The 144,179-nt window shown below is 43.5% G+C and overlaps 1 protein-coding gene and 2 pseudogenes across 3 annotated transcripts; all 3 read right to left on the minus strand.

The window, feature by feature from the left end:
- Positions 1–9,004: 9,004 nt before the first annotated feature.
- LOC147622636 (histone H3-like centromeric protein cnp1 pseudogene) lies at positions 9,005–9,451 on the minus strand (annotated as a pseudogene).
- Positions 9,452–19,592: 10,141 nt separating this feature from the next.
- LOC147622637 (uncharacterized) lies at positions 19,593–70,055 on the minus strand. Of its 3 annotated transcripts, XM_086822181.1 has the most exons (11): positions 69,659–70,055; positions 29,682–29,904; positions 29,251–29,482; positions 29,048–29,128; positions 28,752–28,921; positions 21,814–21,950; positions 21,508–21,685; positions 20,828–21,422; positions 20,561–20,673; positions 20,222–20,465; positions 19,593–20,044 (listed from the first exon to the last, which is right to left on the minus strand). In XM_086822181.1, the coding sequence occupies exons 1-11, from the start codon at positions 69,663–69,665 to the stop codon at positions 19,805–19,807; spliced, it is 2,220 nt and encodes a 739-aa protein (XP_086678307.1). In that variant the 5' UTR covers positions 69,666–70,055; the 3' UTR covers positions 19,593–19,804. The 3 variants fall into 3 exon arrangements, with proteins under 3 accessions (XP_086678307.1, XP_086678308.1, XP_086678309.1); XM_086822182.1 differs by lacking the exon at positions 19,593–20,044 and having other exon boundaries at positions 20,228–20,427; XM_086822183.1 differs by lacking the exons at positions 19,593–20,044; positions 20,222–20,465 and having other exon boundaries at positions 20,611–20,745.
- Positions 70,056–106,571: 36,516 nt separating this feature from the next.
- Positions 106,572–108,115, minus strand: LOC147622638 (uncharacterized; annotated as a pseudogene).
- Between the last annotated feature and the right edge of the window lie 36,064 nt (positions 108,116–144,179).

Below are 144,179 nucleotides of genomic sequence, written 5' to 3' on the forward strand. Positions count from 1 at the left end.
GACTAATGCAGGATTTGGAGGATATTTGGGAACTTTGATATGGATAACCTTAGGAAGAGGAAGATACCAAAATGAAACAAAAGAATGTATACTTGATCACCTCATTGACTCCTTCCAAGTGCCTCAGATATTTAAGTTTTCACTAATAGAGTTTCTTACTCTCACCCATGCTACGAGGGTTCCACTATTGGGAAGGGAATTAAGGATTCCATTGTTGATTGGGTAGGCAATAGTACCCTTAATCTTATCCATCTTCTACAGTGCTATCCACTTCTACAGACGTATCATATTTGTTGAGCTTTATATTGATCCTCTATTGTAGTTCTCATTGGCTTGCTACATATATACCACTCTTGAAACTATCCAATAGCTCCTTTGTATATTTTTGTTGTATATGTCCCACTTGAAGGCATTGGGCAAACCTATCAAGGGCTTGGTTTGAAAGTAGTAAGATAAATGGAACTGTGGTTATACCTATTAGCTATACATAAGCTCCTATGGAATATCTATTGATTATAAGGCTTTGATAAAATGAGTGTCAGTAGTAAACATGACCAAATTTACATGTTACTAATGTGAATAGAGAGAGAGAGACAAAGAGAGAGAGAGAGAGAGAGAGAGAGAGAGAGAGAGAGAGAGAGAGAGAGAGAGAGAGAGAGAGAGAGAGAGAGAGAGAGAGAGAGATGAAATGTTTTACTGTCTACATAACTATGACACCAACATGTGTTAAAAAAGTTCCAAGATTTTGCTGATGCAAAAACAGAATTGACAGAAGGAAAAATGAGGAAACAAAAAAGCTATCGGGATGGTGAGCCATGCTGAGCCAAGGGGCTGATAAGGCTAGGACAGCGGGTTCATGTAACCAAGATGGAGGGAATGATCTGAGCCTACAATGGTCATGAAGCGAGATACAAGACAAGAGTGACCCGACAAGGCAAAACGCGCGATGATGCACTCGATGGGCTAATGGAGCTGAGTTGCATGGTTAGATGGGGTGATGGGTTACCTTGCAGTAGCCTGATATTTAGGAGCCACATTTTGGATATGTAGACTGTGAACATGGAAATAAAAAGTATTGAAAAAGAATACCCACATACTACAAGAGCCTCATGTACACGTGGTGGTGAAAATCCTAGAGCAAGATGGCTAGAGATATATCTTGGATTTGTACCTTGGATCTATAGCTAATATGTGGAAAACGTGGATGAAGGATCTCGAGATACATATGCATGTGGCTCTTAAAAGAGGTCACGCTCTCTCACTACTAATGCTATGGGTTTGTGGAGCCAAAGGGGGGAAGCAGTCCATCATCTAAAGGGCATGTTTGTCAAACCCACTAACTACCCATAAATACCAAGACTTGCTCTATCCTCGTGTGGGTGAGCCATCCCTCTAGTGTGCCTAGGTTGCCATGATGAAAACTAGGATCTTGAGATTAGTGAATGAAGAACTAGATTTGAGGTATCTCACTACATAGGTAGAATGTAAACTAGGATATTGAGATTAGTGAATGAAGAACTAGATTTGAGGTATCTCACTGCATAGCTAGAATGTAAACTAGGATCTTGAGATTAGTGAATGAAGAACTAGATTTGAGGTATCTCACTCTTGTCTTTAGCATGTAAAGTAGTCGATTTTGGTTGTGATTTATCTAAGACATTGCATTTTGTATACATCTTTATTTCCATCTAATTATGCCATTCGTAATCTTTTTAATTCAACTTTGCTTAAGAAAGTCATCAAATGTATCTGAGATGTTCTCTCCATCGTTATAAAAATCTTCATTCTTTTGTTGTTTAATTCTAAACATAAATTTGACTTGTTCCTTATCAAATAGACCCAAAGTGTCTTTGAATAATCATCAACCAAAGTAACCAGGAAAACTGACCCTCTTAACAACATTATCTTTGCTAGGTCCCACACATTCAAGTGTATTAGCTTACAAATTTAGAACTTATAGCTTGTACAATCTATCTTCTATGTTTCCTTTGGCAATCAAATGAAGACGCTTTGTTTGTATCGTTTATGAGAATGATTGGGGTATCAATCCGCCTTGATGTTCTTCAGAAAAACAAATACTGTCAAGTTGGATTTCCTAAGTATTCATTGGATCAAACATTAATGTTAGAGCCTGTTAATATTGACTTAATAAAAGAATGGAAACAACATAAGAAAATCATAACAAAAGGAGATATGAGTTAATAAAGCTTAAGGTATGACAACATTTCTTTTGAAAATTGGTTAATTCAAAGATAAGTTAAAGGTTTTTATATAAATAATTTAACTTAAACTCATGGAAAGCTATTATGGATATACAATACACTATGGATCCTTACAAAGTAGATTATTATTACCCTTCTTATATGACAAAAAATGGATAATACACTCAAAATAACTCTTCAATGCACATTGCAAACAAGCTATTATATAAAATGCGCAATAGTTTTTTAAGTGCTTAACAAATGAGTGTATAATTAGATTTCTTCTTAGTCCTCTCATTGCCACCACTACATCAAACTTTAAGAGATTTTGAATTTGTAAGCTCTCCAATTCAACTCTTCATATTTCAATAAAAACAAAATCGAGAGCCTTTTGCCTTTATCACAAAAGTATCACCAAGTAAAACTTTTGTTTTGACGAAATATTGTTAAGCACTCCAAATTCAACTCTTCATATTTCCATGAATATTGTCAAAAGTATCACCAAGTAAAACTTATTGTTTTGAGGAAATAGTGTTAATTTCTTGCTTATGCATCAACCAAAAATACACTCAACCGAGGGTTTTATGATGTAATCATTAACATTTACCCCAAAAAAAGTTAAAGGAGGACATAGACTTACATGTACAACATAATCTCGAGTAAATGAGTTCAATAATTTAGATCTCCTAAATCCATTAAAAATGAATAATTTTTTAGGTTGATCATAGTTTTAATAGAAAAATCTTGTATTGACATGTGGATATTGTTGGCATCCATTTTACTTTATATTTTAAGGGATTTTTATATTAAAACTATAATCAACCTAAAAAATTATTCATTTTTAATGGATTTAAGAAGAATATCCACATGTCAATACAAGATTACTTTTAAAAAACACTACAAGGAGAAAGTAAGTACACAAAAAACATATATTAGTCTTCTAAGAAGCCCACACAATTAAAATAGAAATTATATCCAAAATTTTCATAGCTATAAACTTTTAATCAACTAAAACAAAATATTTGTCCATCCCCACTTTATTGTCCATCTCAAACATCAAAATGAAAACCTTGAAAAAAACCTAGATAATATTTTATTATTACCTGATTGATGCCAAACAATGTAATATAACTTGTTTATTTTTAATAACAACCACCTTGCAGTTGACGAACTTAAAAATTCATGTTGCTTAATTTGTTAACAAAATATTTACAATATAGAATGACAATAAACCATACACAAATAAACCACCTTTGGATAAAATTTCAATTAGAAAAATATTAAACTAGATATTATATACAATGGATTAGAGTGATAATTCACACTAGAATATTTAATAGAATAATAAAATCTCATTCATAATATAAATATCTTAAACCTTACACTTTAATTTTCTAGATGAAAACCATCTCGAAACCTAATATTATCTTACAATGTAGAATTAAACTACTTAAATTTAACTTGAAAAAATGTTTAATGATACGATACCATTTGGCTTGTTATACAAGTGAATGCAGAGATTAAGCCTCCTTTTTAAACATTCCTAGTCATTACTTACATAAGCTTGCCTATCGACATCACTTGTTATACAAGTGAATGCAAGTGAATGAGGAGATTAAGCCTCCTTTTAAAACATTCCTAGTCATTACTTACATAAGCTTGCCTATCGACATCACTATGGTCACATCATCAATATTTCATCATTATTTTTTCAACCTATGATACTTCATAGACTCCTTTTAAAACATTCCTCGTCATCATTACTTGCTTACATCACTATGCTCACATCATCAATATTTCATCATTATTTTTCTCAACGTAGGATACTTCATACATGACCAGATTTGTTATCATATCTTTCTCTCTCTCTCTCTCTCTCTCTCTCTCTCTCTCTCTCTCTCTCTCTCTCTCTCTCTCATGTTGAAAGAAATATATGCAAAATATCCTAAGGGTTGGAAGTATTAAAAACAAATGTTTAAGGAAATGTGTGCATAAGATATAGGACAAGAGGTAAAAACTTGAATGTTCGAGTAAAAATCCTGAACATTTGAGTAAAGATAATGGAAGACAGTCAATTGAACATCTCAGCCCACTAGCGGGAGTTTCGCTTGCACCCAATCCTCAATTATTATTCACCTTGCTCAAATCGTGATGGGGGTGAGCAACAGCCGCTTCATCATGAGAGTGACTTATGGGCTAACACGTCACACTTTGGCCAAGTATCCTACGAAAATGACCTCCATATTGTACAAACTACAACATATTGTGATTAATCTGAATAAATCTTAAAGAATATGTGGCAGAGGGATAAAAATAGTAGGAATCATAGAAGACCAAGCCTAGCAAACATCTACCAAGAAAGAAGACATGGTGGGTAATCACTTATCAACCAAGTTGGTAACAGATATGTAAGGCATTCGGCTAAGCATAAGTATCATATAACACTTTATTGGGAATTGGATTTCTTAGCATGTTGAATAATTTTTTAAACAAGCCATAAGAAATTGGTTGGAATCAAGGTTGTACACAAAGGAATGTGGATATACACAACATCAATGATACTTTCTTTGAAGGAAGGATAATATGACTCAGTCTAACTTGATGATTTAGACATTATTCTCAATGACATTAGACTATCTTTATGATGGGACTAAGTTGATGATTTAGACATGAGATTCTCAATGACAAGGTGTTTTTTAAGCCAATGACCAATAATAAGCATGCAACAATGACACTCTCATTAGGAAAAATATGGACTCTCTATTTTGCCCCTTAAGGAGTGAATAAGAAAAGATTGGCCTGACCAATGAGAGAGTTGGGATTCTAGATCCATGTAACATGGATCTTTTTATCATATCTTTGCCCAAATCTCTTAGGACAATAAAATAATAGAGCCCGCCCATAACTTTAAAAAATAGAGAAATGTCAAATTTCATGTCATAAACTATTCTTTCATGTCAGATGTACCTTGTGGTGGTCAGCACATGGAAGTTTGAAAATCGAATTTCAGTTTTCCCTTTTTTATGTTTAATTTTTTAGTTTCCCTCCTTTTGCATTTCACTACCTTTTCATTTCCCCCCTTTTTTTAGAGGAATTCAATTTTGCCATATCTTCTGCAACTCTAGTTCTTTCTTCACAAAATTTTACAAGTATGTTGTTCTCCACCACCATAGCTCTCTCCTCATACAATTTCATCTCATTTGGACAAAACCTCTATGAGTTATGTACATTTTCTCACATGAACTTTCTCTTCTTTGCGCCACAAATAGCTATCTTGATCTAAAATGGCATCAAATTCTTATGAGTAATGATCATATGTTTAGGGTTTGTCTATGTTTTGTCTTGATGTAATATAGGTTTGTTTATGTTTTGTCTTGATGTAATATAGGTTTGTTTATGTTTTGTTTTGATGTGTTTTTTCTTATTTTCACAGGAGCAAGGTTGTGAGCAACAAGATTGTGCAAATCAAAGCAATAAGTTGATGTTTATTTTGTGTTGTTTTAATCTTTATTTGTTGCTTATAATCTTCTCTACACCATAGATAACTATCTTGATTTTAAGTGGTATAAAATACTTGTGATGAGTAATGATCATAGCTTTAGGGTTTGTTTATGTTTTGTCTTGATGTGTTTATGTTCATTTTCATAGGTTGTTAGCAACAAGTTTGTGTGAATCAAAGCAATAGGTTGCTAATTATTTCTTGTTGTTATAATGTTTATTTATTACTTACAATCTTAACATAGATATTTATTAATCATGCAGTCTAACTTTATTAATTTGGTGCTTTGTTTTTTATTGTAGATGTCTTCAAGGAGAAGGAATATCAGCAATATTCACACAATGGAGGTGTTTAATAGGAGAGATGATGAAGGTAATTGGATCCCTGATCAATACAGTAAGCTAAATTGGATTTTAATGAGACCAAGTACTCGTGGGAGTTTCAAGGTCAAGCTCAAAGATGTAACAGACCCCAACAAACAATGGAAAGGTAGAATCATAGAGTTCAGGAGATGCACCAATGGTATAATAACAAAGGCTTTCATTCAACATGTTTATATGCACAAAGAGATTCGAGTGCATCGTGGCAACTTCAATGCGAGACATAAGCCTAACAGTAAGTTTATATCTCTGTGCTTTATATTCTTGTGCTTTGAGTCCATGGTTATTAGATAGAGTTTTAATACAAGCATGTTTGTTGCTTACAGCGTATATCCATCAACTCTGCATGAATGGCAAAATGTAGAGTGCTTAAGTGGAAAGCTAAATGTTTTACATGTAGAGATAGATGCCTTGATCTATGACAATAAGAGTGCAAGCAAATTGGCATCTCAGAATGTTTACTTTTATGATTTCACATATGTTGTGTGTGTGGAGAGACATAGCTTGGAGTACATTCCACTACCACCGTTGTCCAGTAATGGTATAATCCTAGCTTAGACATGTCAGAAGCATGTAGGGTAAAGAACATGTCAGAAGCATGTAGGGTAAAGATAAAAACTGATATTCATGCTACCATGAAACCCTCCACAGGCTCTAGAGATGTGCTCTAAGTTGGTTTGTTCTAGTTAGTTTGTTTACACATTTGTTTAGATCGTGTGAAGTAGGTGGAGTACCTCCTCATGCAGGATGTGTTAGAGCTCTTGGAGTTTTAATGAAATAAATATTACTCCATTAAAATTTTAATAAAATATATATTACTTTATTAAAGTTTTAATGAAATAATATATAAATTTATATTTATAAATATAAGTAGAGGTTATTTTCATTCACTTCTATTGCATTCTCTATCTCTCACTTTCTATCCACCTTGCTTGTTCCTCCCTTTACGCCTTCACCACGGCTTCTCATCATGATGCATTCGCACCATAGTGGATGAGTGAAACCCGTTACTGTCAGATGTGGGACCAAATTTACCCTAGGTTTTGTTATAGTGTTGAGCTAGAGAATATATTTAGGACTCTAGAGCCTGATAGCTCAGTCCTTGCATATTTTTACGCGGGATGTGATGATATCACATTTTTTATCCCTGACTCCACTGCTTGGTGGATACCCCTAAAGTTCCTCCTCCATGAAGAGTGGTGACAACCATAGAAAGGTTGTGCAAAGAGCACTTGCACATGTCTCCCCCCCCTTCCGATCTACCTTTGTGCCCCTCACTTTTGAGAAGGCAGACCCGATCGATCTCATCGAGCGAGATATTGCCTTTGCTATTTGTATATTATGCTCTGATTTTGAAGAGGAGAATGATGAGGAGCCAATAGTGCCTCTTCTCACCTATGAAGAGAAGGAGCCCTGGACAAGCAAGAGGAGGAGGCACGTAGCTTGTCTTTGGACTTGTCGACTATCCACCAAGAGGCAGCCCATCCTACTAAGAATGCAAAACTTGCATTATTGAGTGCCATCACTATAGATGGTGTCGAGTACTTGCTTATGTAGGATGTCCTTGAGGTCTTTGATTTCAGGGAGGAAGAGCTGTACTGCCACCTTATCCGGGATGTTGATGAAGACCTCGTTGACTTTGACACTTTGGATGTCCCTCCACAAGTAACTGAGATTGGCCGATAACGATGGCACAAGCATGGATGATGTCTCTGCAATCATCCACATCCAAAGAAGTGCTGCACAAGTTGCTCCTGACTATAATATCTCAGATGCAAAATTTGAGTGGTTGCAGGAGGAGCTCTTTGGACCTCGACCACACATTGACCTCTCGGACCCTCTACATGGATCACTGGGGCAGACCTAGATGCACCGATCGGGAAACAAAACGATGAGCCTGAGAAGGTACATTAAAAAAAATTAAAATCTTCTTGAAAATTTTGGTGGGGGCCTCAGATCCCACACATGTAATCTAGCATGCATTGGGACCCTCCAGGCATGCCAGCCGACGAAGGCTGGCGAGGATGGCCCTAATTCTGCAACTTCGACTGGCATGCCTGGAGGAGGGCGCCCCGATGCATGCAAGATTACATGTGTGGGGTCCCTAGGCCCCTGAGGCCCCGCACAGACAATTTCAACTCATTTTAAAATATTTTTTTTCATGCAATTATATTTTGGAATAATTTTTTATATTTTATTTTTGCATGCAAATATTTTCTTCAAGAAATTGTCTATGTCGATGAGTTTGCATCAAGAGCTAGTGGAACAAGGGGTGGCAGAGGAAGAGTCCAAGATGCATCTTTGAAGAAGTATATTGGCAAGATCTTCCAAGACATCATTGTCTTTCACAAAATATGCTCCCCTGATGGACAAGTCTCTCTCATGAAGATCAAGGCTTTAACAAAGGGTGCTGCATTCAAGTCCATGCCTATGAAATCAAGCTTAGAGAAGGTGGTGCTTGTGAAGTGCTCCAAGCTCCTATATTTGTTCGAAGCTCAGCGTGGAGGGAAGATTCATTCACTTATTGGCCTAGGCCTTGCTACTGGGAAAATTGATCTTCATGCTATCCAACTCGAGCTCGATGGAAATTTTATTATAATTCCTTCACTTAAAGCTTCTACTGACTCTACTGAGCCTAGTACTAAGAGGCGCAGAGTTTAGGGTTTTTGTACTTGCTTCTTTGTCATTGTAACAGTTTCTATATTAATAAAAACATATTTTTGAAGTTTGTTGTATTCATGCAATCAACAAATAATATTTAATCATTAATTTGAAATTAAAATCACAATACAATTATGATTGCCAAATATAATCAAGTAGACACTTGGCAAGGATATAAAAAAAATATTTTCATTAAGTAAAACATTTACATCATGATCACATGAGATTACATTGTGGCATATACATGAGATTACAAGATCTCCCTAAAACTGTGGCTCATCACCATAATCTTCCCTCCACTTCCGCATGCATAGAACTAGCCGCATATCTTTGTCAGCAGTGATGGTGACTCTCTTAGCATGGACTGTTGTGTACACTGTGTCACCATACATGCCCACCAAAAAAGCTTCAGTAGCCTCTTGAAGAGCGTCCAAAGCTACTACTGTCCATTGTGTGGAAGCCTCACTATTGCCGACCCGACGATACCATCGAGATATCCAACTCTTGTTCAAATCATCCATGATCTCCCTAACGAGGCAATGAAAAGGTCTCCTCGGGATCAGAAGGTCTGTCGTCTTCCGATACTTTCTTATTTCTTGAAGAACGACGGCGCCAAGTCTCCACCGACGTTTACGATGTGTGGGCGGTGGTGGGGCCCTGATCTTCACGAGATCAACTCCCTTGGCAGTCTGCTTGGTGTTGCGAGCCATGTTCTTGAAGAAGATTAAACAAGAATAGAATGAAAATGAAAGACTCTAAACTTATATTTATAACTTCAAAAATTGAAAATATAACTTATATTTATATTTTTATAGAATGAAAATAAATAACTCTTAAATATTTTAGTAATTTTTACTATATTTAGTAACTTTCTTATTTATAAGAGCCCCTCTGATGCAACCTCTCACTAATTTCCAAGGGTTTCTAGAACTTTGTTCTATGTTTAAAGTAATCTAATTTTTAGAGTAATTTTTATTTAAAAAAATAGTAAAGATAAAAAAATTTAAAATTTCTAAATTCATTGAAATTTTATACACTTATAGTCTTTCATGCATACATGTTTTGTGAAAAAACCTAAATCCATATGAGGCCTGTGAATAAAAAAATAATGCTTTTGATAAACTTGAAAAACTATACACGAGAAAAAGATAATAACACCCAAGATATTGAGAAAGAAACATCAAATTGTACTTGTATTAAAAACACTTCTCATAGATTACAAGTACATTGAAACACAGGTTTACAATGCATCATATGATGTACTCAAATCATATTATCCATGTTCAAACTGAAGGCATCGCCATTATTACGAATCCTTCGTACAAGTCTCAAATCCTTGTCCATAATAAGAGTGATGCGCTTGGCATGAATAGCTGCCAACAACTGACCATCATGCATGAGGTCCACCGAATATGCCTCAGCTACTTCTTGAAGAGCTAGCAACGCTTGGGCTGACCATCGTTGGCACATTGTTGACTGTAGAACTAAGTCTTGCATAGAACCTATTATGAGACATTCGCACGAGATCTTGCAATATCTCTCTCACCAGTCTTGCAAATGGCACCCTCGGTATGATTAGGTTTGTACTTTTTTGATACTTCCTTATTTTTCGAAGAGCAAGAGTGCCTGGTCTCCATCTACGCTTCTTGTGACATGGCAGATGTGGATGCGTTGTCCCTGTAGTAGTGCCTCCTGGATTGTCAGATTGAGTGCGCTCACTATCAATCTCTGTTGGTATATTGACCTGGGACTGTGTTTGGCGAGCCTTAGTAGGGTTCCTCTTAGCACCTTGCTTGGTGCGTGCCATGCCTTGAAAACTAGAAGACTATAAAATGTAAGTGTCTCACCACTTATAAGCACTTATAAGTAATAGTTTAGTCAACTTTAAAAATAACACAACTGTTCACACACAGGTATGCATATACTCACACATAAAATCATTTAATATTATGGTTATATAGTTAGTGAGATTATGGGTGATATGTTTACAAAGCTTTATGTGAAAGCCATTTTGGTTTAGTAGAGTAATACTTGCATCAACAAAAAATTACAAAGTTTAACCTTGCATTTGCTCATTTGAAACACTTGACTCTCGGATTTTCCACTTGCTTCCCTCTCTTTCTTGAGTTCTCAACCATGCATCATTTTTCTCTCTACCTGATGAATTCTCAAATCATGCCTTTCTAACCTCACATATGACTCTGTGTAGTGCCTATGATCCATTGGACATAGGTTTCTTCTCCTCTAATCTTATTACTATCTTTCTATACCACCATAGAAGTAATTGTGTCATTGGATTGACATCATAGATTCCACCTCCATGAGCAGTTGTCTTTTGGAAAGCACATCGTGCTTGCCAATGAGATCGCTCCATGCCCTGTGTAGACCATATCGCTAAACTTCCTTCATTTGCAAAGTAAGGACCATGAGCATGCAATATATACTACATCAATAAACAATGTAATCATATTTAGTCTCTAAAACCATATAAATTAATTGTAATGTCACACTTATCATGTAATGTGTTATACTACTTGAAGTCCAAGCTTCAACAACTGATACATAGAATATACCAATCACCTCCTTAAACTCCTTGGAATCATCTGGTCCAAATGTCATCTTTTGCAAAAGCAGTGCCAATTTGTCAAGAGCAATCCACACATTTGCTTTTGCTACTCTAGTCTTTCCTCCATTGCTTCGATCAGGAATGGCCATATGTAACTTTTTCCATGCTTCATATTTCTCTAGTTGTTGTACTAGTAGTTTTCCATTTTCATTTCGTGGTACAGAGAGGAATTTCCTTGCTTTTGAGCCGCCAAAGCAAGGCTTACATGGTACATTGCCGCTTGCTCCAAACTTTTTTTCATCCTTCTTTATTTCTACCTGGCCTCGATGTAAACCCATCTCAGATAATACTTCTTCCACCGTTTTACATGTTTCTTGGGCGTCAGAAGCTGGCTGCATTTTATAAGAAAAACACACATATTCATAAACCAATTTGTCTATGATCCTCACTAGTGCATGCAAAGTGCAAAAGTGTACTCTTGTCAAGGGGATGTCAAGAATAGGATCCCACTTCGGATCTACTCGTATCATTTGGCTCCCACGGCAAACAAATTGATCATGTGTAGGACACCCTTCTCTACCTGTTTCTTCCCATTCTTACCTTTCTTTCTAGACCACATACAATATATGCAAGAAAACTCTGCATTTGCTGCATTTAACACACCAAACATGCACTTCAAAGTTTTGAGATCTCCAGCAAGGTGCCATTCCACTTGATACTCACCATAACCTTCCACGTGCAAACTTTCACCACCATGATTTTGACGTTGCACTGTATTAGATATCTTTGTCAAGTTAAAGAAAATCTTCAAAATCTCATGATCTTCCTTTGGTACTTCAAATGCAGCAAGTCACCGAATTTCATTCTCAGACTGTACACTAAAGTAATCAGGATGACCAGGCAAGATGTTAGGATTTAGTGCTCTATTCATGAGAGTTAGACTAACACGTTCTAACTTCTGACCTTTGATAACCTCACTTTAATCAAGCTTCAAAACAAATTTTAGCTTGCCTCCACATTCTACAAAACAGATTTACTGTAAAATTTTACCATTAGAGATTGTAACTTGTATACATCTAATACAAAATTGTTATTTGTGTGCAAGACAAACGGCACTTCCTTTGACCCATACTTACATACATGTCTGTGACATAAGTGCATTGGCTCACCAATTAATTGTTCCACCTTACTGTTTAATGATTGTCATGCTTGCACCACATGAAATGGTTTAGGAAGAGGCAATACCCTTTTCTTTTGCAACACTTTTTTAAACCTTGTATCTATATGTTTGTATATCATGCCATAAGACTAAGAACTTATTCCTACCTTATCACATATTCCCTGCATATCATTTGATGTGAAGGAATCACTTATCTCTTATAAGCATTGTATGATAACTTCATCACCAACTAACTTAAACTTTGGGCATTGAAGTGCGAACTTCACCATATCTTTAGTGAGTACCTTTTCAATTCCTTGTTTCACTTCATTTTCTAGATTGCTAAATATCTTTTGCATGTTATCACGTTGTGCATAGATCCTTCGCATGTATTGTCCACCTGTCTTTGCCAACATGTGCATAGGTTTATATGACCTTTGGCATTCACGTACCTCCTGTGTCGTTGTGGGCCCATAAGTGACAGTCTTCTCTAGCATTGTCTTTATCTTCTTATTGCTAGCCTGTAAATCATTAAAATGGTTAATCAAACTGGCATTTTGCATTACCATGTCATGCATAGCATCTTGCAAAACATTGTTCTCTTCTTGTTTTGCTAACAATGATCTATTAAGTTTCATGATCTATTAATGGAATGTGTGAATTTGCACAAGGTTATTTTTGTTGGCCACGTGCCAAATGTTTATTTATACACACTTATGCATGGCGTTGCTATATTCCTAGCATATATGCTAGAAGAATTTTGATTATTTTCACTTAGTGTGTGAACAAGCTCTAGTGCTTGAGCTATTTTTGTAAAAGTGGAAAAGCAAGCCCAATTTTGTATGCACAACTATTAATAGCTCCTTGGGCTATTTATTGAATACAATTCTCACCAATTTTGTATGCACAACTATTAATAGATCCTTGGGCTATTTATTGAATACAATTCTCAAAATACTCATGTCGTGGAAGTGGAGCTACACGCATGAAGGGGGAGATTGCACCCAATCTTGTCTTGATGGTGATGTTGTTCTATTTCTCTTGTCTTATGCTATGGTATACTCTTTGATATCAATTTGATTCAAGTCTTTGCTTTAATCTTTGATGTATTTGTGAGTTTTTAATTATTTCTTCAAGAAGTACAAAAAGGTTCCGTGCACATGGTGGCAGCCACGCGTGCATGTCATGGGCACCCCACGTACACATGCCTATATAGATACATCATGAGCCCCTTTCTCCACAAAGTTCATCATTCACCACCACTATGAGTTTACTCCTTAGCCTTCTTACTAGCATAGAACCTCCATCTTAGTAGTTCTAGTTCAACCATCTGCAAAGATCTCATTCGCCACTGTGAGTTTACTCCTCAGCTTTTTTACTAGCATACACCTCTATCTTAGCAATTCTAGATCACCCAATCATCAAAGATCTCTTTACATGATCATACGGTAGGTGTGGGGATTTTTCCTTTATTATATCACTTCAGTAATACAACATTCTTCTCTATCTATATTGTTGTGTAATTTGATTTTTAAAGTTTTTTGGGGGGAGGGGTAGAAAAAATGTGGGGGAGTTGAGAAAAGCTGGGGGGGTATGCACATGCATATGCACGTGTTTTCATGTGTCTATGCTCATGCATCCAAGTGTGTATGTAGAGAGTGTCACATGTGTAGTGAGTGTGCACGTGTGCATCCAAATTTGTATGTAAAAAGTGTGCACATGTAGGGGTATGTGTTGTACGTATGTGTGTAGGGGGTATGTGTTGTACGTATGTGTGTAGGGGGTGTGCATGTGCGGGTTCTTATATTTTTAGGAATGTGCAAGTGCGGATGGGTGTGTTTTGTGTGCGTATAAACGAGTGTTTTAATCATTTTCATGTGCATGCGTGCACATGTGCATATATCGACGTCTGCACGTGTATAGGTAAGTGTGGGTGTGTGATTAGGTGTGTGTTTCTGGTATTTTGTGTGTCTTCACAAATGGATGGTTAAGGTGGTTTAGGATTGTGCACATGCATATGTGCCCATGTATGTAAGTAAAAGTATGTGCATGTGTGGGTGGATGTGTTTCGTGTGTGTGCGCAAGTGTGTGTGGGTGGAGAGGGGGTGGTTGTACACGTGTGCGTGTGTGTGGGTGGAGAGGGTGGTTGTATGCATGTGTTTGCATATTTGTATATGCATGTGAAAATGTGTGTAGAGAGTGTGTCTCTGTAGTAGGTGTGTGGGTATTGTAGCCATTTATATAGTAGTGTTGTGTGGCTAATAACGGGTCAAGGAACTTTTTTCCTCCTCAAAAGGTTTCTTTCCCTCGAGCGTGTACACACTCTTATGAGTGTGTGAGTGAACTTATCATGTCACTTCACTTAGACTTCACTCATTCTCATCAATCTACTTTGAGTGTTGTGCTTTTGTCTCTCTCTCCTTCCTTGTTGCATATGTATGTGTGTTGCTAACTTTCTATCCACTCCAACAATTGGTATCAAAGTAGGTTCTCTTGGCCCCCCTCACCCCCTCGAATTGATCTATCCTCTTAGGTGGAGAAGGTATACCCTATAGTGTGTTGTTGACTATGCTAGCTATGTAAATAGAATTTTTTCGTTTTTTGAGGTGTTTTGGGGTGTGTTCGCATGCTGTAAGTTTTTGTAGACATACTGGAGGAGTGTCAATGCGAGCTTTGTTCGATTTTGGGTTTTCTTTTTTCTTCACTGCAAAGCACCATTGCATGTGCAGATAGGACTGTTGTCATTTTCGATATTGCATCTTCAAGCTCATCATTCATAGCTTTGATAACATCGTTATCATTATCAACTTTTGTATTCTTGCTAGTAATATTTCTAAACTCTACCATTTTTCAAACATTTTGTAGGTTTTCTTCGTCACATCCCAATGATCTACCAGCAACCATCTTGATTGCATTCAATGGAGCATTGACAATACCTGCAGTAGTTTTGGGACATTTTCATTTTGTGTCAAAGATTTGTTATTTGTAGGTGAACTGGCAGGTAGTGACGCATTTGGGATGCTTTCACTGAGGATAAGCTTGACGGGACTAACTACCCACTAGGGTCCTATATGAGATGTCATGTATTGGTTGCCAAAGGGCTTATGAAATGTTGTTATTAGCATTGAGTCACTAACTACCCACTATAGTCCTATATGATACGTCATGTATTGGTTGTTGCCAAAGGGCTTTGAAATGTTGTAATTGGAATTGCAATAGTCATACTCTATCTCACCACAGTGCAAGATAGTACATGTACTTTGGATGGTGATAGTAGTTCAGATATAAATGTGGCATTTGCCTACGCACCTCCCAACAACAAAACAAGCCACATGGGATAGAAGGGATGCACATACACATGCATTGGTGGAACTTTGCTTATTGCATTATCGTTTGGGGCTCTATGGCTTTTGGAAAATTTTAAGAAATGGCAAGAAATGGTTGAAATTAAAACAAGAACCACATTGAAATAGTTTAATAAAGATCAAAGAGGATAATTAAAACAAGAACCATGTTAAAGTAGTTCAATAAAGAACAACGAGAAGAATTTATGTCTAATGAATTGTTGGCTTTCTTCAAAGAAAGATGCATCAAGTTGTAACTTGCCACCATTTACACTCTCCAACAAAATGGTGATATAAAGTGTAAGAAATGTGCTATTATCAATGCCAAAAATTATTCTTAAAACCTTTAGGGATGAGAGAATTAATAATACTGTTTGCATTCTTAATTTAAATACAACAAAATTTATCCAAAAGACGCCATTAAATGCCTATTCCAGTAAGATATCTTTAGATTCTCTACAACCCTCTTACATAAATAAGCTCATAATAAATGGAGATGTGGTATTTCAAGAACAACCACATCAAATGGAGGAGAAGCTTCCCTTCCCTCATCATGAAGCAAGAAATTCACAAAAGTAGCACAATTTCACGTGGCCACCTAAAGAATGGGCTTCATAACATCCTCATGGAGGAAAAGCTGTACCACTTTTTTTAAAATTGGACTCTAAAGACAAAGAACTAGAGGGTGTTGTGCCACAAAAGGGTAAAGACATTTCCCAAGTTGGTATAAGCAGCTTTTGGATGACCTCCTTTAATTAAGCATACACCTCAAGATGACAATATGTTAGATGAGCAAATGGCTTGCAAGAAACTTCTTATGAACTATGCTCTCATGTCAAAGCTTGGGGTGGTGCTATAATTGGTAGAACACAATACATTTGTACATGAAGGGAAATTTTCTTATTGAGGGACTTACATACATGCAGAGAATAAATTATTTCTGATATAATTAATTTATTTAAATTTACATAAAGAAATTACTTTAAAATCTAAACATGTACATTTACAAAAGGAGTGTGAGAAAATGTTTAATAAGAGTATTTTAAATAGATGCATACATGTGTGTCCTGTAGTATGGATTTTTACACACTGGCTCCTTTGAAGATACTCAAGCTTAAAAAGTCCACAAACCCTGTGGAAGTCTAGGGAAACCCAAATTGAATGTTATCCATGCAGGCACAATATGACACGATCATCAAAAATCACACTAAGAGATCTTGTTGGTTCTCTTCTAAACTATAAGTTATCCGGCACTAAGGTGATTTACATAGACAAATACAAATTTGATGGACATTTGGAAAATAAAATGCATGGCTAGTCAATAAAGGTTTTGCACATCAAAGGATTCAACTTTACTCACATAGCCACCAAACGATCACAATCCACCACACTACCCTAGATTTGGCAACATAGAGAGGGGATAGCATGTCTACTAGAATCTCATTTAATCAATAAGAACCTTAAGGAGGCATATGTGGAGCATCCACCTTGGTTTGTGGTTCTCAGTTTCAAAAGTAATATCTACAAATTATGGAAGGATTAAAATAGGCCCCACGAATGTAATACCAACATAAATACATGTTTAATATATTTTGGATCTTGTGCTTATGCATTACTATTTAGGGATTGAGGTATGGCAAAAGCTAGGTAATTTTTTTCTCTCATTAGAAGTATGCACATGGGAGATAATCAAGTATGCAAAGGAGACTTAAGTCCTTTGGTAATTTTCTCTCTCATTAGATGTATGCAAGGGAGATACTTAAGGCCTTTGGCATGGATGAAAGCACGGTAGTCGCTACACCAAGGGAGGTTGACTTGAAGTTATCCATTGGCCTTTGGCATGGAGGAAAGAAAGGTACTTGTTACACCAAGGGAGGTTGACTTGAAGTTATCCATTGAAGGCACTTGAGACCTTGTGGACAAAACCTTAAATAGAAATTTGGTTGGCAGTAATGTTTTTATGAGATGGCAAGCGAGACATCACTTTTGTTGGTGATGTTTTGAGAAGATTCTCTTAATCAGTCTCTTAATCAGTCTCGAGTACCATTCAAAAACAAGCATGCAGGTGTTGAGATGCATCCAAGGTACTCAAGACTACATTTCCTATAATATTGCAAGAAAGACCCTTAGTGGCTTTAATGACTTAGATTGGGCATGTGTTTTGACACAAGCCCTAAACAACAAGATATTATTTTTCTCTTGGTTTGCAATGCATTTCTTAAATTGGCAAGAAGCAACCCAAAGTTAAACCTTCATCGACAATGGATGAGTAAAAACCCTGGAACTGGCAGGCGATCATGTTTTTCACATGATTTCTCGTTACTCATGTCAACATTCACACTTCTGGTACCTCTGGGTGTTGCCACCAACAACCTTCCTCGATTGACAAAACGTTCTGCTACTACTGACACTTGAAAAAGCTTTTTTCAAGGTCTCGTTGCTTCGGTGAGTCACTTGAGCCTTGAGACATTTTGAGTGCCATGAAGCTAGACCATTGAGCTATTACGCTTCGGTAAGTCACTTGAGCCTCGAGACATTTTCAATGCCATGAACTTCCAAGCCCACCCCCTAGTTGTAAACAAAGGATGAGTACAAAGTTGTTTGCTTTGCATCAAGGAGAATTCTATAGGATATGGTGCAAAAGCGCCAAAATCGTGTAAAGTGACAATTGAACCGTGCATGACCATTGTGCTTCATCTAGAATCACTATTGACTTTGTGCATGAGATTATTCGTGTTCAAAGAGGTTCAAATGATCTATTTCTCAACAATAGCAAATTTTGAACACACATTCATGAAGGCTATTAGCAAAGAGGCATTGTCATGGACTTTTGATTTTGAGACATAGTAGTAAATTTTTGGATGGACATTTGAGGAGGGATTGTTATTTCTAACATTTTGGCACTAGCTACCTCATGTATGTACATCCGCCATTTTGAGTAACGACAGTGTGATGGGATTCACATTGGCTATTTACATAGTCAAAAACTACCAATTGTTTACTTTGTTGTCTATAGTTATTTGCTTTGCTGTCTATTGCAAGGGAGCTTCTATTGCATACAACCTCCCTCATCGACAGTTCCAAATCACCACATCAAAGCTCCTTTCATCACTTGCATTGGGAATCCCAATTATTGTATCCCCTCCATAATAATCACATCAAAGCTCCTTCATCACTTGCATTGGGAATCCAAGTTGTTGTATCGTTCTCCACCATCTATGCTATTATCCGATTTGAGTTAAGTCTCTTTCCATCGAAGATACTTCATGTGAGTGTTGCTACCATACACTACATTTGTGTCCTCTTGTATGTAGTGGTGACTCAACCCTCAACAAATAATAGTTTTGTTACAAATAATTTTGAACCTCAAGCGCTTCAATAGATTTTTGGGATTGATCCAAGTCTTTATTAGCTTTTGTTACACTATATATAGCTTCATCGACTATGTTTTATTAGGGGCTACAATAAATAATCTCATGCTTTACCTTTTAAAAAAACATGTACCTTGTTTTTATGGTGTGTTGTCTGCGTTTACATGAAAAAACCAACAGCAGAAACCAGATCAAGCAAATGATTTTGATGCAATGGAAGAAATTACCTATCCACACTCTACAAGGTTCAACAGAAGCTACCTTCTTTACTGCTCGTGGTTCGTCCTAACTCAAGACGAGGGGGGAAAACATAAGTCATGTGCCATTAAAGCACTTCTCTCATCTTCCAAATGCATTAGCCAATTACGAAAATGGCATGGGAGTAAAGACGGATTGCAAAAGAATCAAAGCTTTGAGTGTTCCATGCTTCAACTTTTTAACACTTCTGGATACCTTTCTACAAACTTGTTCTATGTACAAGGAGCAATGCTGCTGACTCGTTCTATGTACAAGGAGCAATGCTGCGGATGGCAACGCAGCTGCGAAAATCAAAGTCCTTCTTGTTAAGTACCAAATATGGACATTAGGCATTAGGCTACATTAAGACACTACCTGCTTAAATCTCAACTTTGGACTGCTTCTCTCATCTTTTTCTCCTCCTCAGATTCCACCATCCGGACTGGGAGAGGTGGTATGCTATGCCACAACTCCCTTAATCGTCTTTGGAACTTGCTTTCTACTGTTTTGTTTCTAAAAGTTGAAGTAAAGATAGCTGCATGGATGGCCAATGCCACTGCTTTGAAAGGAAGCGCTGCCAAAACTAAAGCCGCACTGAAGAAAACAAAAGGAAGTAAATTTGTTGCCTGTGAAGAAGACACCAAAACACAGAAATTAGATGGCAGGGATTAAAGGTGAGCAAACAGAAATATATATATACTGAGAATGCCCTTAAAACCCTTATCACAATGCCCCTAAAGTAATTGAACCCTTAACATAATCCAAATTTGCTGAAAATACCAAAAGCTTATTTTAGCAGTTACCTCTGGCTTAACAGAGAGTGCCAAGGCCCATATTTTTAAGAGGGCAACATTCACTGCTTGGAGAATGCCTTGGATTTGTGACACTGCCCTTTGCAGGGTCACTACCTGTTCAAAACTGACTCCACCTGATGGAGTTTGAACCACAATTTCTCTATATTTGGTAGCTTTGTTTGTAATCCTGAGCCAGATGATAAATACACCTGCTGCTGCAAGTGACAATGGCAGTATGTAACCTGACCAATCTCTGCAATAAAAATCCACCGACCATTCAGCATTCCCTCGAGAGGGGCCAGGCCATACGTAGCCTTCAAAAGATGGATCAGAAAAAAAAAAACTCACCTATATATGATAAAAGAGAGAATGATAAAGAAGTGGATTGTCTCAAGAGGTCTATTCCATGAAACCAAATCCCGAATCCAAAGAGAACACGCCATGACAGGCCTCAAAAGCTCCTTTTGAGTGAAAACAGGAAGACAAATTACCCATAAAGAACAATGTCACTTTCAGAATGTTCCTCCAGGCTTCTAAACAAACACAGACATACATCAAAAATGCCTTTAATCTAGTAATAATTACATACAAGAAAAGGGTAGTGAAGGTAATTACATTCATGACAGCAACATTCGTAGCAATGCCATCAAGCTTCACTTCCTCTTCTAATGCTTTTGCCTTCTGGGTCTGCTTTGATCTGTCTCCTGCTTCACTTACGGCTTTCTCAAGAAGGGTAAGCTCACCAGGCTTAACTCTATAGACTACTGCTGAAGCTTTGCAAATTTCAGAGGGCCACAAACTTGAGCAATGTAACACTTTAACAGCAGAAATTGGCACCGCGATACTTCCATCCCTTCTGTCAAATGAACCTTTTATTTCCTCCTCGTTGAGGTTATCTGCTGTTGAGCTCCTCAGAGTGTCCGCTAAAGCTTCCAAGATGAGGTCTCCCCAAGGTAAGAACCCTTCAGCCAAATTGAAAATGAGAAGAGCCCCTGGCTGTGAAGGTAATAGCTGAATACAATCTCTTGTAGCTTGCAAGCGTATGATCCCAAGAACTGCCCTTGCTAAGGCCTCTGCCTGGCATAACTCTTCCAGATAATACTTTCTTATGAACTTATGGCAATCTATCACTTCTTGAATCAATGCCAGCCAGTAGTCTCGACGTTTAGATCCAATCAAGTCTGGGAATTCAAACACAATGGGCGCAGAACTGCCTTCAACAAAAAGAAGAAATATTAGACCACTATGATTTTGAAATACCATTCACCTAACAGCTCCTGTGCAATAGTACTTACAGGGAACTGGTTTTATAAGTGATGGCCTTGTCAAAGATGCGTGATCCCCATGGTCCTGAAAGATCTGGAAAGACTTGATGGTTGAGGTCAGCAGCAAGGTTGAACTTGACAGCATCCCGGTAAGACATGATTGAAGACTGTTCGAAGTAAAGGGCATGGTCTGTCAATGTTAATCGTCCTGAAAGTGCCATTCAAAAACCAGAAATATGGAAGAAGAACCCAAAAATGTAGCTCTATATCTCAAGAGCATAAACATCATAATTGAAGATGCAACACGTGTGAAGAAACATTCGGTTAAAGAAGTACCAGACAATGCCTTTGAACCAACATGCTGGATGACTGTTTGTGACATTCCATCTACCTCTATTACATGCTCTTCTGGGGAAAGAGGAAGGCCTTGAATAAAGAGATTCTCATTTTTCACCTTTGTGTCTTTAACAGACCTGTTCAAATCACACATCAAATTTTGAGAATTTGAGAGCAACGGAAAAAATGTCCTCTAGAACTAGGTGCATCATGCTCCATCTTCACCATGATTGCAGATCATCCGAGGGAAAATTGCAACCACCAGATAAGCTAGCTTTCTAGTGCGTAATGAGATCGAGATACCTCAGCAAAATGTGGAAATAATTGTGTGCTGATGTGTCACATTGTGAGACCACCTTTGTCCAGAATCAACAACTCCCTGGTGACCATGAGGAAGGGCCGGGGGTTTCAGCCTTTCCTTAGAGATAGCTGCCACCACTCCCCCTTTCTCCGGAGAAAGGCCTCTCCATGGCCTTTCCCTACTCTATCAGCATACAGGCGATAATGGGAGTTTTATAGAACATGATAATGATAATGGGAGTTTTATAGAACATGTAAGCATGTAGATGGCCAATATGTTGAGTGAGATGTGCCTTACAAGATTGGGTTTACCGTCACCATGATGTGCAGAGGCATGTTTTGAGGTTGAAAGTCCATAACCCAAATCAATGGAATGAGGAAAGTTGCATAACCATTGGACTTAAAAAGCTCTTATGTAGCCTAACTTGCAATAATTTTATTACTAGATATATACAAGTTGTTGAGAATCCCTAAAATGAGGAAAAAGCTCCTGTTGGAATCAATGCACTCTATCCTTAGCATTGTTATTGCACGGGTACCCCCTTCATGAGGAGAAGCCACTTTGTGCGAGCAGCACGGACACAGAATCCTGGTTTAGATACTTGGATGGTGGCCAAGTGTGGCCAAATTGAGATGCAGCCAAATAGGGTACCATGCATGTGCAGGATGATATTCCCATATCATACCACACTAGAAGATGATCTTCCTAGGGGACACAGTCCTTGGGTTGCAAAGTCCGATCAGGCGTCCAAACAATCTCGGATGGACCTAAAAGCTACGACGAGGAATACAATCCTATGATTAGTGTAATATTTACCCAGTCGGGTGATAAAGTCAGTTGAATCCTACTGGACTCAGCCTAGGGTGACTGCCAACACAGGCCAACTTACCATATGACCTTTAAGTACTATATGTGGACAGGTTACCATCGAAGCTCCCATTGATCGGAGCACAAGGGTGGGAAACAATTGCCATCAATTGCAATAATTGGTTTGTAACATTAATCCAGTTTTATTCTCCATCTATTTTCACACTTGCAACTTGTGCCTAGTCTTGTCTTGTGTGAAGATACTACTATTTGTACTGACACACAAGAATTGTAACCATTGGTTTGCAACATTAATTCATGTCACATGCACGGAAGCTATGTTCTTCTTTCAGCCCTAAACACCTTTCCATGGGAACATGTAGATGCAAAACACAAAACAGAGATGGAGAGGAGAGAGAGAGAGAGAGAGAGAGAGAGAGCTGTGTTTTCAGTATATTCATAATGTACAAAAAGGTAGAGTCTTTGGCAGCCCTAGGCTGCATATGAAAAGGTAGCAATACCTAGTCTAAGTTCTATTCTATGACCTAACACCCAAGCGATGTCGGATGAATAACTGTGAGCCAAGCGCCTACCTTAAATAGGCCCTTGAAGTGCATGTGGACTGGCCGACCTGCTGTCGGCCAAGTACTTGGACATAAAATCATCTCTTGCAGCCGACACCATCTGCTAGATCTCCTATCTACTGGCCGACATGACCCTGGTCCATCCCAGTGCCTTCCGTGCCTTTTACAGTTGCTAAAGCTCCAAATATGGTCTTTATCTGCTGCCTCTCAAGGATTAGCACTGGGATTTGCATGCACATGACATCCCCTTCTACTAAACTTGATGACAAGATTCCAACTTCTAACCCTGGACGACTGTCATCATCCCCTGTCCCCACATATGGTCTCCCACACAGTCATCCTTCCCTTCTTGGCAACCTTTTCACTGAACACCTTGCCTTAGGTCTCTGACTCCACTCCAAATCTGATGCAGATTTGTGCATCTGTTCCACTTTGTCCCCTTTCCTTCTTGCCCAATCTCTAAACACAAACATGAATCCTTCTACTTGAAGACAGGTCCGAGCATCCGTGGCTCCACCCCTTGGAGTACTCCATAAGTGTTGCGTGCGCGGAAAGCCTTGCTGTACTAATCCACAGCCCAAAGCATACTTAAGAACATTGATGCTAATTAACTTGACATTAAGATAGAGAGGAGAGAGAAGGAGAGAGAGATTAGTGTTCAGGTTTTCTTGTATTACTATGGTACAAAAACGTTGCTTACTGCTTGTACATGATGTAGGGCTAAGGTCAGCCCTATAGGGGTGACCTGCCCCTTTCTACATGATACCTTACTGGTTCTATTACTGAATGTGACTTTATGAATGAACTAATGACTTGATTTTATGCTAAAAATGTCTACATGCTTATATATGTGGTTGGGAGCCCAGTCAGCCAGCTGCCCCTGAGTCGGCCTGTTCATGTGGACAAATAAATGCCAAAAACTTGGGATAATCACCGTAACTACTGTAGGCGCCGCCCATCCCCTGCTGCCCTGTAAGAAGTCTCCTGTCCGATTGTTGCACAAGGGCTGCTGTCAACTGGCAGGCTGTTGGCTGTCAGCCGACAGCCCCTTGTGACCTCCCATGATAAGGCTTATGAAGTACTGCTGCTGCTGCATGGTTCTGATGCTGATGTAGATGATGATGATGATGCTGATGATGATCATGTTGATGACCATGCTGATGATGATGCTACTGATGCTTCTGACTGATGACTAAACTGCTGATTAGTCAAGGATTACTGATGTTCATGCTAGGGATTAGCCATGGCACGGGCGTGCACATGACATTCCCTTCTGCTAAACTTGATGAGGGGGTGGACACCCTGTCGTCCTTCCTCCCTGGACTTCTACTGAACTGCTATTGCTTTCTGACTTTAATTTCTACTGCTTACTGACTTCTATTAACTGATATTTTTGTTATGAACGCCTTCCCTCTTGATCTTCACTTGTAAGTCTTTGATGAAGAGCTGAGCATCTATTCACTATTGTCCCATGCTTTCTCTTAACCTTGACACAGCGTCAGGTCACCTGCCGGAACCGATCATGCCTGTTGCTAGGCCTTTGGAATTGATCTAAGAGCTTACTGAGGAACTAGGTCTGCGTATCTACCCTCGGGGACTGCATCCTCTAGCTTCGCCTGTTGCAGACCACTCCATCTGCTACCCTACTACATCCTTTCTGCTGGAACTGTGCACCTTCCTTGGGACATAGCTTAGTGGGCTGAGCCTGAATGCTCTGATACCAATGTTGCATGCACTGAGCTAGGACCGTGTGAAACAACGAGGCCTTTTCTTTAAACTTGAGTTTAGTGAGTTTAGCAATCCTTTAAAACGGCATGCATGAAAACTGAAAAATAGATGAAGTAGAGATGGGGTCCCGAATTACCCACTGAAGGCCTTGCTTTATTTCTTCTTCTAACTGTAAACAAGCTGAACTGTGTCCACAAGATTGAGCGGACAAACTGACTGACTGACCGCCAAACGCAAGGACAAAGTGACCAAACGCTGGGCAAAACTGTGCATAAGCTTTAGGCATCTGTGAAGCTATCTTCGAGAGTAATACACCGGCCCGAGACTGAGGGTAGGTGTGCTGGAAACTCCTGAAGAGGCTGAGCTTCTTTGCCTTAAGCTGAGAGCACAAGTAGGCTGAAAGTATGCATAGGCACAGGCCTAAGCATACATGCTTGAGTGCTGATGTTGATCTCTGAATTTCTAAGTGAATATTTGGGACTGAATTTGCTCTTGCCTTTTTATATGGCCTATGGGTGTAGAGGCAACCGACCAGCACCCATAGGCCATATAAAAAGGCAGCAAATTCAATCCCAAATATTCACTCAAAAATTCAGAGATCAACATCAGCACTCAAGCATGTATGCTTAGGCTTGTGCCTGTTACTTTCAGACTACTTGTGCTCTCAACCCAAGGCAAAGAAGCTAGCTTCACATACGCCTAAAGCTTATGTACAGTTCTGCCCATCGTTTGGTTGCTTTGTCCTTGCGTTTGGCGGTCGGTCAGTCAGTTTGTCCGCTCAGTCTTGTGGACACAGTTCAGCTTGTTAGGGGGGAGCCTTCAGTGGGTGATTCGGGACCCCATCTAGTGTCGACTCTACTTCATCTATTTTTCAGTTTTCATGTATGTTGTTTTAAAGGATTGCTAAACTCACTAAACTCGGGTTTAAAGAAAAGGCCCAGTTGTTTCACATGGTCCTAGCTCAGCGCATGCTAGAATAAGAGCCTCTCGGGCAGCCCCTGGCTACCGACTCTCATGAAATGCTCCCGTTGGGTTTGCCTAAAACCAACCAGCTTCAGGGGTTCTTGACACATGCTGTGTTAACTCTCCTTGGACTGTGCACCTTCATCTGGGACACCATCAATGTTTAGCATTGTTGAACCTAAAGCTCTGCTACCAATGTCACATGTGTGGAAGCTCTCAGTCTTCTTTCAGCCCCAAACACCTTTCTAGGAACACATAGATGCAAAGAGATGGAGAGGAGAGCGAGATAGCTATATTCAGTGTACAAAAAGGTACAAACACAGAGCTTCCCCGCACGTGACAATTCAATTTTGTTCTCCATCTATTTTTCACTTGTAAGTTGTGCCTAGTCTTATCCTATGAAGATACTACTATTTGTGCTGATTCCCGAGTCGTCTTTTCTTTTGAAAAAACTGGGCAGCCTTTCATAACCATAATCGGCAACCTATAAACCAAATCCTGTCCTTGTCTCGTCAAACCCATCACATGTGCACAACATCCCGTTCTCACCCCCTGCAGCCCAATTTCAACAGCCCATAACTCTTAAGCATGTGTATTCCTATCATGTGCACATATGGACATGGCTGTTTTTCAGGCTAATTCCTGATTAGGCAGCAGATTAACAGTAGGTTTATGAGGTCAAGACAGCAGTTGGCAGGGTGGACAGGAGCATGCAGATGAAGTCGGGATTTATCTTGTATTTTGTGTGTGTTTTTGTCCTTGCTGCTGGCCGACATTGGCTAGTTGATGGGCATGTGAAGAGTCTATTTAAAGCTACTAAGTCTAAGCATCTGATCCTTAGTTGAGGGCTAGTCAAGAGTCATTCCTTAGGGTCTTTTCGAAGGCCAAAGACCACAGTTTTGTGGACAGCTTTATGTATTATAAAATATACTGAAAATACAGCTCTCTCTCTCATTTGAGGGCTAGTCAAGAGTCATTCCTTAGGGTCTTTTCGAAGGCCAAAGACCACAGTTTTGTGGAAAGCTTTATGTATTATAAAATGTACTGAAAATACAGCTCTCTCTCTCTCTCATTTTCTAGGTGCCAGTAGTATCATCTTTATTTTTATTTTTTTCATTTTCTGGTTTTTTATCCAGACATTGTATCAGATCCACCATGATGTAACTTTTTGGTCTCATAGGTCATTATGGCCTTTTGAAGACGTTAATATAACATTTCATTTCATTTCATTTCTCTCTCTCATTTGCACCAAGGTTCCTATTCAGTTGCTTAGGGCTGAAAGAAGACACACAAAGCTTCCACGCATGTGATATTGGCATCAGAGCAACAAGCTCAGCAAGGCTAAGTGCTGAAAGTGTCCCAAGAAGGTGCACACGTCCAAGGAGAGTAACACAGCCAAGGTAGAAATCCCATAGGGCTGGTCAGTGTCAGCAAAACCCGAGGGAATGGCAGCCCTGAGGGTCCGATGTTATTTGGGGCATATCAAGGCAGATGCTATTTGGGGCATATCAAAGGAAGAAACGGTTCCAAAGGGGTGGAGCAAGGATGCCATGATCAACCTCAGGAAGGAGACCATTGTAGTGTTCAAGGATAGGGCATGAAGGCAACTTCTTGGTGGTCCAAGGCACACTCCTAGGTCACATCATCTCTTCCGAAGGCTTGGCACCCGACCTTGATAAGATCGTCGCCATCCTTCACCTACCACCCCCATCAGCCCCAAAAGAATCCCAAGTCTTTGTCAGCAGACATACCAGCTATCATTGCCACGTTCATAGATATGTATGCTGATGATGTCGCTCTTCCCTTGACCCGCCCAAACCTTCCACCATCCTCCTATGGTCCAAACCGGTGTCCAATGCCTTCTACCTTAAAAAGCACCTCACCGAAGCACCCATTCTCATCCCACGATTACGCCACCAAGCGGGCTGAAGCCCAAGCCACCAAGGATTGCATGGCTAATACCGTGGCCCAATTTATACAAGCACATCTTCGTCTACTTTGGCTGCCCCCCTTGGAAATCACCAGTGACAGGAGCTCCCACTTCCTCAATGAAATCATCACCACCTTACTCAACAAACACAAGATCTTCCATAGGAAATCCTATGCCTATTACCCAAGGGCAATGGACAGGCTGAAAGCACCAACAAAAAGCTTTGCCACTTACTGCGGAAAATGGGCCATCAACACTCCAGTCAATGGTCAGGCCATAATACATCCATAAAAGTTCCATGGAACTTAGAACCCTTAATTTTCTAGTGCTCCAAGGTACTCGTCATAGACTGGAAAAGGCAACACACCATAGATAACATGAAAGCATGTGAAAGTGAGCACTCAAGTATCCTGCAACCCTCAATCATCATCATGAAGAAATGGTCTCTAAATAAACTCATTCTAGATAAGTGTGTTAAAGATGGGTTCATGTCCTTTAGATGTAGCACTTCCAAGGGTCGTCTCAACTCTAATCTGCTCTTGTTTGGTCAATCTCATTGCATCTAACCCAATGTCTTAAGTCCAAAATACATCCATAAAAAATTCATGGAACTTAGAAGCCTTACTTTTCTAGTGCTCCAAGGTACTTGTCATAGACTGGAAAAGGCATGCGTCCAGATGTTGATGCAGTAAGTGTCTCAAATTGGGGATAAACACTAACTGTGTCTGCGACAATTGAAATACATGGAGTGATCCGCACAAATGCATCGATGCCAATTGTATTCTGAACATCAACCTACACATCAATCAAGAACACACAGGAATCAGAAACGAATACCTTTAAACTCTTAAAAAACCTCGATTAGCGTAACGAAAAAATTAACACATCATCAGTGTTTAGGTTAAGACTCTTCAAGATTACCAGCATAGGCATCAAGTCTGTGTAGAATAGTGATGCATCTTCATCCTCCTCATTTTTGGCATGAGGCTCATAGTTTTCATCCTACATGAAATAGAAGAGATCAAAATTATTTAGGAGACAATTTTTTATCACAATTTGCAAAGATACTTAATAAACACATTAGAAAAAATTATAGATACACATCAAATGAGAAAAGAAAGGACCTGAGCATCTGGCTGATTTGCACTCGGTGCTTCCCATGCAACCATACAATCAAAGGTGTAGCGACGGAAATCATTGTCATGTAACTGGTCTGTGTATTGTGTCAGGATCGAGAAAGCTTTAAAGCAACAATATTCTAGAAAGCTGCGAGCATATTCCAGATGCTGCTTTCCAGAAAGTGATGGTATCTCATCAAATTCAAGTTGAAGGTTTTCTACGGTGGTGGAAAGGACCCTGAAAAATACAGCCAGATTTTACACCCGTGTAACATATATATGTATATATGGTTGGTGCGTGTGCGCGCTCAAACCATTGGCAGTGAAATTTTTCAAAATTTAATTACAGATAATTTATTTACTACTACTCACCAAGTATGTATGGAGTATGCAGACAGCAAAACATAAAGGTGAGCTTGATTAAGAGCAGTACTTACTTGGCAGAATAAGCAACCACTGCATTTGCTAATGAGGATAATTGTTTTATTCTCCTTTCCCTTACTCTAGGAGAGTACTCAAGCCTCTCTCCTTTCTCATCTTCAAGAACACCTGGACGACAATACTCGGCCTTTCCCTCTTCTCTCTCTCTCTTGTCTTTCTTCGTGGATCCATGTTGTGAGAAGGATTTGAAGAAAAGATCAGTGAGCTTTGAAGAGACACCTGCACAGGTAATAAGCACATAATGGTAATTGTCCTCATAAATTGTAAGCAGAACGCTTTACAGCAGAGGTTAAATAAGCACAAGTTAATAATTGTTCTAGAACATAATAAATGATAAATATCCTAAAAGCACCACATGTTTCCCATTTGTCTTTTTCTCATCTCTTTCAAGCTTAGGGATAAGAAGCTGTAAGTGCCCCATATAACGTGATATGCTCATACTTTACTTGAATTTATAAGATTAAATACGCAATTCGAGGTCATGCACATAACAATGGAAACAAACACACATGGAAACTCAAATTTAAATTTACACATATACTTGAAGAAATTGGCAGAGAGGGGGATAAAACTTAGGATAAGAAAGGCACATTGAGGCTTGAAGATGGGCAACTCCCCCCCATATATTTCTGCTCAATCCAAATCCTTTAAAACAAAGCTCTGAGAGTTGGGGCTCCAAGTAAAGAATAAAGAACATTCACGCAATCTTTACAACATTCATTTCAAAAAAAATGCATGTCAATATCACCCTTGAATGCAACCTTGGCCTTTGAGAAAAAATCAGACTTGATTTGATTGCCAAAACAATATTGGAGAGGGGTAATAAAAAGTTGTGTAGAATGAAGAGAAAAAGGTGTAGTTATAGAGAGAGAGCTCCCAAAGACTCAAAAAAGAAAGTGGGAACTGAAAATGACAAGTGTGGAGAGAGAAGACAACTACAAGAACACGTGCAGATGGACACGTCTCCCACCATCCTAGGGCTTTCCATCTTGGATTATAAACTAGAAATAACACACCCCCCCAATTTAGAAAGCACTATCAAGACATCTAAGTTTGGTAACAAACTCCTAAATCTGTATTTTTAAGCCTATTTGAGCATCTGAGGCTCCTAAAATTTGGGGACCCTTTCTTGGTAGTCAAATGAAAGCTCTTTCCAACAAGCACATTGCCAAAACAGTTCTATATTTAAAAAAGGCTTTTCCAACAAAATCCCATGCATCATCAAGCAAAAAGCCAAAGAATTCATGATCTATTTTAGAGTGACATGCACTATTTATGTTCTAGCCCACCACGTGAGTCCACCATGACTTGTATTTCATTAAAGTCTATTGAAGCCTTATATGAAATTAGAACCAGAAGGATCCATCGATAAATATCCATCATTTGTGGAAGAAAGCGAACAAGTGCTGAAACGAGAATAAATTCTTATAAAAAAAAAAGGCAGGACCGCTAGAGGTGGTCTTGTGATTGTCAAGTATTTGCTGAAAATAAAAAATAAACTTATTGATCATGCAACGTGGGCAGATTTAAGATTTTTGGCAAGTCATCCCATAGTCCTCAAAGCATACAAGGAAGCACGTCAAATTGAGGGTAGTTGTATAAAAACTTGGAGGCTATCATAACTATAGAATTGTTACTTTCTATATGATCATTATTGCACATAAGTTGGGCTTCTTAGAGTGGCCATATTATGTATTTTCCAATGAGGTGAAAATTGATGGCTTTCCTTGAGCACCTTTTCTCTAGGCCAGTTCTTCGATCAAGGTCATCAAGAATGACAGAGGGGGTGAGTTTACATCCTAGGCCTTTCAGCAATATTCCAAGGATCAAGGCATTCGGAGACAGCATATACTCCATCAAACAATGGAGTTGCAGAGAGGAAGCATCGGACTATCATGGAGATGGTGTCATGTGCACAGTGGGTATCTACCGTGTGCTATGCACATGCAAGACCAGTTTCGAGGCTTGGGGAAGCTTGGAACTAGGCAGGCTGATTGACGAGCTGAGTTAGGGAAATACTAACGGGCAGGCACCCAAGTATGGACGGGCGGGCGGCCAAGTGTGGACGCCCGATGACCGGCCAAGAGCCTATAAAAGGGTGGCCAAGGTTAGTTATTGATTATAGAGAGTCTCGCGAGTTTGTGAGAGCTCTATGGTCTTGGAGCCTGGATCTAGTGCAGACGTGCACCTGCTTTGTGTAGCTGAGGCCGGCAGCAATCTCGAGGCCCGCGAGGGCAGCTTCGTGGCGGTATGGGACGTCGCGAGGAGGAGATTGGTCGGTACGTCAACCTAGTTAGCTCAGCTCGTGGCTCGGTGGGGACAGCCAAGACTGTGGGCTCGCCCACGGCTATCATGGTTGGGAGGTGAGTCAGGCCTGCACCCCCTTGCTTGTTTGTTTGTTCGTTTGTTTGCAGGATTCGAGTTTCGAACCAAGATTGATTCACGAGGGGAGATCCGTGGGGATTTGACAGTGGTATCAGAGCACACCTCGTGAACGAGCAAGTCCGTAGGTAGAGAAGAAGAGGTCGAAGAACGGTATGTGTTAAAAAACTTGCTGTTTTTTCTGTGCATACTGCAGTTTTCAGAAATAGTATGTGTTTTCCTTCATCAAAGAAACCCATGTTGATAGGAGATGGTAGTCTTAGAAGGGTCTTTTTGCTTGGCAAAGAAGAGAAGAGTTTGTTTGTGTAGACGCATGAACTGCCGGGAGAGAAACAGAAAAAGCACGTTGCTTTTTGGCGCAAGAGAGAGCGCGCTTGCGTTTGTAAGAAGGTGGCATGCTGGCGGGTTTGCACGCTGGCAGGTGTGTTGGAGTTGGGCTTCCGGCAGCTATAGTCAGGCAGGCGCCTAAGGCTTGTATGGCCAGGCGGCCAGGCCTGCGTAGCCAGGCAACCACGCCTACGCAGCCTAGCGCACCGGCCAGGCCAGGCCACGCACAGCAACAGGCGCCCAGGCCACGCACAGCAGCAGGTGTCCACGCCACGCACAGCAGGCGTCCACGCCATGCTTACATGGGCTGTTGCCGCAGGCGCAGGCTGGCGAGAAGGCGCCGGTTTTCAGCATACGACGGCACGCGTGCAGGCGACGGCAAGAAAGCAGCCGGCAGTGGTTGACGTCAGCAGCTACCGACGAGCTAATCCAGAAGGAAGAAAAAAAAAAACAAGTAAAGCTTACGTTTTTTTAAAAAAAAGCTTTCGTTTTTTTTTTAGTTAAATTTTTTTTAAAAAGTTTTAAAAGACCCCTCCTCCAAGGTTTTCCAAGTGTTTATTTTTTTTTAAGAAAAAAGAATATATATATCCATATATATATATATATATATATATATATATATATATATATATATATTCAAGAAAGAAAAAACACACAAAAGCAAAGCAAAAGCTAAGTCTAGCTTTTGGAGATTTTTGCCTTATGGGAAACCTTTATAAACCCCCTCAAGTGGGCTTCTTGCCACACATCTCTCAAGTTCTCAAGTTTTCAAGCTCTCAAGCTCTCAAGTTCACTCGCACTTTCATTGTGCAAAGATCGAATTTTCTCTCCACGTACCCTCTTCACGATGTCGACCCAAGAATCAGAGTTGGAGCCCCTTGTGGAACGCGAAGGCTTGCCAGCTACGGAAGGTACCGATGCCGATCTTTTTGACGATTTTGTGTCAAAATCAGATTTCCAAGAGTTCCAAGTAGTAGCTCTCGAAGCTTCTTCGACGGAACGTCAGGCACAAATCGCAGCCCAGATGCAAGCTTTGTAGAACTCCATCGCTCTCTTGACCACTACCCTCTCTACTTTCTCGGGTATGGATACCTTGGCTTCAGCTTTAGGCCCCAACATTACTCCGGAACCGTTCGGGGGCGAGCAAAAGCAGCGCACCGAGGAGATCGTGGACACGTGGCTACATAAGTGGCAAGTTCACTTTCAGTTTCATCCATATGATGATGGAAAGAAGATCCAATTAGCAGCAGGTTTCCTGTCCGGCAAAGCTTTGCTTTGGTGGAAGGAACTCAACCCTAAGCTAACGACTTGGGCACAATTTGAGGACGTTTTCAAGAAAGAATTCCTCAAGAAAGAGGATGATTACGATGTTGTTGCCCGGTTTTCAGCTTTGACCATGACCTCGCAGCACCTCACTTATGAGGTCTACCTCCAGAAGTTTCGTGACTTGGAGATGAAAGCTACAAAGATAGATCCCACTACTCTTTTGGGGTTTTTCGTAGCTGGTCAACCAGACTCGTACCGATTACGCGTTAAAAATAACAAATGTAAAACATTGGACGAGGCCATTCATTCAGCTCGTATCTATGATGATACGATGGTCTCTTCCAAGTCGAAACCCGTTACCGAGCAGGGGAACAAGCATAAAAGAAAGTTCTCCACACCTATGGCTAATACGACTGAAGGCAAGTCTTCGGACCAACCTTCGAAGAATTCAAGTTCGACACCAGCGAAGAAGAAACGACTCCTTAGGACCTTAAAGCTCAAGAAGGAAGGACGTTTTTTTATCTGCGAAGAAAAAGGACACACGCGTAACGAGTGCCCGAAGCAAAAGGGTACCAAGTCAAACGCAGGACCCAAGCCAAAGGCAGCTAACCAGTTATCTTTGACAGGTAAGTCAATTACTGTACTTTCTCGCCCTAGTACTTGTTCTGATTGTTTGTTCAATTCTAAGGTATTTGGCTTGCATGATCTTCTCCAAGTTTATGGAGAGGTGAGTGGCCATAAGGTTCACATTCTTTTAGACCCTGGCAGTTCGCATAACTTTGTTAACTACAAACTTGTGCAGAAATTGAGTCTTGATACGACACTCAGCGACCATACCTATGAGGTACGCCTACCTGCGGGAAGGCAAGTTTGGGATCGCAAGGTGGAGATGCTTCCAATCCAGATTCAGGACTACAAAGACACTCTGGAATGCTATGTTATGCATCTGGAAAATGTAGACTTGTTATTAGGGATTGAGTGGTTTAAGACTCTTGACGTCCAGATAGATTGGTCTAGTCATATTTTTTCTTTTCAGCATAGGGACACCAAGTATAGTATTTTAGGTGATTGTATCCATCCCTCTCAGGGACCTCTTGTAAATACAATTGATTTTGGAAATATAATGGATTCTTCTTTGTATACCGCTTTCCATTGTGTATTGATTCCACTTTCTTCTTTTCTCATCCCTTCGTTGGATGTGAATGAATTAAGTGTGTTTGAAAGCAAAGAATTACAGAAGATACTTGATTCATTTCAAGATGTATTTTCTAAGGAACTGCCATCGGGTTTACCACCTGAACGGGCAGTAGATCATCGTATTGACTTGATCCCTGGTGCTCATCCTGTCAGTATTCCACCTTATAGGATGAGCCAAGCTGAGGAAGATGAGTTGGCTAAACAACTCCAAGATTATTTGAGGATGGACCAGATCCGTCCAAGTAAATCACCTTGGGGTGCACCTGTGTTGCTTAGAAGAAAGAAGGACAATACCTGGAGAATGTGTATAGATTACAAGAGATTGAACAAGCTGACCACTAAGAACCGTTATCCTCTCCCTAGATCAGATGACCTGATTGACCGGTTAGCAGGAGCGAAATATTTCACGAAGATAGATTTACGTACTGGCTATCACCAGATACGTATTCATGAAAGGCATGTCGAAAGAACCGCCTTTCGGACTAGGTATGGCCATTACGAGTTTCTCGTATTACCTTTTGGGTTAACCAATGCTCCAGCCACTTTCCAGCAAATGATGAACGATCTTTTTCGTGAACATTTGGGAAAAATTTGTGGTTTGATTTATAGTCGTACTCTTGAGGATCATGTCAGACACCTCACGATTGTCTTAGCTATTTTAAGACAGAATCGACTACATGCTAAGTTGAGTAAATGTGAGTTCTTTATGACTGACATCATTTACTTGGGACACAAGATCACTAGAGATGGATTGAGCATTGACTATGACCGAGTTCAGAAGGTTTTGGACTGGCCTATACCACGAACAGTGAAACAACTTCATTCTTTTCTCGGTTTTGTTGTTTTTCTTCGGAAATCTGTACGAAAGTACTCTCAGCTCACACTACCGATGACCGACTTATTGAAAGGTCGTGGACGTAAGTCAAATCAGTCTATCACTTGGAATAACGATTTGGATATGGCCTTCAGACTTTTGAAAGATAGAGTCAAGGAAGCACCTATCTTAGCATTGCCTGATCCTAGTCGGCCTTATGTTCTTGAAACTGATGCCAGTGACTATGCTATCGGGGCTGCTTTATTTCAAGATGGTAGACCGGTTGCTTTTGAAAGTCAAAAGCTAGACGACAATCAATCTCGTTGGCCAACCCTTGAGGAGGAGCTTTATGCTGCGATTCATGCTCTCAAGGTTTGGAGACATTATTTATATGGCTCCAAGTTTGTGGTATTGACTGATCATCAGTCAATCAAGTATGTGTGTGATGCGGATGATTTGAGAGGAAAGAAAGCTCGTTGGGCAGAGTTGATGCAAGATTTTGATTTTGAGATCCGTATCGGAAAGGGTCCATGAATAGTATTGCAGATGCGCTTAGTCGGATTAGAGAGATGAATACTTTGTCGTTCACCGAGATTTCTACCGACTTATTTCAGTCATTGAGAGGGCTTTGAAGGACTGATAGTTATTTTGGTCCATTTTGGCAGAAGATCCAGGACGGGAGCTCATTGATTGACCAAGACTCGATGACTGAGCAGTCTACCATTCAGGCTGCAGGAGGCCAGTGGATGATTCGGAATGGTTTACTGTTCCGGAATGGCAAATTTGTGTACCATAGATCCCGGACATTAGGTCCAAGATTCTTAAGGAGTGTCACGACGCCCCTTCTGCTGAACACCCTGGGGTACACAGGACACTATCATTAGTGAAGCACACTTTTTATTGGTCGAAGATGAAAGGGTATGTAGAAGATTATGTTCTTAAGTGTCAGATTTGTCAGGCAAATAAAGCTGAACGCTTTAGACAGGCTGGGTTGTTGCATCCTTTGCAAATCCCAGGTAATAAATGGGAAAGTATTTCCATGGATTTTATTACTGGATTGCCAAGAACACATCAAGGCCATGATTCTATTTGGGTTGTGGTAGATCGCTTGACAAAAATGGCTAGATTTTTACCGACCCGGAAGACTATTACAGCTACGCAATTAGCTCGGTAGTTTATCGAGCAATTGTTTAGACTGTACGGGTTACCGCAGGACATAGTCAGTGATAGGGACTCTAAGTTTACGAGTGATTTTTGGAAACTTGTTTTTGAGAAGTTGGAAACAACTTTGAATTTGAGTTCCTCTGATCATCCTCAATCTGATGGCCAAACTGAAAGAGTGAATCAGATTTTGGAGGATATGCTTCGAGCATATGTATCCAAAAGACAGAGTTCATGGGAGGATTATCTTCCTATGTTAGAATTTGCTTATAACAGTACTAAGCATACGAGTACAGAGTTTAGTCCTTTCATGCTTATGTATGGTTTTCAACCAAGATCACCTGTTACAGTAGGATTCTCAGGACTTCAACATGATACAACACGTAATTTTTTGCAAGATATGCAGGAAATGTTACAAGTTGCGAAGGAATCTATTAGAAGTACTCAAGACCGAGACAGGTTTTATTCTAATAGACATCGTTCACCGAGAGAGTTCTCTGAAGGAACGATGGTGTATTTGCGAGTTCCGAAAGCTTCCGAATCTTTACGGACAGGTAGATCTCCGAAATTATCCCCTAGATACTGTGGAATTTCGTGTTACACGACGGATTGGTTCAGTTGTATATGAATTGGATTTGCCTTCTCATGTGAAAGTTCATCCTGTATTTCATGTCAGTAGACTTAAGGAAGTACTGGGTGGAGCAGATCAGTTAGTTACTCCTCAAGAAATTAAAGATGTCCAGGACATGACATTTGTTCCACACGAACTTGAAAAGATCCTTGGATTTCGTGAACGACGATTGCGTAATACGCTTATCACAGAATACAAGATCAAGTGGAAATATCGCGTTGAGGAGGACGCTACATGGGAGACATTGACTACTCTTCAGAGAGATTACCCTGGCTTTTTAGTGAGCTCAAGAATGAGCTCTTAGAGGAAGGGGAGTATGTCATGTGCACAGTGTGTATCTACCGTGTGCTATACGCATGCAAGACTAGTTTCGAGGCTTGGGGAAGCTTGGAACTAGGCAGGCTGATTGACGAGCTGAGTTAGGGAAATACTAACGGGCAGGCACCCAAGTATGGGCGGGCGGGCGGGCAAGTGTGGACGCCCGATGACCGGCCAAGAGCCTATAAAAGGGTGGCCAAGGATAGTTATTGATTATAGAGAGTCTCGCGAGTTTGTGAGAGCTCTATGGTCTTGGAGCCTAGATCTAGTGCAGACGTGCACCTGCTTTGTGCAGCTGAGGCCGGCAGCAATCTCGAGGCCCGCGAGGGCAGCTTCGTGGCGGTATGGGACGTCGCGAGGAGGAGATTGGTCGGTACGTCAACCTAGTTAGCTCAGCTCGTGGCTCGGTGGGGACAGCCAAGACTGTGGGCTCGCCCACGGCTGTCATGGTTGGGAGGTGAGTCAGGCCTGCACCCCCTTGCTTGTTTGTTTGTTCGTTTGTTTGCAGGATTCGAGTTTCGAACCAAGATCGATCACGAGGGGAGATCCGTGGGGATTTGACAGTGGTATCAGAGCATACCTCGTGAACGAGCAAGTCCGTAGGTAGAGAAGAAGAGGTCGAAGAACGGTATGTGTTAAAAAACTTGCTGTTTTTTCTGCGCATACTGCAGTTTTCAGAAATAGTATGTGTTTTCCTTCATCAAAGAAACCCATGTTGATGGGAGATGGTAGTCTTAGAAGGGTCTTTTTGCTTGGCAAAGAAGAGAAGAGTTTGTTTGTGTAGACGCATGAACCGCAGGGAGAGAAACAGAAAAAGCACGTAGCTTTTTGGCGCAAGAGAGAGCGCGCTTGCGTTTGTGAGAAGGTGGCATGCTGGCGGGTTTTCACGCTGGCAGGTGTTGGAGTCGGGCTTCCGGCAGCTATAGTCGGGCAGGCGCCTAAGGCTTGTATGGCCAGGCGGCCAGGCCTGCGTAGCCAGGCAGCCAGGCCTACGCAGCCTAGCGCACCGGCCAGGCCAGGCCACGCCACGCCACGCACAGCAGCAGGCGCCCACGCCACACACAGCAACAGGCGCCCACGCCATGCTTACATGGGCTGTGGCAGGCGGAGGCTGGCGAGAAGGCGCCGGTTTTCAGCATCCGACGGCACGCGTGCAGGCGACGGCAAGAAAGCAGTCGGCAGTGGTTGACGTCAGCAGCTACCGACGAGCTATTCCAGGAGGAAGAAAAAAAAGAGCTTACGTTTTTTTTTTAAAGCTTTCTTTTTTTTTTTAAAAGCTTTCATTTAAAAAAAAAAGCTTTCGTTTTTTTTTAGTTAAATTTTTTTTTAAAAGTTTTAAAAGACCCCTCCTCCAAGGTTATCTTAGTGTTTATTTTTTTTTAAGAAAAAAGAATATATATATCCATATATATATATATATATATATATTCAAGAAAGAAAAAACACACAAAAGCAAAGCAAAAGCTAAGTCTAGCTTTTGGAGATTTTTGGCTTATGGGAAACCTTTATAAACCCCCTCAAGTGGGCTTCTTGCCACACATCTCTCAAGTTCTCAAGTTTTCAAGCTCTCAAGCTCTCAAGTTCACTCGCACTTTCATTGTGCAAAGATCGAATTTTCTCTCCACGTACCCTCTTCACGATGTCGACCCAAGAATCAGAGTTGGAGCCCCTTGTGGAACGCGAAGGCTTGCCAGCTACGGAAGGTACCGATGCCGATCTTTTTGACGATTTTGTGTCAAAATCAGATTTCCAAGAGTTCCAAGTAGTAGCTCTCGAAGCTTCTTCGACGGAACGTCAGGCACAAATCGCAGCCCAGATGCAAGCTTTGTAGAACTCCATCGCTCTCTTGACCACTACCCTCTCTACTTTCTCGGGTATGGATACCTTGGCTTCAGCTTTAGGCCCCAACATTACTCTGGAACCGTTCGGGGGCGAGCAAAAGCAGCGCACCGAGGAGATCGTGGACACGTGGCTACATAAGTGGCAAGTTCACTTTCAGTTTCATCCATATGATGATGGAAAGAAGATCCAATTAGCAGCAGGTTTCCTGTCCGGCAAAGCTTTGCTTTGGTGGAAGGAACTCAACCCTAAGCCAACGACTTGGGCACAATTTGAGGACGTTTTCAAGAAAGAATTCCTCAAGAAAGAGGATGATTACGATGTTGTTGCCCGGTTTTCAGCTTTGACCATGACCTCGCAGCACCTCACTTATGAGGTCTACCTCCAGAAGTTCGGTGGCTTGCAAATGAAAGCTACAAAGATGGATCCCACTACTCTTTTGGGGTTTTTCGTAGCTGGTTTACCAGACTCGTACCGATTACACGTTAAAAATAACAAATGTAAAACATTGGACGAGGCCATTCATTCAGCTCGTATCTATGATGATACGATGGTCTCTTCCAAGTCGAAACCCGTTACCGAGCAGGGGAACAAGCATAAAAGAAAGTTCTCCACACCTATGGCTAACACGACTGAAGGCAAGTCTTCGGACCCAACCTTCGAAGAATTCAAGTTCGACACCAACGAAGAAGAAACGACTCCTTAGGACCTTAAAGCTCAAGAAGGAAGGACATTGTTTTATCTAAGAAGAAAAAGGACACATGCGTAACGAGTGCCCAAAGCAAAAGGATACCAAGTCAAACGCACGACCCAAGCCAAAGGCAGCTAAACAGTTGTCTTTGACAGGTAAGTCAATTACTGTACTTTCTCGCCCTAGTACTTGTTCTGATTGTCTGTTCAATTCTAAGGTATTTGGCTTGCATGATCTTCTCCAAGTTTATGGAGAGGTGAGTGGCCATAAGGTTCACATTCTTTTAGACCCTGGCAGTTCGCATAACTTTGTTAACTACAAACTTGTGCAGAAATTGAGTCTTGATACGACACTCAGCGACCATACCTATGAGATACGCCTACTTGCGGGAAGGCAAGTTTGGGATCGCAAGGTGAAGATGCTTCCAATCCAGATTCGGGACTACAAAGACACTCTGGAATGCTATGTTATGCATCTGGAAAATGTAGACTTGTTATTAGGGATACTTGATTCATTTCAAGATGTATTTTCTAAGGAACTGCCATCGGGTTTACCACCTGAACGGGCAGTAGATCATCGTATTGACTTGATCCCTGGTGCTCATCCTGTCAGTATTCCACCTTATAGGATGAGCCAAGCTGAGGAAGATGAGTTGGCTAAACAACTCCAAGATTATTTGAGGATGGGCCAGATCCGTCCAAGTAAATCACCTTGGGGTGCACCTGTGTTGCTTAGGAGAAAGAGGGACAATACCTGGAGAATGTGTATAGATTACAAGAGATTGAACAAGCTGACCACTAAGAACCGTTATCCTCTCCCTAGATCAGATGACCTGATTGACCGGTTAGGAGGAGCGAAATATTTCACGAAGATAGATTTACGTACTGGCTATCACCAGATATGTATTCATAAAAGGCATGTCGAAAGAACCGCCTTTCGGACTAGGTATGGCCATTACGAGTTTCTCGTATTACCTTTTGGGTTAACCAATGCTCCAGCCACTTTCCAGCAAATGATGAACGATCTTTTTCGTGAACATTTGGGAAAATTTGTGGTGGTGTTCCTAGATGATATTTTGATTTATAGTCGTACTCTTGAGGATCATGTCAGACACCTCACGATTGTCTTAGCTATTTTAAGACAGAATCGACTACATGCTAAGTTGAGTAAATGTGAGTTCTTTATGACTGACATCATTTACTTGGGACACAAGATCACTAGAGATGGATTGAGCATTGACTATGACCGAGTTCAGAAGGTTTTGGACTGGCCTATACCACGAACAGTGAAACAACTTCGTTCTTTTCTCGGTTTTGTTATTTTTCTTCGGAAATCTGTACGAAAGTACTCTCAGCTCACACTACCGATGACCGACTTATTGAAAGGTCGTGGACGTAAGTCAAATCAGCCTATCACTTGGAATAACGATTTGGGTATGGCCTTCAGACTTTTGAAAGATAAAAGTCAAGGAAGCACCTATCTTAGCATTGCCTGATCCTAGTCGGCGGCCTTATGTTCTTGAAACTGATGCCAGTGACTATGCTATCGGGGCTGCTTTTTTTCAAGATGGTAGACCGGTTGCTTTTGAAAGTCAAAAGCTAGACGACACTCAATCTCGTTGGCCAACCCTTGAGAAGGAGCTTTATGCTGTGATTCATGCTCTCAAGGTTTGGAGACATTATTTATATGGCTCCAAGTTTGTGGTATTGACTGATCATCAGTCAATCAAGTATGTGTGTGACGCGGATGATTTGAGAGGAAGGAAAGCTCGTTGGGCAGAGTTGATGCAAGATTTTGATTTTGAGATCCGTTATCGGAAAGGGTCCATGAATAGTATTGCAGATGCGCTTAGTCGGATTAGAGAGGTGAATACTTTGTCGTTCACCGAGATTTCTACCGACTTATTTCAGTCATTGAGAGGGCTTTGCAGGACTGATAGTTATTTTGGTCCATTTTGGCAGAAGATCCAGGACGGGAGCTCATTAATTGACCAAGACTCGATGACTGAGCAGTCTACCATTCAGGCTGCAGGAGGCCAGTGGATGATTCGGAATGGTTTACTGTTCCGTAATGGCAAATTTGTGTACCATAGGTCCCGGACATTAGGTCCGAGATTCTTAAGGAGTGTCACGACACCCCTTCTGCTGAACACCCTGGGGTACACAGGACACTATCATTAGTGAAACACACTTTTTATTGGTCGAAGATGAAAGGGTATGTAGAAGATTATGTTCTTAAGTGTCAGATTTGTCAGGCAAATAAAGCTGAACACTTTAGACAGGCTGGGTTGTTGCATCCTTTGCAAATCCCAGGTAATAAATGGGAAATTATTTCCATGGATTTTATTACTGGATTGCCAAGAACACATCAAGGCCATGATTCTATTTGGGTTGTGGTAGATCGCTTGATAAAAATGGCTAGATTTTTACCGACCCGGAAGACTATTACAGCTACACAATTAGCTCGGTAGTTTATCGAGCAATTGTTTAGACTGTACGGGTTACCGCAGGACATAGTCAGTGATAGGGACTCTAAGTTTACGAGTGATTTTTGGAAACTTGTTTTTGAGAAGTTGGAAACAACTTTGAATTTGAGTTCCTCTGATCATCCTCAATGTGATGGCCAGACTGAAAGAGTGAATCGGATTTTGGAGGATATGCTTCGAGCATATGTATCCAAAAGACAGAGTTCATGGGAGGATTATCTTCCTATGTTAGAATTTGCTTATAACAGTACTAAGCATACCAGTACAGAGTTTAGTCCTTTCATGCTTATGTATGGTTTTCAACCAAGATCACCTGTTACAGTAGGATTCTCAGGACTTCAGCATGATACAGCACGTAATTTTTTGCAAGATATGCAGGAAATGTTACAAGTTGCGAAGGAATCTATTAGAAGTGCTCAAGACCGAGACAGGTTTTATTCTAATAGACATCGTTCACCGAGAGAGTTCTCTGAAGGAACGATGGTGTATTTGCGAGTTCCGAAAGATTCCGAGACTTTACGGACAGGTAGATTTCCGAAATTATCCCCTAGATACTGTGGACCATTTCGTGTTACACGACGGATTGGTTCAGTTGCATATGAATTGGATTTGCCTTCTCATGTGAAAGTTCATCGTGTATTTCATGTCAGTAGACTTAAGGAAGTACTGGGTGGAGCAGATCAGTTAGTTACTCCTCAAGAAATTAAAGATGTCCAGGACATTACATTTGTTCCACACGAACTTGAAAAGATCCTTGGATTTCGTGAACGACGATTGCGTAATACGCTTATCACGGAATACAAGATTAAGTGGAAGGATCGCGTTGAGGAGGACGCTACATGGGAGACATTGACTACTCTTCAGAGAGATTACCCTGGCTTTTTAGTGAGCTCAGGAGTGAGCTCTTAGAGGAAGGGGAGTATGTCATGTGCACAGTGTGTATCTACCGTGTGCTATACGCATGCAAGACTAGTTTCGAGGCTTGGGGAAGCTTGGAACTAGGCAGGCTGATTGACGAGCTGAGTTAGGGAAATACTAACGGGCATGCACCCAAGTATGGACGGGCGGGCGGCCAAGTGTGGACGCCCGATGACCGGAGCCAAGAGCCTATAAAAGGGTGGCCAAGGTTAGTTATTGATTATAGAGAGTCTCGCGAGTTTGTGAGAGCTCTATGGTCTTGGAGCCTGGATCTAGTGCAGACGTGCACCTGCTTTGTGCAGCCGAGGCTGGCAGCAATCTCGAGGCCCGCGAGGGCAGCTTCGTGGTGGTATGGGACGTCGCGAGGAGGATTGGTCGGTACGTCAACCTAGTTAGCTCAGCTCGTGGCTCGGTGGGGACAGCCAAGACTGTGGGCTCGCCCACGGCTGTCATGGTTGGGAGGTGAGTCAGGCCTGCACCCCCTTGCTTGTTTGTTTGTTCGTTTGTTTGCAGGATTTGAGTTTCGAACCAAGATCGATCACGAGGGGAGATCCGTGGGGATTTGACAGATGGCCCGTTCCATGCTTGAGCACTCCTCTTTACCTCCACGTTTCTGGGTTGAGGCAGCTTCTACTACTGTCTATATTCAGAACAAGTCTCCTATGAGGCTTTCCATGGTGAGAAGCCCTCTGTTGTTTATTTGCGGGTATTTGGTTGTTCGGCGTATGTACATGTACATGTGCCCAAGGAGCATCGCTCCAAGTTGGACTCGAAGTCTCAACGTACTTCCTCCGCCGCCGCCTCCTCCCCCTCCAGCTTCTATTACCCCTCCTGTGGAATCTAGAATCTCATTTAGATGATGGTGATGATGACTCTACTCCTCCAATGAGGTCAAGTAAACCGGTGCCTGGATGGTATTTTTCGACAGCTCATGATTCTAGGTTGAGAGAGCTTCCTTCTGCTCCTCCACCTGTTCTCTCAAGCGATCTTCCAGAGTTATAGGGAGAACTTCGATGAGACCTTTGCTTCGACGGCCCAGATGACTACCATTCGCACCGTTCTTGCTCTTGCAAGACGTCATAGATGGCCCATATTCCAGATGGACATCAAGTCGGCTTTCCTAAATGGAGAGCTTACACAAGAAGTGTATGTTGATCAGCTGCCGGGATTTGAGATTCCAGGCAGACAGAACTAGGTGTATCAGCTAAAGAAAGCCTTGTATGGTCTGAAGCAGGCTCCACGGGCTTAGTACCAGCGGATTGATGAGTTCTTTCAGAAGCTTGGTCTGCACCATTCTCATGCAGATTCGAACCTTTATATCCTCCTTGAGAGTGGGTTAGTTGTTATCATTGTGGTCTATGTTGATGACCTGGTTCTTATTCAGTGAGGATCCGTTCAGTCTCATGGATGCTTTGGAGAAAGAGTTTGAGATGACGAATCTTGGCCTTCGACATTACTTTCTTGGCTTTGAGATTTGGCAAACCCCTTACGGTATTTTCTTCTCTCAGCAGAAATACACAAAGGAGATTCTTGATAGGTTTCAGATGACTAGGTGTAGACTAGTATCTTCTCCCATGGATACTAGTGAGAAGCTCTCTCTTCTTGATGCTTCTCCAAGGATTGATTTGGGACAGTATCGGGTTCTTGTCGGATGTTTGGCATGATTGACCTACTCCCGATTGGACATTTGTTTGACATTAGCCTATTGAGTTCTTTCACATCCAAGCCCCGTCAGCAGCATTGGCTGCTCTTAGGGTGCTTCGGTACTCGAGTGGTACTTTGGATTTTGGCACATTATATGGCCACGGGTGCACTCTTCTTGGATGGATTGTTCAGATTGGGCTAGAGATGCAAATGCTCAGCATTCGACCACTAGTTGTGTTTTCACTTGGATCGGGAGCCATTTCATGGAGCAGTAAAAAGCAGCCTACTGTGGCGCTTTCCTATACAAAGGCGGAATATCAAGTAGCCTGTTATGCTGCATGTGAGGCGATTTGGTTGCGGAGATTATTGGGAGAGCTTGACTTTCCTCCTACCAGATCTACTCTTCTTTGGTGTGACAATCAGAGTTGCATCGTCGTCGCCACAAGAACCCGTGTTTCATGCTCGTACGAAACACATTGAGATTCAGTATCACTATGTTCGTGAACGAGTTCTTGCTGGAGATTTGTTGTCCTTCAGCAGAGAATGCAGCAGATTTGTTTACCAAGCCGGTGTCTCACGTTTCCTTAGCTCCTCATCTTCGGCTTCTTGGAGTTTGTTCAACATCTGGTGCTGAGAGGGAGTGTTAGCATATTCATCCCCATATGCTGCCCATATTTGATCCCTTTTATGGCCCTTGGTTTGGGTTGGCCACCCGTATTTTTCCCACACTTCTCCTGATATTTTTCCCAGGTCGAGTGAGCATGTCCTAGTCGGACAACTCCTACGCTCCAGTCGGCCAGCCCCTTCTTACCTATAAATAGGTGGATTGGCCTCTCCCCTTTTCATTCATTGATCATTAATAGTTATGAGTTGTGTGGTTCATGTGTTGAAACTCTCTCTCTCTTGTATTCTGTGAGACTTTGGTCTCTTGCTCGGGATTGCTTTCACTACAGTATATTCAGCTTTTTAGCTCATCTCTCTCTTGCACTCTCAATTCAGCACACACTAGTGCTCATCTTGCTTCCGCTCTGTGCACACTCTTTTAGATACAAAGGGCTAAGGTTCAGAATTAATAAAACTAGGCTATTGCAAAGTCTCATGCTCGAGATTGCTTTCACTACAGTATATTCAGCTTTTTAGCTTCATATCTCTCTCTTGCACTCTCAATTCAGCACACACTAGTGCTCATCTTGCTTCCGCTCTGTGCACACTCTTTCAGATACAAAGGGCTAAGGTTCAGAATTAATAAAACTAGGCTATTGGCTATCTATAGTGTTGCATGCGCGGAAGTCTTCTTTTGTGATCCAGTCCTAAGCTTGATTATGGAACATCTTTAGATAATGAAACGATTAGACTGAGGGGGGGAGAGAAATGAAATGAAATGTTATATTAACGTCTTCAAAAGGCCAAAGTAACCTATGAGACCAAAGTTACAACCATATGACATCTCATACACTGTCTGGAAAAGAGAGAGAGAGAGAGAGAGAGATTAAATGAAATGAAATGAAATGATATATTAACGTCTTCAAAAGGCCAAAATGACCTATGAGACCAAAAAGGTTACAACAATTGGTGGATCTGATACAATGTCTGTGTAAGGAAAGCTAAAAACAACTAAACAACTAACTGAAACTGAAACAACTATGAGGAAAAGTACGGTACCAGGAGCTCCTAATGGATAACATCTGGGAGGAAAACTCCAGCAACAAAGGTAAGCATCATACACATCACTATCCAAAGATGTCTCTCATCGGTCGATGGCGGATATCCTCAATGTCCTCCATGGTGAGTACTCTGACTGGACGTCTCCCATGCCTGTAGGTATTTAGTATATTACTATGTTACAAAAAGATGTGTGACTTAACAGCTTCATGAGGCCTTTGGCCTGCCCAAAAGGTGGTTGATGCACTTCTACTACCTACATGATGACCTAAGCGCAAAAGAGGGAATAGCACTCTTTACCTTTGCTTTCCGGATCTGGGTGTGCAACAATTCTCTTGCCTTCAACCTTTAGTGCCGCGAATTTTTGGCCTGCCCAAAAGGTGGCTGATGCACTTCTACTACCTACCCAAAAGAGGGAATAGATGCCTTGTACAAATGATGTCTTGGGAAGAACTGGTCGACCAGATGAAAGACTGCCAACCTGTTTATATGTCCACAACTGATGGAAAAATCAGCATTAAATGTTGTCGCTTGTTCACGCGTATGGCCCTTGATGTTGATCATGCTACCGATTGTGCCCACATTGCTGCCGATTTCTCATAAGACCATGTAATAGCCTTGCTAATGCCCTAGACTACTCTTAAGATGCTGTCCTAAACCAGGGAATATGCAGAATATGCTGAGATTATGTCATGGCGCGGATGTGCACGTGACAGCAAGTTAGCGATTTATAGCGGCAATTATCACTATATAAGTGATACCTTGGGTTATAATTGTGTAGCTAGTCGTGCGGTGCACTTCTCACCTTGTGAGGTATCACCTGCACAGGGTAACATCAAAATTTTTGGCATAACAAATGTCATCCAATGAGTGAATATGGTTCCGAAGAACCTCATTCTAATAATCCGGCGGACGGCTGAACAAGTATACCATATAAACCAACACATGCGGCTCCTCAAGGGTCTTACAACGGTTCACCATGTCTTTAAACTCCTCAAGGACCTCAAACAACCGACGAAAGTTGTCTATCTTGTTAATAGAGACAAACTGTGTCAAACATATGCTGAAAATCAACCCATGGTGGTGGTTTCACCCGCTGGAGGTCTTTCTACCAAGCGAACGCTTTATGCTGAAGCATAATTTGAATCTAACTCATACGTTGAGCATCAGTGTACTGTATAAATTTTTTTTAAAAAAAGCAGTCCACTTCCAAAGCCAGCTATCCAAGTAAAGTTCCTCACACTCCTCCTCACTAGAAAAAGGTTCCGAATGGAAGGAAACCTGCTGAGGAGGAGGATTACTAGCCGCAGCTCCACGAGCCTAGGAGCATAGCTCTACGAACTATCTCTATAATTCAAGCACAGTGGAATACAAAGAATCAGAGATGCGGGAAGTTGAGGAGCGGGTGATGGTTGTCTAGATGGCAGAGAAGGCTGCACATAGCCGATATATTGATGATATGGCTAAGTATTGAGAAAAAGCAAAGTAAATATTAGAATCGGTTTTCTCTCACATATGGACACAAACACATACAAGGGCTGGTTCACACATATGAAGCTTCGAATATCCAACAAACTCCCCTTCGGAGCAAAGGTGGTGAGACCCAATACGCAAAGGAAGTAGGTACCTTGTTACTCCATCACATGCTACAAGGGAGTAATATAACCATGCGCATCTCCTACGCCATGCTAATCCTCCAATCAGCAACAAGTGAGCAAAGCAACAAGGTCAGCTCTGCATCACCCCCTTGATCCTAACAAGGATAAATGATAGCAAAGAGAATTTTAATAGTGAAGGCACACAAAACACACAAACATTTATAAATCTTTTTCGAGGGGACACTAGGGAGAGAACCCTTATTCACACACACACAAAAAAAAAACAACTCGAATGCCCTTTCTTCATTGAGGGAGACTTCGGCTTGCTACAGCTATTTCTTCTTCTTCTGAGTTGGTACCTCCTCATTTCAGTTGTGAGATTTGCATGATGCTTTTCTTGCTCCTTTTCCAGCTTTTTGATGCAGTCGGCCTCCTTGTGCCCCCATCTCTTGCAATACCTACATAAAATCTTCTTATTACTCCCCGATTTCTATGCTCCTACAAAAGCTTTGTCATAGTTTAGACTGGTGCTCGAATGTTGTTCTTCTTTGTTTCTTATATCCTTCTCAAGAAGCAAAGCCACTAGGTCTTCAAAGCTTATAGCTGCCACAAGCTCCGCCCGAGCTGGTGGCACTCCAACAACGTAGAGGAGGTTCAGTCAGTGGCCGTTGGGGTGGTGGTGTTGTGGTAGCGCAATGGAGGACGTTCAGCCAGTATCGTCAAGCAACAAGATGGGCAGTCCAAGTCGACGAGGCGAGTGGCTATGATACCAATGATGGGTCATGGAGGATGGAAGGTGGCCATGACTATAGACAGAGGGGGGAGAGGGGGGGGGAGAGAGAGAGAGAGAGAGAGTACTGTGTAGACGAAGAGGTCAAGAGAGTACAAAGCCAATGATTTTTCACGACTCAATGAAAGGTACCACCCGAAGTGTTGTCACTAGTTGGGCATTGTCTACACTTCCAAACCTATGGACGGGCTCCATAGTGTGGACAACACACCACACGGCATGGGACTTACGTCTACGTCAAGGGTCATGCGGACTAGCACCTCATGATAGGATATCTACACCAATGGAAAATAGGCTGGATATGAGAGGCTGGGCTTTTGGTCCATGCCCATATCTAGATTACGTTATTCCAGTTGGCCCTGGGGAGTAATGTCTACGCCCGGAAAGATTGACTGCTACAAGCTAGATGAAAGGGAGATTATCCAACACATTCTTAAGCATGGCATACTTGCATGCCCGGAACTACTTTCACGTGAAATGTTTTACTGCCTACAAGATCTGTGTCTAGTTTACGGGTAGGGGACACCATCTTGTGAACCGTGCACGTGAATCTGTATTGTGACCTCACTTGTGGATTGTAGACAGGTAGTAAGTATGGCTCTTCTTATTTTCTCTCTCTCTCACCATCAACCACCCTAGTTCAGCCTCCAATGTGACTAGGACCATCATCAAGAGCGAGTGATGCATCAAGATGTACACAAGACAACCTTTCACACCCTTTTGGTCTCTGTGAGTATTTGGCTGACATTTTGGTGTTTTGGAAGAATGAGACAAGAAAAGATGCACTTGAAAGTGGTCTTTGATGAATTGAGGTACATAAACTTCTTATTATTGGCAAAAAGTCCTCTCGGAGATTCACTATCTTGGCCATATAGTGTCTAAAGATGGCGTGCGAATGGATCCTACAAAGATCCAAGCCATTAAGGATTGGCCATAAGTCGAATCCATACACGAAGTTCGTAGTTTCCGTGGTTAATGCTCATATTACTTTGCAATGATTGCCTCGCCATTGCATGAACTTACCAAGAAACAAGCTATAAGTAAATGGTCAAAATCTGAAATTGATGCTTTCCTTAAGCTCAAGAGTGTCATTACATCGAGACTAGTTTTGGTGATTCTTGATTTACAAAAGCCATTTAGTGTTGAATGTGATGCATATGACCATTGCGTAGAAGACGTCCTAGATCAAGGATGACATGCCGTTGCATATGAGAACAGAGAGTTCCATGATGCAGAGCTTTCTCTTGGCATCTATGAGAAAGAGCTATTGGCTGTAATTCATGCTCTTATAGTATGGTATCATTATTTATTGGGAGCTGAGTTTACAGTCAAGACTAACCACCAAAGTTTGCAATAATTATGATGCAAATCAAGCTTTCAAAGAAACTATGGTTGCATATGCTCTATCGAGAAAGCTATATGTCGCTTGCCTCACATCAAGACTTATCTGGCCAAATATAGCACATGTCTCATTAAAGCTACTAACCCCCACTTAAAATGCCAAACCCCTGGGCTATGGTTAACCTAACTTGAAGGTCTTAACCTTGATTAGCCTTGGAACGTAACAAGTACCTTCAAAAGATGAACATAGTGCCCTTTTTTTAATTCACAATACAACATGGCAACAAAATAAACGGATTCTAACTGAAAGCACTATCAATGTAGGGGATTGGATCAAGCCAAAGCTCTTATCACTGTAGGTACCCCATGAAGCATGGTATACTTAATAATGATATTTTCTCACTGATTATTCATACTCAACTTGAATGAATAAGATTAGATACAAAATCTGAGATCGTTCACATCACAATAGAAACAAAACACAAAAAACTGAAATCTGAAATTTATAGTAGCACATATACTTGTAGAAATTGGAACAAAAAGGGTAACCGAGGATAAGAGAGGCTCATTGAGGGTTGAATATGGGTAAACCTTCCTCCTCCACTAAAAGAAATGTATACTTATGCTCAATCAAGTCCTTTAGAAATTAGGACCGAGCTCAGTTATAATCAACTTAGAAATTGGAACAAAAAGGGTAACCAAAAAACTTGTGTGTAGAATGAAAAGAAAAAGTTGTATTTATAGAGAGAGAGCTCCAAAAGACTAAAGGAAGAATGTGTGGGCTGGAGAATAACAAGTGTGGAGTGAGGTGAGAACTAATGTCAAGTGGGTGGACAAGTGGAGGCTGAAATGACTGAGAGAACACTTGTCCCTCCTTGTAAAGCTTCACTTTCTATTGTGAGGTGTAAATTGCACATAACACACACCCAATTTCGCAAGCACTGTCAAGACATGATAATTTATAAAACACCTCTTTAAGCATCTCTTATTTTTGAAGTAAACTTTTCAAACAAATCAAGGCTCCTAAAGACCCCCATATTGGCAATCAAATGAAATATCTTTCAGAGCGCACTGCCAAAAAAATACTAGAAACTTGAAAAGACTTTTCCAACGAAATTCCATGCATCATCAATGTCACATGCACGCCCGTGCCATGGCTAATCCTCAGCATGAACAGCATTAGTTCCTGATCAGACCATCGATTAGGACAGCATTTAGGTCATCTTCAGTGTCATCGTCATCAGTAGTATTATCATCAGCATCAGCATCAGCATCAGCATCAGTAGCAACATCAGCACCTCATCAGCCTCAGCATTATCACCACCATAAGCATCATGGAAAGGATTTGGGGCCTATCGGCAGCCATCTGACCTTCAATCGGCAGCCAACAAACACCTAGGCAGCACGCGGTCTAGCATCAGGTTGAATGTAACGTCCCCTCAGGATCAACCCTAATCAAAGCTGCACAAAACACAGTTAGACCAAACCAAACCATGGAGAAGCAGGCTACCTCACCTCCCACCCACGATCGGCATCCACCGATCTCCCCCGAGCCAAGGCTAGGGCTCCAACGTAATCCCACACGTCCGTGTCCAACTCCGGCGTCCCATACCACCGGAGCCTACCATAGTCCTTCGACACACGAGCCTATGTACTGCCATGTCTATGGCATGAGCACGTTTGCTCTTTTGGTCCAAGCCAGACCCACAGAAGTGCCTCTGCACAACTGTGTCTCACAATAATCCAAGCTTTCCTTTTATACTTAAAATCCCGCCATAAATAGCTATCTCGCTATAAACAGCTTTTAAGCGTGTTTTATTAACTTGGAACCCTAGCCCAGCATCCGCCTGCTAATCCCTAATCTTGGGGCCCCCTAACCCCACCGGATTAGTCCCTAATCCTTCCGGACTGGTACATGACAAACTTCCCCTCTTCAAGTATGTACTCTCGTGTAAATGGATTCAAAAAAGTGTAAATGGATTCAAAAAAGTGTCAACTAGAACTCTGACTGAAACCGATCCCGTCAAGTGGGAAAGACTCCGTTGGACACCCACTCGCTTAATAGCACAACTTTAAAACCACAAATTTGAAATGGACAACTTAAAAACAACTTGAATTTAAATGAACAGAAATGGAAAGATGGACACCAGCACTAGGGCCGGAACGGGCCGACCCCCCCCTCAATATATGATATATTTATTGGGAGTATTTAATGAATACAATTGTCCATGTACATATGAAAACAGTACCAAACAAATAGGCTCGGATTTCGATGAAGAATACTCGAAGCAGTACGACCACTAGTGTGGTCCAATCACTACGGTCCTGTGCTTTCACTGGACTCCGCGGAGAGCGCCTCACTGGTGTTCCGAGACCACGCACAAACAGGCGCTCTCGTACTAACGCCTGGCTCTCCCGATCTCAGCACCTTTGGACCGAGGTTCGCCAATACAGCTTGGACAACCCGGCACCGAACGGGTGTTGCCGTAGAGGGATGAATCCCTTATCAGATTTAAACATTAAATGCTTTACTCAAATCTGAAAATCACTTACTTGTAGATGGTTGATAGAAAACCAATACTCATAGGATGATGAAGTCACCCAGGAGAGGCGAAGTTCCTTTGATGAAGACTCAGTCGCCTCGTGGTGAACCACCAAGGCAGGTACCACCGTAAAAGAAAACCACAGCCGCCTGCTGTGCGAGAAGAAGTATCCACTTGCAAGGGCGGATAGAGACCTGGCTGCTATGTGGAGGAGCAGCCTGTTATGAAGAGAGTGTACTTCCACACTTGCCTGCAAGAGTAAAAAGGAAACCTGCTGAAGAGCAAGTGCAACCACCTTGTATGGAGAAGGGGGATACTTGCTGCAGCCGCCTGTGGGGAGTAGGAGTTGCAGTCGAATAGGAGCAGACGCCTGTAGGAAAACAGCCGCCTAAAGCAAAAGGGGCCGCCTAGCTGATGTGCACAACCACGTGGCTGCAGCCTGTGTAACCGCCTACTGTGCAGTATGCAGCCGGCTGGAGAACAGGCTCAGCTTGCTGAGGATGGTGTGCAGTTGATGAACTCTGCCTGTAGAGAGTCAGGCGCAGCCAGCAGCAGAGTCAGCCGCCTGTAGAGAGTCAGGCGCAGCCAGCAGCAGAGGGTCGCCTGTAGAAGTTGATGGAAAACAAGCCGCCTCCAGAAGAACATGCGCAGAGATGGTGGTCGCCTGGTTCTCCACGTAAGAGGGAAGCGATCCATTCCACGCTTGAAGGGGGCCCTTTCTTTTAATAAAATTTAAGTGAAGATACCACTAGAGAGTTCCCACGCATGCATGAAAGGGAACAAGTGGGGGTTGGTGACCGTGCCCACCCCCCCACTCACTTAAAAGTGGGGCTCCCCACCTTGGCCCCAAAGTGGGTGCCCAAAGGGGGTGCCCACTTTTAAATAAGTGTGAACACCTAACCTTATAAAATAAAGGGTTAGAATATAAAACATTAAAACAACATGTACCATATACTTACCACCTGTTCACATGCACTGAAACTTGTCAGAATACAGGGCAGACTTCACGACTCACTGGCAGGCGTCCCCGCTCAGTAAGTAACACGTCAGGCAGGCAAACACACAAATACATGTCATGCGAAAACAGTTTCAAGCATGCAAATCATGTGTGCATGTGCAAATAGTAACATGGACATATCTCCCGTTCATGGAACATGTACAAAATATCTGTCGGCACAAAACTGGCACGACATAAAAACATAAAAACCTGGTCTTCCTATGGAGTGACAGTCCCATAGGTAAGACACAGTTCCAGGCACGAGTTTCCCTAAGGTGTGACAGTCCCATAGGTAAAACACGGCACGAATACTGGCTCTTCCATGGCGTGACAGTCCCATGGATCGAACACAGTCCAGGTCATACACGGGTGGCACTGGTCTGGCTCCCGTCCATACGACACCATCCTGCTAACACACGGGTGGCACCAGTCTGGCTCCCGTCCATGTCAGCAAAATACTGGCCTCTTCACACGAGACACCGGCCTGGCCTCAAGTGAACGAGACGCAAAAACTAGGAATGGACCAAATGGTCGGCCAATTGGTGACATCCCCCCGGGCTTCTAAAGAGTTGACCTCAACTTAAAAGCCTCAAGATATGCCTGCAACAATTGCGGATAATCTGCAAAGTAATCTTCATTTACCCATTTGGCATCAATAGGCAAATAATTCTTAAACTTCACAAGGTATCTCCTGGAAAGCTTTCGTGCAGGTAGCTTTCTCTCCTTGTGAAAAACAATCTGTTCTGGCTGGAGGATCTCCTCAAGCTCTTCAATTTCTGGAGGATCTTCTGTGAGACAGGCTCATCAGGATCTGGCCCCACATATTTCCGAAATAGACTCACATGAAAAGCATTGTGAATCTTCCAATGACTAGGTAAAGCAAGCCTGTAGGACACTTCATTGATCTTCTGAATCACCTTGAAGGGTCCATAATAGCGAGGAGAAAGCTTAGGATATGATCCTTCTCGTCCTGGCCTCTTCCGAAGCCTAGCCTTCTCAAATTTCAGCAATACCCAATCACCTTCTTTGACTTCCATGTCCCTTCTATGCTTGTCAGCAGCCTTTTTATGCTTATCCTGAGATCTTGCAATGGCTGTCCGCACCTGACCAAAGGCAACATCCAAGTCACGAACATATTCATCAGCTGCAAAAATCTCATCCTTTGTACGAAGGATGGGTGGCAAGTCCACTCTGCCATAAATAATCTCAAATGGAGCCTTTCCTGTGGAAGCATGGATTGTATTGTTGTAGGCAAACTCAACAAGTGGAAGATACTTCTCCCATGCACTCTTTTGATCTGCCACATAACACTTCAACAAATCCAATACGGCCGAATTTGCAGCTTCACTTTGGCCATCCGTTTGGGGATGATAAGCTGATGAAAACTCAAGCTTAGTACCCATATTATCAAACAAAGCCCTCCAAAATAGGCTTGTAGTCCTGGGATCTCTATCCCCAACAATGGATTTAGGCATACCATGATGCTTGAAAATATTAGCAAGAAAAAGCTTTACCATATGATCAGCTTTAATGGTTTTCTTGACGGGCAAGAAGTGAGCTTGCTTGCTAAACCTGTCCACAATAGTCCAAATAGCATCATTCCCATGCTGGGATCTAGGCAAATCCATAATAAAATCCATCGTGATACTTTCCCAAGGTTGCGAGGGAATAGGCAATGGCTGAAGCAAACCTGGAGGCTTTTGCCTATCAAATTTCACCTTTTGGCAAGTAATACATGCACGCACATAAGCCTCAATGTCTTTACGCATGCTTGGCCAAAAGAAATACCTCTGAATCATGCGAGTAGTAGGCATGATACCTCTATGACCAGCATATGGTGGAGCGTGACATTCGTCCATAACCTTTGGACGCAAATCCTTCACCACACATAGGCAATTATCCTTCATAAGATAACCCTCGTTGATAACATAAGAGGCATGTGAATGACCAGCCATCAAATCAGTCCATATATGGCAAAAATCAGCATCCAAATGATACAAATCTCTCATAGCAGATAGATCTCCATGAGAGGCCACTGAGACTGCAGCAACATAAGGCCTCCTAGATAGTGCATCGGCCACTACATTTTTCTTTCCTGGAGTATGCACAATCTGAAAATGAAACATGGAAAGAAAATTTGCCATTCTCATCTGCTTCTCCGAAAGCTTGGTTTGAGATAGAAAGTATCTCAAGCTTTGATGATCTGTCTTGACTACAAATTCAGCCCCTAGAAGGTAGTGTTTCCAAATCTTTAAGGCGTGAATTACAGCCAAGAGCTCTTTCTCATAGATATCCATATGAAGCTCAGCATCATGCAAACGACGGCTCTCGTATGCAACTGCATGCCCTTCTTGATTTAGGACAGCTCGTATGCAATCACCACAAGCATCACATTCAACCACGAATGACTTGTGCAAATCAGGAACAATCAATACTGGACCACATATGATCGCATGCTTGAGCTGCAAGAAAGCATCCTGTTCCTTTGAAGTCCATTTGAAAGCAGTTTTCTTCTTCGTGAGATCATGTAGAGGAGTGGCAATCATAGCAAAATGCCTTATGAAACGCCTGTAATACGAACATAATCCCAGAAAACTACGTACTTGATGTACGTTTTGCAATTCGGGCCAATTCCGAATGGTCTCTATCTTTGCAGGATCCATTGTAACTCCATCCTTGGATACAATATGTCCCAGATAATGAATCTCTGAAAGGAAAAACTCACTTTTCTTGGCATTGACGAAAAGTTTATGCTTCCGCAACTCTTCGAACACTGTGACCAAATGAGTTCTGTGTTCCTGCTCATTCTTGGAGAAAACCAAGATATCATCAAAGAAAACTCCTGTAAACTTGCGATGGGGTCGGAATATCCTATCCATCATACGATTAAAAGTAGCAGGAGCATTGGTAAGACCAAAAGGCATTAACAGAATTCATATAATCCGAAGGCTGTCCTGAATGCAGTCTTATGGACATCTTGTGGCACCACACGTATCTGGTGATAACCACTCTTCAAATCAAGTCTGCTAAAGCAAGCTGAGCCATCAAGCTTATCCAAGATATCATCAATACGTGGAATTGGGAATCTGTTCTTGATGGTAAGCTTGTTCAAAGCTCTATAGTCCACACACATACGGAATGATCCGTCCTTCTTTTGAACAAGAAGCACAGGAGAGCAGTAAGGTGAGCAACTGGGCTGAACCAAACCTTTCTCTAAAAGCTCATTTACCTGCTTCATGATTTCTTCTTCTTGTGCAGCACTCACTCGGTATGCGGGTTTGTTAGGTGGAGAACTACCTGGCACAAGATCTATGCGGTGATCTTCGGGCCTTTGGGGAGGTAATTCACCTGGCAACGAGTCAGCAAAACAGTCGTTGAATGCATTAAGAAAATTCAGCCTATCATTAGACATAGCATCCACATTTTGATGATTTGGCACAAGACTATCACGCACAAAAACCAAGTACGCTGAAAGACTCTTTTTCATTGCTTTATTAATTTGGATGTGTGATACAACTGGGATGGAATTCCCTTCTTTGCCAGCATCAATAAAATGCATGCGGCCTTTATGCATAAAAGAAATCATATTAGACTTGTAGTCCTTGCGGGGCTCAAGCCTATGGTGCCACGGCTTGCCCAACAATACATCACATCCATTCAGAGGAGCAACTAGGAAATGCTCATTATCAAGGTAGCCCTGAATATGGATACGCAACTTCCCAATCAAAGGGGTAACCTGCACCTCTTTACCAATAAATGCAGCTTCGGCTTCAATCTGAGGTCCCATGTTTTCAACCTCAATACCCAATGCAACTGCCATTTGCATAGAGATGAAATTGTCAGTTGCACAGTCATCAAACATGAAGAGTGCGGGCTGATCCTTGATTTGCCCCCAAGCCTTGCAAACCATACGCTCTTTTGCATCATGACCTGTATTACCTTGCACATCAGGAACTGCATGAACATTTGCTTTGGTGTGCTTGTCCTCGTGCTTTGGTTTACGATCTGGGCATTGCCGAAACATGTGGTCTTTGCTACCACAAGAAAAGCATTTTCCATCCTTAGCATATTGCTCTCTTTGCTCCGGGGTTAATCCAAATTTGTTCTTTCTTGGGCCCTGTTCTTTAGATGTGTTATTTTCAGCTTTACCACCCTTGTAAGGCTCCCGGAAGTTCCTTTTAGGTGGCTGTCCACCCTTTTGCTGATTCGGGACAGCCTTGTCCTTCCCCTTGGAACCTCCTTGATCTTGCTTAATCTTGAGCACCAATTGCTCTGTAGCAAGGGCAGAAGCTGTAAGTTGTTGCAACGTATGTTTTGGGTGCAATTCAATACCCGATCTATAAGCAGGTTGCAATCCAGAACGAAACTTCCTCTTTCTTTCATCCTCAGAGATTAGCATGAAGGGAGTCACTTCCAGCAACACTTTCCAAAATTTGTTAACATACTGTTGCACACTCTCATTATCTTTTTGTTCCAGCCTGTCCCACTTTTGAGTGAGAGTTTGCTCTGCATTGGGTGGCAAGAACTGAGCATAAAATCTATCTTTGAATTCCTTCCAAGTAGAGATGGGATCCTTGGTGATCTTTTCGGTGATCCACCAATGGGCAGCAGTGCCTTTCAGAAACATGCTAGCATGGCGCACCTTCGACTTTTCTGTAAAGTCCTCATCGCTAAAAGCAATGTCGAACTGTGCCACAAACGCTAACACCTTAGAAGCATCATGTTCACCATGAAAGACATCAAATTTGACAGATTTGTCACCTGCTTTGAATTCCTTGAGCTTCCTGGCATGAGGCTCATGGTCCTCTCTTTTTCTTTTCCCCTTATCCAACGGGGTAGCCCTATCTGCATGGGCTCCATGGGCCGTCATAGAAGCTTCATGGGGCACGGTGGCATGTGCTCCACGAACTCGAAGCTCAGATGCATGTGACTTACCTGCATATGGCATGGTCTCTCCATGAGACAACTCAGAAGGCAAAATTTTTCTGGAAGTAGACCTGTCACCATGAGATACATATCTTGCATGCATGTGACTTTCGTGCCCTCCATGAGCACTGGCATACATATATCTGTCAGGCTTAGTGCCTTGGGGAGAGGATGCATGTCGAGAGGTGACAGTCACCTCTTCCTTTTGCATAAAAGATTTCAACCTCTGGGATGCGGGATCTCCATGCTTCAAACGAGGTGGATTTCTGAATTTCAGCTCTCCGTCATCCCCCTCTTTGATATCACCTTTGCGAAGGAGATAGGCAAGTGCCAACTCCCTTGGTTTCTTGCCCACTTCACGAGCCATTGATTCAAAGGTTACATCAACCATAGCATCAGCCTTCCTGGCTTCAATAGCACTTTGCAGATGTGGATCTTCATGCAAAAACTTTAATTCTTGCTCTTGAGCCTGCAAAAGTTTTCTCATATGTTCCATTTCAGCCCTCATAGCATCAGGCTCTTGTTCAAGCATAACTGTCTTTCCTGGAGACAGTTGACCCTTGGATTCACTATCCATAACCCTTTCAAGGGGCTTGTGTCTACCTCGCAGGGCATCAGACCCACGAGAAGCACTAGATGGACCCCTCGAATTTGGCACTTCCAAAGGGTTGCCTTGGCTGTCCATTGTGTTTTAAGTTTGCTAAAAGCGGGATGTCCAGTACATAGGTTCGTTTCCCCACTAGAAAGAGGGAAACAACCGTGCTCTGATACCAATGAAACCGATCCCGTCAAGTGGGAAAGACTCCGTTGGACACCCACTCGCTTAATAGCACAACTTTGAAACCACAAATTTGAAATGGACAACTTAAAAACAACTTGAATTTAAATGAACAGAAATGGAAAGATGGACACCAGCACTGGGGCCGGAACGGGCCGACCCCCCCCTCAATATATGATATATTTATTGGGAGTATTTAATGAATACAATGCTCCATGGGTTCTGAGAACCAGATAATGTCCATGTACATATGAAAACAGTACCAAACAAATAGGCTCGGATTTCGATGAAGAATACTCGAAGCAGTACGACCACTAGTGTGGTCCAATCACTACGGTCCTGTGCTTTCACTGGACTCCGCGGAGAGCGCCTCACTGGTGTTCCGAGACCACGCACAAACAGGCGCTCTCGTACTAACGCCTGGCTCTCCCGATCTCAGCACCTTTGGACCGAGGTTCGCCAATACAGCTTGGACAACCCGGCACCGAACGGGTGTTGCCGTAGAGGGATGAATCCCTTATCAGATTTAAACATTAAATGCTTTACTCAAATCTGAAAATCACTTACTTGTAGATGGTTGATAGAAAACCAATACTCATAGGATGATGAAGTCACCCAGGAGAGGCGAAGTTCCTTTGATGAAGACTCAGTCGCCTCGTGGTGAACCACCAAGGCAGGTACCACCGTAAAAGAAAACCACAGCCGCCTGCTGTGCGAGAAGAAGTATCCACTTGCAAGGGCGGATAGAGACCTGGCTGCTATGTGGAGGAGCAGCCTGTTATGAAGAGAGTGTACTTCCACACTTGCCTGCAAGAGTAAAAAGGAAACCTGCTGAAGAGCAAGTGCAACCACCTTGTATGGAGAAGGGGGATACTTGCTGCAGCCGCCTGTGGGGAGTAGGAGTTGCAGTCGAATAGGAGCAGACGCCTGTAGGAAAACAGCCGCCTAAAGCAAAAGGGGCCGCCTAGCTGATGTGCACAACCACGTGGCTGCAGCCTGTGTAACCGCCTACTGTGCAGTATGCAGCCGGCTGGAGAACAGGCTCAGCTTGCTGAGGATGGTGTGCAGTTGATGAACTCTGCCTGTAGAGAGTCAGGCGCAGCCAGCAGCAGAGTCAGCCGCCTGTAGAGAGTCAGGCGCAGCCAGCAGCAGAGGGTCGCCTGTAGAAGTTGATGGAAAACAAGCCGCCTCCAGAAGAACATGCGCAGAGATGGTGGTCGCCTGGTTCTCCACGTAAGAGGGAAGCGATCCATTCCACGCTTGAAGGGGGCTCTTTCTTTTAATAAAATTTAAGTGAAGATACCACTAGAGAGTTCCCACGCATGCATGAAAGGGAACAAGTGGGGGTTGGTGACCATGCCCACCCCCACACTCACTTAAAAGTGGGGCTCCCCACCTTGGCCCCAAAGGGGGTGCCCAAAGGGGGTGCCCACTTTTAAATAAGTGTGAACACCTAACCTTATAAAATAAAGGGTTAGAATATAAAACATTAAAACAACATGTACCATATACTTACCACCTGTTCACATGCACTGAAACTTGTCAGAATACAGGGCAGACTTCACGACTCACTGGCAGGCGTCCCCGCTCAGTAAGTAACACGTCAGGCAGGCAAACACACAAATACATGTCATGCGAAAACAGTTTCAAGCATGCAAATCATGTGTGCATGTGCAAATAGTAACATGGACATATCTCCCGTTCATGGAACATGTACAAAATATCTGTCGGCACAAAACTGGCACGACATAAAAACATAAAAACCTGGTCTTCCTATGGAGTGACAGTCCCATAGGTAAGACACAGTTCCAGGCACGAGTTTCCCTAAGGTGTGACAGTCCCATAGGTAAAACACGGCACGAATACTGGCTCTTCCATGGCGTGACAGTCCCATGGATCAAACACAGTCCAGGTCATACACGGGTAGCACTGGTCTGGCTCCCGTCCATACGACACCATCCTGCTAACACACGGGTGGCACCAGTCTGGCTCCCGTCCATGTCAGCAAAATACTGGCCTCTTCACACGAGACACCGGCCTGGCCTCAAGTGAACGAGACGCAAAAACTAGGAATGGACCAAATGGTCGGCCAATTGGTGACACTGACCCTCAGGCTGAACTGTCAAATTTTCCCACGATGTATTAATCAAAGACAAGCTCCAACCGAGCTCTCTGTCTCTGAATCTTGCTCACAATCAACCTCCACAGACATCTGAGAAGAGTTCTATGTCCCGGAAAATTAAATGTGAACTCCAGATCTCGTGGAAAAAACAACAAATCTCTCAATCTCAACAAGTCTTACCATTTCCCTCAAGTCACTCCTTCGGAAAATCCGGTAATCCTTGAATCCACAGAGTCCAATTCTAATTACCTATCCATAGGATCGGTAAAAAATCTTGTACCTCGAGGATAAACATAACATACTTCCCTTCCAATAATCTCAAAACTATCAGGTAAACATATATATCTGAGTATCTTAATCCTGGGTCATGACTCCCAAAAACATACTCACCCTATCCGCCGGTGGCCACTGTGCTCAATCCTGAACACCCTGATAGAACATCCCCAGCATAAGTTGTCCTACCTTTAAATCCTTTAATGTCAAGGAATCTTGGCCGAAAGCCTACCGTCACACTTAGTAATCTTTGACCAATTGCCTGGTCCATACATCGACTACCACTACCCAGAAAGTATCTCTCTCTCTGCAAGTCCGTGATAATCCAATAGTCGTGGGAATTCTCCCAATCCAACCTGGGATCTCTGTATCACACTCTTTGCAAGTCCGTGATAATCCAATAGTCGTGGGAATTCTCCCAATCCAACCTGGGATCTCTGGAGGAACTTACCGAAGAACTCTGAGAGCACAACGCCAATGCTGCTGACGGGGTTTGGATGAGAAGGAACTCAATAAACTAACTGCGAAGCATATGTCCAATTGGGAGTAGGTCAACCATACCAAGCAACCGACGAGAACCCGATACTATCCCTGATCAGTCCATGGAGAAGCATCAAGTGAAGAAAGCTTCTCACCAATATCCATAGGAGAAGATACTGGTTTGCACCCAGCCATCTGAAATCTGTCGAGAATCTCCCGAGTGTACTTATGCTGAGAGAAGAAAATGCCCTTCGAGGTCTGCCGAATCTCAAAACCAAGAAAATAATGCAAGAGGCCAAGATCCGTCATCTCAAACTCTGTCTCCAAAGCATCCATAACAGAATGGATCCGCATAGAATAGGAACCTATAAAGATGAGGTCATCAACATAGACCACAATGATAACAATCAACCCCCTCTCAAGGAGGATATAAAGGTTTGAATCCACGTGAGGACGGCACAGGCCGAGCTTCTGAAAGAACTCATCAATCCGTTGGTACCAAGCCCGCGGAGCCTGCTTCAGACCATATAAAGCCTTCTTCAGCCAGTACACATGATCCTGTTTGCCCGGAACAACAAATCCTAGCGGCTGATCAATATAAACCTCCTCTGTAAGCTCTCCAGTCAGGAAAGCCAGCTTGACGTCCATCTAGAAAACGGGCCATCTATGATGTCCTGCAAGCAAGAACGGTACGAATGGTAGTCATCCGGGCCGTCGGAGCGAAGGTCTCATTGAAGTTGATACCAGGGCCCTGAGCAGTCCAAACTGCCATCAGCTCGGAACTTCGATTTGAAGAACCAACGCACACCAATCACCTTACGCTGCAGTGGCCGAGGCACCAAAATCCATGTGCCATTCCGTTCAATAGCATCCAACTCTGCCTGCATAGCACGACGCCAAGGCTCATGTGAAAGAGCCTCGTCTATAGAAGCGGGATCAGAAGGACCATTAATGATAGTAGACATAAGGGCATAATTAACAAACATATTGCCCTCATGAATTTGTTTCCCTGTAACTCTGGAAGAACGCTGAAGAGAACCAGACAGAGGAGCAGAAGGAAGCTCACGTAACCCAGAATCACGAACTGTCTGATAATACCAACCAGGTACAGATCTACTCGAACTCGCCGGAGGAGGAGCAAGGTCATCATCATCTGACTGAGTATCCTCAGTTGGAGGTGTAACAGAAGTAGCGGGAGCAGGAGGAGGAGGAGGAGGAGGCGGAGGCGGAGGTGAAGGAAGAAGAAGCTCACCACCCCCCTTTGAAGATGTAGGAGTCTCGTTGAACACCACATCACGGCTCACAACAACTTTGCCGGCTTGAGGATCATAAAGACGATATGCCTTGGACACACTCAATCAGAGCACAGGCCATCTCCATAATGGTCCTATTCTTCCTCTCGGCAACTCCATTCTGTGATGGAGTATATGTAGTAAGCTATCTCCAAATGCCATGTGTCTTGCAATATTACTTAAACTCCTGGGATGTGAACTCACCCCCTCCATCGGTCGTGAGAGCCTTGACCGAGTGACCGGTCTCTTTTTCCACCTCAGCTCTCCAATCACAGAAGTGCTGAAAAGTCTCATCCTTGGTCTTCAGAAAGAAAACTCAGTATATCTGGTAAAATCATCCACCATCACGAGCATGTACAACGCCTTACTCAAAGACGCGGTACTCATAGGACCACATAAGTTTGCATGAATGAGAGCAAGTGATGTCGAAGATCTGTGTGTCGCCTCCTTCGGAAAGGCGGCTCGGTGTTGCTTCCCCTGTAAACAAGAGGAACAGGCAGAAGACAGCGCCTTGATGGTCAGTAATCCCTCAACCAACCCATCCTTCAAAGCTCGCTGCAAAAGCTGATTGCTCAAATGGCCAAACCGAGCATGCCAAAGAGCAGAAGAAGCACCAGAAGAAAGCAGAGCGGTCAACTTGTAGAGACCACTATCTTGGACTCCCTGAGCCAAGATGCTACCAGTCACCTTATCACGAATGGTAATCTCATAACGAGGAAAGATCACCTCCGCACCCTGAGCTGTAAGAGCACTCACTGACAAAAAGTTAAAAGCCAAATCTGGAATATACAGAACGGAAGATGGGGATAGTGCCATATCCATGCACTGGCAGAGAAGAATCACCCAGAGTGATCTCGCCTGATCTGATAGTGAAGTCCTCGAACCAATTTCGATGGGGTGTCATATGAGCCGTAGCACCGCTATCAACAATCCAAGACCGTGACTGAGAAGTCACAAGAGCAAGTATACACCGAGTACCTGCTAAGAGAAGAATGCCATCATCCTTCTTGGGTTGAGACAACACCGTTGAGGAAGAGTTCTTTGCTGCTTCATCACACGCTTCTTCTTGTGACATTGGGGTGACTTGTGACCCTTCTTGCCACAATAATGGCATTCAATGTCCTTATTCTTTGAAGATTTGTTGTCTTTATCCTTGTCGGAATCCTTGGAGTTCTTGACAAAACCCCCTTTTCCTTTCTTTTGTTGATTCTTCCCTTTATCTTGCCACATAAAAGAAGGAAATCCCCCTCTCCTATGCGGCCGGCTCACAACAGTCCCACACATACGTATCAACATCTCCTTCCATGGACAAACTCCCCAAAAAAATCCCCATATGATCAGCACTACTCCTTTCTCTTCACCCCCTTCTCAAGGGTGCACATTTGCAACAAACAGTAACCCAGAAACAGATTTCTCTAGAGCAAAACCCATGGTAGGAAAGAGTTCTTCGCAAAGAATACCTGGGATACGACACTTTTGCCAAGAACACGCATACCTTGCAACTTTCCTGCGATCAGGGCTGCTCTGATACCAACTGTAACGTCCCCCAAACCAAATCATGGGGAAGCAAGCTAACTCACCTCCCAGCCACGATTGGCATCCACCGATCTCCCTCGAGCCGGGGCTAGGGCTCCAACGTAATCCCACATGTCCGTGTCTAACTCCGGCGTCCCATACCACCCGAGCCTACCATAGTCCTTCGACATGCGAGCCTATGTATTGCCATGTCTATGGCATGAGCACGTCTGCTCTTTTGATCCAAGCCAGACCCACAAAAGTGCCTCCGCACAATTGTGTCTCACAATAATCCAAGCTTTCCTTTTATAGTTAGAATCCCGCAATAAATAGCTATCTTGCTATAAACAGCTTTTAAACATGTTTTATAAACTTGGAACCCCTAGCCCAGCATCCGCCTACTAATCCCTAATCCTTGGCCCCCCTAACCCCACCGGATTGGTCCTTAATCCTTCCGGACTAGTGTCCAAGTACATGACCTTGAAGGATCAATCGTGTGGGCAAGACATGAAGTCAGCACAACATTTATGGAAGAAAAACATTACTATTTTTGTCCAAGAGCTGGCCGACCAGCACTTCCAGCAATTATATAAGCATAAAGTCCTAAATCAGTCAACACATCAAGTTCATTCATCCATTTATCATTATAGTTATCAATAGAAGCATATGTAAGGGTCAAGGTTCAACCCCTTTGGGGCTGACCAAGAGCTCAATCATGTACCTCCATTCAACAACCTTTTTGTACCGTATGAAATACAAGCAAATCTGACACCAACTATCTCTCTTCTTCTCTCTTCTGTCTTAATCATGTTTATTTAGCATCTTGTTCTTAATCAGGCTTAGGGTTGTGGATCAGTACACCAAGGCTTCCGCACATGCAACATTGGTATCAGAACATTCAAGCTCAGCCCACTAAGCATAGTCCCAAAGAAGGTGCACAGTTCCAACAGAAGAATGCAGTAGGGTAGCATATGGAGTGGTCTGCACACGAAGCTAGAGGACGCATTCTCTGAGGGTATGTAAGCATAACCAGTACATCATTAAGCTCTAAGATCAGTCCCAAAGGCCTAGCAACATGCTATTTATATTCTAACCCAATGTGTGAGTCCACCATGACATGTGGCCACTCATTAGTAGCTCTCAGCCGAGCTTATGTGCACAAATCTATCCATCATGATGTATTATTTCTTTCCACTTTTACATTATTGAAAATAAAAAAGAAAATGACTTTATAAAAAAGGTGCAGTTCTGTTGGATTATGTCAAAAGAGCAACCACCACACACTTGAGTAGCTACGATAGTCCAGCACTCAATATAGCTCTACATCCGTCGTGCTCAGTCCACTAGATGAGAATCGGGTCCTTGAGCCTTGCCGTCCACCTGACTAATCCCTGAAGATACAGCTAAATGCCCCCATGACAAGAGCCATCCTCCATAAATGATCTCCCCCATGCGTGGCATGCTACCAAGGTGGCTAGAAACGTTACATATGGTATGCACAATAAATGTACAGCACAAGTATCAACAGTACTAGTTACATTGGCAATTACAATATAAATCATGCTATATTTAAAAGAAATGTACATGGAGAATGCATATGGACTGTATGCAGCATGCATACATGCTGCATGAGGCTGCCTGGCTGAGGTATAAGCTCCAGGACAAACTACGCCTCAAATTCTTTTTACAGAAGCTTTTGCATTCCAAACAGCAAATAGAGGTGCACAAAGTTCGGTATGGATCATGGGTTCCATATGCAAACACGGCGCAATTATGGACGGCACCTGGCTGTTCAACGCAAGTATATGAACCACTACCTCATCAATCTTTGATGCCTCTGCAACCCCCCCCTCCCCCCCCCCTCTTTCCTTCTTATGATGAGAGCCATGATGCCCATTCTCCATCAAGGGTCTCCCCATGTATGGATTGATGCTTGGTTGCAAGAAAAGGTTGTCAATAGTTTCCCATGCAGGTACATAAACCAGATGTACCAATTTCAGCTGAGCATACACTGGCATATATATGAGCATGATGCATGCTAAATATGCTACATAGAGACTAATCATTGATATATGTCTGCTCTCGGTGAGCAGGCAAGAAATCAAAGCACCCAAAATGCCAAGGAAGTTGAAACAGAAGCCGTGCCAGCTCAGTCCCCCGCACACGTAAATATGGGCATCGCAGAGAGATTGGAGCACCTAGAAACACAGGCCTCCCAATTCCCAATAACAAATGCATGATCTCTGATCCTTAGCGAGCAGTATACAACAATAACATACGTGGCCGCGAATCACAATCTAGCTTCCATGGGGGGGTCATGGTGTAGTGAATGGACAAGGCGAAGCCAATAAAGTAGAATTTCATTTGTAGGTCAAAAGGGCTCATGCCCTAGTGGTTAGCTAGCCTGGTGCTGATACTTACAAGGTGGCTTCTTTAGGAAATTTCAGGCTTTTTGGGCTTCAAAAGGGACTAGACTAGGCAACCTTTGTGACATTCGAAAATAGAGCCTGAGGAACAGGCTGACTTTATGCCCAACATACATAGACCAAAAGTAGGACATGTGATTTGTGATTGTATATGAACAAACATCAAAGAAGAAACTAACCACCCCAAAAAATAGGACCCACGAACTATACGAGTCCTGCACGTAATGTCACATGCATGTCCGTGCCATGGCTTAATCTTCGGCCATGAAGAGCATAATCCCTAAATAATCATCAGTTTAAGTCAGCATGTAGGACCATCAGTAGCCTCACATCATCGTCAGTAGCATTAGAAGCATCATCAGCATCAGCTTACCATCATCATCAGCATCAGCATCAACAATAACACCAACATTAGTAGTAACATCAGCACCTTAATCATCATCATCAGCAGGAGAGCATGGGAACCCTGTCAGCAGCCAGCACAGATGCTGTCGGCTTCCAGCGAGGGTTCCAACAGCAGGCAGCCAAGCGACCAGAAGGAGTTGGCACCTTGTGTGGGCAGCATGGCATAAAGTGCAGTAATTTTAGGGATTTTCCCCCTGGATCATGTCCACAGCAGGCCGACAGGCCCTGTTAGCTGGCTGACCTGTACCTCTTAGCATATATAAGCATTCAGTCATTCCATCATGTACACAAATCAGTTCACTCATCTAGAAGTCAGTAAAAATCGTGTAGGTCACCGGCATCTCCCCTACCCAAGGAAGGTCACAAGTTCGATACATCACACCTCCACACACACACACACACACACACACACACACACATTATGTACATAAATGTATGTATACATAATGTATGGAAACTAAAAGAAAAATTCACAATCCCTGCATTTCATTGATAAAGCTCAAGCCTAAAGAGAGAAATCAAGCCTAAAATATGAAAACGGTTATGCAATAATTTATCAGGCAATTTTTTTTTCCCTCGAATTTATGAGGCAAATTTCAACACAGCATCGAACATTAAATATATGTACCTAGATGAATCCAGGAACATGCCCAAATTCACCTTTTAGGAACGTGCATGTTATATACTCATGGTTTTACAGGCAGAATTCATAGTCTGGTTTCAAATAGAAGATACTGATATGAAAAAATCTATATTAAAAAAAAACAATCCAAAAAAAAACCTGCATAAAGCTTTCCAGACTTGAAAAAAATAAAAGGAAATAATGGTTTTAAAAACTAGCTAGAATGAGCAGGGGGAAACATGACAGCCAACTTTCATAGAAAAGGTCGTCGACAAAAAAAAAACCCCAAAAAGAAAAAGAAGATAAAACAAAAAATCACCCCCAAAAAAATTTATGCATGGGGGATAAAAGAGAATTACTATATTTTCCTTAAAAAAAGGTAGCCTTTTTTAATTAAAAAAGTCGGTTCTTTCTTTTTTTAACCGCAAAATATGCTATATAATTTACGCTCTCCCAGGTTTAAATTATCGAGTTATGAAGCCATTAATCTGTGATTAAGTCAGAATAATCATAGAAGAAATGCAACCAACCTGACATATTCAGACTAGTGCCCGATAATCTCTTGAACCTTGCACTCTCAAAACTGTTTCTTCTCTTGCCTGCTCCAAGGAGAAATTAGGCTTTTCGTTCTGCTTACGTAGGGTTTCTTCCTCTGCCTGCCGAGCTTAAAGAGTTTCTCTGTTCAAGTTGGGCTCTCTGGTGAAATAAGAGTTTCTTTGTTGAGATTAGGATTTTTCTGTTCGCCTTAGGGTTTCTATCCGTTGACGCATTTTGAGCTGAGACATGATGATGATGATGATGATGGCCTTCCAGAATGCAGCAGATGCGGTGTCGAGAGAGGGTGGAAGGCGCCATGTAGCAGTTTTCGTTTTAGAATGGTGACGATGATGAATTGTATGCTCTGCGGGGAAGTAGAGTTGCTAAATTGGTTTACAAGCAGAGGTCGGTGAGCTTATATACTAGAAAAAGCCTTTGATTTTTAAACTCTTTTTTTTAAACAATTATATAATAATAGTTATGTATTTATAAACAACTTTCCTTTACAAAAAGAAAGATCCTCTTCATAGCCACTCCTTGATAAGATCACATATCAACTCCCAACTAGCTGCATACAAGCAGGCAATCACAAGGATTAGGCAATCAGAAGGATTTCTGGAGTAAAGCCTTTTGGAGTTTGTTCTTCAAAGTAGTCCCCCTTGTCCATATTTTTACCATAGGTCTTCTTCCCTTAGGATTTTCAATTAGTGCCATAAAGATGTCCAACCCTCCTTCAAATACCACCTTTGAGTTTTGGGCCCATATTTGGGGTTCTTAGCCCTCACATCCTTCCAAGTATATACCTGCAATATGCCATCAATCAATCATTAGGAATCCTAGTATGTGAAAATATCCCATCAATCAATCATTAGGAATCCTAGTATGTGAAAATATCCCATCAGCTGAGATATGTATCATCTAATCCCTGTTTATAAAGCCTGGACTACCTCAACAAACAGACTATTGTTCAGTTTATTAATATGATATATAGACCACCAGTAATGTACACTTTTGAACATCGTTCTCTGCCACATCTATCCCTTGGTCAGATGCTTTATCAAAAATCAACAAATTTCTAAAGACCCACAGCCCCCACATGCAACAAAATCTTATAATACAAAATATAAGCTCCACCTCACTCATAACCCTTTCTAATAGCCACTCACCCCATGACCCCTTAATTCCTAAAAAGCTCTCATCCACCTATTTGCCTATTTTGCTCCAAAACCCTCTAATTGTAGGGCAGTCACAAAAAGCATGCTCCCCCTCTTCAATGGTTGTTTTACATCTCTAGGACAGATTCCAGTAGTAAAGTTTCTTTGAAGTAATTTGAACCCAAGAGGCAAGGCCAATAGACATACTCTCCATAGAAATATTTGAGCTTTCCTTGTGGGACATGGGACTCCCAGATTAAGCTCCATCTCTTTTTCCAGGTGCTAAAGCACCACTAAACTTTACAAATCCTATTGTAGTATCTGACATTAATATCCCTCTTGCTCATCTGCTCGTATATAGCTTAAGTGGTTATTTTATGTAATTTGGCCCCATTAAACGAGGTCCAGTCATGTATCTAGGAATTTCCATTAAAGGCAGTAGAAGTCCAACCTTTCTCAACCTCTTCAAGCACAAAGTTCAGCACCCCCATCTCATTTTGCTGAGTTCTAAAATCTCTTTCAATTTAATGCAGATCTTTCCAACCCACCAGTGCATAATCCCATAGATCCCCCTAGTCTTCTTACACCCCTATTATTTAATCTTCTAGATGTTATAACATTGAGTTGGGCCAAGGGGGGATTGTATCTATAAGTCCACCAGATATTCAAACTAAAGGAGTTCCCATAGGCTATAGTACACCCATCCCGTTCAATCAAACCCATCACCTCTTTCCAATTGAGGCATAAAAATCTACAAAAGGGAGAGTTGATTATTTTCAGGGGGGCAAAAGATAGCACATTTTCCTTCCAATCCAATCCCAACCAATTTGCCCTTAAGTTGTACCTCAGATTCTTCCACCACCTCTCTAAGCATCTTGGTCCAGATACCATCCTGATGCAAAAACTTTGGAAGGCTCATTGCAGTCATGGCCTTTGCACGAGTAGGCAAATGTAGAATCTCTAGTTCCCCCATTTCTTTGGGCATGCTAACTTTGTTCCAGGCCAGCCATGTAGGTACCATCTTGCCATCCTTACAATTTCTCCACAAAAAAAAACTCTAATTAGGGCAATAATCCTTTTCCGATGACATTTTCTAAATTCAATTAAAGGATAGAGGAACATAATGTAGGCATTCAGAACTGTGTTGACAATGGCCAATCTGTCATGAAATGGCACTCTGACCCCTTCCCATTTTTTAAGCTTGCTATAAAATCTTTCAATAGCCCATGTAGTTAGGTCCTTGTTAGTCACTCCCACCCCAAAGGGCACCCCAAGTGTCCAATGATTTGTTCTCTTTTGATGACTTCACACCCCCATCTTTCCATATCAAAACTATCCTCCTCTGTCAAGCTAATGATCCTGGATTTATGTATGTTGCATTTGGAGCCAGAAGCCTTGGCATTCCACACATTCTCATTCTTAGCTTTCAAGAATAGCAAGGAATCATCAACAAAGCAGCATTGAACATCTGCTCCCCATGCTAAAGTTTTAGTCTTGATAGTATTCCTCTTTCTACAAAAATCCTCTAGAGCTACAAGAAGAGGGTGAGCCATAGCAAATAACAGAGGGGGCAAAGGACAACCTTGCCTTACTGATCTTTTAATCTCAAATCCCCCAACCAAGCTTAGAGAAAGCTCCAGCTATAAGAGTATAGATACATGTGGCAATTCTATTCCCACAGCCCAATTTCTCCAATACACTTGCTACAAGAGTATAGATACATGTGGCAATTCTATTCCCACAGCCCAATTTCTCCAATACTCTTGCTACAAAAGACCAATGTACTCTATCATAAGCTTTCTCTAAATCAAGTTAAAGGATAATACATTCCTGGCCAGTCCTTTGAGCAATTTCCTTTCCTATCAATGCTAAAAAAATATTATCATATATAGATCTTCCTTTAATGAACCCATGTTATTTGTTGGAAATCACCTCCTGCTCTGCAAAGATGGCTTGATCCTCAGTGCTATCACTTTGGCAAGTATTTTATACACTACAATAAGGAGAGTAATAGGCCTCCAGTGATTGAAGTTGCTACAAGCAGTTTGTTTAGGAATTAGTTTAACCATTCCCTCCCTTAGATCATTGTCCATCCTTTGTGTGGAAAAATCCTTTTTGCAAGTGGACCATACCCAATCCTTCATATAGTCCCAAGAGGCCATAAAGAACTCTGCTGCTGACAGTCCATCCCATCCTGGGGACTTCTCTCTACCTAGCTTTTGTAGAGCCTCCAAGCATTCATCCATCTCAATATCCCTCTCCAACCACCTGGCTCTATTAGTTTGTATGCCTTTCTTGACCAGATCTAATAGCTTAGTTTCTGCCTGAAACCTATCATGTGAATCATCCTCCTTGAGGCTCAATGTGGTGCCTAATAAGTCTACCAATTTTAAAGCAATCTGGTGGATATCTCTCAATTCCTGACCTCTCACATCTCTAACTTAACCATGCAATTCCTTGCTCCCATTATCTTCGGTCAACCCAAACAAGTAACTAGCTGGTTTTCTGTTGTTTTATTAAAGGATGCCCACTTATTCCCTCTTTCTCTTTCCTTAGCTAGCTTATCATCCTCCATCCTTAGATGCTCTTGACATTCCACATATTGGTCAATCTCCCCCTAGATAAGTCTCCCTTCTGTCTGTTCTTCTGTAATGATTCCAACAGGTTCCCCCAATATTTCCTCTCTTGTCTTCTCTATAAGGCCCTGATAGCCTTTTCTATGAGAAAAACAAATAGTTCATCTTTCAGCAGCAAGTTGTTCACCCTTAATTTCCTCACAGGGAACTTTCTAAATTCTTCCTCCCCCCAATCAGCTATCTACCATCCCCACATGAGAGGCATGTGATCAGATAACACAGAAGAAGTTTCAACTTTAGCCAGGAATGTATGTGGTAACCAAAAGGCTTGATGGCTAAAGAACGCCCTGTTTAGTCTAGAAAGTATTGCAAGCTAAAGTAAGTATGTCCGAGATTAGATCCCCATGGCCCTATTTCCTATAACCATCAATTAGCCCCATCCTTCTTCTCAAATTTTCCCATATATTTTTCTCTTGTCCCATTAAGACTGTACTACCTTGACACTTATCTATCTGCTTCTCAACCATATTAAAATCCCCCATCATAATACAAGGACACTTGGCATCCAATCTAGCAATCCACTCCCACATCTCTCCTCTAATTTTATGGTTGTGAGCCGCATAAATATTGATGATCCACATCCTCTCTTCTTCTAGCTGAACCACCTCAACTAGAATCCTGCCCTAGGATGATTAGCAATGATACTGGGTTTTAGGTTTTTCTTGATAATAGTTAGTACCCCACTAAATCCAACTTTTAAACCCCCATATAACACTACCAAGTCTCTAAAACTTTTCTTCCTCCCTACTCCTATACGAAAGAGAGTATGCTCTTGGATAGCCATTATAGAAAAAATCCAATATTTTACCACCCCCAAAAGGCTGTTTTTTTTCTTGTCCTTCAACCCCTTGACATTCCAATGCATCGCTTAATCTTGATGCCCATGGTCATTCTATAGTTATAATTGGGACTAGCTCAACTTCCAGCTCTTCTTCACCCCCTACCTCTTCCCTTTGTTCCTTGGCTGTTGCTTGAATCTCCCTCCATGTAGTGTCTGCTTGCCAATTAAATCTCCCCACTGATGATGTTTCACTATCCTCTCTAAGAGGGCTGAAGGGATTGGAATTATAGGAGGACTCAGCCCTTCCATAGATTTTCTCCCCCCCACCCCTTTTTCACCTATTTTGGTTAAGTTTTTCCTTGCCTCACCTTTGATTTGCCTCAGATTGCTCTCCCCCTTAGACTTATCTCTCACCCTTGTCCATCCTTTTTCTTTAGGCTATGTTTCTTCTATGGTTATCTTCCCTTTCCCATTGTCCTCCTTGTCACCCTGAATGTTAGAAGTTCCAGCTTTGCCCTCCCCATCTTAGCCTTCTTACTTTCTTCTAGTATCATCCATATTCATTCTACTTTCCAACCCACAATTTCTTGCTATGTGCCCTAATCCTTCACATTTGAAGTATGCCCCACAAGGAAGACCCCAAATTTTAGCATCAGTTTCATTTTCCCTAGTTCTCCTAGGTCAATTTCTTTTGTTTTGGGTGTTTCCACTAAAGTGTTCCAAGAAATGCCCACCTTATTTGAATGTCAGCTGTTATCATCGTCCCTTGGCACGAATAACATAGGTCCTAGAGTGCTCGCCACGTCTTTCAACACATGCCTCAGCCAAGGCAACAACCCAACTATATCCACCCATACAGGACAGGCTTCCCTAAGACTTATGTTGACATCAATGGAAGGGTCAAAGGGTATTGCATGCATGCATCAACTTTGTGACCAAAAATAGAGGATCCTTTAACGAACAAGTCAGTGCAACCGACAGGCCTTTGATGAAGAGCACATTGAAGAAAACCTTACCAAGATAGAATATTTACGAAACTACTTTCTCATGAAAGACCTCGTCTTGGATCCATTTCCCTAGCTCAGCTTTATTAGGTTGTTTCCCAGTATAGAACATGATCACACTACACATGGAGAAAAGGCCAACCTGTCTTCTGACTAGCTCAGGTGAGATATTGACACACACCTTGCCGGCGCGTAAGTTTTCATGGCGTTGTTGGGTTTATAGGTATTCAAATATCTAGTCTTGCTTCCTCCTCTTAGCAATGCAGCCTTCCTCCTGATGCTCCCTTAGCCTCTTCATCTCATCCTCGACTGGTAAAATATCATTATACAAGATGTATAATGTAACTTATACCACAACTTCTAGTCATGCGATAACTCGAGAATAGCTACAAGAATTGCCACCTCCAACACCCTCCTTCAATTTGAGCACCTTGATCAAACAGAGGTTAGGACTGCCCAAGACCGCACAAGCAAAGCTCTGATACCATGTCAAAGTCACGCAGAAGCACCATGCACACCACCTTAGGGCACTGAGCAATGTCAATGGCTAGGCTCACATCTCCTAGCCATTTTTCACCCCCAAAAAACCCAGCTGGAAGAGATATCTATAACAAGGTGCCCCACACCCTGTAGATGGCTCTTCGACTTCCCATGTTCTTGCATATGGGATAATCCACCACAACTTCTAGTCATGCGATAACCCAAGAGTAGCTACAATAATTCCCACCTCCAATAGTATGGTTCACTCACAACAACTGACATTCTTGGGACACTTTGACTTAGAAAGAATGGCCTACTACATGACAATAAAAGCATCAGTTCTCTTATGCCCAGGTGGGCATCGATATCTCCCTGGAGCAATAGTTAGCCCCTCTTCTTCTGAGCAATCGAAAGAAGCTACTATACTAGAGTTCAATGAGGCTTTCCTTAGTCAACCAGGTAGTGGTGGCAAACCAGGTTCTTCTTGCCACCATAAGGTATATCACTTCTTGTTGGGCCTTCTCATGAGCCTGCATTGGGTAGGTTCAATGATTGATCCATAACTTTTTGTGGGCTGGTGAGGATAGATTTGCAACTAATTTACTATGAGCTTGGAATCATCTCAGACCAAGCAGCACTCTCTGAGAGGTGGTTGATGTTGAAGGCTCGCATCGGCGGTGGATGCAAAGGCACCTCGAGGTGGTAGTGGCAGTGGACAATGAGGTGATGTAGGCTCTGGTGACAAGGGTGCTGCGGTACTTGAGCTGGTAGATGAAGAGTAGAGAATGTTGCCGTCTCGAGTGGCAGCACTCTGTACTCTTCATCTACCTCAGGTGGTAGATGAAGAGTAGAGAGTGATGCCGTCCCTGAGTGGCAAAGAAGTCCATTGAGTAATAAGTCCCAGTCCTGTGTGGTCTAGATCAGATTTTGGAGAATCAACTTCTGGTTGAGAATCAACTTCTGGTTGAGAAGAATTGGTTCTCCAGGAGTGCGGGTAGACGATCCATGTTGTGTGCTTTTGATAGCTCTAATACCATGTGAGGGAAAAAGGAAGAAAGGACCAAATGTATGAGAGATCAAAGCAAAACAACATAGCAAAGCAGAAGTACGGTCGATGATGACGAAGGCTCGTGTCAATGTGAAGCAAAGCACTCCGAGAGCTGGTTGGTGTTGAAGGTTCGCGTCGCTGGATGCAGAGGCACTCTGAGGTGGTAGTGGTAGCGAAAGACGAGGTGATGCATGCTCTGGTGATAAGGGTACTAGGTACCTGAGGTGGTAGATGAAGAGTAGAGAGGGCTACGTCGTGAGTGGTGTAGGACCATTCAGGTACCGTAACACCCTTGTCACCATAGTTTGCATCATCATCACTTCATCTTCCGTTGCCCACTACCACCTTGGAGTGCCTCTGCATCCACCGACGTGAGCCTTCGACGCCGACCACTCTTGCAGCACCCTTGCACTGATGAAAAGTAGAGAGGGTTGTCGTCCCGAGTGGTGTAAGTTCTGGTGACAAGGGCGCTACAATGCCTAAGGGGCACTGAGGGATGGCGTTGTTACATGCGAAAGCATCGGGATTCTTCTTTCAACCCTAAACACCATCTAGGAACATGCTAATTCAAAAATGCAAACAGGAGAGAGAGAGAGGAGATATAAATAGCTGAGTATTTAGTATATTCATTTATGTACAAAAAGGTACAAGTCATGGCAAGCCTAGGCACGCCTAAAAAGGTAATAAAAAACCTAAGTCTAATCCTCGAGTAGTGATCTAGCCAACACGGATTGAATGCCTAAAATGGTGAGCAAGGCTACCTTTTATATGCATGACATGACCATATAAACTATGGCTGATTGTTGTTGGTCGGCTAGCTTCTTAGACAAAACTTCATCATCATACTTTAGCTGACTCGATATAAACCGTAACATGGTCACCGATAGCCCCTCATATTTATCCATAGTTAGATCCCTACACAAACTAGTAACTCAAGCTCCAAACTTCTGGTTTTGATCTATATTTATTTTGTTGCCTCTTCAGGATTCACTTTGAGGTATGCCTGTGCATGTCTTGCACATGAAAGTCATCCTGAGTGGTGTCAATGGTGAAGATAAGTAGAGAGGGCTTCCATCCTGATGATGTGAGACGGTGAGCAGAGAGGGTTGCTATCCTGAGGTAAACTAGCGGCGGTGGGGTCACGGCACGGCACGGTCCGAGAGGGGGGTCGGCTCACTGCCGCACGGCTCTTGGCGGAGCAGGGTCACGATGCTGCACAGCTTGCCGGGGGGATCACCAAACTGCTCCTGGGAGAGGCAGGGTCACAGAACGGCATGGCCCGGGCGGCGGGGGGATCAGTGCACGACGGGGGCGAAGTTGTAGCACGACATGACGAGGGCGGAGGAAGGGTCACAGCATGGCTTTAGGGTTGTGTGACGTTACCTCAGGGGGTTCACTCATAAATATGTAGGAGTAGCATGTGGGTTCAACAGAAGGGGTTTTTTAAATTCCTTTTTTACACATTTTTTACCTACAGAAGGGTACCGTTTAAAGGGGGTATTTACATATTGAATAGAAAAAGGGTGTGTTTTATTCATGAAAATTTTACAGATAAGGGGTTTCTAAATTAGGCCATGAATGCATGTGATATAGAGAGTTTACAAATAGTGAACCCCTCGAGGACGTCACAGCCTAAGGGAGTGGGCTGATGTCGGATGGTCGGTCAAGATAATGATGTTGGCCTATTTGTCTAGGTCCTCCATGACCTCATAAACTGCTCTGCCGCCCTACGCAAGAGGTTGCTACTTCCGCTGCGAGCACCCCAGAGGTGGATGCGCAGAGAGGGGTCATGGATCTCTCATCATCAGTCTTAATTACCTTGCAAACATACCACTGTTCGGGGAAGTTATTGTCATGAACCTTGAATTTGGTGGTGTATGCAAAGGTTCCCTCCCCCAGTCGTTGAAAGAACATTAAACTCTATTTGATTTCGTCGCAAGATGAATAAGGTAGGAGCTCCGGACTTGCGGCTCCATGAAATGATCTCTGCGCTTGGAGTCATGGTACCTGTGGGGGTAGCGACTCTCATCTCTGACTTGGAGTTGGAGTTTCGCGTTGCTTTCTCTTTCCCATTGCTACGCTTCTCTTTCTCCATATGGCCTCTATATACTGTAGCTTTGCTTGAAAGGCCGGATCTGATCTTTTCTGAGCAAGAAAGTGACCAACGGAGCGAGAGATTTCTCCTATGCACCTTAAGCATTCCTTTCTGATTTTTCCATCTTTAAGTAAATGCACGTGCAGTTTAAGGGAGGTATCAGACTCTATCAAGGCCTTCCATGCCACGGCCACCATGATACTAGAAATCTCTTGGAGATTATTGTCAGCTGTCTGGAGGAGCCGATCTATCTCTACTTCAGGTTTGACACTCAAAACATTCCCAATTGCCATTATAAGTTTGTGACGTTCATCCCTTGTAATTGGAGTTTTCGTACAAATCCCTCAGGTAATTGCTCTGGCACTTGCTCTGACGCTTGCGCTGGCGCTTGCACAGGTGCTTGTTTTGGTTATAAAAAGCTCATGGCTGAATCCAGGTATACCAGTAAACCTATCGAGATGAAAATGGACAATTTATAACAATACATAGATGGAGACATTCACATTAGTACGTACGTGTGTGCATTAATATTTGTGCGATAATGCTTACATAACCAATTTGACTACAATAACAAACAAAGGACAAACATTAATACATGTGTGTGTGTGTGCATTAGTACTTAGACGTTTCGGTTTTGCATTTTGTTTTGTCTTTGTGACGGGGTGAAATGTTTCATACCAAAACTCTACGTTTTGAAATGAAACATTTCCACCATGGACATACCTAAGTTATATAGTCAAGAGATAAAGAAAACTATGGATATACCTAGTTTCAAAGCTATAAACCTAAATCTAAAGCATGATAGAATCATGAATGTTGATTTCACCATGCATGGCTATGCAAAAGCTTATCATAATGAATGGAGTGAAAGAGAGTATCAAGCTAGCTAAACTTCGATACCACCCGTAAACAGTGGCACAGACATTCGACTATCTCAACACTTCCTCCCCCTACCATTCCTAGGGAACATAAGTGCTCAAAGTGCCACCCAAATAAGTGTGGCACTAAGTACAAATGCTTGGGGTGTTCTAGCAACTAATCTATATTGTAGAATCTATGATATGGAAACCTGGAAGTACAACAATGCCACCCAAACCAGCGACAAAGTTGTACATAGGTGGTGCTTAAAGAGAAGAGCGAAAGACCCGAAAGTGATACATTACCACCCAAAATAGTGACAGAGTACTCACATGAGTGAATACAAACAAAAACCTAGAAGTGCACAATGCCACTCGAAATAGTGGCACAGTGCACACACGTAGGAAACAAACAAACCTACAATCACCACCTGTCGCATCACTTAGCAGTGGTGAAGTAGGTTGCAGTAATCACAACAACGTCCGATTCAACATTGTAGTGACACTGCAATGCAAATACAAATGAAGATTTTTTTTAAATTTAAATATGCTTTACACACAAATTGTTGTCCCAAAGCGATATCCGAATAATAGCGGAGTGGGACAACATATGCAATACAAATGAGAACGATACATTTTTAAAAATTTTAAAACAAATTCTAATTTGAGAACACATTTGAAAGTTCTAATTAAGAAAATCTAAAATTTATTTATTTTTTCTTTTTTTTAAACCTATGCAAATGGTAAAAGTGAGAGAGAGAGAGAGAGAGAGAGAGAGAGAGAGAGAGAGAGAGAGAGAGAGAGAGAGAGAGAGAGAGAGAGAGAGAGAGAGAGTACACGAAATGGTGAAAATGGGGGGCGGTTTCACGTTTTTATTTCGGCGCTTTTTATTTGATCGAAAAGTTTTCAATCGAATTATTTTCGATCGAATGGCTTTCGTTCGAATATCTTTCGATCGAATCTAATGCTTAAAAAAAATGTCTCCATCTCTTTGTGCAAGTCCCAAGCCCAATCATCTTCTTTCTCCTCGTGCACATGGGCTATCTTGCACCCCATCCTCCGTCTCCCATCTTGTCTCGAGATGATCCCAGTCGCGCCCACCATCTTTTCGTCCCTTGCATGCATACCACACACGCGTGAATATCGTCGTCGTACCAGCACATGTGATGACACGTGTGCATTAACTACCAAGGACACCCACTCTTCTCGTCATATTGCTTCCTTGTTTTGATTTTTAAACTCTCTTTTTCTCTCTGTTGGCAACCTTAGGTTCTCTCAGCCACATCATGTGATGCATCCCTTTACCTCAAGAGCTTTAACTAAGGTACATCCTTCCATCTTAAGGCAACCGAGAGAGAGAGAGAGAGAGAGAGAGAGAGAGAGAGAGAGAGAGAGAGAGAGGGGGGGAGGGAGGGAGGGAGGGAGAGGACCCCTTGTGTTCCCTTTCCCTTTTTCCCCATAGGCCTCCACTATTGGTTTGGCCCCATATCCTACTTCCTTGCTTGGTTGTCTCTCTCTCTCTCTCTCTCTCAATTGTGCAAAGAATCCCCTGTGTTTTGATTGACTCTCTCTCTCTCTCTCTCAATTGTGCAAAGAATCCCCTGTGTTTTGATTGACTCTCTCTCTCTCTCTCTCTCACGTGATACATAAAATTTCTAAGAGGTGAAGCCCTTGAGGTGTGACCATAATAGCGGACATGCAGACTGCAGTGTCATGGCTTGCCACACGTTCGACTATAAATAGTGGCGGCCCATCATGGTAGGACGAGCAGAAGAATGGCAAGAGCAGAAAATGGCAGGGGTGCATGAAGGATGGGGGGATTCGGGACCTAAGTATGTGCAACCATAATAGTGGACATGCAGACTGCGGTGTCGTAGCCTGCCACACATTCGACCATAAATAGCAGTTGCCCATTATGGGAGGAGGCGCATCATTAACGCCGTATTATGAAGATGACATGGCAGACAGAAAGCACCACATACCATGTAGTTATGTCTCACATCAGTTCTTCTTCCCTCTTCAGAGCATACCCGCATCTTCCACGCCCCACCCAGCGTAGCTGATCGAGGCATTTTTGCTACTCCCAACTCAATCGATCGAAGCAACATCTCAACTGCCATCTTCTCTGCTCTGCCACACACAAGGTAAGCGTTACATTGTGTGCTCATCATCTTCTTTGCATTGTATTCATCAAAGTTTTAACATCGTATTGTATCATCTTCTTTAGTGGTTAGTTTACGAGACCTCCCTCATGCTACTCAATGTGATGTACTACCTTTTCTGGTGATATTTAGCAGTGATCTGGTGTGGATAGTAGAAGAGAAGAAGAAAATATTAATTTGGGGTGTTCACCATCAACTCATGTTTATTCTCCACAAGAACAAAGGGCTCTACAAGAAGCTTCTTCACAAATAGCTACACTTGAAAAGTTGGTACGTGATTTTAATGATCTTCATGTTTAACTGTTGCAAACTCAAAGGCCTCATCTTTGAGAAAGCGAGGTAGCTTCCATGGAATGTTTTATTTTCCATGTGTTGGGACATTATCAATGTGATTGCCCTGAAGAAGCCACATCTACTATAGCTTCAACTACTCCAAGGGATAATGTGCTTGAAGTTTCTATTAAGGATGAAGAAGAAAAGGATGACATTGAGGTCTTGGCAAGAAGTTTCTAGTAAGAAGGATGAAGGAGAAGTGGACAACATTGAGGTCTTGGCAAGAAGTTTCTAGTAAGAAGGATGAAGGAGAAGTGGACAACATTGAGGTCTTGGCAAGAAGTTTCTATTAAGAAGGATGAAGAAGAAGTGGATGCCATTGAGATCTCGGCAAGTTGGCATGACTCAACTTTCCTTAGGTCAAATAAAGACATATACTTCTATGGAGATGGGTCTTAAGGCATGGAAGTTTTCATTTATAAATGTGAATATGGGAATGTAAACAACATCATATTCATGAGATGACTATCATAAATGGATATATGTGGACCAAGGTCTTAATACGTTTGCATGAATATGGTATGATTCACAACTCTTTCAAGTTCAAGAAGTGGATGCTAAGCGGTTAGCATGACTTAATTTTCATGGAGCCAAGTAAAGGCATGTACTTCTATGAAGATGGGGAGTCTCAAGACATGGAAATTAGAAGCTTTCATTTATAATGTGAAGGTGGAAATGCAAAAAATGGCATATTGATGATGACTACCACAAATGGATGTATATGGGTTAAGGTCTTGAGAAGTTTTCACAAATATGGTATGATGCACTAACCTTTCAAGTTTGATCGAGTTGGCATCTTCTTTTTGGTGAAGGGATTCAAGATGGTATGAACACACGAGGAAGGCCAAATCTACTATTGATTATGTTGTAGGATGTGTTTAATCAAATTATTTCATTAGTTTTGGATTGGTGACATGTAATAAAAGTTCTTTTTACAGTTGTTAAGTTAGAACTTTACTATTTGTAGATGATGCTTAGTCTTTTTTTGGTTGTTATGTTAGAACTTTACTGTTTATAGATGCTTCATTTTTTGTTGTTGTTGTGTTAGAATTTTACTATTTGTAGATGCTTTACAAATTGTATTAGATCTAAATAGTATTATACTAGTGTAGGTTTGGTTCTTGGCTTGTTATTTTGGTTTAATGTTTTGAGGGTTTTTAATTATTAATCTAATCATATACTAGTTTACCATATGGAGATTGATATTTGGATTGTGGTTTGTGTTTATAGATGGTTGGGCGATAAGTAGTATACACTCCATGATGGAGGTTTAATAGGACATATGATGAAGGGCGATGGGTGAAATATCTTTATAGTAAAATAAATGGGTGCTAGTATATCCAAGCACCAAAGGATCACTCAAAGTTAAGACTAAGGACATAGAAGATTAGAGAAATCATTAGACAGGAAGGACAATGGATTTTAGATGGCATATTAGTGGAACAACAGAGGTACCTTATTCAACATACGCATATATACAAAGATATCTATGTGCATCCTTCCGTCAAGATCCCTAAGCATAAGCCAAATGCTAAGTGTGTGATTTGATGTTGATCTACAATACACGTAAATCATGTGTCTTCTTTAAATTTTTGTTTCAATTTAGATATCTTTATCATGGTACATTTTCCCCAGCTTTATATCACTTGCATGCAAGGCCCCAAGTGAGGATGGTCCACTTTTGATGAGCAATGAATGGGATACAAAGAGAACCAATCATGAGGATATAGCTAAATGTCGAGTGACTAAATTTAATGTTACTTTCAAGTAATAAATTATTATAAATGTAAATTTTTTCATATTTTATAAGAAATTATACCCACTTCATTTGATTTTATGGTACGGTACTTTGTTTCTCGAACAAATATTATGTAAGCGATTTAGGTACAGAAGATGGAGGCATGTCATAGGTGATTGGCTGAGCTTAGATATAGACACCCAAGGTCCTGAGCATTCTATAATGGTGGATGTTAAGGTTGGCTAGGGAGGCCATGACATAATTATAATGTGGGAGGGAAATTGGCCTCTTGTATTTCTTAGGTAGGAGATTCCATTGATGTTGAGCGATCCACATACAAACTTTTATTTCAAGTTAGATGGGTAGTTAAGAGTGTCACATCTTCCAAGCTGTACATTTTTAGCACATTAGAAAAGAAAATTTTGTTATTTTCAAATAGGAAGGAAATTTTTTAGCTAAAATAGAAAAGAAATTTTTGATATTTTTAAATTTTGAGGACATGTGCTCCCAATCTTGGAGAGGGACACCTATTAGAATAAAATATTGGGTGAATCTATTATAAAACTAGTAAAAGGAGATCTCCTTAATTTTTAAATAGGAGAGGGAGAGTGATAATATAACATTTTAATATACATTTTGTTGATTCATGGAAGAGAGAGAAGGCCCCTTAAAAGGACATTTTTTAAGTCCAAAATTTTCCTAATGTACAGAGGCCAAGGATCCTACCAAGTCACCGAAATCATTTTTCAAGGCACAATAAAGATAAGATCTTGGATGGGGTTGAGATGAAATGACATTTTAATGGTAAGGTAAAATGCTACTATTGACCTCTCACACATTACATACTCTATCAAATTCACAAGAAAAAGGAAGAGAAATGAGAGGCTGGCAACAAAAAATGGAGGGCACTCCTTGAGGCGAACACCCTAAAAAAAGGCAACCAAACAGGCCGTAGTAGGAACCCAAGTGTACATATATATGTGTATATGTAGTCAACTTTCACAATGCGGTTGAGATAGAAACATCACTGTAACCTACTTGCCTTGAGCTAGAGTCCCCCCTAGAAAGACCACATGGCTAACCTTGGTTGACACTAGGTCTAGTCACACTATCTTATCTTGGGATGCGTGGACCTTGTTAGGCCACATAACTCTCACACCATATAGGGACCATCACCCTGCGATAAAACAAATTTCCAATCCCTAACCATCATTTATTTTGAAGTGGAGTTTTTCATTAGATATAAACTTGCATCTTACAAGTTTTATGTAGCCCCCACATAAAATGCAATGAAAGAATGCATCATCCTCAGAAGGGGATTGATCAGAGCCACATTGATTGCATACTCAGCTACTGCTGGCAAAGAAGAACTGTGATACTTGAGCTCCCCTATGAAATGGCTATTATACCCTTAGCGGACGCATACATCTAAAACTCTTCAACATCCCAAGCTTTGTTATCCAGCTGCTACAAAATTACAAGATATATAATTTGGAGGTATCACCAACCGAAGTGGTGTGCTTTCAAATGGTCCAAGTATCAAAATCCTTGTTTCGCACAACACTGGAGTTTGAAGAGATGTAAAAATTGCACACTAGAGTTTGAAGACATGTAAAAATTGCATATTTCCAAAGGTGTCAATGAGTTACTATGAAGATATCTCATAGGGGGAAGGCATAATGGTTACTCTTGAAGAATTCTTCAAGTTGTGAATGTAAAGTTTAATCTATGAACTTAAGTGGATGACACCACACAACCCATTTAACTTATAAGCTAGTTCCATGTATCCTATGTAAAAATTGTACACTAGAGTTTGAAGACATGTAAAAATTGCACATTTCCAAAAGTGTTAATGAGTCACTATGAAGATATCTCATAGAGGGAAGACACAATGATTACTAGAAGAATTCTTCAAGTTATGAATGTAAAGTTTAATATATGACCTTAAGTGGATGACACAGAATCCCCACAAGCCAATTATGATCCCTCTTTGGATAGTTTGGTCAACACAACAAATCCCCAAGAGCCAAACCCACCCAACTCTCTGACTGGCCCAACTCTAACGCCCACCCATAACCCTCCCAATCAATCTATTAGCCCCATCTTCCATGGGAACCCCTACCTCATTCAACCCCAAAGCCTTAACCTTCTCCTCTAACTCAAAGACATCATTAAAATTGTATACGAGGACCCCATCCTTAAATCATTCCATAAAGGTCTAGGTCAACTACTCAAGAAGAAGCTAGTGAAGATGACAAGAAGGACCCTAGGGTGTCCTTGCTTGTTCATCATCAGCAACAAATCATATACCCGCCAACCATGTGAGATCTCACATTCCAAGTCAACTTTCATAACCACTTGGTCACACCCTTCAACATGGCCAAAATCCTTATGGTGAATCAACACATGAATCACCTATTTGCATTATGGAAGATCAAGCACCCTTGGCACACAAAAGGAGTCTTGCACTTTGTTGATCTAGGGACCACGTCACATAGGAGTCCACCAATCCAAGTGGCACGCACTATATCTCCTTAGTGTGATCACCAATGTGGTGAGAATACATGGCCACACCCAAGTACATGTCTATCAAAAGGAGGTGGTCTTGGCTCAAGTTCCTACACATGGAAGGAAAAGGGCCGCACCCCGAGAAGTCTACATTGACCCCATGGTCAAATACTTCCACGGACATAGAGTGGTCACTTTTAAAGATATGCCAGATACCGGCTTTTGGAAGCCCTCCGAGATCATATGCTAATCCAATTGAAGGCTCTTTTTCAAGCTTTTAACATCTTCCTATGAGACTGGTGCTATCTTTGGTGGGTGGGTAAGTATCACCCCATGAGACGAGCCTATCTACTACTTTCCACATTCTTTACGAGTCTACTTTTGGTACAAAACCCTTCTCCAGGGATACCACAGATAAGGTGCATGTAAAAAAGAGTTTTAAAAAGTGAAATTCAAAGTGTCAAAGAAAGCAGTGTGTTGGAATTTTCCCCTGAAGAAGCTCTTACACAGGTCCACCTTTTGCCCAATGCCCATGCACACCACCTGCAATATATATGTTAGCTTTGCATATAATAGACACATAGACATCTTGTTTAAAACCTACATTAAGCCTCATATTGTTGACAACTCTCTAAGTATGTTTCTTTTAGTAGATGGGGGAAACACGGTGGTGGGTGCAAGCCTGGCCCCCCATGGTACGACCTATCACCTGGACCTTCCTAAAATTCATTGGCACTTTTTGTATCTTCGTCTTCGACCACACCACCCATTGATCCAGACTGCCTTTATCAAAAGTGCTTGATCCACACTAACTCTATCGAAAGTGCTTGACAATGTTGATTCCTTCCTCAAAACCTAGATGCCGCCTAGCTCCATTACACAGCTATGAGCAAAGCTAGCTACCTTACATCACCCATTGGATTATCTTGGCTCCCTCAAAATGTTATATTGAGTAAATATCAAAAGAAAGCAACAAAGAGAGTCAAAGAGAATGAGTTAGAGAGTTGAAGAGAAACTAATTCAGTTGGAGAAGTCTTCATTAGTTATTTGGTATGACAACATGGTTTCTTTTGTCTCCATATATCCAACGAGTTCAAAAAAAAAAGCATAGGACTCCATTATTTCTAGCCTAACTCAACTGCTTTATACACTAAGTGACATGGAAAAAGTGAGGCAAAAGGGGAGGTCTCCCCCAGCCATTCTTATGGGAGTCTCCCCTGTCCATCTCCCTGCCCATCCGAGAAAATCAACGGAGTTTGTAAACACCCAGAGGCTTCCTACAAGTCTTCTTAGTAAAGGTGGGACGTAGCCCTAATAATAATGAAAGGGGAGGTCTCCCCCAACCATTCTTATGGGAGTCTCCCTGCCCATCCGAGAAAATCAACGGAGTTTGTAAACACCCAGAGGCTTCCTACAAGTCTTCTTAGTAAAGGTGGGACGTAGCCCTAATAATAATAATAATAATGTTGTTGTAATAAGGGACCAAAATATATTTTTTGATTAATTAATTATTTTTTTCCATGTGAACCTTACGTTCTTTTTTTGGTGATGAAAATGAACGTTAAAAAAAACATTGACCTTAGTGTAATGTTCTTGAACGTGTCTTTTTTTAGTAGGAGATCGTGTGACACACGACATGTTTGACAAACGTTTTTTGCATAAATCAATTAAAATCTTTTTTTTAAAAGAATTAATATGGCTGATGAGCGATTCTCTCTCAGTGTTTCAAAATTCTCCCCTTATCAGTTTGAGGCCGCCCCATTTGTCTCTCTGTCTCTCTCTCACACAAGTGAACAAGCAATAGCTCTCTGTCTCAGAGAAGTGTCTCTGTTTATTGCTTCCTCTCTCCTTGCTCCATGCACTTGATCGATGGTGGGGAGACTTTTCTACCCTTGTCTGCTCAAAGAGCTCTCTCTCTCTCTCTCTCTCTCTCTCTCTCTCTCTCTCTCTCTCTCTCTCTCTCTCTCTCTCTCCGTTGGCATGTGCCGACTTGGTTCCCTATCTTTGTATGTTGTGGAGGAGAAGATGTTGATGGGGGGGGTCGAAGCAGGGGGGGCTAAGGTGTAGATACAATGCCTAAGGTTCATAACCTTAGGCTCACCTAAGGTGTAGGCATTAAATAATTAATGCCCACTATCATAGATACAATGCCTAAGGTTCACAACCTTAGGCTCACCTAAGGTGTAGGCATTAAATAATTAATGCCCACTATCATGGATATTTATTATTTAATGCCCACCCAAAAAGGTAAAATATATATGCACCCCAAAAAGGTGAATGTTGTTGAAGTAGGTGTAGTACCACAACAACATTAATAGTAATAACTAGTGGCATGGCCCGTCTTCGACGGGCAAGAGTATTCTTGCATGCATAAAAACAAAGACTCAGCCTTATATTTGATAGTGGCATATGTATCCATGAGAGCACTGCCAAGCACATTATCATTTTTGAGCAACCCTTGACTTGCAATCTCATCATGAATTTGTTCCCCTTTATCAACTGCTCTTGTGCACCCACATCCTTTAAGGATGTAAGAAAAGGTACCACATTTAAAGAAAGGCCCTTGTGCTGAATTCATTGAGAGCCCCACTCGACACAAACATCTCCCAGCACAATTTTTTTTTTTGTAAACCCCTTGTCTACCAATCTCATTGGCAAATTGTTCCTAGTGAGAGACCCTTGTGCTGCATCTACTGAAAGATGCGAGCACACATAAATCAAATCTCTCTCTCTCTCTCTCTTTCTCTCTTCACATGCACACACACTTGCAACTTGCATTGAACACACACACACACACAGAGTCACGCACACACACTTGCAACTCGCATTGAACACACACATACAATCACGCACATTAAAATGATCTTCATTCGACCGCCCTCCGTCACCCAACTATTGCCATCATCCAAGATTATATCGTACATGTTCATCGATTAGTTGTGTAGGTAAGGCATTCCTGTCTCTACCTCTATGTTGGGAAAAACCCTAATGGGCGTATCGTCCACAAAAAATTTGTGCCACCACATCCACACCAAAAAAACAAAAACAAAAACAAAAGCCTAAAACCTATTGTGATCACAACGTGGCCGCCGTAGTTTGATGTCATCTTCGAGCTCATGGAACTGATTATTCAACCGGGGGAATGTGTTAATGTTCTGCTGATCCTCCCATGTTACCTCCATCTTGCTACCTTCAACCTTTTGTTGTCAAAGAAAAAGCAAAAGACACCCACATCATAAAACGGACACATATCCATGCAACCTTCAAAGGGTGTACTTGGCGTTCAAAAAACCTAGAGAGTGGAGCCCTAACACTGGCTGTGAGCTTCCGGAGCATGTCCATAGATTTTGTCCTTCCTCGCTCAACTGGTTAGATGGCGAAGAAACCAAAATGCGGAGCTCCTTTTTTGAATTTAAAAAAAGGTCTTGCTCTCTCTCCATTAACATTCTCTATTTTTATTATTGTTAAACAAACTAAAAATGAAAAAAATCTCTCTCTCTCTCTCTCTCTCTCTCTCTCCTTCCATTGAAATTTTCTATTTTTATTATTAAACAAACTTTAAAAAATAAAAAAAAGTCTCACTCTCTCTCTCTCCACCACTAAATTTTTTATTTTTTATTATAAACAAACTAAAAATGAAAAAAAAAAAAGTTTCTCTCGCTCTCTCTCCCCGCCACTAACATGTAGGCCGCCTCCATCTTTCTCCCTCCCGCCTGCACCATTCAAGCACCGACTAACTCGCTCTTTCTCTCTCCCTTTTACGTTCGTCCAACAGTGCGTCAGCATCTGTCTCTCTCTCTCTCCCTTTCGCCTGCTGCCCGTCACCTCCTGCTCGCCTGCACACACCCAGCAGCCGCCCAAGCACCTGCCTCTGCAGTACAAAGACTCTCTCTCTCTCTCTCTCTCTCTATATATATATACCATAGGAGTATCTCTAGGTATCACTGTATCCATGCTTTCGGTAATCGTAGGGACTGCCATAGCTTAATTGTGGCAAAAAAAATCATTGGTATGAGAGTGAGCAGAAGGGCTCAGATGAGGTTCAAATTCGTCCAGATATGCCCAAAATTTGGCTTGTTTACCCTTTCTTCTCACCTTGTTCAAAACTTTGTACTTGTCAACTCAGTAACGGTGACTTTCTGTAGCTCTCTGTCTATCTCGACGGAGTGTATACCGAATCAACAAATTAAATATTGTAGTTAGCTCCACAAACTGTGGACTTGCGTGTGTAATCATGTTGTCTCTCTCTCTCACTCTCTCTCTCTCTCTCTCTCTCTCATCTCACCCCCACCACCCACAGCACACGCTCGCAGTAGCTCTTAATAAATATACCCACGTCCCGCCACCTTCTCCTTCACGCCCAGCTCCCGCTCTCCAACACCTTCGACTTCTCCTCCAGCTCCAGCACTCTGCTTTCATGCGGCGGCATCAACACTGATATCACGCTACCCTTCCAAGGCAGCAGCCACAACTCGTTAAACTGACTTTAAGGAGCGACATCAGCAACCACAACTCGTTAAACCAAAACAATAACCATAATTAACTGGTTAGTTCAGTACCAAGCACCACAAACTAAAACGCTCTTAAGCCGATGCCCGATTACATGTTGCGAGATAGCAGGCTAGGCCCAATGATGGTCGGAGCTATAATCGACCCAATAGGCATACTTGCCGTCTCACAAAACCCTCTGCTCTCACCAACTCACTAAAACCCTTGCCCCCCCAGACCATTGTTATCAGTTCCTGTGATGCGAAATGCCGCTAGCTTCATCATGTAAGTTACTTCGCCGCCAGCGTATTTAGCAGCTCACTTCCAGTGTGTTAGTGATGGTTAATGATCAAAGGCTAGACCCTGCATAAACCAAAGGTGCACTCGTCACTATATGCACAGGCACAGGGCTTCACTATTAGTTTCTTGCTCTGCTGTACATTGATCGATATACAAATGTTTGAGAGAGGGAGAGAGAGATCACTTGGGAGGAGGTCTAGAGCATTGAGCAAGAGAGGGATAAAGCATTGAGCTATGGAATGGAAAAGAGCATAAGAGAGAGAAAAGCTCAAGTCTTGAGAGAAGCCTAGAATTGCTTGCTCACATTAGGCCGCCATGTTTGAGAAACGTCTATTTGAATTTGAAAAGAGAGAGGAACGTATAGATGTGTCTCTCATTAAAGAGGTTGGCATGGCACTAGCCTTTTATTTTTCATTAAAGAGAGAGAGGATGCTTAAAGGCTAGTGTGGCTAGTCCATATATCACTTATTTGTAACCTTCCATGTGGCAAGTAAATGAAAGCCCCACTTGGCAAGAGGAGGAGAGCCCTTCACATAATGGAGAAAAGATTTTTTTTAATGAGTCATTTTCTCATTAAAAGAGTCATATATATATATATATATATATATATAAGAGTTTCACATTTTTTAACTTTTTAAAAAGAATGGTTCTTTTCCACAAGACTAGATGCATTGTGGCTCACAATTAGTTGTCACCATCAAGTCATTTGGCAAGTAAAGGAAAGCCCCACTTGGCAAGAGGAGGAGGAGAGCCCTTCACATAATGGAGAAAGGATTTTTTTTAATGAGTCATTTTCTCATTAAAAGAGTCATATATATATATATATATATAAGAGTTTCACATTTTTTAACTTTTTAAAAGGAATGGTTCTTTTCCACAAGACTAGATGCATTGGGGCTCACAATTAGTTGTCACCATCAAGTCATTTGGATATTGAACGAGTTTCTCATATATATAAGCACTCACTCACTCACTCACTCACTCACACACACACACACACACACACACACATATATGAGTTTCTCATATATATAAGCACTCACTCACTCACTCACTCACACACACACACACACACACACACACACATATACAAGCACACGCATATATAATATATTACACACACACACACACACACACACACACACACATGAGAGTTTCTCATATTCCCGTTTGTCCCCCTAGCACACATAGAATCACTCAAACATGTGTGCATACACACACTTACACATAGTATTATATTATGTGCACATGTGTGAGAGCACACACACACACACACACACACACATATTTATAGGTATGTATATATAAATAGATTTATATGTATGCCAACATAAACACATACATGTGCACAATGCACCACACACACACACACACATGCACATAAAAAAACACGCACACATGCATGCATGTGCACATACACAAATATGCACACTCACACGCACATACTTAACTAACCTCGCACATACACATACATGCATATGAACTTATATATATATATACATGCATATACACACTAACATACACAAATACATGTGCACACACATCGATAGGCACACATGTATACATAGATACACATGCGCACACACATTTACATGTGTACATGCACACACTTTCTCACACATATGCGTGTGTACATGCACACACGTTGTCGTGCCATGGCATGTCTATGGTGTGAAACCATGCATATGAGGCCATTAAATGCAAATCCAGATGCATGGGATTAAGTGCCATGACTTGAGTCATTATATGATGCCTAAGTACATATGTTCATATTGTAAATGAGGTTCAATAAGACGACCTGAGGCTGAGCCAGGTCTCGAAGCCTCTGTACATAAGTATGGTGTGAATCATGGAGTTTTCATGCTTATGGTAGACCTTGTAGTAGGGAACACCCCTCTCAACATGTATGGGAAATGTGAGAGCATGTATGATGCAAGGATTGGTTTTGAAAGAATGCCTTTTCAAGATATCGTGTCTTGGAATGCCATGATTTCTGTTCTTACTCGGAATGAGCACAACAAGGAGGCTCTGGGTTTGTATGATGAGATGCACTGTTGGAGGCTGGGGGTTAGCATGGGCATTAATAAGGCAATGATGAAGCTAATGGAGGGAAAGGTCTTGGGTGGTGGCTTTCATTTCCACCACCCAGAATTAAGAACAAGGCTGGGGTGTGGATGGGTGGTTATCAACAAAAGGGAAATCCGCTTTTTTTGGCTGCAAAAGGGAAGGGGGACCGAATTTCTTGCGGGGAAAGAGAAGAAAACTAGGCAAACGGTGCTTATTGTAGGGTGTGTGTGTAAAAAATCAGAACCAGAGCAGAAATCGACCAGAGATTCAAGAAATGTGAGGAGCGCTACTGTTTAGGGCATCCTGGGGTTTGAATTAAAGAGAAAATAAAGCTCTATCCAACGTCATGTTCTTCAAAATTCTCACAGTATACAAGTGAAATGAAATCAAAACCTTTATGAATGCTGAATCTGGCGCATACTGAAGCGAAGCAGAATATGGGGAAAGCGAAATTCATGAATTCGCTTCTTTTTTTTTCTCTGAGATAAGTATTTTGTTTTGTTTTGTTACTTACGATTTCAAAAATCGTATAGTCTTGGAATAAAAATATTTCCCCTTAAAGGTTTTTTGGGAACAAGAAGGCTTTTGAAAGTTTTTATGGTTTTGGAGAACCTTGGAATAGGAAAGCACTGGATTTTGGATTGCTAGACATGGAGTTTTCTAAAATCACATGAATATGTTGTACATATGCCATATGTCATCTTTTGCCTTGTGAGTTGTTGGAATCTGAAAGCAGGTTTTCATGAGATCAAGAGACATCTTGAAATGATGGAGTTGGCAATATAAGATTTAAGTGATGTGAATGGTCACATATATATGGAAATCTTTTGTAGATTGTGTTATGCCTACATGTGATATGTTTGAGGCATTTGGAAAAAGAGTCAGTGGGGATGTATTGAAGTGAATTGGCACATGTATATGTCATAAAAAATGGAGATGTCTTATGCTCCTTGAAGAGTTATGTGTTTGTGTTTTCCTTGTTGGGATTTGAAGCTACTCTCACAGCCAGAAGTCTCGCACTTTCCCAGCAATACCGCCACGTCACGACAGCATTGGTGAACCCGACGTGGAACTGCTGGGGTGAGAGTGTGGTGAAATACACAGGGAAGCTATGGCTGAGAATTCTGAGGGTCAGGGGGTTCATTTTGACCCCAGGGTTATGCAAATGTTTCAGATGTTTACTATGTATATGCAACAGCAGCAAGCTGCTGAGAGGGGGCAAATTTCCACGACTAAAGCACTGCAGTCAATTGTGAAAAAGGTGGATCAATTTGATGGTAAGGACATCAAATTGATGGTAAGCACTGCAGTCAATTGTGAAAAAGGTGGATCAATTTGATGGTAAGGACATCACAAAGTACCTGTGCAATTACACAAAGGAAATGGAGCTAAACAAGGTGACTGAGGAGGATATGGTTCGAAGCTTTGAGCTGGTATGTGTTCCTGAAATAAGAGAGCACATAAGAGGATTACAGGCAGCACATGGTGGCAGAAATTGGGAGGAGTTCAAGCTTGCTTTGAAGGATGATTATTTCATGGAGGATTCTGAGCGGGTGACCAAGCGAACTTTCTTGGAATGGGTCATAAAACCCAAAATGGGAATTTCTACCACAGAGTTGCTAAGAGAGTTTGAGAAGCGCTATGCCCAGCTGTCAAGGATTGAGCGCACAACCTTGGACAGGGAAAAAACAGAGCTCTTCTTACAAGCAGCTGAGAAAGATCTCCAAGAAAAACTGGAAATTCTCCTTGAGGATAAGAATACAGAGCAGGGGCTAAAGAATGATTGGAATGATGTCGAGGATGCGGTCACCATGCTAGCAAAGCGGCAGCGAAGGAGGGATAAAATGGTGATGGGCTTGGTAACTCCTATAACTGATGTTACCCCTGAGAATCTACCAAAACTAGCTGCTGCAATCCCAAAGGTAGAAGGGCCGATGGATGAGCTTATTAAGGGCATGCGAGGTCTAAAATTGAAGATGTCTAGGATTGAGGAAAAAGGGCTACCATTAGGGCAGGCTTCTATGCAAAGGCCTCAAAGCAAAGAAGGGTTTACATTCAGATGTATATGGTGTGATGACCCAGAACATGCAAAGAAAGTCTGTGCTAGCTATAAAGAAGCCCTCAGAAATCAACTTGTGTTTTTCAAAGATGGGAAAATCCACCTTACAGAGATCGGTCTTCCATTAAGCACAAACTTTGGAAAAGGAGGGATGAAAAAGCTGGTTGAAGACATGGTTGCAGGACATGCTATCTCTATGGTTGAGGCAGCAACCTATGGGTTAAAGGTTGGTCAATCAAAGCAGGAATCTGAGAATGATGAAGATTATGAGAATGAAGATTTTTGGCCATCAACAATGGAGCTAATTGCGTCAAAGAAGGTGTCTAAACAGGCTTTGCATGAAGCAGGCGACTGTATACGTCTTGAGACTGGCTGGGAAGAGCCTGTGGATTCTTTATCTGTTCATGCCTACATTGCAAAATGCCAGAATAATGAGGCACAGGTAGAGGAAAAGCGTAAGAGGGAAAATGAGAAAGGAGGGCCATCAAAAAGGGTCACCCGTGGTAGTGAAAAGAAGGATCCTGGGCCATCACATATGCCTCTGCCGCATAGCAGACCTCCACAGGAAGTATCAATGGAAGAAGTGCCAGCAAAAATGAAGCATGAGAAGGAGAAGGGTAAAGGGAAAAGTCCACTCTACAAGCTTCAATCTGATATTGAAGCCGCAACAGACCTCAAAAAGGTGCTTGAAGAGAGAATTCTAAACAGTAGGTTGGAATTTACACTAGGGAAAGTCTTGGGGATTGCAAAGAAAGAATTCCATGATGAGATAATTGATATTATATGAAGGAAAAGGCAGTCTATAATTGAATCTATTCCATCACAAGGGGAGGCAAGCACTTCCAAGACTCATGGAGTACAGGTACAGCAAAAGGAAGAGAGAGAGAATGTGGTGGAATGTAATCGCTCTGCTGAAGGGGCACGACAAGTGCGCTTTATGGATGAGGATGATGAAAAAGAAGTTCTTACAAAGAGTCATTACTCCAAATGCCATTGGGCAAGGGCCACCACTGAAACCCTTGTCAAGATAGGTGACTTGGAAGAGCCGTATGTCGCTCTAATTGATCATGGGTCTGAAATAAATCTTATGGCTAAAAATCTCTACAACAAATGTAAGTGGCCAATGGATGTAGATCATGGGTGGATGATTAAAGCAGCTAATAACTCATCTGGAGAGCTCTATGCAGCCTGTTCAAATGTAAGGGTAACTATAGGGGATGTGAAAGATGATCAGAACTTCTTTGTTCAGGAGATGTCATCGTATCCCCTCATCCTTGGGCAACCCTACATTACAGCTGTGAGGATGGAAACAAAAGTTTTGGATGATGGCTCGGCATATGCAAGAATAAGGAGTAAAGATGGCAAGAAAGTTGTTCAGTTCTTGACAGTTTGCATTAACCATGAAAGGAACCGTGGGTCTCTTCGAGCACAGTCACTCCCAAAGATAAACAGAGAATTCATGAACTACAGGGAGATGAGGGATTTTGGCCAGGTGCCATTGTAAAGCGGGATTCCAATGGTACAAGGGAAAATGAGTTCTCGCAGGACTCAATCAATGTAAATAACTTTTCAGCAAGTTTTCAGGGATTTTCTAGCTATGGGTCACTGGTCTTTGTAAAAAGCAAGGATTTGAAGCGTGGCATGCGTCGACATGTACAAAATGAACAAAAAAGTCTTGAGCAGTGTGGTCTTTTGGAGAAGAATGAGTTTATTTCAGGGGTGCTTGATGAGGTGTCATTTGTAGATACTATGGGTGTGCTTTTTGCTATGGAAAGAGCATGCTTACAGGGTGGGGATGAGATGATAGAGGTGTCATCTGTGGGGATGTATGATATAATCCGAGAATTTGAGGGGATGGAATGTAAAAACATGAATTACGAGATGGATGCTCATGTTGATACAAAGTATAAAACAGTTGCAAAAAAGGTGAAACCAGTTGCCTTGCCCTTGCCACCAGGAAGCAAGGAGAAAATAGATGAAGCCTCTATGCAACCGAATCTCAGAGATCCGAAGAAAATTGGGCATAAGTTTACACAGGAAACCCTAAAAGAGCTGAAGATTGGTGAAAAGGATTTTCTGTTGCCAGTTGAAAAGGAATGCTTTGAGGAGATGCTTGTAAAACATGGGAAGGCCTTTGCTTTTCAGCCGCATGAGATAGGCTGTGTTGATCCAAGCATAATAGCACCAATGGTGATCTTCACTGTTCCACATGTGCCCTGGAACTTGCGGCCGATTCCAGTACCAAAGGCTCTCTTACCAAAGCTGATGGAATTACTAAAAGAAAAGATCAGGATGGGAATTTTGGAGCCATCATGCGCACCATACTCCAACAGATGGTTTACCGTGCCAAAGAAAAATGGAACAGTGCGCTTCATTCAAGACATGCAACCTGTAAACAAGGTCACAATCAGGAATGTGGGAGCAGGTCCGATTGTGGACGAGTTTGCAGAAGCATTTGCAGGGAAAGCTATATACTCTATGGGTGATCTGTATCCGGGATATGATCAGTTCCAGTTGGATATACAAAGCAGGGACTTGACCACAATGAAAACTCCTTTGGGTCTGGTAAGGATGTGCACCTTACCACCAGGGAGCCACCAACTCAGTGGCGCATATGATGAATGGAATGAATAAAGTCTTGCGAGACTTCATACCACAAATAACTATGCCTTTTCTAGATGATGTGCCAATAAAAGGCTGTGATGAGAAAGATAAAGATGGGGATTTGGATTCGAAAGGGTGCCGCAAGTTTGTGGCAATCATATAAAAGATTGTGATATGATTCTATCCAGGCTTGAAGAGGTGAATCTTACTTTGTCTGGGTTGAAATTAGTGTTTGGGGTTGGTGAAGTGCTAATCGTGGGGCATCTTTGTAGTACTAATGGACAACGACCTTGTCCAGCCAAGATAGATGCAATACAAAGAATGAAAGAGATATGTAGAGCTGAGGAGATTTCTTGGTGCATGTGTCTTTTATGTTATATGGATCCCACATTATGCACATGTAGCAGATCCTCTTTATCAACTTTTGAGGAAAAATAAAATTTTTTTGTGGAGTGCAGCACATATTAAAGCTATGCGGAAGCTGAAATGTCTGCTCCAATCATCACCTACTCTAAGGAAGGCAGACTATGAGTGTGGCAGGCCTGTGATTGTTACAGTTGATACTAGTCCTACTGGGATAGGATGGGCAGTAGGGCAAGATGATGAGGATGATCACAGGTATGTAATCAGATTTGGAGCAAAGGTATTAAGCATTCGTCAGCGAAATTATCCGCAGATCAAGAGGGAGTTATGGGGAATAGTCACTGCTCTAAAATGTGAAAAAGAATATCTTATTGGGGCATCTGTACTTGTGGAAGCTGATTGCTTGCCACTCCTTGGGATGATTGCAAGCTGCACCACTCCAGATATCGCTATGCTTAGGTGGATTGCCTATATCAAGTCACTAAATCCTGAGTTTGAGCATATTGCAGGAAAAGATAACCCAGTTGCAGATATGCTATCAAGAGCCAGGTATGAAGATGAAGAAGGGATGATTAGTGACATTGATGATGTAGGTACAAAATTCTATACTACTGCATATGCAAAAGGGGACCATACTTGCTTATCAAATGCACTTGAGTCTTTTACTGAGGAAATGTATGAAGGAGATTGGTTGCTTATTGGTCAATACTTGAGTACTTTAACAAGACAGGAAAATTGATCTGACTCAGAATTTAAGAGGATCTGCAGAAAAGCATATGGGTATTTTCTATCCTTACATTGCGAATAAGGCAGCTGGAGAGGAGGCCTGAAGATGTAGAGCTTGCTAAAGCTCGTTTGAAAGATGCAAGGTTGAAAAATAAAGAAAGATTTGATAGAAGACACAGACTCCGACCAAAACCTATTGAAGAAGGTGATTGGGTCCTAATGTATGATAGTAGTCTTGACAACCAGTTCACTGTTCAAAGAAAGTTTGCAAAAAGATGGTTTGGCCCTTACATTGTCAAGCATGTGCATGGAAATGCCATGTATACCTTGTGTGAGCTTGATGGAACAGAGATAAAGAATCTTGTAGCAGGCAAAAGGATCAAGATGTTTAAAAGAAGGCATGCAGTGATCCTTTTGATTCACAGGAGACTTAGGATGAGAGGCTTGATAGTGATAGCATGGATATGGTTGAAGAGGAAGAGGATGAACTCCCTGATAATGTAGAAGATGAAGACGACATCCAGATATATGTGGATCTTGATGATGATTTGGCACATACCAGAGGATGTGCAGGTTTAGAGGGGGTGGATGTCGTGCCATGGCACGTCTATGGTATGAAACCATGCATATGAGGCCATTAAATACAAATCCAGATGCATGGGATTAAGTGCCATGACTTGAGTCATTATATGATGCCTAAGTACATATGTTCATATTGTAAATGAGGTTCAATAAGACGACCTGAGGCTGAGCCAGGTCTCGAAGCCTCTGTACATAAGTATGGTGTGAATCATGGAGTTTTTATGCTTATGGTAGACCTTATAGTAGGGAACACCCCTCTCAACATGTATGGGAAATGTGAGAGCATGTATGATGCAAGGATTGGTTTTGAAAGAATGCCTTTTCAAGATATCGTGTCTTGGAATGCCATGATTTCTGTTCTTACTCGGAATGAGCAGAACAAGGAGGCTCTGGGTTTGTATGATGAGATGCACTGTTGGGAGGCTGTGGGGGTTGGCCTGGGCATTAATAAGGCAATGATGAAGCTAATGGAGGGAAAGGTCTTGGGTGGTGGCTTTCATTTCCACCACAGAACAAGGCTGGGGTGTGGATGGGTGGTTATCAACACCAAGGACCTCCATCATGATTAAGGTTGGGAGAGACTAGAGAGGGCGGCTACTGCTTAGCTAACTGTGAGCTTTTGAGAGGGAAGGCAAGGGAAGAATCAAGAGAGCAAGAGCCCGTTTGCGCTTCATGCTGGCGTCAAATATGCTGCTTGTGACCTAGTTGTGAGAATGTCTTGGCGGTGCTTCTATACATGCTTCTTCTATGGATGGACTTGAGAGTTGTTGTGTCGTGAGCAAGTTGTTATTGAGTGTTTGCTAGAGATGTGAGAATATGAAGGATTTGAGTGCAGTGTGTATCTACTGAAACTGGGGATCACTCCATTAGAGTGACCAGGGTGCGTCATATGAGAGTGGGGAGTGACGCGCATCACTCTGACAACGATTATGTGGAACATGCTTTTACAAAGGTAAAAGCGTCATTCGCATGACGCCTACCCACGGCGAACAGTGCCATCATCATCATGATCAACATCACAAGCCCAACACCAAGCTCAAGCCAATCTTTCATCCATGGCGGGTACCACAGAGCAGCCATCACAGCACAGCCACCGAATCGGGCAGCATAACCAGGGGCAACAGCGCAGACGCAAGGTGGTGGCTTGCGTGGCATGCGAAGGATTTTTTTTAAAAGAAGGAATATCCGAGTATTAAGCTGGAAAAAAGGAAGCGCAGCGTATTTTTAATTTGGGAAATCCGATTTTTTGGCTGCAAAAGGGAAGGGGGACCGAATTTCTTGCGGGGAAAGAGAAGAAAACCAGGCAAACGGCGCTTATTGTAGGGTGTGTGTGTAAAAAATCAGAACCAGAGCAGAAATCGACCAGAGATTCAAGAAATGTGAGGAGCGCTACTGTTTAGGGCATCCTGGGGTTTGAATTAAAGAGAAAATAAAGCTCTATCCAACGTTATGTTCTTCAAAATTCTCACAGTATACAAGTGAAATGAAATCAAAACCTTTATGAATGCTGAATCTGGCGCATACTGAAGCGAAGCAGAATATGGGGAAAGCGAAATTCATGAATTCGCTTCTTCTTTTTTCTCTGAGATTAGTATTTTGTTTTGTTTTGTTACTTACGATTTCAAAAATCGTATAGTCTTGGAATAAAAATATTTCCCCTTAAAGGTTTTTTGGGAACAAGAAGGCTTTTGAAAGTTTTTATGGTTTTGGAGAACCTTGGAATAGGAAAGCACTGGATTTTGGATTGCTAGACATGGAGTTTTCTAAAATCACATGAATATGTTGTACATATGCCATATGTCATCTTTTGCCTTGTGAGTTGTTGGAATTTGAAAGCAAGTTTTCATGAGATCAAGAGACATCTTGAAATGATGGAGTTGGCAATATAAGATTTAAGTGATGTGAATGGTCACATGTATATGGAAATCTTTTGTAGATTGTGTTATGCCTACATGTGATATGTTTGAGGCATTTGGAAAAAGAGTCAGTGGGGATGTATTGAAGTGAATTGGCACATGTATATGTCATAAAAAATGGAGATGTCTTATGCTCCTTGAAGAGTTATGTGTTTGTGTTTTCCTTGTTGGGATTTGAAGCTACTCTCACAGCCAGAAGTCTCGCACTTTCCCAGCAATACCGCCACGTCACGACAACGTAGACACAAAAATGCCCACACATAAAAATTCACACACACACACACAGACACACACACACACACACACACACACACATGTATACATAGATGCACATGTGCACACACATATGCACGTGTGTACACACATAGACACAAAAAATACCCACATAAAAAAATTAACATGCCCGTACACACACATATACATTCGCATATGCACACACACATTCATATGTGTGTGTGTGTGTGTGTATAATATACATACATACATACATACATACATACATACATACATATATATATATATATCTATATACATATATATATAGATATATATAAAGAGTATAATGTGTATATAACCATATGATATATATATATATATATATAACATGTTTGTGTATTTGTGTGTGTGTTTTATTATGATAAATATGTTGATTTTTTAAAATAATTAAATAATTATATATGTATATATATTCTCTCTTTCAATATATATATATATGTATTTTAATATATATGTATGTATGTATTGTAGTACTCTTTTTCTAGGGCTCGGCACCTCCAAGAGTATATCGAGACTAATTAGTGGAGGAAAATAGTATTTTGTTTCTTTGTTTGTTTTTTTCAAGGTTTTCAAATACGTTGATGTACCACAAGAGAAAAAGAAACCTTCACGTTTGTCATAGAAGGTTAAGCATGCATATGGGTTTGACATGCATACATACTACGACATTAACAAAGTTTGATGATAGAGAGAGTTTGGTGTGATGAAAAGGGAAAAACAATTGTGTTTATATAACATGATGTGATGAAAATGGAAAATGAGATAAATCCAAAGAATAAAAGAAAATATCCAAAAATGAGTAAATGCTCACATAAGATGAAGAGTTGACTAAGTACAAGGTTTATTAGTTAAAAATTAAGAGATATTACTAAAAAATGAGATATTTTGGAGAAATGATGAATGTTTGACACCTTGGTAAGGAGGGGGAGACCTTTGAGGTAGGCGCCTATTTCACACATGTGGATGAGTTTTTAATTCAAAAAAATTGTGATATTTTTATCTCTCCTCTCTCCTGGATCAAACCAAATCAAAAAGGGAGCCAAACTGATCCAAATCTTGCCAAATTGAAGCTGAAAAATTATGATTAATCACAAAAAGGTTAATCTTTATGCTTAATTAGAATGCTTTTTATGTATATCTCTCTCTCCCAAAAGAATAGTCATTCCTATGACTAGTTCTTAAGCAAATGAATGCTTCTCATTGATAAATTCTTAATTCAAAATCAATCTCTAAGCTTGTTAAGCTAGAGGTTAAGAAAATGGCTTTTTATGTTTTTATGTTGATAAAATTATGATAAACTTATGATTTAATTCCATAAATTGGATTTAAGTCTAAGGATAGTTCTTCTATCCTAACTGTATTACAAAGTCTTATTCTTTCTAGAAATATTAAAAATTATCAATAATAGCAGCAAAGCTATGGCTAAATTTTTAGAAATTAATACATAACTCATTTTTATGCCTAATGTGAAAAGAATACTTCCTACCATATTCTAGGATTCGTCATCCTATGCTGAAAGAATGATTTTCATCACATTCATAGAAAACTAATTTTTAGTGTTTATGCATAAATAATTAATTAAAGAAAAGAGAAAATTTTGGTAATTTTTATCTTTATGCGAAAAGAGAAATTCCCATGATAATGGAGATCCATGTAATTAAATGAAAAAAGAGAAATTTTGGTATATTAAAATAATGAATATTTTTACTTAAAGAGAAATTTTAGATAAATTTATTTTATGTATGAGAAAATTTAAATGATAAAAGAGGAATTCCCATGACATTTGGAATTATTTGAGAAAGAATATGAAAATATCCGTTGAGAAAAAGTACTTTTAACTAGGCCAAGCAATTGGCAGAAATTTAGAAAAGTCCCCATCGGTATCGAAAATAGAAAATGTTACTAAATGTGAATAGATGTGAATAAGATGTGAATGTGATGTGATAAGAAGTGAGTGGATAGGGTGTGAGGTGATGTAAATGGATGTGGATGTGAATGAAGAGATGAGAATGAGATGTGAGGATATGTGAAAGGATGTGATGTGATGTAAATAGATGTGGATGTGGATGTGATAAGATGTGATGTGATGTAAATGGATGTGGATGTGGATGAGATGTGATGTGATGTGGATGTGGATGAGATGTGATGTGATGTAAAGGGATGTGGATGTGAATGTGATGAGATGTGGATGAAATGTGATATGATGTGAATATACGTGGATGTGAATGTGAATAAATGTGATGATATGTATGGGTGTGATGTGATGTAATTGGATGAGAATAAGATGTGAAGTGATAGATATGAATGTGAATGAATGGATGGATGTGGATAGACGTGCATGTGAATGACTGAATGGATGTGGATGAATGAGATGGAATGTGTATGGATGTGATGAGATATGGATGGATGTGGATGTGATATAATGTGGAAAGAATGAATGAGATATGATGTGGATGTAATGTAATGTGGATGGAATGAATGAGATATGATGTGGATAGATGTGGACGTAATGTAATGTGGATGGAATGAATGAGATATGATGTGGATAGATGTGGACGTGATGTAATGTGGATAGAATGTATGTAATGCTATGGGGATGCGATGGGGATGCAATGAATGTGATGGATGAGATGTGATGTGAATGGATGAGATGTGATGTGATGTGAATGGATGTGATGTAAATAGATGTGAATGGATGAGATGTGATGTGATGTGAATGGATGTGATGTAAATAGATGTGAATGGATGAGATGTGATGTGATGTGAATGGATGTGATGTAAATAGATGTGAATGGATGAGATGTGATGTGAATCGGGATAGATGATGGATGAGATGTGATGTGATGTGATGTGAATCGGGATATCTCTCATCGGTCGATGGCGGATATCCTCAATGTCCTCCATGGTGAGTACTCTCACTGGACGTCTCCCATGCCGTGCTAGTATGGTCCTGATCCTCTGTTGTAGTCTCCGCCGGTGTCGAGATGGGCCTCTCATCTTGGGGCGTCTGGACCGCCCCAGCTCTATAGCCCGATCAATCTGGTGCGGCTATACTCTGGGGCTAGCTGCAATGCCTGCTGGCCTGATTGCTCAATCTCTAGTCGAAAGAAGTCTGTAATCTGCCTCTGTAGGTGTCTCTCCCTCTCTGATCCCCTCCCTCGTCTACGTAGCTCCAGCAAGTATAATCCGAGGCATCTGTGATCTTGGTATCTCATGACTCTAGAAAGTGGTCCGAAACCCTCTCTAAACAGGCAGTGAAATCGGCCTCGTATCTCATAATATACTGGACAGTGACGAATGTAATGTAACTCTGTCTCTGGCTCCATTTGGCACAGTTGACAAATCCTGGCCTCAGCTCTGGTACTCCTTTGAATCTGCCTGTCTCAATCTCTAGCTGGTGTGAGGATGTGCGCATCTGACCAATAGCACACCGTACCCTATGAGAAAGATGAGTATCCATGTAGCTGGGTCTAATCACAAACCCATCCTCCGTGAGCTGGAGAAGATGATCTCTATAGAAAGCCATCTTCGTACCAAGCTCGTGTGTCGGTTGTATCCATGTCCTCCTAGTGTCCAGCTGAGTCAAGTCCTGCCTGATAAGTGTGGTAATCTCTGCCCGTGTGAGAGAGGGAGGGTGCATCCAGGGAGTACCGAAATGGAGGTAGCCTGTCCATACTAAAGCCATGCAGTTGGAACCAAGCTGTCATCTGTGCATACCAACATGATCCGTCTCCCTGTGATGCCAACCGTCGTGAAGACTCCAGGGCTAAGCGAGCATATCTGTCTCTAGGGAGAGCCCAAGTGCTATGTATAAAGGAGACTGATCGAGTGAGTGCCTCTACTACCAATGGGGGGGCAGCCATCTCTGAATGGATAATATCATGTGGTACGGAGGCCTTGGCCCTAATCATCCGGGAAATCATAGAAACCAAGGGCCTCTCCATACATCTCCATTTATCATTGCTACCAGCTCGGTTGTGGTGATCCACTGAGGGTCCCCATATCTCCACTCCATACAGCATGGCTGAAGTGACCAAAGTGTCGCTTTGTTCGAGGTTCCTGAAACGGAACCTGCGAACACATCCTCTCTAGTCTCCCCAATGCTGCATAAGCTCTGGTCAATCTGGTCTCCGCTGCTCTCCTCAAGGAAAATAGTGGGCCACTAAAAACCACACCAAGGTAAGTATATGCATCTGTATACTCCACTGTCTCCTGACCGTATGTAAAGCTGGGTGCTGACCTCCTAACCCACTGTGCTGTGCAACACCGTCACCTTGGTTTTACCAAGGTTAACAGACAATCCACTATCCTGTGCAAACGTGTGCAATGCATCCAAATGACGCTGCATCCCCTTTGGAGAATCTGAGATCAACACAATATCATCAGCATACAATAACAACGGAATCCATGTCCCAGCTAGTTGTGCTCCTCTGTCACCCTCCCGCTCTACATAGTCCGAAACCTCATCCACATACATCCCAATTAAGGTGCGAGAAAGGGGGCAGCCCTATTTCACCCCAATAGTGGAGTGAACCATCTCAGATATACCCTGAGTAGTACGTACCTGCCCCACAACTGTCCTGTATAAAGCCATGATTCCCCAAATCAGCTCTGTGGGCACTCCCATCTCCTGTAATTTGCGCATCAGTCTGGCTCTCGGTACTGTGTCAAAAGCTTTGCGGAAATCCACAAAGCAACAATAAATCCTCCTGCCATATGAGCTGCCCTCCTCAATAATAGCTTTGAGTGTCAAGATATGGTCAAGAGTGGAGAAACCTCTCCTGAACCCTGCCTGCCCTGATGCACGTATGCCCTCTCTCTCTCTGCCCATCTACTCAACTCCTGCTCAAGAATAGATGCATATAATCTAGCCAATGTGTGACCAATCATGATGGTACGATAATTCCCAGGAAGCATGGGATCCCCTGACTTGAAGATAGGCACAATCGCGGACATATTCCAAGTCTCAGGAAAACCCTCACGCATGGCTCGGTTAAACATCATAGCAATAAGCTCTGCAAGCATATCTCTGGCATGAATAAAGTACTCTGCTACCAAACCATCATGATCATATGCTCTCCCAGTCCTCATCATATCAATAGCTTTCCTCACCATCTCAGCAGTAAAGAAAGCACATGTCTGTGGGCATGGCTTTGATGGGTTTGGCAGGGGTGGCTGTCCTGGTGCTGTGTACAGGGATGCTGCATACTCACCCCAAATCTCTATGGAGGTAATGGCTGGTGATGGTGAATGCTCATGGAATAGTCTCCATGCCTCGCCTGAGTCCTGACTCATAAATAACTGATACAAATCCCTCTCTAACTGAGCAAGATAAGCCCTCTTCTTCTGTCACACTAGGTGCTGGAAGGTAATCCATGACTGTCTGTGAGTGGTAATACCCATGAGCACCTCTCTCTGTAATCTGATCCTCATCTCTCTACACTCCTCATCATACGAGCTGTTTTGGGGCATGTTCTCAGATCGTCTCCGTGTAGGCTGACTATTGGGATATGCCTCTGATGCTGCAGCATGAAGCATCTCTATCAATATCTGAGTGAGCTCATCTAATGGCCGTCCCGGCTCCTCGGCACATAAGCGTCTGTATATCTCATCCGTGTACACGGTGTCAGTCTCCCTCGTAAAGGTATAACGAGTGTGTGTGGAGACCTGTCCCAATGGAGCTGTGCTGAACTGAAATGTGAGAGTGAAGGACAAGATAGCATGATCCACTGCTACTCCAACCGGCCTAGTGCCTACCATAAAATCCTGAAAAGAGGGAGTGAGACTGGGCTGAGCCATAACATAGTCCACTGTACTAGCACGATGCCGATGTGGAAAGCAAGTGAAACCACCCGTTGCCGGGAATCTCTGTAGGCCATTCAGGATGGCCAATCCATGTGCAGTCCCCATGTCTATCAAATACCGCCCATACTCAGTGTGTTCCTCATCCTGTGAGAGTCTAGATAGGCCCATATCTCTAACATCAAGCTTCCTCAACATCTCCTCTGAGGTATCATAAAATACTGTCTGGTTATGGGCGGTCTTGGCATTGAAGTCCCCCAGGAGAATGATGTCACCATCCCTGGAGAACTCCCAAATGTCATCATCCAAAAAAGAAAAGGGAGACTGCCCACTAGGTGATGCATACACTGATGTACTAGGAGCAAAATAGCATATAGCAATGTAGAGATATCTGCCCGTCTCTGCCCAATACGTGGTGCCCGTGGGCAAAATGTTTTGTGCGTAGATCCTTATGATCTTTTGCTCTCCCATTATGCAGCTTTTTAAGAGCCCTAGTGACATTGGGGGAATCAAAGAGATAAGATGATGTAGGCCTAGGGATGTGTGACATTTGTGGTATAGGCTGGTTTGGCACATCATACAACTGTCGTGCATAGGCTTCCCAAAGGCTAGGATCTATGATAGGTGTAGGTGCTCTTTTTTCTTCCAAAATGCACGCCAAGCTTTTCAGTTGGCCTTGCTCAAAAAGAGCTGGTATAACTCTTGTTCTCGTTTTGCGAGAAATGCCCGTTTCTTTCTGCGAGTGAATGTACGGAAGATGCGTTGCATCTTATGTGCTGAAATCAGTTCATGTTCCCTCTCGCGTAAGAGGCAAAGCTTGGTGGTTTTGCACTCTTCATCATACCATCCATCTTGGGGTTGGGATCCCGCTGGCAAACTTGTTGTGGAGCATGTGGTGTAGGGGAAGCTGGCGTGGGCGGAGTCATTGATGATGGAGGAAAGTTGGGAATTTGATGGTGGAGATAGGGAGGGATAAGTCGAGAGCTGAAATGTGGCAGGAGAGGTGGTCCTCATAGATGTGGTCAAGATCATGATGGAAATGAATTGGGGTGAAGGTGGTGATAGGGGGTGTGGGTGTTGGTGTTAAGATGGGGCATGAGATCGTGAAAGAAAGTAATGCGTGGTCAGCTAGTATGGGGGGAGGAGGGATGGTGATGTATGGGATGTGTGGTATAAGAGAGGGAGACCCCATGAGGTAATCCACCGTGCTAGTGCCTCCCCCATGTGGAAAAGATGTAAAGCTTTCCGAGTGCGGCCATCTGGACAGCCCATTATATATAACCAGCTTATGCATAGCCCCTATCTCCAAGAAGTGTCTACCATATTGGGTTGCATTCCCCATATCGTGGTTGGCCCTCTGGAGGCCCATCTCAGCCAAGTAAATTTCTGACAACATAATGGCATCTTCCTGGAAGTCATATGTCTGCACTTGTTCCCCTTTTTTCGGTGCATTAAAGTCTCCTCATAGGAGGATCTCTCCTTGTTGGGAGAACTCTGCAATGTCTGCAAATAATGGCGCATATGGAGTCTCCCCTTTCTCTATCAACTTGCATGCATATTCTGATTTCTCTGGTGGGAAGTAGTATACTGTAATATCCGTCACTCTCAAGCCAGGCATGGCTAATCGCATCCACATAAAGCGAGCCTCCTCATCGTGTTTAACCATTGTGAGCATGCCTCTCAAATGAGGGCGAAACAAGCATGCCACTGCTCCTGAGCCACGAACCCCCCCAGTGGTGCGTGTTTGTCCTCTGAAAGCTGATTCCCATGTATAACCCTCCACTTTGGGTAGCCCTCTCTCAGGACTTTGATGCGTTTCTGTGTAGAAGATAATATCCCTATCTGTGTAAGTCTCTGCGAAGCCTTCTGTGTCTGACCATAGAGTTCCATTGCAATTCCATACTCCCATCCTCAATGCATCTATGGTCTCATAGGCCCCACACCGTCATGTGGGGCGCTTATCCGTGATGATGACTCGGTCATCATGGTAAACGGCCCATTTTCCTGCCTTGCGGGCTTCCATAACCTGAACCATCCCATCTTTCCTGTGTTCCACCTGTAGGGGGGTGAGGTCATCTCCAAGGTATATTTCAGTGGTTTGGAGGGTGGCCCTCTTCTTCAAGAAAGCCAAACGGGACTCCGTATCTTTGAACTTGAGGAGGAGAGGCCTCTCCCTCGTCAAGTCCTTCCCGGCTCGCCAAGCATCTACAAAAGGGGTATCAGTGAGGCCCATCTGTCTACATAAAGTCTCACCGTCCTGTTTTGGTGTGTTGCCCGCTTGGAATTGTTACTCGCACATGTAGAGCCTTAGAGTGGCGACGCTTCTCTTCCTCAAGCATAGCCATCATGATGGATGTGGCATTCGGGGTGTGGACTGTTTTTTGCCTTTTCACAACATCAACCCATTTGGAGGTTTCTCCAACCTCTTCTTTGGTTGCTTTCATGTCTTTTCGGAGGACATTTGGAGAATCTGTCGAAGATGGGATCTAAAAAGGACATCTACCCCTCCAGAGCCACGTACTCCTCATGATGTGTGGGTCTCGCCTCGGAAAGCTGACTCCCACTCATACCCGGCTATGTATGGTAAGCTCCTCTTAGGGCTTTGATGAGTCTCTGTATAAAAAATGACATCGTTGCCTGTGAGAATCTCGCTCAAGCCTCCTGGATTCGACCATAGCATGCCATTGCAGTTCCATATTGCTAAACTCACGTGTTTGGTCTCATAGACCCCGCGTCCCTATTTGGGACAGCGCACAATGATAATGACCCTACCATCTCTGTAGATAGCGCACTTGCCTGCTCTATGGAACTCATGAATTGTCACCATCGCCTCACACCGGTGTGCCACCTGTGCTGGGGTGAGATCATCTCCCATGTACACTTGTGTGCCCTTGAGGGCAGCCCGCTTGTCTAAGAAGGCCTGTCTAGTGGTGGCATCAGGGAATCTAATGATGAGGGGCCGCTCTCATGTCATCCTTGCTTTCCCTCCATGTATATGCAAAGGGGGGGGCGATCCCGTCCAATCCTAGCATCTGGCAAAGCGTCATGGCATCGTCCTTGGGGGAAGCCCCCACCTGTAGCCCCCGCACTTGCACATGGAGGGCCCTATCCTTCTTGCTTTTCTCCTCCTCGAGAGTCTCATGTATGATGCTCTGTGGGGGTTTGTGCTTTTTCACCACATCCACCCAATCTTTCTTAGTGGTCTGCAGTTCTTAGTGCAGCTTTCAAAAGCTCCAAGTTAGTCCTTAGACCCTCTTGAATATTCAGTTCCCCTTCCTCCACTGTATGGTCCTTGATCGTAGCCTTTAGGGCTTCCATTTCTGCCTGGAGTTCCCCTATCTCTGGGGCAGCCTCTGGCATTCCTTGTTGCAGTTGGGTCTCTTTCAACATCTGAATCACCTCCTCCTGGTGGTTCACCTGTGCTGCCAATTCTTCAATCTTGTTGTTCTTGCCATGTATCTCTTTGCGGAGGCCTTCCAACAGTTTTTCATGTTGGTGCAAGACCCTGTCTAGCACCTTCTTTTGTTCGCCCAATAACTTCTTGGTGTTGTCCTCCACTATCTTGATGTATGCCTCCAGCTCCTGTAGATTTATTGTGGCTATTTCCCCCTAGTTGCTGCCTTGGGGGTCTTGAGCAAGGGTGCGTGGGAAAAGGGAGGCTGACAGCACAGGTACGAAACGGGCAGAGGGTGCGCAGGTGCGAGGCGGACAGGACAGAGCAGCGCAGCGCACAATAGAAAAAGGGGAGGCGTGGGGGTTGCACATGTACGAAATGGGCAGAGGACGCGCAGCGCGGGGCGCAGGTGCAAAACGGGCAGAGGGCGCGCAGGTGTGGGCAGCGAAGCCGGGTCCGTGTAGCACCACAGGCACAGGTGCGAAACGGGCAGAGGGTGTGCAAGCAAAGGGCAGTGAAGTGCTAACGTTAGCGGCGCGAAGCGCGAGCAAGGTTGCACAGGCTCACACGAGAGAAAGAGAGTTGTATTAACGTCTTCAAAAGGCCAAAATGACCTATGAGACCAAAAGGTTACATCTCATATCCATGAGGTACGTCATCCTGGGTACAAAATAGTAATAAAGAAAGATAACAAAAATCTAGATCTATAAAATCTGATCTAGGTACATGAGCAGAGAGCTCTCATATCACCCTAATACATCCCTCATGGGCCACTGTGACATGGTGCTCAAGGTGATAAAACTGAGCTGGCGCGAGAAGGTCCTATGATGATGGGAGATGATGGCCCGGATCCTCCTGTGGTGGCGTGGCCGTGGGCAAGGGCCATGGGGTTTGGGGCGTCGAGCTCTGCATAATTCAGTGGCTCTGTCGAGTGTCACACCTCTTGGCCGAGCTCCTGCACTAGCCTATGGTTTGGTTATGATGGGTGGATCGGCCCTCGGACTCCTGCTCTCTGTGCTGGTCCTCGAGCAAGTATAGCTGATCTGGATCTCACTAAGGACTCTCTGTGTCTACGGAGCTCTAGAAGAAAAAGTCCCAGGCATCTCTGATCTGGGAAGTCCATGATCTTGGAAGTGGTCCGAACCCAGCTCGGAAGAGGCAGTGGAACTTCCCCCGAATCTTATAGTATACAGGGCATCGACATATGTAATGATTGTTTGGCTTGGGCTCTGTGTGACTGAGCTGGCATATCCTGTCCTCTGGTGGGGCCGCCCTAGGCCCATATCTGGTAGTCTCCACTCTCAGCTAGTGGGACGAGGTGCGGATCTAGCCGATCGTAGATCTCACCCGAAAGGATAGGTGTGTGTCCATGTAGCGTGGGCGGATGATGATGTAGCATAGGCATAGGAGGTGATCTGTGTAGAAGGCCATCTTCGTCCTGAGTTGACGACTAGGTGAACCCCATGTCCTCTGAGTATCCACTTTGACAATGTCCTTCTTGATAACCCTGTTCCGCTCTGTGCGGCCTAGAGCAAATGATGGGGCCTCTATGCTGTACTTGAACGAGGGTAGTGCCTCCATCTGCATACCGTGCATGCCAAACCAAGTGCCTACGTGTGCATACTAGCACTTTGTATCTCCCTCAAGTGTCAATTGTCTTGAGGACTCCAGTGCTAGCCGGGGGTATGTAGCAAGTGGAAGCTCCCATAGCCTGTGTGCCAGTATGTCACTGTCTGGAATAGAGCCTCTGTCACTATCGATACAGCCCCCATCTCTCTCCGCACAATCTCATGTGGCATTGATGGCTTACTCCTAATCATGCGTGAGATCATCACTTCTAGGGGCCTCTCCATTGGCTTCCACCCATCATATACCTCCTCTGTATGTGTCTTGGCTGGATCTCTCCTCTGTCTCCTCTTGTGGTATAAGCTAGGACCCCAGATGGGGGCCCGGGGACCATACAGTAGTGCAAGTGTAACTAGAGTATCAAATAGCCAAAGCTTCGTCCTCGGCTCCTGAAACTGTATCTGTGAGCATTGCCTCTCTAGCCAGCCAAGGGCTACATATCCCCTCATCAATCCAGCTTCGGCCGCCTTCCACATCGAGAACTGAGGTCTAGCAAAAGTGATCCCAAGGTATACATATGAGGTAACATACTCCACAGGCTCTCCCCTATATGTAAACTGTAGTGCAGATCTACTTATCCACTGTGAGGAGGTGTTAAAGATCATGATTCATGACCTTGGTCTTTCCAAGGTTCATAGTGAGGTCCCGGTCCTCACAAAAAGCCCGTAATGCATGGAAATGCCTTTGCAGCCCCTCTTGTGAATCAAAAATAAGAACAATATCATCTGCATACAAGAGGATCGGTATCGGGACTCTTGCCAAATGTGCTCCTGGTCCTCCCTGTCTGTTTATGTAATTGGAGATCTCGTCAATGTATAGACCAAATAGAGTAGGAGACAAGGGGCAGCCCCGCTTCACCCCGATAGTGCTGTGTATGATCTCTCAGTCACCTCCTGGAGCCCGTACTCTGCCTGTGGAATGACTCATAGAGTGTAATGATCCCCCAAAGCATCTCTGCTGGCACTCCCATATCGTGCAGTCTCCTCATCAGTCTGGCCCGTGGGACGGTATCAAAAGCTTTCTGGAAAGCCACAAAGCAGCAGTATATCCGATGCCCGTGAGCTCTTCCCTCCTTAATGATCCCCTGTAGTGTAAAGATATGATCTAGTGTGGAGTGCCCTCTCCTAAAGCCTGCCTGCCCCGGTGCTCTGAGTCTCTGCTCCTCGGACCATCTACTAAGCTCATGCTCTAAAATCGAACCATATATGTTGGCCAAGGTGTGACCAATCATGATAGTCCTGTAGTCATTGGGGTCCATGGGGGTCACCTGCTTTCATGATAGGTACAATAGTATTCGATGACCAGCTGACGGGGAAGCCCTCACATAAAGCCCTGTTAAACATTTGAACTAGTAAAGGGGCTAGTGTATCCCTAGCATGGGAGAAATGCTCGGTGAGGAGTCCATCATGATCCTGTGCTCTCCGAGTCTACATCCTGTCAATAGCATCTCTCACCATGCTGAGGTGAAAGAAGGAAGAGTGTGGGGGACGAGGTTCGGGTGGATGGGGGAGAGGTGGCTTCTCGGGGATATGGTAGAGAGAGGTGGCATAGGTGTGCAAGGTGCTAGGTGAAGTAATCGAAGTCGGAAGGCGATGATCCTGGAAGATCCTCCGGACCTCCTTACAGTCCCTTCCAAGAAATAGCCGGTATAGCTCCTGCTCAAGCCCGACTAGGTAGGCTCTCCTCTTTCTCTGTGTGAGACGTCGAAAGATCACTCGCGCCTGTTGGTGAGTGGTGGATCCTGTCTCCATCTCCCGATGTAGACGGGCTCGGGTATCACGACATTCCTCGTCATACCAGCGATTCTGTGGGACAGTCCCTCTTGGTGATGTAGGGGTGGCTCTGGAGTGCAGGAAGGCAGCTGCAGTGGACGTATGGAGGGTGGCTGAGAGGTGTGTGGTAAGCTCATCAAGTGGGATGTGGGGGTCAAGGTCGGAGAGGATGCGGTAGACGTGATCAGAATAGATGGAAGAGGTCTCTCTGGTGAAGTGGTATCTCAGACGGTGATGGGGCAAAGCAGGTGGTTGGATGGTGTATCGGCATGTGAGGGAGATGGCCAGGTATGCATGGTCGGCTGCAACACCAATGGGGTGAGGAGAGATGGTAACTCCAAAATGAGTGGGATCAGAGAGAGGCATCCCACTAGATAGTCCACTGTATTGGCTCCATCTCTGAAGGGGCAGGACGTGAAGGAGTTGGATCTAGGCCATCTAGCCAAGCCATTATAAATGGCTGGCCTATGAGCCCCGCCGAGAGAGAGAGAGAGAGAGAAGAAAGAAAGAAAGATATATTAAGCGTCTACTAAAGGCCCAATGGGCCTATGAGACCAAAGTGATACAATAATGTCCATGGCATATCTCATCATGGAATGAAAAATAAAACAGAAAGAAAACATAAACATAGCTATCTCACTGGGGTGATACAAAACTTCCATGGAATACTAAGAACATAGAAACATGAGAGCAACATCAGCTCCGAGTAGATGGTATACCACTCTCCAAAACATGAGAGGAGAAAGAAAGAAAGCTGTATTAACGTCTACTAGAGGCCGAACTCGACCTATGAGACAAATCAACAGTTCAGCCCGACAGACCTCCTCTTCCCAAAAGCCAAGGAGAGAGAGAAATTCAGTAGGCGCATGTATACACTGCAGCACAGCAACCAGCCAACCCTCCAAAAGCCAAAGGGAGAGAGAAAGGTTCAGCGCCTGTGTCTCAGTTCTGTAGTACGGCAGCCAACTGACCTTTTCTCCCCAAAAAGCAAGCATAAGAAGACATTCAGCTGCGCCTGTATTCCCTGTAGCGCAGCCCGCCAGCAGTACCTTCCTACAAACCTGTTCGCTTTTCAGCACAGAGAGAGAGAGAGAGAGAGAGAGAGAGAGAGAGAGAGAGAGAGAGAGAGAGAGAGAGCACTGCAGTATGCCTACTTTCCAAAAGGGGAGATAGAGAGTGGGTGAGCTTGCTGAGCTGTACGCTGCCCTGCAGTCTACCCACCTGCGCTCCTTGGTGACCAGCCGTCAAAGAAAAAGCATCTGCTGACTTGTAGCTAGAGAGGGAGAGCCTCCACGTGCTGTTCAGCCCCCGTGTGCCACCTGCAAACAGACCGCCAGCCTGCTGTTAAACTCTGTTCCTCTGTCCAGTCCAAGGCCCCTTAGGAAAGTTGACGATTGTCCCGGCAACGGAACCTTGTAAACCGGCCTGACGGGCGGTGTAACAAACACTCGCACATAAAACACTTCAACGCCATTGAGGACCTAGAAAAGGAAAACAAACAAGGGGAGCTAGAGTGCTCCTGCAAACAGTACACGAACACTGATTGGCCCCAAAACGCAGTGGCGCCCCTTGCGGTATTTCTTTAATTGATTATAAGAGCTTTGATTACAATAAGGTTGGGAACTCAGCCGTCACAGTAGAACCCCTGAAGCCTGCAAAGAACCTGCATCATGGCTTCTTGTCCACTCGGCATCCACAAACAAGTCCAGCCATTGTTCACATCGAAAGACTCTCTCATATTGAGTCCTTGCATGCAGAAGCTTTCTCCCATGATCACGACTGCCACAACCATCCATAGCCTCTCACCCTATGAACAGCATCACACCCTGACACATCCAGTGCTTCTGCATCACAACACAGACTCCCAAACTGTCTCTCAAAAGAGAACTTGTATCACAGCACAGCATACCATACAGTCGACACACATGTACCAACCCTCTCTACCTTCCAAGGGTACTATCCATCTCTGTCATGGATTCCCTATCCCCTGCCCAATCAGTAGCAAGGCTGTACCAAACATGTGTCCATTCCTGTACCTTCTGCCTGCATGTGACCTATCTCCTAGAGAAACCCAAAAACATGTTTCCTCGAGAAACCTACGACCTGTTTCCACATGAAACCCTTAGGCCTGTTTCCCTTTGAAACTTTTGTCATGTTTCCATACAGAACCATTCATGGCACCATTCAACAACAGTGCCAACAACAGCATACATCTACTTACCTGTTCCCTCATGAAACATCTGGCAACATAGAGATGCCCATAACTGTAGGTCCCTCTGTTCCTTTCTAGCAGGAAGAAAACAATCTGCTCCATGAGCACTTAGCCATGCGAGCTTGCATCACTCCCATGCCAAGAAACATAACCAAGTGACATGTACTTGCAGCCAGAAACCCAAGTACATAGCTGAATTTGCAGCCAAACAAAAACAGCCCATAAACAGTCCCGCTCTCTTGTTTTGCAGCCGAGAGAGGGAGAATACCTGTGGGTGAACCTGATGTCCAGCCCTGCACTCCCTTTTTCAGTCCACGCTTCTATGTCTAGCACTGTATGTATAAACAACAGTTCAGCCCGACAGACAACCTCTTCCCAAAAGCCAAGGAGAGAGAAATTCAGTAGGCGCCTGTATACACTGCAGCACAGCAACCAGCCAACCCTCCAAAAGCCAAAGGGAGAGAGAAAGGTTCAGCGCCTGTGTCTCAGTTCTGTAGTACGGCAGCCAATTGACCTTTTTCTCCCCAAAAAGCAAGCATAAGAAGACATTCAGCTGCGCCTGTATTCCCTGTAGCGCAGCCCGCCAGCAGTACCTTCCTGCAGACTTGTTCGCTTTTCAGCAGAGAGAGAGAGAGAGAGAGAGAGAGAGAGAGAGAGAGAGAGCACTGCAGTCTGCCTGCTTTCCAAAAGGGGAGATAGAGAGTGGGTGAGCTTGCTGAGCTGTACGCTGCCCTGCAGTCTGCCCACCTACGCTCCTTGGTGACCAGCCGTCAAAGAAAAAGCACCTCCGTCTGCTGGCCCGACTTGTAGCTAGAGAGGGAGAGCCTCCACGTGCTGTTCAGCCCCCGTGTGCCACCTGCAAACAGACCGCCAGCCTGCTGTTCAACTCTATTCCTCTGTCCAGCCCACGTGCAGTCCATCCACGTGGAGTTCAGGCCATCAGTCGACAGAGAAAGACTTAGAAGCTCCCTCCTTCAGAATCCAGCAGTCGCCTCCCAAAAAGCACATGCCACTGAAGCTGCAGCTTGACTCCCTCTAAAAGAAGCATAAAGGCCACGATTATCCCCTAAAAAGGGGTTCTTTTATTTTTAAAGGCTTTTAAATCTTTGTCCCCTCCAAAACCCTTTTGTCCCCATGGGTTATGAGAAAAAACTTTAATCACTTGGCCCCCTTCACACTTGGGGTTGTCCACACATGGGTTTACTTTTTTTTTTTTGACTCCAATCTGATGCCATTCACACTGTTAACCATGTCCCTGTGCACACCTGCATACTGTCCAGAGAAAACCACAGGGTCGTGACATGGGGCATGTGAACACTCAAGTAGCCTGGCTGCTGGGGGGGTGGAGAGGGGTCGAGATATATATATATATATATATACCTGGTGATGGTTGGCTGCGCCAAGGGAGGGGGCGGGGTGGCTGGGGCCTGTTTCTTAATAAGGTGTCCTTGTGTCTACGGAGCTCAAGCAAGAAGAGGCCCAGGCAACGCTGGTCCTGGAAGTCAATGATCCTGGAGAGTGGACCGAATCCCTCACGAAATAGACATATATATATATACATACATATGTATATATATATACATACATATATATATATATATACATACATATATATACATATATACATACATATATATACATATATACATACATATATATACATATATATATATATATATATATATATATATATATATATATATATACATACATACATCATAGTCACAAGGAATGGGCATTTTTAGACTCGGGAATGTTGGGGATGGCAGCATCTTCCTGTTCCCATTCCCGTCCCACGTCACTCTATAGTCACAGGGAATGGCCATTCTCAGTCTTTTCCGTCCCCGTTTCCCGTCCCCATTTCGCGTCCCATGTGACTATGACATACATATATATACATATATACATACATATACATACATATATACATACATATGTATATATGTATGTATATATGTATGTATATATATATAGATAGATAGATAGATAGAAAGAACAGAAAGAAAGAAAGATTTTATTAACGTCTTCCAAAAGACCGAACTCGGCCTATGAGACAAATCGGTGTACCTGTATGGGGTATCCTCTATCATCCCAACAAAATGAAAAAGTACTGAACTAAAAAGCTGAATCTGGGTGTGCAATAAGTATAATGAGAGAGAGAGAGAGAGAGAGAGAGAGAGAGAGAGAGAGAGAGAGAGAGAGAGAAATGAAATGTTATATTAACGTCTTCAAAAGGCCAAAGTGACCTATGAGACCAAAGTTACAACCATGTGACATCTAATACACTGTCTGGAAAAGAAAAGAAAGAATTGAAGGTAAGTATCTAGCCCCACAATACATCAGTAGGGGGCATCCGGAAGCAGCAACTAGGGAGAGTGGGAAGCTAATGCTACTAGTCAAAATGGGGTACATGAGTACATGGATACATGAATACATGAATATGGGGGAGTACAAAAGTGACAGTGAGTATAACAGTATATGGCTGGAGCGCTAATCATCCTAGGAGCTCTAGCATGGCCGGATGGCTTGGATATCTGCCATAGTGAGATGCTTGGTCAGACGAGCCCGATGCCTCGCAATGATGCTCTGAATCCTCCAGTGTAGGCACTTTCTCCGATGCGAGGATCCGCGAACCCTCGGGCATCTAGATCTGCCCAATTGGATAGCTTTTTCAACTAGAGTCCCAGGGGGTGCCCACACTGCTGGGCTGTCGGCTATGTGTCCTCCCGCGTAGTCCCTCTAAAGCAGTCAGTAATCTGTCTCTGTGTGGACTCCCTGCCAGTCGGGCGTCTGCTCCTGATAATGGACTCTCTGAGCGTGCGGATCTCCAGGAGATAAAAACCCAAGCATCGCTGATCACAATAGTCCATGACTCTAGCCAGTGGTCCAAATCCCTCTGTGAAAAGGCAATAGTAGCGTCCTCGAATCTCATAATATGCTGTGCAGCGACAGATGTAGTGCTCCTTCGTCTCTTGCTCTATGATCTATCCAACAAATCTGACAAATCTTGTCCCCTGGAGGTATGCCTCTAAATCTACCTGTCTCTATCTCTAACTGATGTGAAGAGGTGCGGATCTGCCCAATGGCGCACCTCAATCCATGAGATAGATGGGTATCCATGTAGCTCGGTCTAAGTATAAAGCCATCCTGAGTGGTGTGGAGAAGATGGTCTCTATAGAAAGCCATCTTCGTCCCCAACTCCTGTGAGGGCTCTAGCCATGTCCTCCTAGTGTCCAACTGAATGAGGTCTTGTCTGATGACTCTACTAATCGCAGAATGTGTCAAGGTGAGAGAGGGTGTCTCCAGAGAGTACTGGAAGGGTGGAAGTCTGTCTAAACTAAACCCGTGGAGCTCAAACCAGGATGCTATCTGCGCATACCAACATGAAGTGTATCCCTCCATGGCTAGTTAATGAGAGGACTCTAAAGCAAGTCGTGCATACCGGTGTCGGGGAAGCTCCCAGGTGCTATGAATGAAGGACACTGATCTGGCAAGAGCCTCGACTACGATCGGTGGTGCTCCCATCTCAGCTCTAATAATCTCATGGGTACTGAGGCCTTAGCCTGAATCATCCTGGAGATCATGGACACAAGTGGTCTCTCCATCAATCTCCATCCATCGTATGTGCATCCTGATTGACTGTGACGATCTAGGCTAGGCCTCCAGATCTGTACTCCATATAGCATAGCCGATGTGACCAGCGTGTCAAAAAGCCACAGCTTAGTGCGTGGCTCCTGAAGCTGTACCTGTGAGCACATCCTCTCTAGACCTCCTAGTGCTGCATATCCTCTAGTCAATTTGGCCTCTTCTGCTGCCCCCCTCATGGAAAATGTGGGCCCAGTGAACACCACTCCAAGATATGTGTATGAGTCAACACACTCCACTGTCTCCTGCCCATATGTGAAAATAGGCGCTGATCTCCAAACCCACTGAGCTGTAGTGTGAAACACCATAACCTTGGTCTTACCAAGGTTAACAGAGAGCCCACTGTCCTGTGCATAAGCATGTAAAGTATCCAAGTGCCTTTGCATACCCTCTGGTGAGTGTGCTATAAGCACAATATCATGAGCATATAAGAGCAGAGGTATCCAGGTGCCATGAGAGAGAGAGAGCTGTATTAACGTCTACTAGAGGCCGAACTCGACCTATGAGACAAATCAATGTACAAGTGTCAATGTCTTCTGGATGTCGAGAAAAAAAAAAGGACAAAATGAACATGAAATAAACTATGAAAGTATTGAGCTAGTGGGGGGAGGGGGGATGGATGGAGCACTACTGCTAGAGGCTCAGTATGCAACCTATATGCGCAGGGTATACAAGAATGCAATGCAGATCTGTCCAGCTCCAACCTGTACCATAATGGGGGTGTAATATGTGATACATAGGCAATGGCGAGGCAAAAATACCTCGGAGCACGATCTCCGGGTGTGAGTATAAGTGGGCTAGCCGCTTCTGGATATGGTTCTGATGTCGAGTCCGTATCTCTGTGATCTCCCTTTGATGTAGTCTGGGAGTCTCGTAGCCTGGTGCTCTCGGTCTCCGTCTGGCTCGGAGGTCCGTAGTGCGCTGAAGTATAACCCCCTCCTGTGTCAGGATAGGCACTGGGATAGATCTTTGGAAGAAATTAGTGAGCTGGAGCTGTCGCCCACCTCTCCCTGTGGTATGAGTGCGTGGCAGTGTCTCTCTGTGGGGCGGTCTCTCTCTAGCAAGAACTGGCCAAATCTGCGCTGGTCTGCGGACTCCATGATTTGGCGGAGTGAGGGATGTCCACTGAAGATGGTGGTGTATCTCTCTCTAATGACACTATATGCTGTGCATTTGCATACATAATGTTCCTCACTCTCAACCTCCTCCTGGCATAGTCTGCATATCCTCTCTGCTCTGGGGATCCGTGCTGCCCTACCTGCCTCAATCTCAAGCTGGTGTGATGACACTCTGAGCTCGCCAATCACCACTCAGGCACTGTACACATCCATGTATCCAGGTCTCTGTATGAATCCATCCGCTGAGATATGCATAAACTGATCTCTCTAGTATAGCATCTTCGGCGGTAGAGGCTGACTGGGTGTAATCCAAGTCTCTTGAGTGTATCGCTGCCATAAATCCTGCCGAAGGACACTGTTCCTCTCACTGTGAGAGAGCTGGTGGATGTGTGGTGCATGTATATCATACTGGAAAGGTGGCAGGTGATCTATGTCAAGACCATGTTGAGTGAATCATTGTATCATCTGTGAATACCATGATCTCCTATCTCCACTCTTTGCGTGCTGCCTGGACGCCTCAAAAGCTCTATGTGAGAGTCGATTTGATGGCATATCTCTGATCCTCTGTATGAAGCAGATCGTTTGGAAGAGGGCCTCTACTAGCATAGGAGGTGTAGCAAACTCCGTCTGGACAATGTCATGTGGGACGGAGGGTTTGTTGGGGATCATCCATGAGAGCATGAGAATCTAAGGCCTCTCTATCTGAGACCATGTGGAGGTGGCGAGCCCAGGTGCCCATACTGCTGTAGCATACATCAAAGCAGGGGTGACTAGTGTGTCAAACAACCACCCCTTCGTGCGGGGCTCCTGGAAGTGTGCCTGGTGACACTGTCTCTCTAGCATGGCCAGAGCTGCATACCCTCGTGTGAGTCTATCCCTGGCTGTGGCCTGGCTGTGCCATAGTAAATCTTCCTGGTGGAGTCGTAAATGTAATCCCCAGGTGCACATATAAAACTACCACCTCTACCTGTCCTCCTGCTAGTGTGAAGATGGCCTGTCGTCGAACCGGCCCTGAGGTGTGGAAAATCATGGCCTTTGTTTTCCCAAGGTTAATTGTACGCCCCCTCTGTGTGCAGAAGTCATGGAGTGCATGGAGATGGTGCTGTAGTCCCATCCGCGACTCAGAGACCAGAATAATATCATCTGCATATAGCATAATGTGTACTATGGTACCTGAGATGTCTACCCCGTCCCCACCACCGTGACCAATGAAGTCAGCCACCTCATCGATGTATAGCCCAAATAGTGTAGAAGAGTGTGGGCATCCTTGCTTCACACCTATGGTGCTAGCAATAACATCAGCCGGGGCATCGTATGTGCCCGAAGACCTGCTCATATAAAGCATAGATGCCCCAAACCATCTCTGATGGGATCCCCAATGACTGTAGGTGCTGGAAGAGTCTCTCTCGTGGCACCGTGTTCAATGCTTTGCGGAAATCCACAAAGCAGCAGTATAATCTATTCTCCCGCGCCCTAGCCTGGTCAATCAGACATCTCAGAGTGAATATATGGTCAGTAGTGGAGAAAGCTCGTCGGAATCCAGCCTGCCCTGGTGCTCGGAGTCCGTCCTTCTCTGCATATGAGCTCAACTTTGCCTTGAGCACTGCGCCATAAAGTTTGGCCAATGTATGACCAATCATGATAGTCCTGTAGTTGCTGGGGTCTAGCATGTCTCCCGCTTTGTGGAGAGGCACGATGGTGTGGATAGTCCACTCAACTGGTAGGCCCTCCACTTGTGCCCTATTAAAGAGGTGAGCAACAAAGGGTCCATGTGTGTCAGCTGCATAAATAAGATGCTCACTGTGTATACCTGTGTGGTCAGCTGATCTCCCATGCTGTAATCGGCGGGGATAGCTCTTTCTACCATCGAGGCGGTAAAGAAAGTAGAGGTGGTAGGGCGGGATTCCTATAGCTGTGGAAAAAAAACCTATGGGCAGAGAGAGAGAGAGAGAGAGAGAGAGAGAGAGAGAGAGAGAGAGAGAGAGAGAGAGAGAGAGAGAGAGAGAGAGAGAGAGAGAGAGAGAGAGAGAAAGAAAGAAAGAAAGAAGAAAGAAAGTTATATTAACGTCCATGGGAGGCCGAATCCGACCTATGGGACAGATCAGGTACATCCATTTTACATTCCACTCTGGGTATCGATGCCAAAGAGGCATAAAACTGAAAAAAAAAACTCAAAATGAACTCTTAAGACTCTTAAGAGTTTAAATTACAATGGGTTCTATTGCATCTAGTTCGAAATTGAGGTTCAAAATAAAAATAGCTATATTTCATCCATGGATGGATTTGCCCTTGAGGGGGGTGGGGTACGGAATTCTTTAATGATTGCTTGTCCTCCTCTGTATATTGCCCATTTGCCATTCTTTCTTGCTTCTTTAACTTTATTCAGCTCTGCCGATCTGTTCTTGAGTTGTAGCGGGGTGAGTTCATCAGCTATCCATACCTTTGTCCCTTGGAGAGACCTTGTTTGCTTCATCACTGCTATTTTCTCATTGTTGTCCATATAGAGAGAAATGAAATGAAATGAAATGTTATATGAACGTCTTCAAAAGGCCAAAGTGACCTATGAGACCAAAGTTACAACCATGTGACATCTGATACATTGTCTGGAAAAGAAAAGAAAGAACTGAAGGTAAGTGTCTAGCCCTACAGGTAAGTGTCCAGCCCTACAATTCATCAGTAGGGAGCATCCGGAAGCAGCAACTAGGGAGAGTGGAAAGCTAATGCTACTAGTCAAAATGGGGTACATGAGTACATAGAGAGAGAGAGAGAGAGAGATGATATGATATATTAACGTCTTCAAAAGGCCAAAGTGACATATGAGACCAAAGCTACAACCATGTGACATCTGATACACTGTCTGGAAAAGAAAAGAAAGAACTGAAGGTAAGTATCTAGCCTTACAATACATGAGGAGGGAGCATCCGGAAGCAGCAACTAGGGAGAGTGGGAAGCTAATGCTACTAGTCAAAATGGGGTACATGAGTACATGGATACATGAATACATGAATATGGGGGAGTACAAAAGTGACAGTGAGTACAATAGTATATGGCTGGAGTGGTAATCATCCTAGGAGCTCTAGAGAGAGGGAGAGAGAGAGAGAAATGAAATGATATATTAACGTCTCTAAGAGGCCATAGTGGCCTATGAGACCAAAACTGAGAGTACATCTGAAGTTGGTGTCTCATCAAAGAGAACAACTAAATGAGACTAAACAGCACAATAAACTGATTGTCCTACAGTTATAAGAACAAAACTGTAAGACTCCGAGATGATACTGAGTAGAAAATACTGGAAAATACTGAAAAATGTATGTCAGGTAGATCCATGTATGCTGATCAGTTGAAGTGTTGTCCTCTCCTTAGATCAAGTATCTCTGCCGCGGGGTTGTCTAGAATGGAGAGGTTGTAGAAGCGAGGTAGGCGCCTCCGATGCCGAGCAATAATGGCTCTGATTGGCGATGGTGAGGATGCTATGGTCGGGATCCTGGTGGGCGTGGCTGGCGAGCACGACATAAGATAACTGCTCTATTAGTGGTGACTCCCTCGGAGCGTGGTCGATGCCCTGATGGCCCAATGGAGGAGGTATTAGGAGGTGTGTGGGCTGGGTTGCTGGTGCTGGTGCCGAAGAAATCTGTCAGGGTCCTTTGTCTAGGTACATCATGGCTCGGCCTCCTGTCTGTTGAGAGGGTCTTTCTGTGTCTCCTGAGCTCAAGTAGAAACAATCCCAGGCATCTCTGATCCTCAAACTCCATGACCCTGCGTAACGGCCCAAAACCCTCTTGGAAGAGGCAGTGATATCTCCCTCGGATCTCATAATAGACTATACATTAGCAAATGTAGTGTTCCTCTGTCTCTACCTCCTGGTAGCATAGCTGACAAATGCGGTCATCCACGATCTGATGCACATATCGCCCTGTGTCTCAATCCGCAGTTGGTGTGATGAGGTCCGGATCTGTCCAATGGCACAACGTATCCCATGTGATAGGTGTACATCCATGTACGCCGGGCAGGTGATAAAATCATCCGGTGAGAGGTGTAGAAAATGGCTTTTGTAATGAGCCTTTTTTGTGCCCAAGGGCTCAAGGGGGCTAGTCCATGTCCTCTCTGTGTCCACTCTGATGATATCCAACCTGATCACGCGGTTTTGCTCTAAGCGGGTGAGATCCAAAAATGGACAATCTAGACTCAACTGAAAGGGTGGTAGTGCCTCTATCCGCAAACCATGTAGGTCAACAAACCATGATCTCATCTGAGCGTACCAACAATGAGTATCTCCATCCTCTGCCAACTGTATTGATGAGGTCAATGCCACTCGGGAGTACCTCTGTTGAGGAAGCTCCCATAGCCGCTGTAAAAAGGTAACTGCCTGGAATAGGGCCTCGATTACTATTGGTGGGGCACCCAGCTCAGCCCGAACAATCTCATGTGGTATTGATGATTTGCTCCGAATCATGCGGGCAATCATCATAAAGAGTGCTCTCTCCATTTGCCTCCATCCCTCGTGTGTCCCTCTCTGAGATCTGTGATGTATACTGGGTCCCCAAATTGGAGCTCCGTACATGAGGGTTGGTGTGACAAGCGTATCAAATAGCCACAATTTGGTGCGTGGCTCCTGAAACTGTATGTGTGCACACTGCCTCTCAAGTGCCCCCAAGGCTGCATGCCCTTGAGCTAATCTAGCTGCTGCTGCCTCCTTCAGGGAGAAAGGCGGTCCCGTGAAAGTAACTCCCAAGTAGACATATGACCTAACGTACTCTACTGGCTCCCCTTGGAAAGTGAACTGAGGCTCTGATCTCATCACGCATGCCTGTGTGGTGTTAAACACCATAACCTTGGTTTTCCCAAGGGTCACTGTCAGATCTCTATCCGCAGAGAAAGCCTGTAATGCATCCAGGTGTCTCTGTAATCCCTCCGGAGAGTCTGAGATTAGAACAATATCATCAGCATATAACAAGATGGGTATCAACACCCCTGCCAGGCATGCCCCCGGGCCTCCCAATTTGTCTACATAATCAAAGACCGCATCAGTGTACAGTCCAAAGAGGGTGGACGATAGCGGGCATCCCTGCTTCACCCCTATCGTGCTGGTCACCCTATCAGATAGTCCGCTTGGAGCTCAGACTCTGCCTGTCTCATAGACTCATAGAAAGCATATATCCCCTACTGCATATCCTCGAGTACCTCAATGTCATGCAATCTGTGCATAAACCTGGCACGTGGTACGATATCGAAAGTCCACAAAGCAGCAGTATATCCTTCTCTTCTGTGCCCTACCCTCTTCAATAAGTGCCCGAAGTGTGAGTATGTGATCCAAGGTAGTAAATCCTCTCATGAAGCCAACTTGTCCATGTGCTCGATGTCCATGCCTCTCTGCCCATCAGCTCAGCTCCGACTCCAATATAGAGCCATATTGTTTGTCCATGTAATGACCAATCATGATCGTCCTGTAGTTGCATGGTACCATGGGGTCCCCACTCTTAAAGAGTGGTACAATGATATGCTCTGTCCAGCTTGTCGGGAAACCCTCACAAATGGCACGATTAAACACATGTACGATGAGCGGAGCCAAAGTGTCTCGTGCATATGAGAAGTGCTCTCCAACTCGCCCATCATGATCCTGTGCCTTTCCATTCTGTAACCTGTCTATCGCAGCCGGTCTATCTCCCAGTGGAGGGGGGGTGGGGGGTTGTCCTGGTGCATCATATAGCTCTCTAGCATAAGTATGCCATGCCTCAGGTGTGCAGTAATCAGAGTACCAGGCTGTCTCTCCTGAAACATCTTCCATGCCCTCTTGTTGTCCTTCCCCAGGAAGAGTTGGTAGATCTCCTCCTCTAGCTTAGCCAGATAGGCTTGTTTCTTCCTCTGCACAAGGCGCTGAAAGATCATCCTGGCCTGTCTATGCGTGTGAGACCCAATGGCAATCTCACGCTGTAGCTGTGCTAGTGTCTCACGACACTCCATCATCATACGAACTGTTCTGTGGGGCAGTGTTGCAATGGTGGGTGGAAGGGATCATAGTTTAGGGAAACGCATATGAGGCGGATGCATGTAGAACACCTGCCAATCATCTCGTGATCTCGTCCAGAGGGCTATGCGGGTCTAAAGCGAACAAGCCATCAGATACTGCATCTCGATAAACCCCAACTGTCTCACGTGTAAACTGATATCTTGGGTACCTAGGTAGATGAGTGGCTGGTCCATCTCTCGGGGATCTACCTACTAGTGTGAAACTCAGGTATGCATGATCAGCTGCTATGCCAATGGGCCTACTGGAAATCATGAAACCCCGCACATCAGGTATCAATGAAGGAGATCCCATCAAGTAGTCCAGTGTGCTCGCTCCCCCTTTAGAGTTCCAGTGTGTGAGAGCATCTGATCCTTGCCATCTCGATAAGCCATTGTATATGACCAACCCATGTGCACTCCCGAGTGTGAGAAAGTGCCTGCCATAATCTGTAATCTCCCCCTCATCCTGTGCTGATCTCTGCAACCCTACATCCTCTGCCGTGATCTCCCGGTACATAGCCTCTTGAGTATCATACAACTCTGTCTGCTCTGTGCCTGTATGTGCATTAAAGTCTCCCAATAGTAATATGTCTCCCATGTTGGCAAACCTCATGATATCATCATATAGTGGTATATAGGGCGACTCCTAATGGTGCAAACCTAGAGTGGGTTGGGGGAAAGTAGCATACCGCCACATATAGCTCACGGAGCCCCCCTCTGCATATTCGGACCCACATGTACCTCGCATCTGCATCTCTATGTACCACATGTATTTTGTCACGAAGCTCCTCCCTGTAAAGTATTGCCACTCCTCCACAGAGAGAGAGAGAGAGAGAGAGAGAGAGAGAGAGAGAGAGAGAGAGAGAGAGAGAGAGAGAGAGAGAGAGAGAGAGAGAGAGAAATGAAATGAAATGAAATGTTATATTAACGTCTTCAAAAGGCCATAATGACCTATGAGACCAAAAGTTACATCATGGTGGATCTGATACAATGTCTGGATAAAAAAACCCAGAAAATGAAAAATAAAGATGATACTACTGGCACCTAGAAAATGAAACTGGAACTCGAAGGTACACTATGGAGGTGCCTCCATCTCATAATATGTGCCGCATCGGACACTGGCGGATCTCCTCAATATCCTCTGTGGTCAGCACCCTGACTGGGTGTCCCGCATGCCTCGCAAGAATAATCCGAATCTGTCTCGCTGCAACCTCCGTCTATGCTGGGATGCCCTCCTCTGTAGTCGTGGGCGTCTGGACGTCTACTGAAGATCCCCAGGGCCTGTGAGACCAAAAGTAGCACAATGGTACCATGGATATACTGAGCCATGGATATACTGAGCCATGGATATACTCATGGATATACTGAGCCATGGAAAACTGAAAGAAAAAGTAAAATGAAAACGTTGGATAGTACATGTGATCAACAGATGATCCTGTGTAGAGTGAGATATGCTGTGATCAGCTAATGATGATACCCGCCTTGGCTAGAACCGATGTGGTGGTGGAGGGAATGTCAGGTCTCTATGATGGGAACGTGCCATGTCGGCCGAGAACCTCACAAATCTATATGTATGTGGTGGAGGGACCTGGTCAAGGACGTGTGGCTCGTAGAATGGATCGAGCTCTCTCAATAAGAACTCCTCTTGGGCGTGGAGCTGGAGCGTGGGTACGGGTGGTGGGCTTTGATGTCGTAGTAGAGGAACTGTTGTGGACAGTGGATTCCGATGCGGATGTGTGTACCACAAAGAAATCTTTGATGGCTCTATGTGAGGTGTCCTGTCGGAGCCGGGGCTCTCTTAGCATGCTGCCTCAACACTACATCCCTGTGTCGTGTGACCTCTGCAAGTACATGCCCAAGCACCTCTGATCCTCAATCTGTATCACGGGTGTGAGTGGTCCGAATCCCTCTCAAAAGAGGCAGTGGAATCTCACCGTATCTCGTAGTAAGTCGGGCAATTGAACATATAATGGGCCTCATCCTCTACTTCTCCTGTGATGCATATTGTGCATGTCCTCTCCGCATGTGGGATATCCTCAGCTGTGCCAGTCTCTACTTTGAGGCGGTGGGAGGATACCCTAAGTTGGCTGATCGTGATACGCATAGCATGTGACATGTGTATTTATATGTATCCTGTGATCTCAAAGAATCCATCCTCTAGAGAGTCTCAAGAAGTGATCTCTGTAGAACTCACACTTCTTACCAATATCTGACGAAGACACCCATGTTTGGTGTATGTGTAGCCCGAGTAGATCTAACCAGATGATCGCGTTGATCTCCTGTCGTGAGAGATCAAGGTAGTGGGAATCCAGGCTATACTGAAACGGGGGAGACAGTCCATCTGTATGCCACGTGCTTGAAACTACACGACCACCTCAGAGTACCATGCATGTGTCAGTAATGGTGGTGGCCATGTCGCTGAGGAGGAGGGCAGTATAGCTTGTCTCAATCGCTCCCTGTCCCTCACTGAGAGAGAGAGAGAGAGAGATTAACGTCTACAAGAGGCCAAAGTGGCCTATGAGACAAAAGTACCAATACATCCAAAATGCAAGGAAACTAAATGTCCCGAGTAGAAAATGAAAAGCATAAACTAAAAAACAACTAGCTATAACATTTGGCCAAAGAGGAACTAGTGGCCTGATACAACTGCCAGAAAAAGGCATATCTTATAAAAGTGTGGAACAGGAAAAATGGTAGGCTATGGTAGAGTCATCCCATAATGTCTCGCATAGGTCGATCCAACATAGACAGGCTGATGCGCCGAGGTCGTCTACTAAAGATATATTAAGTGTCTACTAAATACCCAATGGGCCTATGAGACCAAAGTGATACAATAATGTTCATGGCATATCTCGTCATGGAATGGAAAATAAAACAGAAAGAAAACATAAACATAGCTATCTCACTGGGGTGATACAAAACTGTCCATGGAAGCTCATCATGGAATCCTAAAAACATAGAAACATGAGAGCAGCATCAGCTCCGAGTAGATGGTATACCACTCTCCAAAATATCAAGCATTGGGCTAATGAGTATGGCCCAGAGGTCTCCCTCAGCTATGTCACGTGGAAAGGTGGCCGAGGTGATCGTGGCCGACGGCGGCCGGGGGTCCGGGGTTGTCGGGCACGTTGCAATGTGGAGGCTTGGTCCAAGGTAACTCCTCTCAGACGAGGTAGGTCCGGAGCAGCTCATGGAGGGTCCACAAGATCCACTATATCGATGTCCTCCACCTACAGGGTCTGGAAGAAACTGGTGATGGTTGGCTGGCGAGGGAGGGGGCGAGGTGGCTGGGGCATAAGCTCTCTCAAGAAGGTGTCCTTGCGTTTGCGGAGCTCAAGCAGGAAGAGGCCTAGGCAACGCTTGAATTGGAAGTCAATGATCCTGGAGTGGACCAAATCCCTCACGAAATAGATAGTGAAACCTTCCACGGATCTCATAGTATACTGGGCAGCGTTATGTGTAATGCTCCTCTATCTCAACCTCTGTGTGGCATAATCGGCAGATACTCTCCTCTTTGGGTCTGTGTATGAGTTTCCCGGCTCTGAACATGCGCTCAGCTCTACCTGTCTCCACTCTCAGGCGGTGGGATGAAACCCGTATTTGGCCAATTGCAATCCACATGGCATGGGACATGTGAACACTCAAGTAGCACGACTACTGGATGAATCCATCCTCAGTGAGTGTGAGGAAGTGATCTCTGTAGAAGTGCATCTTCATGGGGAGTTCCGGAGGTGTGATCCATGTGCAAGGGGTGTAGAGGCTAAGAAGATGTAACCGGATAACCCGGTTGATATCCTTGTGAGGGAGCCGCTGAAAAAAGGGAAGTCCAAACTGTAGTGAAGGGTGGGTAGGCCGTCCATGCGGAGCCCATATATTCAGAACCAAGTGGAAACTAGTGCAAACCATGCTCCAAAGTGGCCCTCAAGTGCTAGTTGTCTTGAGGACTCTAGGGCAAGCCTCGGGTACTTGTGGGGATCCATGTGACTAAAGCGATGGAGGTATGTGATTGTCTGGAAGAAGGTTACATCGTGTCCATGAAATACATCATCATGGGTACTAAAAATAAAAATCAAATAAAGTAATAAGAGCTCAAATCTCAAATCTGATCCCAAAACAGTAAGTGTGCAGCTCTCATATCATATCACCCTAAAATATCCCGCATAGGATGTTGCAACATGGCACACAATGTAATAAAGTTGGGCTTGCGGAAGAAAGTCTTGTGGTGGTGGGAGATGATGGCTCTGATCCTCCTGTAGTGACGTGGGCATGGGCAGGGACTCCGAGGTCGAGGGCTTTGGGCTCTGCATAGCTCAATGGTTCTGTCTAGTGTCACTCCTCTCGGCCGAGCTCCCACATCAGCCTGAAGCTCGGGTGTAGTGGGTGAATCTGCCCTCGTCATTGTTGTCTAGAAGAAGTCGGTGAGAGCTCTCTGTATTGGTTGTTTGACTGGTACCGCTGGTCTAGGCCGCAAAAGGGACATCTTGTGTTTGCGAAGGTCTAGGAGGAAAAGTCCCAAGCATCTCTGGTCTGGGAAATCCATGATCCTAGAAAGTGGTCCAAATCTATCTTGGAAGAGCCAGTGGAACCTCCCCCTAATCTCATAGCATACTGGGCATCTGCATACATAGTGGGCCACTGTCTCAGCCTCTGTGTGACAAAGCTGGCATATCCTGTCCTCTGGTGTAGTTGCCCTTGGCCCATATTTGGCTGTCTCCACTCTCAACTGATGGGATGAGGTGCGGATCTGTCCAATCGCACATCGCACGCCAAATGACAGATGTGTGTCCATGTAGTGTGGCCATGTGATGAAGCCGGCCTTTGTCAGGCGAAGAAAATGGTCCCTGTAAAAGGCTATCTTCGTCCCAAGGGTCTGGACAGGTGGGTGCCAAGTCCTCTGAGTATCCAGTCTCACTATGTTCTTCGTGATGACCCTGTTCAGCTCTGTGCGGCTGAGAGCAAAGGAGGGCGTCTCTTTGGTATACTGGAATGGCGGGAGTGCCGCCTCCATGTGCATGCCATGCATACCAAACCAAGTGCTCACCTGGGCATACCGACACTGCGTGTCTCCGTCTAGTGCCAGCTGTCTTGAGGACTCTAGGGCGAGCTTGGGGTATCTGTTTTCGTGGGAGCTCCCATAATGTGTGCCAATATGTCACTGTCTGGAAAATATCCTCTGTCACAATCGGTGCAGCCCCTAAGTCCACCCACACAATCTTGTGTGGCATTGATGGCTTACTTCTAATCATGCGTGACATCATCATCGCTAGTGGCCTCTCCATCGGCTTCCACCCATCATATACATCCTCCATGTTTGTCTCAGCTGGCTCCTCCCTCCGTCTCCTTGGTATAAACTAGGACCCCAGATGGGAGGAGCTCCATATAGTAGTGCGGGTGTGACTAGTGTGTCAAATAGCTAGAGCTTTGTCCTCGACTCTTGAAACTGTATCTATGAGCACTACCTCTCAAGTGAGCCCGAGGCTGCATAGCCGCACATCAATTTGGTTTTGGTTGCCATCCGCATAGAGAGACACGGTCCGGTGAAAGTGATCCCAAGGTATACAAAAGAGGTCACATGCTTCGTTGGCTCCCCACTATATGTAAACTGTTGTGCAGATCTGCGTATCCACTGCGAGGAGGTGTTAAAGATCATGACCTTGGTCTTCCCAAGGTTTGCAGCGAGGTCCCGATCCTGGCAAAAGGCATGTAATGCATCCAAGTGTCTTTGCAGCCCTTCTGGTGAGTCAGAAATGAGGACAATTTCATCTGCATATAATAGAATGGGTATCAGAACTCCTGGCAAAAGTGCTTCTGGACCTCTGTGTCTGTCTATGTAGTTAGCCACCTTATCAATGTAGAGCCCAAATAGAGTGGGAGATAAGGGACAACCTTGTTTCACCCCAATAGTGCTATGTATGTCCTCTGATCTCCTCCCCTTCCCCTTCCCCCCCCCCTCCCGCCCTCTCCGTCCTAATCCTCACCCACATGAACTGTGCATCCTTATCCCATCTGACCAACTGTATCACATGCTGCAGTCCCTCTCTGTATAATATGGCCACTCCTCCTGAACCTCTAGTGCCGCCTACTGTGTGTGGCTGTGGGCGGTGGACGGACTCCTATCTATATCCCCACACCTCAAGTAAACGTCTCCCCTGGCAGTGGTGTGTCTCTGTATAAAGGACCATGTCACGCCCTCTAAATTTTGCTTTGAACAGACCTGCATCTATCCTCACCCACATGAACTGTGCATCCTTATCCCGTCTGACCACCTATATCACATGCTGCAGTCCCTCTCTGTATAATATGGCCACTCCTCCTGAACCTCTAGTGCCGCCTACTGTGTGTGGCTGTGGGCGGTGGACGGACTCCCATCTATATCCCCACACCTCAAGTAAACGGCTCTAGCAGTGGTGCGTCTCTGTATAAAGGACCATGTCACACCCTCTAAATGTTGCTTTGAACAGACCTGCATCTATTCGTAGAGCACCATTGCAGTCCAGACCGTAATCTCTAGTGTGGTCCCATAGGTCGCGCACCACCATGGAGAGCACCGCTTGGTGATGATCACCCTCCCTTCTCTGTACACTGCCCACTTTCCTGCCCTATGTGCTTCCAGTATGTGAGGCATGCACTCCCTCCTGTGTGCCACTTGGGCTGGTGTAAGGTCATCCTCAAGGTAAGTCTTTTCCCCTTTTAATGTCCGTCTTTTGGCGAGGAATGCCTGCCGTGCCTCTACCCCCTCAAACTTGAGGATGAGTGCGTGCTCCTTTATGATGAGAGAGAGGAGGAGGAGGAGGAGATATATTAATGTCTTGCAAAAGACCCAATGGGTCTATGAGGCAAAAGGTGTACAATGTGTCCATGGAATCTCATCGTGGAAAAAAAAAAGACAACATAACAAAAATAATTTACAGTAATCCCTAGGTAAATGTAGATATGTATGGATCATCATCGTCATCCTCATCATGGAGGATCACCATCCTCATCATCGTGGAGACAAAGTGGGTGTAGAGGATACGGGGGGGTGAGTGTGGCGAGGGAGCTATCCATCAATGTGTGGTGGGGGTCGAAAAAGGATGTCCAGCATTGGCAAGGGGGTGAGGAGGGCCCCTAGATCTGCAGGGTTGAGGAGAAGGTAGGACGAGGTAGCAGCTACTATAGATGCTCTCGGTGGCGGGCAAGGATCTCATCTATCTGGGGCTGGTGAGCCTGGGGTGCTCAAGGTCCAGGAGGGTGAGGCCATCTGGCTCTCCCAAGTGTGGTGCACAAGGCAGGGTAACTCCAGTAGAGGGGTGAGATAGTGGGCCCCTCATCGCTATTGTGGTGGCCTCATCCCTTTGAGTGACCTTCTCTTGCGGGTGGAAAAAACTGGTGATGGTAGACTGAGATGGGTGCCAAGGTTGTGGTAAAGTGAGTGTACATGAGTGTGCTAGATGTGAGAATCTGTGATGAATGTGGGTGGGCATCGCTTCCTTACAATATTGCTTTATCACATACGCTAAAAAGCCAGCCCTTCGTCCTGGGCTCCTGGAAGTGTCTGGTGGCACTGTCTCTCTAGGAGGGCAAGTGCAACGTATCCCTCCTAGTCAGTCTGTCCTGTGATGCATGTCTCATGGAGAAGTGTCTGCCACAACTCGTGAAAGTGACCCCCAAGTAGACATATGAGTTTTGCTACCTCCACCTGGCTGCCCATGTAGGTGATGTCTGTATGTTTCCTCACACTAGGGAAGTATAGAAGACCATGACCTTGGTCTTCCCAAGGTTAACTGACAAGCCCCTCTGCAAATAGAAGTCCTGTAGGGCATCCATGTGCTTCTGTAGTCCTTCTTGTGAGTCTGCAGTAAGCACTATATCATCAGCATATAAGAGAATAGACACAAGTATGCCTGCTAGGGATGCCCCTCCACCTCCCGCTTTGTCAATAAAGTCTGTGATCTTGTCAATGTATAGCCCAAAGAGGGTGGGGGATAGTGGGCAGCGCTGCTTCACCCCAATAGTTCTAGATATCTCCTTTGAGTCCTTTGAGAGTCCTCCAGGGCATCTCACCCTCCCAACCACTGACTCATACAAAGCAATAATGCCCCCCCAAGGATATGTAGGCGCTCTAGTAGGTGATGATGTGGCACCGTATCAAAGGCTTTGCAGAAATCCACAGAGCAACCGTAGAGGCGTCGGCCACCATTAGCCTTGGCCTGTTCAATGAGGCTCCTGAGTGTGAAGATGTGATCCAGGGTGGAAAAGGTCCACCTTAACCCTGCCTGGCCTCGTGCTCTATGCCCCTCTCTTTGCCAATGATCTGAGTTCTGTCTCTAGCACAGATCCATATAGCTTGGCCAAGGTATGGCCGATCATTATTGGGCTCCATAGTGTCCCGAGCTTTGTGTATGGGTGAGATGATGAAAGCCTTCCGCCAGTGCCTTGTTAAACATGTAAGCCAAGAGGGGCGCAAGGGTGTCGGCTGCATGTAAGGTGCTCTGATCTTATCCCCCCATGATCCTAGGAGTGGTGGTTTTGGAGTTTCCGGATGGCTTTTCTACCTTGGTTGATGTGAAGAAAGTGGCTGTAGTGGGGCGAGGTTCAGGTGGGTGTGGGAGTGGAGGCTGATTTGGGAATATGGTAAAGTCAGTGTGCATAAGTTTCGTAGGAAAGCCCTTTCGTGCACACATGACTGCTGATCCATGCTAGCATCATCATCACCTGTGTCATCATACAAAGGCAACTCCGACAGACTCTCCAGCTCACTCTCTACCACATCACCAAACAAACCTGCAGACTCCACACTGGCATCTTCTGATGAAGTAATCATCAACTCAGGTTCCTATAATATTTCCAATACACTAGGGACCACCTGCCCCTCCATAGTAGACTCACCAACCACTGAGCAATCCTCCATCACTTCTACTATTTCCAACTCTAGGTCTGCAACTATACAATTTGCACTTTTTGTAACTTCACAAATGCATTGATCCAATGCCTTTGCATCCATTGACGCACCACTAACACAGTGATCCATATCATGCACATTGCTCCTAGCATGACTCACATCAAGCAAACCAAATGTAGCAACTTTACCTGGTCTAGTGGGTGGCATACACAAACCAGCTCTCCATCTCATCTTCCTCTCTTGGTACACAACAATCTTCATAGCCTCTGTAAAAGTGTGTGGGTTCTTCACCTCCACCTTCTCTTTGATCCTCCCATGTAGCCCTTCAACAAACTTGTCCTTCTTTAGAAAGTCGGAAGGAACCTGATTCTCTCCCAAGGTCTTGAGTATCTTCCTCCATGCAGCTTCAAACCTATCCACAAAATCTGATACTTCTTCCTCTTCTCCTTGGTTCAACCTGGTCTGCTCTCTCCACAAGTTCTCTGGAGTTTCCAGTTTTCCATATCTTTTCCTCAAGACTTCTCTCAACCCTCATACTCAAACCACTCGCTGGCTACATCCTCTAGCAACAGACTCACCAGTTTCAACTTGTAAGAATCCTCGTCTCTATTGTTCCTCAAAGCGGCCAACTCAACTCTCCTCAAAAACTAAGTGACATCTTCTCCCTTCTCACCTCTGAACACATTAAATCCAAATCCAGTCGTTGATCAACAAGTGGGTTCCAAATTGTTGACCAAAGCCCTAAATAAAAGAACCTTTTGATCCTCAGTGGGGGCGCCAAAGCATGTGAGGTTGCTGGGTGATGGCCTCTATAACACCACCACCAGCAGGCACACAAGAATAGTCACTCTCTCTGGTGGTCTCTCTAGCCACCGTCTTGATAAACCACCCTCGAAAACTTCCCCAATTCACCTTCTTCAATTCGTCGGCGCCTTGCTTTCTTCCAAAAGGTTCCGCTGCCTGCTTCCTACGTTGCCCATGCTCTTTCCATTTCCATTCGCGCACGTGCACAAATACACTTGGCTGCCACACCGATTTTCCACCTTGGATTCACTTTAAACCTTCATATATACACTACGTCTACCTATACATCATGCTTGGATGGGGCTCGGGATTCTCCTCACAACGTGGTAAAGGGAGGCGATATAGGTATGCCAAGTGTCGGGCGAGGTAATCAGAGTCAGTGTGCGACGATCCTGGAAGAGCCTCTAGGCCTCCTCGCAGTCCCGTCCTTAAAAAAACTGGTATAGCTCCTACTCAAGTGTGGCTAGATAGGCACGCTTCTTCCTCCGCGTGAGGCACCGAAAGATCACTCGTGCTTGCTGGTGAGTGGTGGAGCTCAGAGCAATCTCTTGCTTCAGGCGGGCATGGGTCTTTTGGCATTCCTCATCATACCAACTGTTTTGTGGAACAGTCCCATCTGGTGGTCGGGGAGTGGCTTTGGTATGTGGAAAGGCGGCTGCGGCGGTGGACATGTGAAGGGAGGCTGCAAGCTGTGTGGTAAGCTCATCAAGTGAGATGTGTGGGTGGAGGTCGGAGATGATGTGGAAGATGTGATCATAGTAGACCGAGGAGGTCTCCCTAGTGAAGTGGAATCTCGGGTGGTGACGGTGTGGTAAGGTAGGTGGATGAGTGGTGTACAGGCATGTGAGGGAGAAGGCTAGGTAGGCATGATCACCAACGGGGCAGGCGAGATGGTGAAGTCTGAAATGAGTGGTATCAAGGAGACAGACCCCATCAAGTAGTCCACTGTATTGGCTCCATGTTGGAAGGGGTAGCAGGTGAAGGAGCTGGAACCAGGCCACCGGGCTAGACCATTGTAAATGACTAGTCTATGAGCCCCAGAAAGGGCGAGAAAGTACTTCCCGAAGTCACCATGTCCTGTGATGTCCACTCGAGATCTGGGCCCACAATGCCTATCTCTTGATATATGGGATCAGCTGTCTCGAAGAGGGGCACCTGTGCACTGGCAGTACGGGCATTCAAGTCTCTAGCAAGGAGGATATCCCCTAGGTTTGAGAATCTCATAGTATCATCAATGATGAGATTCATCATATAGTGGCAGGTATGGGCTCCCCACTGGTGGCATATTTGGATGTAGATGGTGCAAAGTAGCACACTGCAAGGTAGATGTCACGGGCTCTCTGTGTACCGATCCTCACCCATATGAATTGTGCATCCTCATCCTGTCTGATCACCTATATCACATGCTGTAGCTCCTCCCTGTAAAGTATGGCCACTTAGTCCCATACAGTAGGAGGCACTAGAGGCTCGGGTGGAGTGTACTTTACCCATACAGTAGGAGGCACTAGAGGCTCGGGTGGTGGACGGTGGACGGACTCCCATCTATATCCCCTCACCTCAGGTAGCCGGCTCCTCTGGCATTGGTGTGTCTCTGTGTAAAGAGGGAGAGAGATATTTATCTCTACAAAAGACCTCAAAGGTCTATGAGACCAAAAGTGATACAGTGGTGTCATGGATATATCGAGCCATAGAAAACTGAGCAATATTCATGGCTACGAAGGACCCCAAGGGTGTATGCGACCAAAAGTGATACAATGGTATCATGGATATTGTTACCATATTATAGTAGTGATGTGTGTGAACACACTTAGGACCGCCGGGGCACTTTTTCCCTCACTAGGAGGTTTTTTCCCCCGTGCATTGTATATACGCCCATTATCTTCTAGGGCTTGTTATCTTTCTTTTTGGCACTCATAATACACTACTGTGTTGTGCTCAAGCTTCCTCATCTTCTTGAAGTTGTGTGTGCATTCCTGCAACCCTAATTCCAACAATTGGTATCAGAGCAGGCTTCCTCCTCCCGGGCAGCATCACCGGCACCTGCCGCTTCATCTCCTCCGATTGCGACGAGGTTTCACGAGCGTCAGCAGGTTAGTATATGCCGTGGGAAAGCCCGTAGGGCTTGTTTGTTTCAGAATTTTGATCTGAAGTCATTTCGCCCTCTGTTTTTGCATTCCAAGTACTGCGCAGGCAAAATCGTCCTACTGTGCAGATTTTCTGTCAAGATTAAAATCTGCAGGACAGGTGCCCATTCGTCTGTTTTGGGCTGTGCTATATAGCACAGGTCGATTTTATACAGGTTTTCCTCTTGCAGACAGCATTTACATCTAGTAGTACAGTCATTGGCCATGGCTGACAACAATGATGTATTCCGCATGTTGGCTGCTGAGGATAAGTTGGATGGCACCAACTATCCATTGTGGGCATATATGATGCGACATGTATTGGTAGCAAAGGGGTTATGGAATATTGTGCAGGGTATTGATGCACGTCCTATTGTGGCTGGGAATGCTGCAAACACATCAGAAACAGGTACTGTTGATGATGGTGCAGGCACAAGTGCTGTAGCAGCTGTTCGAGAACCACCACTTTCAGCAGAGCAGATTCGTTGGGATGGTAGAGATGCGCAGGCTCATGCCTTGATTGCGCTGTCTGTCAAACGTACCATTATCCCACATATTCGCTCCTGCAGGACTTCTAAGGATGCTTGGGATGTACTTGCCACATTGTATCAGGCAAGAAATGAGGCTCGTGTTGCTTACCTCCGAAAACAGTTGGAGAGTGAGCATATGAACGAAGGTGATTCTATGGATAGCTTTTTGACAAAGATCAAGGATTTCAAAGAGCAGCTCATTTCTGCAGATGAAATCCTGTCTGACAGTTCACTTGTGCAGACTGTTTTGAATGGTCTACCAGATTCTTATCAGGGTTTTGCTTCCACTCTTCGCTTGATGATGAAAGGCAATCCCAATGCCTTATCATTTGAGGAGTTAGTTTCTGTTTTGCTGCAAGAAGACCAGTCAAGGCAAAACAGGAATATTATGCGTGTCGCAGATCAAGCTTTCGTTGCTAATCAGAGAAGCGGGAAAGGTAAAGCTGGCTTTTCTTCTAGTAAGCAGAAATCTGCAAATGCTGCGCAACCAAAGAAGGAAGACAAAGATGAGAAGAAGGGTGACAAACAGAAGACATTTTGCAAGTACTGTAAGGGAAATGATCATGTCATCAAAGCGTGTCCTAAGCTGGCTGCGAAAGAGGCTAAGAAGAAAGAGGCTGGTATGGCTGTTGCAGATGCCTCTCCTTCTAACAATGAATCTGCTAATGTTGTGCTAGATACAGAATGGGCATTCAATGCGCAGTGCAGTTATGACCCATCTTTGCATGACACATGTATGTCTGCAGTAGATTCAGATGTATGGTACTTTGACAGTGGTGCCACTAAGCATATCACCTCGCAGCGCAGTTTATTCACTTTCCTTGAGTCTGCTCCCACAGGGAATACTGTCACTTGTGCCAATAACTCCTCTTATCCCGTTAAAGGAGTTGGACAGATTGTGCTGAATGTTGCAAATGGCAACACCTTTACACTTTTTGATGCATTGTATGTGCCAGGGATCAAAAAGAATCTGCTGTCAGTCTCCGCATTTGCCAAAACAGGTTTGGTTGTAAAATTTGTGGATGACAGATGTACTGTTCATGATCTCTCTTGTGGTGACATCATTGTAGCATCTGGTTCACTATGTCGAGGGCTGTATAAGCTCAATATGGATGGCAAATGTGTAGAGGATTCAGCATGTGCTATTATGGATACGCAGGCTATTTCAAATGCAAAACTGTGGCATGCACGTTTTGGTCATCTGAATTTTGCAAGTTTGCTGCGCCTGCAGAAATCTGAAATGGTGTCTTCTTTGCCTAAGCTTGAGGCACCTGTCAAGCATGTTTGTGAGGGCTGCATATTGGGTAAAATGCAGCGTGCTTCCTTTCCCAAAGATGGATCAGTGAGAGCTGAACGCAGATTGCAGCTTGTTCACAGTGATGTTTGTGGTCCCATGCAAACTCCATCATTTGGAAACTACCTTTACTTCGTGACTTTCATTGATGATTTTACCAGGCATGCATGGGTATATCCTTTGAAGGCAAAGTCCGAAGTGTTTTTGTGCTTCAAACAGTTTTTGGTTATGGCTGAAAATGTGTCAGAAAGTAAGATGGGCACCCTCCGTTCAGATCGAGGGGGGGAGTATATGTCTTCAGAATTTAATGCATTTCTGGCTGAGCGTGGGATAAAACACCAATGTACAGTGCCGTATACACCACAGCAAAATGGTGTGGCTGAGAGAAAAAACAGGTCTCTCATGGAAATGGCAAGATGTATGGTTAAGAGTCAAAGTCTACCACATGGTTTTTGGCTTGAGGCTGTCATGTGTGCCACTTATGTACTAAACAGGTGTCCCACCAAAGCATTACAGGTTGTCACTCCATATGAGGCTTGGCATGGCCGCAAGCCATCTGTTGGCCATTTACGTGTTTTTGGTTGCCTGGCATATGCATTAGTGCCTGTGCAACATCGCAGAAAATTGGATGACAAAGCTGTCAAATGTATTTTTGTTGGATATAGTGCTGAGAGCAAAGGCTATCGTTTGTATCATCCACAGACAAAGCGCATTTTGGTTAGCCGTGATGTTGTATTTGTGGAAGATGCAGTTCAGCCCTTGGTTTCATGTACTAAGGAGACAGATATCAGCTCACGTGATGTCTATGATACATTGTTGCCTCTTTTCAGTGGTGCACAGTCAAGTGCAATACCTCATGAGGCAGTTTTTCAGCCTATGCAGGTTTTAAATGATGGCACAGATCAGCCTATATCTGATGCAGATGTGCATGATGCACTTGAGGATGAGAGACAAGAGATTGAGGGCTCTAGGAATATGCCTAGATGGCTGGTGCAGACTTTGCGTGACAGCAAGTTGGATGCCCCTTTGTCTAGTCGCACTCGTTCTGGCTCTCATGGTGCCTCTTATGCGTCAGATTGTTATGCATTGGCTGTTTCTAGTATGTGCGATGAAAGTGAGCCTGTTTCATTTGATGAGGCACAAAGTTCAGAAAATTGGATGGCTGCTATGCAAGCAGAATACAATGCTATTATGAAGAATGGTACATGGTCTTTATGTGACTTGCCCCCTGGCAAGAAGGCCATTGGCACTAAGTGGGTATACAAATTGAAGCGTAAGCCTGATGGCACAGTGGATCGCCATAAGGCTAGGCTTGTTGCAAAAGGTTATGCTCAAGAAAAGGGCATTGATTTTGATGAGACTTTTGCTCCCACATGTCGTATGACCACTGTTCGTAGCATCTGTGCATTAGCAGCTCATAATGGTTGGAATGTATATCAGCTGGACATAAAGACTGCGTTCTTGAATGGAGATTTGCATGAGGAGGTGTATGTATCGCAGCCTCGTGGTTTTGTTCAAAGAGGGCAGGAAAACAAAGTGTGCAGGTTAAAAAAGGCTTTATATGGTTTAAAGCAAGCTCCACGAGCTTGGTATGAAAAAATACATGCATATTTGACTGCACATGGGTTTCAGAATAGTCCAACAGAAAGCACTTTGTATGTTAAACGTGTGGATGGTGTACATCTAATCATTGCTCTCTATGTCGATGACATGCTGCTCACAGGACCAAATGAGAGTCATATTGCTGATTTTAAAGCTGATTTGAATGCCTCTTTTGAGATGTCAGATTTGGGGCATTTGCATCATTATTTGGGGATACAATTTAAGCAGTGTGATGGAGGTATTGCTTTGTGTCAGACAAAGTATATTGAAACATTGTTGCGGAGATTTGGCCTTGAAGACTGCAAGCCTATTGCTACTCCAATGGAGACAGGTTTGAAGTTGAGTCTTCATGATGCTGGAGATCACTTTGATGTCACACTCTATCAGACAGCTGTTGGTTGCCTCATTTATGTATGCATTACGAGGCCAGACATTCAGTTTGCAGTCTCACAGGTGAGCAGATTTATGCATAGCCCAGGCATTAAGCATTGGCAGGCAGTGAAGCGTATCTTTCGCTATTTGAGTGGTACTCGGCATCTTGGGTTGTTTTATCCCAAGGGGGGATCATTGCCGCCAGATTTACATGTTTTTTCAGATTCTGACTGGGCTGGTTGTTATGACACACGCGTGTCCACGAGTGGTTTTTGCTTCATGCTTGGAAGCTCATGCATATCATGGTTGAGCAAGAAGCAGCCTACTGTGGCCACTTCTAGTTGTGAAGCTGAGTACAGGGCAGCTTTCACAGCTACGGTTGAGTGTGTGTGGCTCAGACGCCTTATGGCTGATTTGGGTGTTGGGCAGCCATCTGCCACCACCATCTTCACTGACAGTCAGAGCGCATTGGCAGTTGCGCGGAACCCAGTGTTCCATGCTCGTACGAAGCACATTGAGGTGCACTACCATTATGTCAGGGAGAGACTCTCTGCAGGAGAGATCAGTTTGGCTTATGTGCCAACACAGGATAACCTTGCAGACCTTTTCACAAAGGCTCTGCCTCGTGAGAAGTTCGAAGCTTTTCGCAAAGCTTTGGGCTTACTCCCTTTTGTGGATTCGTCCACATAGCTAGACACTTCCCTATACATGAGTGCTAGCTCTTGTTCACCGCATCACTCCAGGGGGGATTTGTTACCATATTATAGTAGTGATGTGTGTGAACACACTTAGGACCGCCGGGGCACTTTTTCCCTCACTAGGAGGTTTTTTCCCCCGTGCATTGTATATACGCCCATTATCTTCTAGGGCTTGTTATCTTTCTTTTTGGCACTCATAATACACTACTGTGTTGTGCTCAAGCTTCCTCATCTTCTTGAAGTTGTGTGTGCATTCCTGCAACCCTAATTCCAACAGATATATCAAGCCATGGAAAATTGAGAGAAAAAGTAAAAAGAAAACATCGAACACTAGTGTATGTACATGTAATCAGTAGATGATCAAGTGGAGAGTGAGATGTGCCGTGATCAGCTATTGAGGATACCCATCTTGGATAGAACTGATTTGAAGTGGCAGGGAATGTCAGGATTCTGTGATG

Source organism: Cibotium barometz, chromosome 28 (genome assembly GCF_041138505.1).
Source record: "Cibotium barometz isolate CiBa-2024 chromosome 28, ASM4113850v1, whole genome shotgun sequence".
NCBI lineage: Eukaryota > Viridiplantae > Streptophyta > Polypodiopsida > Cyatheales > Cibotiaceae > Cibotium > Cibotium barometz.

Bases quoted from the DNA above. Each gene is read 5' to 3' on its own strand.
- LOC147622637 (XM_086822181.1), bottom strand. The intron at 21,686-21,813 runs GTACTTCTTTAA...TGGCACTTTCAG, and splicing joins TGGTTCAAAGGCATTGTCTG to GACGATTAACATTGACAGAC. The intron at 20,045-20,221 runs GTAACTGCTAAA...TCTTCTTCACAG, and splicing joins CACTCTCTGTTAAGCCAGAG to GCAACAAATTTACTTCCTTT.